The 144,179-nt window shown below is 37.0% G+C and overlaps 1 protein-coding gene and 1 long non-coding RNA gene across 3 annotated transcripts; one reads left to right on the top strand and one right to left on the bottom strand.

Annotated features, from left to right (window-relative positions):
* Positions 1-34,563: 34,563 nt before the first annotated feature.
* LOC307069720 (HUWE1-associated protein modifying stress responses 1-like) lies at positions 34,564-35,160 on the top strand (the record flags this gene model as incomplete). The annotated part of the gene is made up of 1 exon (XM_079728058.1): positions 34,564-35,160. One exon carries the CDS (start codon positions 34,564-34,566, stop codon positions 35,158-35,160), a length of 597 nt encoding a protein of 198 aa, XP_079584184.1.
* Positions 35,161-44,772: 9,612 nt separating this feature from the next.
* Positions 44,773-140,445, bottom strand: LOC307069305. 2 transcript variants are annotated; one of them, XR_013811488.1, is made up of 5 exons: positions 140,322-140,445; positions 78,944-78,999; positions 70,755-70,844; positions 69,563-69,837; positions 44,773-45,136 (listed from the first exon to the last, which is right to left on the bottom strand). It is a non-coding gene; the product is annotated as an uncharacterized lncRNA (long non-coding RNA). The 2 variants fall into 2 exon arrangements; XR_013811489.1 differs by lacking the exon at positions 44,773-45,136 and adding an exon at positions 48,025-48,150.
* Between the last annotated feature and the right edge of the window lie 3,734 nt (positions 140,446-144,179).

The following is a 144,179-nucleotide window of genomic DNA, read 5'->3' as shown; positions in this document are numbered from 1 at the left end:
GGACTCTCAACCACTGCGCCACCAGGGAAGCCCCAAGCTATGTCTTTTGATTAAAGATTTTATTCCTTTAAAATTCCAAGTAGTTATTAATCAGGAGGTACTTCTTCTGCTATTTTGCTATTTGTTTACTATATGCCTTATGGAATTTTTGTAACTCATTTCCTATCATTACTGACATCTTTTGTGTTTGGATGATTTTTTTTCTAGTGAAACATTTTGATTCCCTTCTCATTACTTTTAGTGTATATTCTATACATAGGTACTTTGTGGTTACACTGATCATTACATTTAGCACCTTAAGGTTATAACAGTCTAATTAGAATGTATACCACCCTCGAATGTAAGTTGGTGCAGCCACTATGGAAAACAGTACGGTGGTTCCTCAGAAAAGTAAAAATAGAATTACCATATGATGCAGCAATCCCAGTCCTGGGCATATAACCAGACAAAACTATAATTCAAAAAGATATATGCACCCCAATGTTCACAGCAGCACTATTAACAATAGCCAAAATATGGAAAAACCTAAATGTCTACTGACAGAAAATGGATAAAGAAGATGTGGTACATATAAACAATGGAATACTACTCAGCCATAAAAAGGAACAAAATAAGGCCATTTGCAGCAACCTGGATGCAAACAGAGATTATCATACTAAGTGAAGCAAGTCAGAAATAGAAAAATACCATATGATATTACATATATGTGGAATCTAAAATACGGCACAAATGAACCTATGTACAAAACAGAAACACACTCACAGACATAGAGATTAGACTTGTGATTGCCAAGGGGGATGGGGAGGGAGAGGGATGGACTGGAAATTTGGGGTTGGTAGATGCAAACTATTACACTTAGAATGGATTAACAAAAAGGTCCTACTGTATAGCAAGGGGTACTATATCCAATGTCCTGGATAAAACAAAATGGAAAAAAATATTAAAAAAAAGAATGTCTAGGGGGCTTCCCTGGTGGTGCAGTGGTTGAGAGACCACCTGCCAATGCAGGGGACATGGGTTCATGCCCCAGTCCAGGAAGATCCCACATGCCACGGAGCGGCTGGGCCCATAAGCCATGGCTGCTGAGCCTGTGCATCCAGAGCCTGTGCTCTGCAACGGGAGAGGCCACAACAGTGAGAGGCCCACGTACTGCCAAAATAAATATAAATAAATAAATAAATAAGAATGTCTATATGTGTATAATTGAGGCACTTTGCTGTACAGCAGAGATTGGCACAACATTGTAAATCAACTACACTTCAATTAAAAAACAAAAAAGAACGTATACCACCTTAACTTCAATATCATACAAAACCTCTGCTCCAGTAGAGCTCTGTCCTTCCCTCCTTCTATCATTGATGACATAGACTACATATTTATAAATTGTGTGCCCAATAAATAGAATGATAATTTTAATGCATTTATCTTTTCAATCATGTAGAAAATAAAAATTGGCATTACACATTTTCCCATTTATTTATCTTTACCAGATATTTATTTCACTAATATTTACTGATGTTGAACATTTTTTCATGTGCCTGTTGGCCATCTGTATGTCTTCTTTGGAAAATGTCTATTCATTTCCTCGGCCCCCCTTTTTAATCAGGTTGCTTGCTTTTGTTTTTGAGTTCTATGAATTCTTTATATATTTTGGATATTAACCCCTTATTGGATATATGATTTGCAAATATCTTCTCCCATTCAGTAGGCTCTCTTTTTGTTTTGTTGATGATTTCCTTTGATAGGCAGAAACTATTTAGTTTAATGTAGTCTCATTTGTTTATTTTTGTTTTGGTCCCCATGCCTGAGGAGACATATCCAGAAAGATAATGCTGAGACTGATTTCAAAGAGCATACTGCCTATGTTTTATTCTAGTTTTATGGTTCCAGTTCTTACATTCAAAGCTTACAAACAATCCATTTTCAGGTGACTTTTGTTTATGGTGAAACAAGGTGATCTAGTTTCATTTTTCTTTTTGCTTTGCATGTGACTGTCAAGTTTCCCCAACATCATTTACTGAAAAGAGTATTGTTTCTCCATTGTATGTTCTTTGCTACTTTATCATAAATTAATTGTCCACATATGTCTGGGTTTCTGCTAATACCATGCTGTTTTGATTACTATACCTTTGTAATACACTTTGAAAGTAGAGAGTGTCACACCTCCAGATTTGATCTTTTTTCTCAAGGTTGCTTTGACTATTTGGGGTATTTTGTGGTTCCACATAAATTTTAGAATCTTTTTGTTCTATTTCTGTGAAAAATGTCCTTAAGATTCAGACAGGAATTGCACTGAATGTATAGATTCTTTTAAATAATATGGACATTTAAACAATGTGAATTATTCCAATCAATGAGCAGGAAATATTTTTCCATTTACTTGTGTCTTCTTCAACAATATCTTCTACTCTTCAGAGTACAGTTATTTCACCTTGTTAAATTTGTTCCTGGGTGTATTATTCTTTTTGATACAACTGTAAATGGGATAGTCTTCTTCACTTCTCTTTCTGATAGCTCATTATTACTGTATAGAAATTCAACAGATTTCTGTGTATTAATTTTCTATTCTGCAACTTTACTGAATCCATCTCTTATTTATAATAGTTTTTTGGTGAAGTCTTTAGAACTTGATGATCTGTCTTTTGATGAAATTGGGATGCTAAAGTTCCCTGCCATTACTGTATTGTCAAATTTTCCCTTTATATCTGTATTTGCTTTATATACTTAGGTGCTCCTACATTGGATTCATAAATGTTAAAAAGTAAAATATACACTTCTTGTATTCATCCCTCTATCATAATATAATGCCTTTGTCTTTTGTTAGACTTTGCTTTAAAGATTTTTTCTGATATTATTGCTACCACCCCTTTCTTATCATTTCCATCTGCATAAAATATCTTTTTCCATCGCTTCATTTTCAGTATGCATGTGTCTTTAGTTCTGAAGTGAGTCTCTTGTAAGCATCATATAGGTGGGTCTTGTTTTTTTTATCCAGCCATCCTATGTCTTTTTTTGTGTGTGTGTGGTATGCGGGCCTCTCACTGTTGTGGCCTCTCCCGTTGCGGAGCACAGGCTCCGGACGCGCAGGCTTAGCGGCCATGGCTCACGGGCCCAGCCGCTCCGTGGCATGTGGGATCTTCCCGGACCGGGGCACGAACCCGTGTCCCCTGCATCGGCAGGCAGACTCTCAACCACTGCGCCACCAGGGAAGCCCACCCTATGTCTTTTGATTGGAGCATTTAGTCCACTGACATTTAAAGTAATTATTGATAGTTATGTACTTATACCTGTTTTCTGATTATTTTTGTCAGTTTTCCCTGTTCTTTTCCTCTTCTTTTAGGTTCTCCCCATTTAGTTTGATGATTTCCTTTATCAGTATGCTTGTGTTCATTTTTCTCATTGACAGTAACACAATAAAAGTAGGGGACTTTAACACCCTCCTTACATAAATGGATAGATAATCCAGACAAAAAATAAACAATAAAATACTGGCCTTAAATGACACATTAGACCAGTTGTACTTAATCGATATATATATAAAGCATTACAACCAAAAGCAGCAGCATACACATTCTTTTCAAGTGTGCATGGAATATTCTCCAGGATAGATCACATGCTAGGCCACAAAACAAGCCTCAGTAAATTTAAGAAAATTGGAATCATATCAAGCGTCTTTTCCGACCACAATGCTATGAGACTAGACATCAACTACAAGAAGAAAACTGCAAAAAACACAAACATGTGAAGGCAAAACTATATGGACTAAACAATCAATGGATCACTGAAGAAATCAAAATGGAAATTTAAAAAACTACCTACAGACAAATGAAAATGAAAACACAACAGTCCAAAACCTATGAGATGCAGCAAAAGCAGTTATAAGAGAGAAGTTTACACTGACACAAGCTTACCTCAGGAAACAAGAAAAATATCAAACAACATAACCTTATACCTAAAGGAACTAGAGAAAGAAAAACAAATAAAACCCAAAATTAGAAGTAAAGAAATCGGGACTTCCCTGGTGGAGCAGTGGTTGGGAATCTACCTGCCAATGCAGGGGACATGGGCTCGATCCCTGGTAAGGGAAGATCCCACATGCCATGCAGCAACTAAGCCCATGCGCCACAACTACTGAGTCTGCACTCTAGAGCCCGTGAGCCACAACTACTGAGCTCGCATGCCACAACTACTGTAGCCCACATGCCTAGAGCCCAAGCTCCACAACGAGAAGCCACTGCAATGAGAAGCCTGCACACCACAATGAAGAGTAGCCCACACTCACTGCACCTAGAGAAAGCCCACATGCAGCAACAAAGAGCCAATGAAGCCAAAAATTAATTAATTAAGAAAAGAAGTATGAGGTATCACCTCACACCAGTCAGAGTGGCCATCATTAATAAATCTACAAACAATAAATGCTGGAGAGGGTGTGGAGAAAAGTGAACCCTCTTGCACTGTTGGTAGGAATGTAAATTGATACAGTCACTATGGAGAACAGCATGGAGGTTCCTTAAAAAAATAAAAATAGATATGACCATATGACCCAGCAATCCCACTACTGGGCATATACCCTGAGAAAACCATAATTCAAAAAGAGCCATGTACCACAATGTTCATTGCAGCTCTATTTACAATAGCCAGGACATGGAAGCAACCTAAGTGTCCACTGACAGATGAATGGATAAAGAAGATGTGGCACATAGATACAATGGACTATTACTCAGCCATACAAAGAAACGAAATTGAGTTATTTGTAGTGAAGTGGATGGACCTAGAGTCTGTCATACAGAGTGAAGTCAGAAAGAGAAAAACAAACATCATATGCTAACACATATATATGGAGTCTAAAAACAAACCAAAAAAAAAAAGGTTATGAAGAACCTAGGAGCAGGACAGGAATAAAGACGCAGATGAAGACAACAGATTTGAGAACACTGGGAGGGGAGAGGGTAAGCTGGGACGAAGTGAGAGGGTGGCATGGACTAATATATACTACCAAATATAAAATAGATAGCTAGTGGGAAGCAGCTGCATAGCACAGGGAGATCAGCTCGGTGCTTTGTGACCACCTAGAGGGGTGGGATGCGGGGTTGGGAGGGAGATGCAAGAGGGAGGAGATATGGGGATATATGTATATGTATAGCTGATTCACTTTGTTATAAAGCAGAAACTAACATACCATTGTAAAGCAATTATACTCCAGTAAAGATGTTTTAAAAAAAAGAATTAAAGAAATCATAAAGATCAGAGCAGAAATAAGTGAAATAGAGACTAAAATAAATAGAAAAGATCAATGAAACTAAAAGCTGTTTTTTTTAAGATAAACAAAATTGATAAACCTTTAGCCAGACTCATCAAGAAAAAAAGGGAGAGGGCCCAAATCAATAAAATAAGAAATGAAAAAGGAGAAGTTACAGCTGACACCACAGAAACACCAAGGATCATAAGAGACTACTACAAACAACTATATGCCAATAAAATGAACAACCAAGAAGAAATGGACAAATTCTTACAAATGTACAATCTTCCAAGACTGAACCAGTAAGAAATACAAAATACGAACAGACCAGTTACCAGTAATGAAACTGAATCAGTAATTTAAAAACTCACAACAAACAAAAGTCCAGGACCAGATGGCTGCACAGGTGAATTCTACGAAACAGTTAAAGAAGAGTTAACACCTACACTTCTTAACGGATTCCAAAAAACTGCAGATGAAGGGACACTTCAAAACTCATTCTATGAAGCCAGCATCACTCTGATACCAAAACGAGACAAAGGTATCACAAGAAAAAGAAAATTACAGACAAATATAACTAACAGACATAGATGTAAAAATCCTCAACAAAATATTAGCAAACCGAATCCAACAATACATTACAAGGATCACACACCATGACCAAGTGGGATATATCCCAGGGATGCAAGGATTTTTCAACATCCACAAATCAATCAATGTGATACACCACATTAACAAATTGAATAAAAACCATATGATTGGGTTTCCATGGTGGCGCAGTGGTTGAGAGCCTGCCTGCCTATGCAGGGGACACGGGTTCGTGCCCCAATCTGGGAGGATCCCATATGCTGAGGAGCGGCTGGGCCTGTGAGCCATGGCCGCTGAGCCTGCGCATCCGGAGCCTGTGCTCCACAACGGGAGAGGCCACAGCAGTGAGAGGCCCGTGTACCGCAAAAACAAAAAAACAAAAAAAACAAAAACAAACAAACAAAAAAAAACATATGATTATATCAACTGATGCAAAAAAAGCTTTTGACAAAATTCAACATCCATTTAGGATAAAAACTATCCAGACTGTGGGCCTACAAGGAACATACCTCAACATAATAAAGGCCATATATGAGAAACCCACAGCAGACATCATACTCAACAGTGAAAAGTTGAAAGCGTTTTCTCTAAGATTGGGAACAAGACAAGGACGCCCACTCTCACCACTTTTATTCACCATAGTATCAGAAGTCCTAGTCATAGCAATCAGAGAAGAAAAAGAAATAAAAGGAATTCAAGTTACTATACTTTTCAAGTTTAAATATTCTATTTAGTTACTCTTTATATAATTTCTATCTTTTTATTGATATTCTCACTTTGGTGAGACATTTTCTCATACTTTTCTTTAGTTTGTTAGATAATAGTTTCCTTTAGCTCTTTGAACACTTCAAAACTCATTTTATTAAACTCATTTAAAACAACCAACTTAAAGTCTGTCTAGAAATACATTTGTGCTTCCTCAAGCATGTTTGTATTGATTTTTCTCCTGTTAATGTGCCGTATTTTCTTTTTTTATATAATTTATTTATCTTTGGCTGCGTTGGGTCTTCATTGCTGCATGTGGGCTTTCTCTAGTTGTGGCGAGCAGGGGCTACTCTTCATTGCGGTGTGTGGGCTTCTCATTGAGGTGGCTTCTCTTTGTTGTGGAGCATGGGCTGTAGGTGAGCAGGCTTCAGTATTTGTGGCACGCAGGCTCAGTAGTTGTGGCTTGCAGGCTCTAAAGCACAGGCTCAGTAGTTGTGGCACATGGGCTTAGTTGCTGCATGGCATGTGGGATCTTCCTGGACTAGGGCTCAAACCCATGTCCCCTGCATTGGCAGGCAGATTCTTAACCACTGTGCCACCAGGGAAGTCCCATATTTTATTAAAATGTCTTTTAGATTTTTCTTGAAAAGTGGACATTTTGAATATTATAATATGGCAGCTACAGAAATTAGATTCTCACCTCTCCCCAGTTTTTATTAATGCTGCCTATTGATCTTTTAGTGACTTTTTTGAAAAAAAAAATCCTCAAATTCATTTTAAATGGTAGCCTTTTAATACATTCTTTTCTTAAATTTTATTGAAGTATAGTTAATTTACAATGTTGTGTTAATTTCTGCTGTACAGCAAAGTGACTCAGTTATACATATATATATATATATATATATATATATATATATATATGTTCTTTTTCACATTCTTTTCCATTATGGTTTATCACAATATATTGAATATAGTTCCCTGTGCTATACAGTAGGACCTTGTTGTTTATCCATCCTATACATAATAGTTTACATCTGCTAATCCCAAACTCCCAATACTTCCCTCCCTTACTCCCCTCCTCACTGGCAACCACAAGTCTGTTCTCTATGTCTGTGAGTCTGTTTCTGTTTCATAGATATGTTCATTTGTGTCATATTTTAGATTCCACATATAAGTGATATCATATGGTATTTGTCTTTCTCTTCCTAAATTACTTCACTTAGTTAATTACATAATAGTTTACATCTGCTAATCCCAAACTCCCAATACTTCCCTCCCTTACTCCCCTCCTCACTGGCAACCACAAGTCTGTTCTCTATGTCTGTTTCTGTTTCATAGATATGTTCATTTGTGTCATATTTTAGATTCCACATATAAGTGATATCATATGGTATTTGTCTTTCTCTTCCTAAATTACTTCACTTAGTTAATTTAAGCTTTCTTAATAATGTTGTTTCTTCTTACTAAATCCCATGCAAGTGAATATGTTTTTAGATCACTGTCCTTGAGCCGTTTTCTGCATTATTGTTGTATTTTCCCCAGTTCCTCTCAACAGTCATTTGAATCTATCTACTTGTGGTTCTTTTACTTCATAGATATTAACATGCATGGTTCTTTACTGAAGGATTCTGTCCTTGCATTTTAGTCTACTTGTATTTTTATCAACCCTCTATAATATTTTAATGGATTTGTTAATATTCATTTTCCTTTTTTATAGCTTAATAAAGATGCTACAGAAACCGAACCAAGTATAAGACCGGGTCCACAGAGCTCAGCAGTGCAGATGGATGTCAAAGATGAAGAGACTTGCTGGAACGTGATTAAACCCTTCTTCAGGAATGACTCAAAGCTGAGATACTTAGAGAAAGGGGAAGATAAAACACCACTCTGTAGAGCAACATGACTGTTTTACTTCAGCTACCACAATCTTTCAATGAGTTTACAAACCACATTACTAATGTATGTGGTAAGCTGTTACTTATAACCAGTCTGCTATTAATCTCCAAACTTTCTAACTGAAGCTGGAATGGAAAAAAACATTAGAATGACCAAGTTACTCAATCACCTAAGCTAAAACCATACCACTTAAATAAATAATGAGATGCTTCTTAAATTTACACCAAGCATTCTATTCTTTCCCATCAATTAAAACTATTATCCCACAGTTTGTTGAGTTTAAAATAATAATATAAATAACCACTAAAAATATACTAGCAAAACTGAATAAAGGCATGAATGTGTGTGTGTGTGTGTGTGAAAGGGAAAAGAGACAGAGTAGTTATTTGCATAGCTGCATAATTATTTCAATATTCCTTTCATTTTACACATTTCTTTTTATAGAGGTCTCATTATTACATAAATACAGTTGACTCTTGAATAATGTGGGGGCTAGGGGCACCAAACCCTCATTCAGTCAAATACCTGCGTATAACTTTTGACTCCCTAAAAACTTTACTAATAGCCAACTGTTGACCAGAAGTCTTACTGATAACATTAAGTCAATTAACACATATTTGTACGCTGTATGTATTTTATACTACATTCTTACCATAAAGTAAGCTAGCGAAAAGAGAATGTTATTAAGAAAATCATAAGAGAAAATACATTTACAGTACTGTAATATATTGATACCATAAGTTTACATCATTTGTTTACAAGATGAATCATCTGTGAGTACCCACAACGCTCTTATATGATACAAAACACTTTAGATGTTATACATATTATTAACACTAGACATCAAAAATGAAACAATGTGAAAAAAGATATTAATATTTATTTACAGGTATAATGATTCACACATTGATAACAAAGATTGCTTTATGGTAGCCTAGTGTAATCAATATGATAGCCTATACACTAATGAATGAAATGTTATAAAAATTTTATGGTATAAAATATTACAGTCACATTCATAATACAGTACTGGAAAGGTTATTACACTTTTAAAAAACCACTTATCTGTGATAAGGCTGATGCACAGTTTCTCCAATAACAAGAGGCATACTGTAATGTCATTCTTTGAAAGTAAAGTTATAAAATAGTAAGAATACTAACCCACTATTAATTTTATATTAAATGTCATTCACATTATGCCTATGTAAGGATAGGTTACCCAGCTCAATACAAGTCTTGTACGGGATGTTATATACAATGAATTTTTAGGGGATGATGATGACGATGGTGACTAAAAAGGTCTCATAGAGTTTTTGCTGGAAGTTTATTAGATTTTCATATGAAGACACTCACAGACATACACAATAGATACGTTTCTAAACTGTAGAGAATGATGATTATTTGCTATCATTAAGTGAAAGCGGATCATCGTAAATTCTTCATCTTCATCATCTTCATATTGACTGGACTGAGGAGGATGAGGAGGGTTTGGCCTTGCAGTCTCAGGGATGGCAGAGGCAGAAGGGGAGGCAGGAGAGGCAGGCACACTCGGTGCAACATTACAGAAATACATGATAATTTGTCTGACTTTTTTGCCTTTTCATTTCTCTAAAACTGTTTCTATATGGTACTAATCCTTCTTCCAAGATTTGCTTTAGTTTCAGCACCTGTATCATATAAGGGTCCCTGTCATAAAAGAAGGCAAAAGCAGTCTTGAATAACTGGAACACTGCTAGATTGTCTAACGTCAATTTGTTTTCTGGCACTGCTTCTAAGTCTTCTTACTTGTCGTCTGGCACTGGTTCAGAAGCACTCATCTCCATCAAGTTGTCATCTGTTAATTCCTCTGGTGTGGTGTCTGTTAGCTCTTGAATTTCTCCATAGATCCATATCTTGAATCACTCACTCCCCCCATCTTTTTGGCCATATCCACAATCTATTTCATGATTTCTTTGATGGCTCTGTCATAAATCCTGTGAAGTCATGCACAACATCTGGACAGTTTTATTTCCAGCAGGAATTTATTGTTTTGGGCTTGATGCCTTTCATGGCTTTTTCTATAACAACAATGGCATCTTCAATGGTGTACTCCTTCCAGACTTTCATGATGTTCTCTCTATCGTGGTTCTCTTCTATAGCGTTGACAATCTTTCCCATACAGTACTGTGTGTAATGAGCCTTAAAGGTCCTTATGACCCTCAGACCTAGAGGCTGAATTAGAGACGTGTATTTGGGGGCATAAACCACTTTGACGCCCTCAGTATTGAACTCATGGAGTTCTGGATGGCCAGGGGCATTGTCCAATATCAAAAGAAACTCAGAAGGCCATCCCTTACTGGCAAAGTATTTCCTGACTTCAGGGACAAAGCATTAATGGAACCAATCCAGAAAAAAAAGGTTGTCGTCCAGTCCTTGTTGTACAACCAAAAGACTGGCAGCTGGTGTTTATCTTTTCCCTTCAAGGCTCGGGGGTTAGCTGCTCTATAGGGTAAAGGCAGTCCTGTTCATAAACCCGACTCCATTTGCACAAAACAGTAGAGTTATCCTACCCGTTCCTGCCTTAAATTCTGATAGTTGCTTCTCTTCCTTACTAATAAAAGTCCTTTGTGGCATTTTCCCCCCAGAATAGGGCACTTTTGTCTGCATTAAAAACCTGTTCAAGAAGATATCCTTTCAGCAGGACAGTGGCCATGGACGTTGGAATCCGCTAAGGAGTGTGTAACAACTCACCTGCCAAATTAACTAGCCCTGAAAATGGATGGCGCTGGAGAGTCGGGCACATGCCTGACTGTTGCACAGATGGCCAACAAACACATGAAAAGAAGCTCAACATCACTAAGTACTAGAGAGATGTAAATCAAAACTACAATGAAGTATCACCTCACACCAGTCAGAACGGCCATCAGCAAAAAAATCTACAAACAATAAATGCTGGAGAGGATGTGGAGAAAAGGGAACCCTCCTACTCTGTTGGTGGGAATGTAAATTGGTACAGCCACTATGGAGAACAGTATGGAGGTTCCTAAAAAAGCTAAAAATAGAACTACTATATGACACAGCAATCCCACTACTGGGCATATACCCAGAGAAAACCATAATTTGAAATGATGCATGCACCCCGATGTTCATTTCAGCACTATTTACAATAGCCGGGACATGGAAGCAACCTAAACATCCATCAACCGAGGAATGGATAAAGAAGATGTGGTACATATATACAATGTAATATTACTCAGCCATTAAAAGGAACGAAATTGGGTCATTTGCAGAGACGTGGATGGACCTAGAGACTGTCATACAGAATCAAGTCAGAAAAACAAATATCATATAATATCACTTATATGTGGAATCTAGAAAATGGTACAGATGAACTTATTTGCAAAGCAGAAATAGAGACACAGATGTAAAGAACTTACGGATACCAAGGGGGGAATGGGGGTGGGATGAATTGGGAGATTGGGACTGACATATATACATTATTATGTATAAAATAGATAACTAATGAGAACCTACTGTATAGCACAGGGAACTCTACTCAGTGCTGTGTGGTGACCTAAGTGGGAATGAAATCTAAAAAAGAGGGGATATATGTATATGTATAACTGATTCACTTTGCTGTACAGCAGGAACACAACATTGTAAAGCAACTATACTCCAATAAGAATTAATTAAAAATAAATAAAATACATATTTTTTAAAAAGACATCCTTTCTCCTCAGTGATTTTCTTAATGGTATCTGGAAACTTGTCTGCTGCCTCTTCATTAGCAGAAGTTGGTTCTCTTGTTATCCTGACATTTTTAAAGCCAAACCTCTTTCTAAAATGATCAAACCATCCTTTGCTGGCATTAAATTCTCCAGCTTTAGATCCTTCACCTTCCTTTTGCTTTGCCATATAGTGACTGCTTTATTTTGAATCATATTAGAGTCTATAGGCATGACTTTCTTATACCAATCCTGCACCCACATAGAAGCTGCATTTTCAATAGGAGATAAAAAGTTATTTCACAAAAAGTGCAAGGTTTTTAGGTCTGTTGCTAGCCACAGCAAGGACTTTATGAATTAGTTTTCTTTTCTTTTCTTACAATGGTCCTTATACTGGATTTATCTTGAAATGGCAGGTGCATGTCAAGCAATTCAACTTTTTCTTGTAATGTCACGACTTTTTTCTGTTTCTTGGGAGCACTTCCAGCATCACTAGTAGCACTTCGAATGGGTCCCATGATGTTATACAAGGTTTACTGTATTGCACTAAACATGAAAAATACACAAAAACAGGGCTTCCCTGGTGGCGCTGTGGTTGCGAGTCTGCCTGCCAATGCAGGGGACACGGGTTTGTAACCCGGTCCGGAAGGATCCCACATGCCGCGGAGCAGCTGGGCCCATGAGCCATGGCCACTGAGCCAGTGCGTCCGGAGCCTGTGCTCCACAGCGGGAGAGGCCACAACAGTGAGAGGCCCGCATACCACAAAAAAAAAAAAAAAAAAAAACAAGGAGAAATCACTTTTTACTGTTATGCAATTTACTGGGGACAACTCACTCACACAAAGATGATTAACATCACACAGCGTTTCAAGCAGATCCTCCCAACACTTGCTCTCACCACAATAGCAATAGGAGGTGGCTACAAAATACAAGTGATGGTACACGACTCAGGAGGACTATATCACAAAAGGCACTGGAGGCTTCTTCCTTGCTCTCTGTCTTGGATTGTTCACTCTGGGAAAAGCCAACTGCTATATGCTGAGGCCCACATAGAAGGAATGAAATATTCCTACCAAAAGCAATGTGACTGAGCAATCTTATAAGTGAATCCCACAACCCAGTCAAACCTTCATATGGTTCCAGTCTCAACAGACTCCCTGGCTCCAATATTCTGAGAAATGCTGTGCCAGAACTATTAGCTAAGCTATACCTGAATTTCTAACCCCTACAAACTGTGAGGTAATTAATGTTTGTAGTTTTAAGCCTTCATATTTTGGGCCAATTTTTTACACAACAGTAGATATCTCATAAACCTACTTGTAAAGAAAACAAAAGTTTTAAAATTTTAGGAGCGATCCTGAAAAATATACTAGATGATAATCCTTTCCAAAGCTAATCAAAAAAGGTATTTGTAGAAGAACAGGTTAAAGACTTCAAATAGATTGTAGACATAGACAGCTTCACATTAAACTTTATATTAGTTTTCTATTCCTGGCTAAAAATTACCATGAAGTTAACAGCTTTAAATAACACACATTTTTTATATTGTGTTATGTGTTGGCCAAGGATCTGGGACAGCTTAGCTGCCTCTACTGCTTAGGGTCTCACAAGACTGTAATCAAGGTGTTGGCTGGGCTGGGTTCTCATCTGGAGGAATAGTTAGGAAAAGAATATACTTCCAAGTTCATTCAGGTTGTTGGCAGAACTCATGTTCTTGTGGCTATATAACCAAATTTCCTGACATTTTGCTGGCTGCCAGCAGGAGACTACCCTTAGGTCCTAAATAATGCACACAGTTCCTGTTTCCCATGTGTCCCCCCAAAATAACTGCTTACATTGTCAAACCAGCAATGACTTTCTTCCTCCAGTCTGATATAAGATAGTCTTACATAACATGATATAATCATAGAAGTGACTTTTGGTCACATAACATAACCTAATCAAGTGAATGACATTCCATCACCTCTGCCATTGTTTACAGTTTGCTATTGGTTGGAAGTCACAGGTACTGTGTGCACACAAGGGGAGGGGAATAGACAAAGGTGTAAACACTAGTAGACAAGAAAATACTGGGGGTTACCTTATGGTTTGTCTGCCACAAACCTATTTTAAAAACAGGACCAAGAGTTGCTGTTATTTAGAATTGATATTTCCCAGACCTAAGAAGATACCCAACTACTATATATATATGTATAATAGTTTATCTTTACTTACTTTTCAATATTTTTATTAATGCCTGCAATTTACTCTTCTATAATTGGCATGTTTAACATTGTTACAGTAAAAACTATTAACTTTAGTTCTAATAGTCTACAAAAATCTTGATGACACTTGTAAATACATTTGAAAATATATTATTTTTGGAATAAGTTATCATGAATATGGCTCAGCTTAAAAACACTGCCAAGTGGTTATAATGGTTCTCAAATAAATTTCCCATACTGAGGTATAATTGCTCTACTGGTATATTTTTCTAATTATAATTGCTCTAACATTTTAAGGTTAACTTTTTTTTTTTTTGCAGTACACGGGCCTCTCACTGTTGTGGCCTCTCCCATTGTGGAGCACAGGCTCCGGACGCGCAGGCTCAGTGGCCATGGCTCACAGGCCTAGCTGCTCCGTGGCATGTGGGATCTTCCCAGACTGGGGCACGAACCCATGTCCTCTGCATCGGCAGGCAGACTCTCAACCACTGAGCCACCAGGGAAGCCCCTAAGGTTAACTTTTGAAAATATTATGAAATAGACATGAGAATTTTAAATCTAATACTTGAAAGTATGTCTTTAAAAATTAATTTGAGCATCCTAATTCTGAGATTTCAATTTCAAAGTGGTGTTTTTTCTACTCCTTCACTTTACACATTCATATAAAGTAGTTATATTAGTCAGGGTTCCCCTTAGAAACAGAACCAGAAGGATATAAAACAAATATATGAAGAGATTTATTATAGGAATTGTCTCATGTGGCAACACAGGCTGAGAAGTCCCACGGTCTGCTGTCAGCAAGCTGGAGGCTCAGGAAAGCTGGTGGTATAATTCAGTCCAAGTCTGAAGTCCTGGGAACCGGGGGAACCAATGATGTAACTCCCACTCCAAGACTGAAACTCTAGGGGAGAAGAGAGGTGGTGGTGTAAATCCTGGAGTGTGAAAGCCTGAGAACCAGGAGCTCCAATGTCTGACAGCAGGAAAGAATTCACTCTTCCTTTGCCTTTTTGTTCTATTCTGGCACATGGGTGAGGGCGGATATCCTTTACTCAGTCTACTGATTCAAATACAAATCTTCTGGATAGACTCTCATAGACACACCCAGAAATAATTCTTTACCGGATATCTGGGCATCACTTAGTGCAGTCAAACTGACACATGTTGTGACTTGTTAAATTATCATTTGTCAAGTAGAGCCTCAGGATGTCAGATGGTGAGTCACAGTTCAACAAAAGACCGCAAGAGTTCCCAGGCTAGGGCTGAATTGGTCAATTCAAACCAAAAAGAATCGGGCTTTGGAAAGCTTCTTGAGTCTAATATAAAAGGGGCACAAGGGGGAGGCTTTGGACGACAATGCTTACTACAAGGGCAGTTGGGGGAGTCATATCAGGACCTTACATTTACTTGTGCCCCTGCTGTTATATAGGGCATGCATTCTTTGAAGGGGCTAGTGTCAACTTAAGGCCCCTGAAGGGTACTTAAACATACAAAATGGATGCCAAGGTAGCAATATTATGGAGTAGTTTAAATTCTCAACAACACATAAAATTAATCCTCACAGTAGTCAACTACATAATACTACTTCTCATCCATTTTCCATTTAAAAAATATGCCCAAAGTAGGAATATGGAGAAATACAAAAGTTCTGGGGAACCAAATAAGAAAATGTATAACAGAATATCATATATAAAATGTTTTAAAATATAGGAAATATCATGATGTAAGTCATCATACTGAGTTCAATTAAATATATTTTATATCCATATGATACCTTGCACTGAATCATTTTAAAAAACTAATATCTCACAATTGTTACACTAATTTGACATATGGAAAACTGATACACAGAAGAGTCTCAAGCTGAAAAATAAGTTCTACAAAAAGTTTATTTGTGATGTATTTTTTAGTCACTTATTTCATCACTCAATCATACAAAAATATTTATTGAAAATATTTATTTAGTAGGTAGACAGTATACTACTAACTGCTATGATCATATTTGGAATACTGTTAATTCTACAGATAAATGTGAGAAGAATTGGCATCCTTACTATGATGAGTCTTCAAATCCATGAACACAGTATGTCTCTCAATTAATTTAGGTCATTGATTTCTTCTACCAAAATTTTGAAGTTGAAAGGTTATTTAAATACAAATTATATAATTCTTTCATAAATATGGGCCTATTCAAATTATCTGTTCTTGGGGAAATTATAGTAGCTGGTGTTTTAATATCTTTTAATGCCTTTAGGGTTTGTAATAACGTCATCTTTTATTCATGATAATGATAATTTTGTTATGTCTCTTTTTTTCTTGGAGGCTATGGCAGGGAGCTTATCAAATTTATTGATTTTAAAAAGGTTTCCTTTTGCTAATTTTACTTATTTTCTTTTTTCAATTTCACTGACTTTAGCTCCCATATTTATTATTCATTACTACTGCTTGCTTTCAGTTTAATTTGTTCTTTTTCTACCTGCTTCAAGGGGAAATTTCTAATGATTTAAAGCCTTTCTTGAATACCAATGTAAGAAATTAACATTAAAAATTTCAAGTTCTGTGTAGAAACATCCCAGTCTTGATATGCTGTCTGTTTTATTCAGTTCAAAATATTTTCTAATCTAATTCTTATACAAATCTAATTTCTAATCTAATTTTTTATACCAATTAGATTTGGAGAGGTTGTTGCTTAATTTCCAAAGAGTAGAGGACGTACCAGATGTTTCTGTTATTGATTTCTGGTTTAATTCCATTATTGCCACAAATAACACTTTCTATGATTATGATGATAGTACATTTGATCAAATTTCCTTTTGGCCGAGCATATGGTGAATACTGCTCAATGTTTCAAGTGAGCTTGAAATCTACAGTTGTTAGGTGGATTGTTCCATAAATGTCATCTAAGTCAAGTTGATTTATAGTGTTCAGACTTCTACATCCATGATATTTTCTATCTACGTGTCTTAATATATGAATAAAATAATGAATTAATAATAATAATCGATGAATAATGAGAGAGGAAAGTTAAATTCTCCAAGAATAATTGTGGATGTTTCTATATCTCTTTTCACTTTTTGTTTCACTTATGTTGAAAACTATAGTTAGTTGCATCTTAAGTTAAGAATAATCCAGAGATGGCCATATCTCTTGCGCCCATGGCTGCCTGCTTCCCTGCGCATTTGGTGCCACTGGGGCTCATGCAATGCAAGCAGTCATACCACCTCTGTGCATGGTCCTCTCAGGGGCAGACCCAAGAGCTCCAAGTCATCCACAGGACCAGACTCCTGTGGGTGGACCACACACAGAGATGGGAATAAAAGCAAAGCTGAACCCCAGGGATGGGGCGACTAAGGAACAGAATCGAGTATCTTTCCATCACTTGCACAAGCTGAAGATTAAATCCCTGTGATCAGCTAGTTAGACCCTGCATCTATGGAATATCTGAGTAGACAATGAGTGTTCCCACAAATGAAAATGGTCAAGCTCTGGCAGCTGTGGACATTGGGGGCAAGTGCACACAGGAATTGGGACAGATCAGAGTCTGAGTGGTCCCCACAGGGACCACAGGAGGTCCAGAGACCAGCCCAGAGGCAGGAGAGATCCTGGGGAGGCGGAGGTTGGCTGTGATTCACAGTGTGTGCAAGGACACTTACAGCAGAGACCCCAGGGAAAAATAATTATTACTATTAATTTCATTATGTTTTGATTCATTGTGTTGTTGGTTCTGGCTTTTTTGTTTTGTTTTATTTTGTTGTTTTAGTATTTTTTTTATTTAGTCTTTTGGGATCTCCATGTTTTATAACATAGCTTTTAATTTTTTTAATATTTCTATTTTGCTTTTCTATTGTTCTGTGCTTTTTCCCTTTTTATTTTACTTTTATTTTATTATTTTTAATCATTTTTATCAGTTTGTTCTGTTTCCTTGCTTTTTTCTTCAGTTGGGGCACTGCTTTGGTTTTGTTTTTAGGTTACGTGTTTTTGTTAGATTTAATCCTAATTGATTTTCTTTTGAATTCTTCTATTTGGTTGTTCTCTTGCTGTTTGCTTTATTTAGCTCTGTTTTTGTTTCTTTTATGTGTGTGTGTTTCCTTGTTTCTGTTTTTGTCTGTTTGATTTTGTTTCTACCATTTCTATGGGTATTGGGTGACTTATTTTTTCTTTTTTATATTTCTATTTCAACGTTGCTATTCTGTTGTTCTGTCTTCTTTCCCCTTTCTCGTTTTCTCTTTTAATCATTTTTGTCAGTTTGTTTTATTTCCTTGCTTCATTCATCAGTTGGCACTCTGCTTTGGTTTTGTTTTCTGGTTTTGTGTTTTTGTCAGTTTTCCTTTTAATTGTTTGAGTTTGTTCTTGGGTTCTTTTGTTTGTCTGGTTATTCTCTTCCTTTTTGATTTTTTTTGGTTCTGATTTCATTTCTTTTGTGTGTGTGCATGTTTCCTTGTTTCTGTTTCTCTTTGCTTGATTTTACTTTTTACCATTTCTCTGGGGTTTTGTTAGTCTTTTTTTTTTTAAATCCCCTTTATTGATGGGATGAGAAACTTGCAGGGTCTTGGTCCCTTGACCAGAAGTTGGGCCTGAGGCTCCGGGGTGGGAGCATCGAGTCCAGGACGCTGCACCACTAGAGAATTCCCATCCCCAGGGAAGATTAACCGCTGAGAGCTCTCACAGAGGCCTCTATCTGAAGCCAAGGCTTGGCTCCACCCAACATCCAGCAGCTCCCAGCGCTGGATGCCTCACATCAAACAAACAAGACAGCAATACAAACCCACCCATCAGCACACAAACTACATAAAAGTCATACTAAGTTCACAGACAACACAAAACACACCACCTGACACGGCCCTGCTAATCCAAGAGAAAAGACACAGCTCCACCCACTAGAAAGCAGGCACCAGTCTCTCCCATCAGGCAGCCTACATAAGCCACTGGACCAACATTACCACCAGGGGCACAGAACAGGAGCAAAATGAACTATGACCCTGCAGCCTGCAGAGAGGAGACCTCAAATACTGCAAACTAGACAAAATGAGAAGACAGAGAAACATCTTATAGGAAAAGGAGCAAGATAAAAACCCACAAGATATAAAGCAGAACCTAACACACCACTGTAAAGCAATCATACTCCAATAAAGATGTTAAAAAATCAATAAATAAAAAAAAAAAAAAACAAGAGCAAGTAAATGAAGAGGGAATAGGAAAATTACCCGAAAAAGAATTCAGAGTAATGACAGTAAATATGATCCAAAATTTCGAAAACAGAGCAGAGAAAATACAAGAAACGTTTAACAAGGACCTAGGAGAGCTAAAGCACACACTAACAGTAACGAACAACACAATAACTGAAACGAAAAATACTCTAGAAGGAATCAATAGAAGAATAACTGAGGCAGAAGAATGGAAAAGTGACCTGGAAGATAGAATGGTGAAATAACGGCCACAGAGAAGAATAAAGAAAAAAGAATGTAAAGAATGGAGAACAACCTCAGAGACATCTGGGACAAAACTAAGTGCACCACCATTTGAAGTGTAGGCATCCCAGAAGAAGAAGAAGAAGAAAAAAGGCTCTGAGGGGCTTCCCTGGTGGCGCAGTGGTTGAGAGTCCGCGTGCCGATGCAGGGGACACGGGTTCGTGACCTGGTCCAGGAAGATCCCACATGCTGCGGAGCAGCTGGGCCCATGAGGCATGGCTGCTGGGCCTGCGCATCCGGAGCCTGTGCTCCACAATGGGAGAGGACACAACAGTGAGAGGCCTGTATACCACACACACAAAAAAAAGGGTCTGAGAAAGCATTTGAAGAGATTATAGTGGTAAACGTCCCCAACATAGGCAAAGAAATAGTCAATCAAGTCTAGGAAGTGCAGAGAGTCCCACAGAGGATAAACCCAAGGAGAAACACACTGAGACACATGTTAACCAAACTAAAAAAATTAAAACTCAAAGAAAAAATATTAAAAGCAGCAAGGGAAGAGCAACAAATAACATACAAGGGAATCCCCATAGGGTTAACAGCTGATCTTTCAGCAGAAACACTACAGGCAAGAAGGGAGTGCCAAGATATGTTTAAAGTGATGAAAGAGAAGAACATACAACCAAGATTCCTCTACCCAGCAAGGATCTCATTCAGATTTGACAGAGAAATCAAAAGCTTTACAGACAAGCAAAAGTTTAGAGAATGCAGTACCAACAAACCACCTTTACAACAACTGCTAAAGGAACTTCTCTACACAGGAAACACAAGAGAAGAAAAAGACTTACAAAATGAAACCGAAAACAATTAAGAAAATGGTAATAGGAACATACATATTAATAATTACGTTAAATGTAAATGGATTAAATGCCGCAACCAAAAGACACAGACTGGCTGAATGGATACAAAAACAAAACCCGTATATATATGCTGTCTACAAGAGACCCACTTCAGGAGTAGGGACACATACAGACTGAAAGTGAGGGGATGGAAAAAGATATTCCATGCAAATGGAAATCAAAAGAAACCTGCAATAGCAATATGCATATCAGACAAAATAGACATTAAAATAAAGTCTATTACAAGAGACAAGGAAGAACACTACAAAATGATCAAGGGATCAATCCAAGAAGAAGATATAACAATTGTAAATATCTATGCATCCAACATAGGAGCACCTCAATATATAAGACAAATGCTAACACCCATAAAAGGGGAAATCGACAGTATCACAATAATAGTAGGCGACTTTAAAACCCTATAATAGTAGGCAACTTTAACACTCCACTTACAACAACAGACAAATCATCCAAGCAGAAAATAAGGAAACACAAGCCTTAAATGACACATTAGACCAAATGGACTTAATTGATATTTATAGGACATTCCATCCAAAAACAACGAAATACACTGTCTTCTCAAGTGCACATGGAACATTCTCCAGAATAGATCACATCTCGGGGTACAAATCAAACCTCGGTAAATTTAAAAAAACTGAAATCACATCAAGCATCATTACTGACCACAATGCTATGAGATGAGAAATAAATTACAGGGAAAAAAACATAAAAAACACAAACACGTGGAGGTTAAACAACACATTACTAAATAACCAAGAAATCACTGAAGAAATCAAAGAGGAAATCAAAAAATACCTAGAAACAAATGACAATGAAAACATGATGGCCCAAAACCTAGGGGATGCAGAAAAGGCAGTTCTAAGCAGGAAGTTTATAGCAATACTATCCTACCTCAAGAAATAAGAAAAATCTCAAACAATCTAAACTTACACCTAATGCAACGAGAGAAAGAAGAACAAGCAAAGCCCAAAGTTAGTAGAAGGAAATAAATCATAAAGATCAGATCAGAAATAAATGAAATAGAAAGAAATAAAATGATAGCAAAGATCAGTAAAACTAAGAGCTGATTCTTTGAGAAGATAAACAAAATTGATGAACTTTTAGCCAGACTCACAAAGAAAAGAAGGGATAGGACTCAACTCAATAAAATTAGAAATGAAAAAGGAGAAGTTACAATGGACACCGCAGAAATGCAAAGCATCCTAAGAGACTATTATAAGCTACTCTATGCCAATAAAATGGAAAACTTGGAAGAAATGGACAAATTTTAGAAATGCACAACCTGCTGAGACTGAACTAGGAAGAAATAGAAAATAAGAACAGACCAATCACAAGCACTGAAATTGAAACTGTGATTAAAAATCTTCCAAGAAACAAAACTCCAGGACCAGATGGCTTCAAAGGTGAATTCTATCAAACATTTAGAGAGGAGCTAATTCCTATCCTTCTCAAACTCTTCCAAAATAAAGCAGAGGGAGGAACACTCACAAACACATTCTATGAGGCCACCCTCACCCTGATACCAAAACAAGACAAAGATGTCACAAAAAAAGAAAATTACATGCCAATACCACTGATTCTCATAGCTGCAAAATTCCTTAACAAAAAACTAGCAAACAGAATCCAACAGCAGATTAAAAGGATCATAAACAATGATCAAGCGGCGTTTATCTCAGGAATGCAAGGATTCTACAATATATCCAAATCAATCAATGTGATGCACCATATTAACAACCTGAAGGAGAAAAAACGTATGATCATCTCAATAGATGCAGAAAAAGCTTTTGACAACATTGAACACCCAGTTATGATAAAACCTCTCCAGGAAGTGGGCATAGACGGAACCAACCTCAACGTAATAGAAGCCGTATATGACAAACCCACAGCCAACATCATTCTCAATGGTGAAAAACTGAAAGCATTTCCTGAAGATCAGGAACAAGACAAGGGTGCCCACTCTGACCATTATTATTCAACATAGTTTTGGAAGCTTTAGACATGGCAATCACAGAAGAAAAAGAAATAAAAGGAATCCAAATTGAAAAAAAAAACTAAAACTGTCGCCGTTTGCAGATGGCACGATACTATACATAGAAAATCCTAAATATGTCACCAGAAGACAACTAGAGCTAATCAACTAATGTGGTAAACTAGCAGGACACAAAATTAATGCACAGAAATCTCTTGCATTCCTATACACTAACAACGAAAAATCAGAAAGAGAAATTAAGGAAACAATTCCATTCACCATTGCAACGAAAAGAATAAAATACCTAGGAGTAAACCTACCTAAGGAGGCAAAAGACCTGTAGGCAGAAAACTAAAAGACACTGATGAAAGAAATCAAAGATGATATAAACAGATGGAGAGATATACCATGTTCTTGGATTGGAAGAAGCAACATTGTGAAAGTGACTATACTATACAAAGCAATCTACAGATTCAATGAAATCCCTATCAAACTACCAATGGCATTTTTCACAGAACTAGAACAAAAAATTTCACAATTTGTATGGAAACACAGAAGACTCTGAGCAGCAAAAGCAATACTGAGAAAGAAAAACTGAGCTGGAGGAATCAGGCTCCCTGACGTCAGACAATACTACAAAGGTACAATAATAAAGACAGTATGGTACTGGCACAAAAACAGAAAGATACATCAATGGAACAAGATAGAAAGCCCAGAGATAAACCCATGCACATATGGTTACCTTATCTTTGACAAAGGAGGCAAGAATATACAACGGACAAAAGACAGTCTCTTCAATAAGTGGTGCTGGGAAAACTGGACAGGTACATGTAAAAGAATGAAAGTAGAACACTTCCTAACACCATACACAAAAACAAACTAAAAATGGATTAAAGACCTAAATATAAGGCCAGACACTATAAAACTCTTAGAGGAAAACATAGGCAGAACACTTTATGACATAAATCACAGGAAGATCCTTTTTGACCCACCTCCTACAGTAATGAAAATTTGTTTAAAAAATGAACAAATGGGACCTAATGAAACTTAAAAGCTTTTACACAGCAAAGGAAAACATAAACAAGATGAAAAGACAACCCTCGGAATGGGAGAAAGTATTTACAAATGTAGTGACTGACAAAGGATTAATCTCCAAAATATACAAACAGCTCATGCAGCTTAATGTCAAAAAAACAGACAACCCAATCCAAAAATGGGCAGAACACCTAAATAGACATTTCTCCAAAGTAGATATACAGATTGCCAATAAACACATGAAAAGATGCTCAACATCACTAATCATTAGAGAAATGCAAATCAAAAACACAGTGAGGTATCCTCTCGCACTGGTCAGAATGGCCATCATCAAAAAATCTAGAGACAACAAATGCTGGAGAGGGCATGGAGAAAAGGGAACCCTCCTGCACTGTTGGTAGGAATGTAAATTGATACAGCCCCTATGGAGAACAGTATGGAGGTTCCTTAAAAAATAAAAATAGAACTACCATATGACCCAGCAATCCCAATACTGGGCATATACCCTGAGAAAACCATAATTCAAAAAGATACATGTAACAAAATGTTCAGCATTGAACACAAATTTGCAGCACTATTTACAATAGCCAGGACATGGAATCAATGTAAATGTCCATCAGCAGATGAATGCATAAAGAAGATGTGGCAGATACATACAATGGAATATTACTTAGCCATAAAAAGGAATGAAATTAAGTTATTTGTAATGAGGTGGATAAGCCTAGAGCCTGTCACACAGAGTGAAGTAAGTCAGAAAGAGAAAAACAAATGCCATATGCTAACGCACAAATATGGAATCTAAAAAAAACAGTACTGTATAATTGTAAAGCAATTATACTCCAGTAAAGATATTAAAAAGGAAAAAAAAAGAATAATCTAGATAACTTTCTCCATTCTGTAGTCTTACCATTCTACCCATTTCACATAGTTTATCATTTTCTTCCTGTTACTCATTACATATCTTTGTTACTCTATTTAAAGTGGGTGTTCTTTGGGATTTTTCTAGGTGATGTATTTTTTAAAATTATATTTAATTATGGAGACATAAGATATTGCAAAGACAGTAATAAAAGTTTGCTCAGACCTCTTACCTATTTTTCTACAAAGGTAATATTTTAATGTAACTATAGTAGCATATCAAAACCAGAAAATCAACATCGGTACAAAGTGTGTGTATAATTCCATGCTATTTTATCACATATGTAGTTTAGTGTAACACAACAATCTACATCAGAACTAATCCAACATTACAAAGATATCCATTGTGCTACTCCTTTATAATCACTCCCAGCTTATGACATGCCTAAAAGATGACAAACAATAATCTTTTCCACCTGAATAATTTTGTTAAGGAATGATGCATATGTGACCATCTGAAATTAGTTTTTCCTTCACCATACTACCTGTGAGACCCATGCAAGATTTTGTGTATAACAATAGTTCACTCCTTTTTATTGCTTGGTAGTATTTCATGGTATGGATATACCACAAAATTTTTAACCATGCACCTACTGAAGCACATATGGGTTGATTTCAGTTTGTGGCTATTCCAAATAAAAGTGACGTGAATATTTAGATGCAGGGATTTGTGTGCAGACGTAAGCTTCATTTCTCTGACATAAAAAAATCACATGATTGCAATTGCTGAGTCTTATCATGTGTTCAGTTTTAAAAGAAACTATTAAAATATTTTAAAAAATAAACATAAGGAAATACTATGAACAATTTTATGCCAACAAATTCAACGACCTAGAAGAAATGGACAAGGCTCTAGAAACAGGCAGTCCACCAAAACTGAATCAAGAGTAAATAGATAATTTGAACAAAATGATCACTAGAAGTGAAACAGAATCTGTAATTTAAAAACTCCCTACAAACAAAAGCCCAGGACCAGATGTCTTCACAGATGAATTCTACCAAAATACAAAGAAGAATTTATACCAATTATTTTCAAACTCTTCCAAAAAACTGAAGAAGAGGGAACACTCCCAAAGACATTCTATGAAGCCACCATCACCCTGATACCAAAGACCCCACCAATAAAGAAAATTACAGACCAATACCTTTGACGAAAACATATGCAAAAATTCTCAACAAAATACTAGCAAACTGAAACCAACAACACATAAAAAAGATCACAGACCACAAGCAAGTGGAATTCATCCTAAGTTCACAATGATGGTTCAACATATGCAAATCAATCAATGTGATACACCACATAAACAAAAGACAAAAAATACATGATCATCTCAATAGATGCAGAAAAAGCATTTGACAACATTCAACATCCATTCATGATAAAAACTGTTACCAAACTGGGTATAGAGGGAACATATTTCAAGATAATAAAAGCTATTTATGGCAAACCCATAGTCAATATAATACTCAGTAGTGAAAAGCTGAAAGGCTTCCTGCTAAAATCTGGAAGAAGAAAATGATGTCCACTCTCACCTCTTCTATTCAACATAGTATTGGAAGTCCTCGCCACAGCAATCAGATGACAAAAAGAAGAAAAAATGGTATCCAAACTGGAAGGGAAGAGGTAAAATTGTCATTATACACAGATATGATACTATACATAGAAAACCCTAAAGACTCCACAAAAAAACTACTAGAACTCATAAACAAATTCAGCAAAGTAGCAGGTTACAAGATTAACATACAGACAAAGGTTGCATTTCTTTATATCAACTATGAAATATCAGAAAGGGAATGTACGGAAACAATATCTTTTAAAATCATACCACCAAGAACAAAATACTTAGGAATAAACCTGACCAAGGAGGTGAAAGACTTATATGCTGAGAACTATAAAACATTAATAAAGGAAGTTGAAGATGATTCAAAGAAATGGAAAGATATCCCATGCTCTTGGATTGAAAGAATTAATATTGCTAAAATGGCCATACTACCCAAAGCAATCTACAGATTAAATGTGATCCCTATCAAATTACCCATGAGATTTTTCACAGGGCTAGAATAAATAATCCTTAAATTTATATGGAATCATAAAAGACCCACAATTGCCAAAGCAATCCTGAAGAAAAAGAACAAAGCAGGAGGCATAACCTTCCTAGACATCAGAGAATACAACAAAGCTACAGTAATCAAAACAACATGTTATTGGCACAAAAACAGACATATGGATCTATGGAACAGAACAGAGAACCCAGAAATACACCCACACACTTATGCAGCTGCATAGCCCAGACAGATCAGCTCGGTGCTTTGTGACCATTTGGAGGGGTGGGATAGGGAGGGTGGGAGGGAGGGAGACACAAGAGGGAAGAGACATGGGAACATATGTATATGTATAACTGATTCACTTTGTTATAAAGCAGAAACTAACACACCATTGTAAAGCAATTATACTCCAATAAAGATGTAAAAAAAAATTAGCCAACTTCACAAAACTAGTTCTGTGAGAGCCATAACTCAAACCAAGGTGTATCTTGCTTAAACTCTTGCTTTAATAAATGAATAAGTGCATGACAAAAAAACCAAAAAAAACCCCAAAACTAAAAATAGAGCTACCATATGATCCACCAGTCCCACTCCTGGGCATATATTCAGAGAAAACCATAATCTGAAAAGGTAGATGCACCCCAATGTTCATATCAGCACTATTTACAATAGCCAAGAAATGGAAGCAACGTAAATGTCCATTGACAGAGGAATGGATATATAAGATGAGGAACGTATATACAATGGAATATTACTCAGCCATAAAAAAGAATGAAATAATGCCATTTGCTGTGACTTAGATGAACCTAGAGATTGACATACTGAGTGAAGTAAGTCAGAGAAAGACAAATATCAAGTGATACGCTTATATGCAGAATCTAAAAAAGTGTTACAAATGAACCTATTTACAAAACAGAAATAGTCACAGATGTAGAAAACAAACTTATGGTTACCAAAGGGAAGGGGAGTGAATGGATAATTAGGAGATTGGGATTAACATATACACACTACTATATATAAAACAGATAAACAACAAGGACCTACTGTATAGCACAGGGAACAACTATATTCAATATTTTGTAATAACCTATAAGGAAAAAGAATCTGAAAAATATATATATATATATTCAGTTATACAAACATACATGTATGTATGTATGTAAAACTGAATCACTGTGCTGTACACCTGAAACTAACATGACATTATAAATCAAGTATTTTTCAATAAAAAAACAAATAAACCTATGCACTTATGGTCAATTAATCTATGTCAAAGGAGGCAAGAATATACAATGGGGAAAAGACACTGTCTTCAATAAGTGTGCTGGGAACACTAGATACCTACATGTAAAAGAATGAAATTAGAACATCCTCGAACACCACATACAAAAGTAATATCAAAATGGACTAAAGACCTAAATATAAGACCAGAAACCACAAAACTCCTAAAGGAAAATACAGGCAGAACACTTTTTGAGAAAAATAAATAGTAGAAATATCTTTTGGGGTCTCTCTCCCAAAGCAAAGGAAATAAAAGCAAAAATAAACAAATGGGATCTAATTAAACTAAAAAGCTTTTGCACAGCAAAGGAAACTATCAACAAAATGAACAGACAGCCTAGAGAATGGGAGAAAATATTTGCAAATGATATGACAGATAAGAGATTAATATCCAGCATATATAAATAGCTCATACAACTCAACAGAAAAACAACAAACAACCTAATTTAAAAATGTGCAGAAGAACCAAATAGACATTTTTCCAAAGAGGAAATGCAGGTCACCAACAGGCACATGAAAGGATGCTCAACATCACTAATCATCAGGGAAATGAAAATCAAGACCAGAATTAGACATCACCTCACACCTTTCAGAATGGCTATCAAAAAGTCTATGAATAATAAATGTTGGCGAGGATGTGGAGTAAAGGGAACCCTAGTACACTGTTGGTGGGAATGTAAATTGGTGCAGCCACTATGGAGAACAGTATGGAGATTCCTTATAATACTAAAAACAGAGTTAGCATATCATCCAGTGATCCCACTCCTTGGCATATATTCAGAGAAAACTCTTAATTCGAAAAGATAAATGTTCCCCAATGTTCTTGCAGCACTATTTCTGGTAGCCAAGGCATGGAAGCAACCTAAGATTCCATCGACAGATGAATTGATAAAGAAAATGTGGTACATATATACCATGGAATAGTACTCAGATAGAAAAAAGAATGAAATAATGCAATTTGCAGCAACATGGATGGACCTAGAAATTATCATACTACGTGAAGTAAATCAGACAGAGGAAGACAGATATATATCACTTATTTGTGGAATCTAAAAAGTGATGCAAATGAACTTACTTGCAAAACAGAAATAGACTCACAGAACAGAACCTTATTGCTACCAAAGGGAAAAGAGGGAGGGAGGGACTTGGGATTAAAATATACACACTACTCTATATAAAATAGATAACCAACAAGGACCTACTGTATAGCACAGGGAACTACAGTCAATATCTTGTAATAACCTATAATGGAAAATAATCTTAAAAAGAATATATATATATACACACATATATATATCTGAATCACTTTGCTGTACAACTGAAACTAACACATTGTAAATCAACTATATTTCAATAAAACATTTTTAAAATACAATTTTAAAAAATGATACTACCTGTAGGTTTTTTGAATAAGTTGTTATCAGGTTAAGGATGCTACTCTTTATTCTTTATTTTTTTACAAATCATGTATGGGTTTTGGATTTTGTCAAATGACTTTTACTGCATCTATTTATATGACCATATGATTTTTCTTTTTTTAGCCTGTTGATGTGATGGATTACAGAAACTGATTTTTGAATGTTGAAACCATGTTGCATACATGGGATAAATGCCATAAGTTCATGGCTTAAAAAATTTTAATACATATTTGGATTTGATATAATATTTTGTTAAGGATTTTTATATCTGTGTTCATGAAATACAGGTTTGTAGCATTCTTTTAATGTCTTTGATTTTGATATATGATAATTGTGGTCCCATTTTATGAGTTAGGAAATATTCCTACTGCTTCTATCTTCTGGAAGACTTTGCAGAGTATTGATATAGTTTCTTCCATAAATTGTTGATAGAATCCCCCAGTGAATCCATCTAGGCCTTATGTTTTCCCTTATTGAAGGTTGTTATTTATCAATTTAATTTCTGTAATATGTAAGGGCTTATTCAAATTGTCTATTTGTTAAGGAATTGTACATCTATATTAAATTGATATTAGTCTGTATTTTATTTATGTATTTTATTTATTATTTAAGTTCCTTTGCCTTAGATATAAAGGCAACACTAGCCTTATCGAATGAGTTAAGAAGTGCTTTTCTTTTTCATTTTCTGAAAGAGATCACATGCAAATTGGTGATAAATCTGCAAATATTTCATTCATTTTTGCAGTAAAACTAAGTGGGCCTGGAGATCTTTTTTCCAGGAGTTTTAAAATTATAAATGTAAATAAGTTGTTATTGGACTATTCATTTTACTTCTTTTAGTGAGTAACAGTAATTTGTGTTCTTTGAGGTATTGGTCCATTTCATTTAATGTGTCTAACTCAAGCATGGCAAGTTATTCATATTTTCTCATTTCTTTAAGGTCTTCATAGTTTGTTATATCTTGTTTCTCTTGTGTTATTGAACTATTTGTGGCTTCACTTTTTTCCCAGTCTTGGTAGAGGTTTGTTAATTTCAACCAGCCTTTCAATGAAACAGCTATGTTTCATTTTCTCTATTGTTTTGTGCATTAAGTTTCATCAGTCTCTGGTCTTATCTTTTTTCATTCTCTTCCTTCTTCTTGTTTTGTATTTAATTTGCCATTCTTTTCCTAGTTTCTTAAGGTGTTTTGTTTACTGATTTTGAGGTTTTTGTTTTTTCTGATGTGTGTATTCAATGGTATGTTTCTCGCAGCACTGACTGACCTGTATCTTACATATTTAATATTTTTTGTCATTCATTTTTAGGTATTTGTATTTCTTGAAAGACATTTTCTTTCATCAGTGGGTTATTTAAAAGTACGTTTTGGGCTTCCCTGGTGGCGCAGTGGTTGGCAGTCCTCCTGCCGATGCAGGGGACATGGGTTCGTGCCCCGGTCTGGGAAGATCCCACATGCCATGGAGTGGCTAGGCCCGTAAGCCATGGCCGCTGGGCCTGCACTCCAACAGGAGAGGCCACAACAGTGAGAGGCCCGCATACCACACACACACAAAAAAGTATGTTTTTTAGTTTCCAAGTGTTGATAAAATTTCCTGTTACCTTTCACTTATGCATTTCTACTTTAATACTATTGTGGTCAGAAAACACTCTGTATGGTTGAAATGCTTTTAAACATATTGAGATTTGCTTTGTGGCACAAAATATGGTATCATTTCTACATTTGTTTATTTCAAATGTCCATCTGAAGAGAACATTTACTTTGGTATTACATGGATGGCCTGTTTCTTCTGTCAATTAAGTCTGGGTAATTCATAGTTTTGATCAGTTCTCTACCCTTACTAATTTTCTGTCTAATTCTATCCACTATTGAGAGAAGTGTTTGCCAACTCTATTATTTTTGTATCGATTACTACTTTTTGTATTTTCAACCTCTGCTGTTTGATGCATAAAATTTAGGATTGTTATACATTCTTAGTTGACTCTTTTATCATGTTTTGTCTCTTCCTGGCCCTTGTGATTTTTTGTGCTGAAATTTACAGGAACTCCTGATTTCTTCAGGTTCATATTTGCATGGTTAGCTTTTTCCATCTTTCTACTTCCAAGCTATATATATCACCATATTTTGAGTGATTTACTGACAAATAGCATGTATAACTGGCCACGTAAATTTATCCTCTATGCCATTCTGTCTTATAATTGTACCCATATTATAATTTATGTTATATATATTATTATTTTTTTTTTTTTTTCTTTTTGTGGTACGTGGGCCTCTCACTGTTATGGCCTCTCCCGTTGCGGAGCACAGGCTCTGGACGCACAGGCTCAGCGGCCATGGCTCACGGGCCCAGCCGCTCCACGGCATGCGGCATCTTCCCGGACCGGGGCACGAACCCTTGTCCCCTGCATCGTCAGGCGGACTCTCAACCACTGCGCCACCAGGGAAGCCCTATGTTATATATATTATTGTATATTATATACATTATAATTGTTCCATAATTAGAAAATTACATTTATTATAACTTTTGACATGGTAGGGTTAACTCCACAATTTATATTGCTGTTTGCTTGCTCCATCTGTTTTTATGTTTATCTTTCCTACCTTACTATTTTTTACTTGAGTGCGTTTTAGGATATCATATTGATTTATCTAGTGTTTTTGAGTATATCTATTCTTAGAGATCTTTAGTTGCTCTTGGTAATAAGTGCAGAGAACTTTTGTCTCTTTTCCCTCTCCTATTTATAATAGTTTTAAATATTTTCACCACATGCTTTGAGAACCATGCCACACAGTGTTTAACAGTCTTCACCTTCTACTGTTCTTTCGTCCCTCCTGGTGTTCCAATATTTATCATTTCACTTGTTTGGAGAATGTTCCTTAACCATTCTTATAGGTCTGGGAGCATCAATTTATCCTGTGTTTAATTTCTTTGAAAATGTGTTTATTTCTTCTTCATTCCTAAAGGATAACTTTGCCCACTATAAAAACATAGGTGACAGTTCCTTTATGACTTGAAAAATGTAAAGTCACCTCTTTCTGGCCTCCACATTTTCTGAGGACAAGTCTACTATCATTTGTGATTTTTTCTATAATAGTTTTTGTTTGTTTGTTTTTGGCCCCCTCTGGCTGCTTTCATGAGTATCTTTTGTTTTTAATGGTTTGACTACTGTGTGCCTCAGAATGCATTTCTTTGGGTTTCTACTATTTGGGGTTCACTAAGCTTCGTGAATCTATGTGTTTTAAAAAATTGGAGGAGTCTTCAGTTATTGTCAAACACATTTTGGTCTTACCTTCTTTCTTACCTTCTTCTGGGACCCCAGTAACAGGAATCGTGGAACTTCTGTTATTGTCCCAAAGACCCTTGAGGCTTAAAAAAATGTTTAGTCTATTTGCTCTCTGTGAATAATTTTAATTGTTCTATCTTTAAGTTCACTGGGTCTTTTCTCTGTCATCTCCATTGTGCCGTTAAAACCATCCATTTAGTTACTTCATTTATGTTTTTCAGTTCTGAAATTAAACACTTGGTCCTTCATATCTTCTTTCCTTACTGAGATTTTCTGATATTCTATTTCAAATGTGTTTTTAATTGCTTGTTAAAACATTCCTGTGGGGGCTGCTTTATAGTCTTCAATAGGTAATTCCAACATCTGTGTCACCTCTATGTTGGCAGCTATTCATTGTCTTTTCTCATTAAAGTTGAAAATTTACTGGCCCATGATTATGATTTTTTTTTACACTAGACATTTTGGGCATATGATTCTGGAATTCATTTGAATCTTCTTTTTACAGACCTCCTATGAGTCAGCTCTGGTGAGGGATGGAGATTCTGCCATCTAAGTACCAGGTAACAGTGAATGTACAGGTTCTCCCCTTGACATTCTTTAAACTCCAGAAGGGAGAGGAAGCTCCTTACTGCTGATCATATGTAGGTGTGAGGGAACAGCATATTATATCAATGCTCCTCACCCATGTCCTCCACAGATATCAGAATGGGTGGTTGGGACAGCACTCAATAGGGCTGGAGAGTGATTAAAGTACTAGCTTACCACATGGCCTCATCTGACAAGCCCCATGTAGAGAGGGAAGTGCTCTTTGTTACTGCTGGATGTGGATATGAATCCAAGATGCCCACAAGGCCTCTATTTATGCCATGGGGATTAGTGTTGCCACTGTGCAGTAAAGGTTTTGCTGTCCAACAGGCCTTCTCTCATACTACCCTGACATTGGTTGAGGGTGGATGAGAGTCTCATTGTAGATTGGCAACAGAGAAGGCTAGGATGCCACTCAGCCTTTGCTGATGGAGGTGTGGATTGAGCAGGGATTTTTACCCTTAGGTTTGGAAGTAGTAGGGCAATACTTTCTAAAAGTTGTCTTATTTGATGGGTTGCTACTGGCTAGAGAATCCTTTTCCTAGGGATTTGTTCTGTTTTGATTTTTGGTCTGTGCTCACAGGTCTTTCTATTTGCCAGATACTTCAGCACTTAACCTGAGATATATTAGGCAAAAGAAAAAAACTCAATGTAATGTCTTTCCTTGGGTGCCAATGTCTCTTGCTGATCTCCATCCCTTTTCATTCTTCTTTTATTTCTTTTATGTATAATATCCACGGTTTTTGGCAAATATGAAAGTGCATCTCTGATCTTGAGTCCAAAGTCCTAGGCCATATAAAATTAAGATATTTATTTGTATGCATTTACGTCTTTTTATTATGTCTCTCCTCTTTTTAAAATTCTACTTTTCCTTCTTTCCTCTATTCCTTTTGATTTGAATATTTTATAGTATTCCATTTTAATTTAATAATTTTTAGTAGGTTTTCATATATTTCAGAGGTTTCCCTAAGGATTAAAATGTACATGGGTGAAGTCATCAGGGTAGGCTCGGCGGCGCCGGCAGGGCTGCGCGGAGCGGTCGGCGGTGGCCCTAGGGAGGCCGCGGCACCATGGCGGGGCGGTAGACGTGCTCAGGCCAGCGAGGCGAGAGGCGGCGGTGTTCATCTGGTCCGCAGCACCCTTCGGCAGGGGCCTGGGGTGGGGAGGACCAGGGCGGGGGTCATCCTGGGCAACGCGGGGCCACGGGGCGGGGCTCGCAGGCCGTTGGGGTGCAGGAGGCCGGGGCCGCCGCAGGCCGCTGGGCTCTGCCGCTAGGCCGCTTGATGACGATGCTCCCGCAGGGGCCTCGCCTGAGCAGGAAGCGGCTGTGGCGGCTGCGAGGCCGAGGGAGGCCGCGGGAGGCCGCGGAGGATGGAGGAGCAGAAGGAGGAGGGCGAGGCCGAGATCCAGGAGCACGGGCCTGAGCACTGGTTCTTGAAGTGGGAGTGGCAGTGCCTGGCCGAGGCCGAGCAGGACGAGCAGTTGCCCCCTGAGCTGCAGGAGGAGGCGGCGGCCGCCGCGCAGCCCGAGCACAAGCAGCAGAAGCTGTGGCACCTCTTCCAGAACTCGGCCACCGCCGTGGCCCAGCTCTACAAAGACCGAGTGTGTCAGCAGCCAGGACTTTCTCTCTGGGTTCCCTTCCAAAATGCAGCCACTGCCGTCACCAACCTTTACAAAGAAAGCGTGGATACACATCAGCAAAGTTTTGATATTGGAATTCAAATTGGCTATCAGCGACGCAATAAGGATGTGTTGGCTTGGGTTAAAAAGCGCAGAAGAACTATTCGTAGAGAAGATTTGATCAGCTTCCTGTGTGGAAAAGTTCCTCCACCGCGAAACTCTAGAGCTCCCCCAAGACTGACTGTAGTGTCCCCTAACCGAGCTACTTCAACGGAAACTAGCTCATCTGTAGAGACTGATTTGCAACCCTTCCGGGAAGCCATAGCTCTGCATGGTAAAGCCATTTAAACATATTTCTTTGGAAAAATGGTTAAGAGTGTGCCTGTGGACCCAATTTCACTTTTAGGTTTAGGTCCAGATATATTGTCTGTTTTGTGTCTATTCTAGTTACTACTTGCTTTAGAAATGTTTAAATAGAATGTAAGCTAAGAACTTATATGGGCAATTTTTGAATGTTAGCCAGCCTATCCTAAAAAAATGTTTTTAGAAAGTTAGTTTGAGCTGATTGGTGTTACAATAACAGCATTTTTTGCAATATTGATTAGAATTTATTGCTTTACACACTTACATTTTACATGTTTCCTTACTCTTCTGAGTCAAAGAGGAAGTTCTTGTGTCTTAAGAATTCTACTGCATTTGTAATTACCTGGAGAGCCTAGTCAGTTATGGACAAGTAAGGCAGATAACTGTTGGGCTAGTTCTCATGGGAACTCCCTTTGACACCTTAAGTTATTGAGTGAGCCTGTACTACCTGAGCGTTGATGACCCAAGAGGGAGTGGACAGATGTAAGAATAATTAAATTGACTTTCCTTATGTCTGTTGTCCCTTAGGGCCTTGCTTTGATAGTCAGGACTGTTAGAGAACAGGTCCATCACCATCTCCCCAGGCCAGACCTGCCATAAAAAGACATTCTTGGTTCAGGGGAGAAGCCTGGGGTATGTAGTCAGTAAGTTTGTTGTTGCTTGTTCTCTAATACAGGCTTCCAGATAGAACTGGGAGAGGTACTTATACGACATTCAATACTCCTGTAAAAATAAAACAACAAAATAATAAGACTTGGTTGAAGCCAAGATGAAAACATGGATTGTACAAGTGACTAAACAGATAGAAGTAATTAGTGAGTTAGGTCATGAGTCCTGTTAAAAGTTAACATATTTCTGAGCCATAGTGTAGGTCATCTAAAATAAAATAACCTGGTGATAAAAACTGGTATGTATACAAAGGGCTTCTATATCATCGAAACTATAATATTTCAGAGATTCTTGTTCTCTTTGGCAAACATTGATTCTTTATCTAAAACCCCATTCAGAACATGGGACTTGGGAAAAGTGTTGTTTTTTTTTCCCCTCCTGATTGTGAGTTTGTTTACGATAAGTTAAAAACACAAAAGCATTTTATTGCAAGAAAGTCCATGATGTATGGATGCAGTACGTAAGACTGCTTGCTGTTTCTAATATAGTGGGATAGTTGATGCTGTCAGAAGATTGAAACTCAGGCAAAATAGAGATTGATCTGTTCCTACTGAACTAGAGTTTCATATCTTTTACCATTGTTTGAAAAAAATTACTAGAAGTGTACATAGTTTGTCAGATTAATTTTAGTGCATGGTAGTATTTGATGTAGTTGTGTTTTCCTTAAGTATTTTGATTTCCTTTGTCATCAAGTGGATTTATGATTCATTCCATATTTCTCTTGTTAAAGTGTCTTTTTTTCTGTATTATACTCTACTATAGAAGGTAGTTTTAAGAAACATAAATGCCACTCTTGTTATAAAATCTTAATGCAGTTGTACACATTGTAAAAAGGGCAAGCCAGCAGGCCTCGCCACTGCAACTACTATATTCTCCAAATCCCATTAAACAAGATGGACTTAATTGATATTTATAGAACATTCCATCCAAAAACAACAGAATACACATTTTTCTCAAGTGCTCATGGAACATTCTCCAGGATAGATCATATCTTGCGTCACAAATCAAGCCTTGATAAATTTAAGAAAACTGAAATTGTATCAAGTATCTTTTCCGACAACAATGCTATGAGACTAGATATCAATTACAGGAAAAGAGCTGTAAAAAATACAAACACATGGAGGCTAAACAATACACTACTCAATAACGAAGTGATCACTGAAGAAATCAAAGAGGAAATTAAAAAATACCTAGAAACAAAGGACAATGGAGACACAACGACCCAAAACCTATGGGATGAAGTGAAAGCAGTTCTAAGAGGGAAGTTTATAGCAATACAATCCCACCTTAAGAAATAGGAAACATCTCGAATAAACAACCTAACCTTGCACCTAAAGCAACTAGAGAAAGAAGAACAAAAACACCCGAAAGTTAGCAGAAGGAAAGAAATCATAAAAATCAGATCAGAAATAAATGAAAAAGAAATGAAAGAAACAACAGCAAAGATCAAAAAAACTAAAAGCTGGTTCTTGGAGAAGATAAACAAAATTGATAAACCATTAGCCAGACTCATCAAGAAAAACAGGGAGAAGACTCAAATCAATAGAATTAGAAATGAAAAAGGAGAAGTAACAACTGACACTGCAGAAATACAAAAGATCATGAGAGATTACTACAAGCAACTCTATGCCAATGAAATGGACAACTTGGAAGAAATGGACAAATGCTTAGAAATGCACAACCTGTCAAGACTGAATCAGGAAGAAATAGAAAATATGAACAGAAAATATGAACACACCAATCACAAGCACAGAAATTGAAACTGTGATAAAAAATCTTCCAACAAACAAAAGCCCAGGACCAGATGGCTTCACAGGCAAAATCTATCAAACATTTAGAGAAGAGCTAACACCTATCCTTCTCAAACTCTTCCAAAATATAGCAGAGGGAGGAACACTCCCAAACTCATTCTACGAGGCCACCATCACCTTGATACCAAAACCAGGCAAGGATGTCACAAAGAAAACTACAGGCCAATATCACTGATGAACATAGATGCAAAAATCCTCAACAAAATACTAGCAAACAGAATCCAACAGCACATTAAAAGGATCATACACCATGATCAAGTGGGGTTTATTCCAGGAATGCAAGGATTCTTCAATATATGCAAATCAATCAACGTGATACACCATATTAACAAATTGAAGGAGAAAAACCATATGATCATCTCAATAGATGCAGAGAAAGATTTCGACAAAATTCAACACCCATTTATGATAAAAACCCTGCAGAAAGTAGGCATAGAGGGAACTTTCCTCAACATAATAAAGGCCATATATGACAAACCCACAGCCAACATCATCCTCAACGGTGAAAAACTGAAACCATTTCCACTAAGATCAGGAACAAGACAAGGCTGCCCACTCTCACCACTCTTATTCAACATAGTTTTGGAAGTTTTAGCCACAGCAATCAGAGAAGAAAAGGAAATAAAAGGAATCCAAATTGGAAAAGAAGAAGTAAAGCTGTCACTGTTTGCAGATGACATGATACTATACATAGAGAATCCTAAAGATGCTACCAGAAAGCTACTAGAACTAATCAATGAATGTGGTAAAGTAGCAGGATACAAAATTAACACAGAGAAATCTCTGGCATTCCTATATACTAATGATGAAAAATCTGAAAGTGAAATCAAGAAAACACTCCCATTTACCACTGCAACAAAAAGAATAAAATATCTAGGAATAAACCTACCTAAGGAGACAAAAGACCTGTATGCAGAAAATTATAAGACACTGATGAAAGAAATTAAAGATGATACAAATAGATGGAGATATATACCATGTTCTTGGATTGGAAGAATCAACATTGTGAAAATGGCTCTACTACCCAAAGCAATCTACAGATTCAATGCAATCCCTATCAAACTACCACTGGCATTTTTCAAAGAACTAGAACCAAAAATTTCACAATTTCTATGGAAGCACAAAAGATCCCGAATAGCCAAAGCAATCTTGAGAACGAAAAACGGAGCTGGAGGAATCAGGCTCCCTGACTTTAGACTATACTACAAAGCTACAGTAATCAAGACAGTATGGTACTGGCACAAAAACAGAAAGATACATCAATGGAACAGGATAGAAAGCCCAGAGATAAACCCACGCACATATGGTCACCTTATCTTTGATAAAGGAGGCAGGAATGTACAGTGGAGAAAGGATAGTCTCTTCAATAAGTGGTGCTGGGAAAACTGGACAGGGACATGTAAAAGTATGAGATTAGATCACTCCCTAACACCATACACAAAAATAAGCTCAAAATGGATTAAAGACCTAAATGTAAGGCCAGACACTATCAAACTCTTAGGGAAAACATAGGCAGAACACTCTATGACATAAATCACAGCAAGATCCTTTTTGACCCACCTCCTAGAGAAATGGAAATAAAGACAAAAATAAACACATGGGACCTAATGAAACTGAAAAGCTTTTGCACAGCAAAGGAAACCATAAACAAGACCAAAAGACAACCTTTAGAATGGGAGAAAATATTTGCAAATGAAGCAATGGACAAAGGATTAATCTCCAAAATTTATAAACAGCTCATGCAGCTCAATAACAAAAAAACAAACAACCCAATCCAAAAATGGCCAGAAGACCTAAATAGACGTTTCTCCACAGAAGATATACAGACTGCCAACAAACACATGAAAGGATGCTCAACATCTTTAATCATTAGAGAAATGCAAATCAAAACTACAATGAGATATCATCTCACACCAGTCAGAATGGCCATCATTAAAAAATCTAGAAACAATAAATGCTGGAGAGGGTGTGGAAAAAAGGGAACACTCTTGCACTGCTGGTGGGAATGTGAATTGGTACAGCCACTATGGAGAACAGTATGGAGGTTCCTTAAAAAACTACAAATAGAACTACCATATGACCCAGCAATCCCACTACTGGGCATATACCCTGAGAAAACCATAGTTCAAAAAGAGTCATGTACCAAAGTGTTCATAGCAGCCCTATTTACAATAGCCCAGAGATGGAAACAACCTAAGTGTCCATCATCGGATGAATGGATAAAGAAGATGTGGCACATATATACAATGGAATATTACTCAGCCATAAAAAGAAATGAAATTGAGCTATTTGTAATGAGGTGGATGGACCTAGGGTCTGTCATACAGAATGAAGTAAGTCAGAAAGAGAAAGACAAATACTGTATGTTGACACATATATATGGAATTTAAGAAAAAAAATGTCATGAAGAACCCAGGGGTAAGACAGGAATAAAGACACAGACCTACTAGAGAATGGACTTGAGGATATGCAGAGGGGGAAGGGTAAGCTGTGACAAAGTGAAGGAGAGGCATGGACATACATACACTACCAAACGTAAGGTAGATAGCTAGTGGGAAGCAGCCGCAGAGCACTGGGAGATCAGCTCGGTGCTTTGTGACCGCCTGGAGGGGTGGGATACGGAGAGTGGGAGGGAGACGCAAGAGGGAGGGGATATGGAAACATACGTATATGTATAAGTGATTCATTATGTTATAAAGCAGAAACTAACACACCATTGTTAAGCAATTATACTCCAATAAAGATGTAAAAAAATGTACATGGGTGATATTTTCCCATCTACTAAACACTAAAATATTACTACTTTAAATAAAATCTATAAATCTTAGGACCATATAGGTCCCATTACCATCTGCTTTGTCATGAACTATAGTCCTGTGATTTTGTCATACATACAAGCTAAAAGTAAGCCTGTTCGTTTTATGAATTCTGGCAGAAGACATGAACATCATGCCTCAATGACAGAAGATTTTATAACTCATGACATAGTAAGCAGCATGAGCATCTTCACATTGATTTCATGAGTTCACATTGGTTCTTCAAGCCTTCCACCTTATTCTAAGGGGCAATGAAAAATGGTCTAGGTGGATTCTGCACATGTAATGGGTTTGCATCAGAAGTGAGGAATCCCAAGTTTAGGAAACCTGAATATTTTGGATTCTCTGTATATTAACTTTTCCAATAGGCCCAAAGAATTAATCCAGGTACCACAGGATCTATTAGTGATTGCAGAGGCTCTGCCTTTGCCTGCAAGTTGTAACTCTAGGGCAATTCTATAATCTAAAACAAACCCTGGCCAATGAGATGAAGCTGACTTGACTGCATTCAAGGAATAGGTAGAGGAACCTTAATGAATTAAGCACCCCATGGTACTTTCACTGAAGCTTTGCTTCAGGTTGTGGAGCAGGAGATATAGATTCCCAGAGAGGGAAAGCTGCAACATTTCAAAGTGAAGATGAGATTACCCTGTGGCTAATGTTTCTGTATTATTAAAAAATACTAACTTCATCTGACAAACAAGGCTTGTTGGACCTTTTTTCTCAAAATGGATATTCTAAATGTTTTAAGAGATTGCAAAGTGTCATGCCATCCTCTGTCACAGAAGGAAACATTATTATTTGGATAGAGCAAAACAATAAATTTAAAAACCAGCCCTGTGGGATTCCCTAGTGGCACAGCAGTTAAGAATCCACCTGCCAATGCAGGGGACACAGGTTCGAGCCCTGGTCTGGGAAGATCCCACATGCCGTGGAGCAACTAAGCCCGTGCACCACAACTACTGAGCCTGCACTCTAGAGCCTGCGAACCACCAATACTGAGCCCGTGTGCCACAACTGAGCCCACGCTCTGCAATTACTGAAGCCCACGTGCCTAGAGCCCGTGCTCTGCAACGAGAAGCCACCACAATGAGAAGCCCGCGCACCACAATGAAAAGTAGCCCCCACTTGCCGCAACTAGAGAAAGCCCACACGCAGCAACGAAGACCCAACACAGCCAGAAATAAATAAAAATAAAATAAATTGAAAATACCTAAAAAGAAAAAAAAAAAAAACAACCTGCCCTGTGCTAAAATTACCTCCCAACACCTACTTTATGTTGTTACCATAATTTAACATCTAAATACATTGAAATTCCTCTCAGGCAATGTTATAATCTTGTTTCCAAGAGTCATGTACTTTTTAAAGGGTTTAGGAGAAAAACAGTTATCGTATATCCCCAGATATTTACCATTACTTGCTCAAACTTTATCCCTTTGAAGTACCAAGTTTCTCTCTGGCGTCACTACCTGAAGAAAACCATTATCATTTCTTTTAGAGCATTTTTGTGATGAAAAATTATCTAGGTTTTCCTTCATTTGAGAATAATCTTGAATTCATTTAAAATGATATTTTTCCTAGTTATAGACTTCTGGGTTAATTTTACCTTCAGCACTTTAAAGATGTTCTATTTTCTGGACTCTGTAGTATCTGGTAAGAAATACAGTTATTTATTCAAATTACCATTACCCTATATATAATAAACTGATTTTTGGTAGGAACTTTCAAAATTTTTTCTTCATCATTGGCTTTCATCAGTTTGATTACATTGTGTTATCAGTATGCATTTGGGTTTATTCTCTTCAAGGTCACAATGCTTATTGAATCTGCACATTTATGTCTTTCACCAAACATTATTATTATTTCTTCAAATGTTTTCTGTGCCAATCACCATGAGGTGACGGATGGGTAAAGAAAGTAGTATGTCCATATACTGCAATATTATTCATCTATAAACAGGAATGAATTATGGATACACAGTATGACATGTATGTTCCTCTTAATCATTGTGCTAAGTAAAAGAAACCAGGCACATAAGGGTCTTATTCCATTTACACACCCTTTGACTATGGCAAATAGTGTGGCTATACATATTTCCATACAAAATTTCTACTTGAACATTAATATTCCTTTACATATTTCCATACAAAATTTCTACTTGAACATTAATATTCCTTTAACTGAGGAATATACCTTTGTGTGGAATTTGTGGGTCACAGACACTCTATAAATTTTTGAGGGACCACCATACTGTTTTGCACAGTAGCCTCACTATTTGACATCCCCCATAACAAAGAACAAAAATCCCAACTTCTCCACATCCTTAGCAACATTTATTATTTTCCATTTTTCATTTTATACCCAAAATGTGAAGTGATACTCATGGTTATTTTGAATTGAATTTCTCAAGTAAAAATATTAAAATTCTTTTCATGTACTTACGGCTCCTGGTGTATTAACTTCTGAGAAATATTTATGTCCTTGGTGCATTTCTAAATTGTACTTTTCTTCCATTTTTTAGTTGGAAGTGGTCTTTACATATTCTCCATGCTAGTAAGTTCTCAAATACATAATTTCCAAGTATTTTCTCCCGTTCTGTGAGCTGTCTTTTCACTTCCCTCAGAGTGTGCTATGGTGCACGTTTGGTAAGTTGGATAAAGTCCAACTATGGGCATACCTCTGAGATAGTGAGTGTATTGTTCCAGCAAATATCACAGTAAATTGAGTTGAGTCAAATGAATTTTTAGGTTCCCCAGTGAAAATAAGTTATACTTACACTACATTGTAGTCTATTAAGTATGCAGTGGCATTATGCCTAAAAAACAATGTGCATACCTTAACTAAAAAATACTGTCACCTGAGCCTTCAGTGAGTAGTTACCTTTCTGCTTGTGGAGGATATTGCCTTGATGTTGATGGCTGCTGACTGATGAGGGTGGTGGTTGCTAAAGACTGAGGTGGCTATGGCAATTTCTTAAAATAAGACAGCAGTGAAGTCTGCCACATCAACTGACTCTTCCTTTCACGAACAACTTCGCTGTAACATGCAATGCTGTTTGGCAGCATTTTACCCACAGTGGAACTTTAAAATTGGAGTCAGTCCTCTCGAACCCTTCCACTACTTTATCAACTAAGTTTGTGTAACAGTCTAAATCCTTTCTTGTCATTTGGACAATACTCAAAAGCATCTTTAATGGGTGTAGACTCCATCTCAAGAAATCACTTTCTTAGTTCATCCATAAGAAGCATCTCCTCACCCATTAAAGTTTTATTATGAGATTGCAGCAATTCAGTCACATCTTTGGGCTCCACTCCTAATTTTTGGTTCTCTTCCAATTTCCACCACATTTGGAGTTACCTCCTCCACTGACATCTTGAACCTCTCAAAGTCATCCATGAGGGCTGGAATCAATGTCCTCCAAAGTCCTGTTAATGCTGATACTCTGACCTCTTCCCATGAATCACGAATGTTCTTAATGACATCTGGATTGGTGAATCCATTCCAGAAGGTTTTCAATTTACTTTGCCCAAAACATCAAAGAAAACACTATCTATGGCAGGTATTGTCTTACAAAAGATACTTGTTAAATAATAAAAATTGAAAGTCAAAATTGTTCCTTAACCAACAGGATGCAGAATGGATGATGTTAGCAGGCATAAAAACAACATTAATCTCATTGTACATCTCCACCAGGGCTCTTGAGTGACCAGGTGCATTGTCAATGAGCAGCAATATTTTGAAAGGAATCTCTTTTTGCTGAGCAGTGGGTATCGACAGTAGGCTGAAAATATTCAGTAAACCATGTTGTAAACAGCTGTGCTTTCATCCAGGCTTTGTTGTTCCATTTGCGGAGCACAGGCAGAGTAGATTTAGCATAATTATTAAGAACCCTAGGATTTTCAGAATGGTAAATGACAACTGGCTTGAACTCAAAGTTACCAGTTGCATTAGCCTGACAAGAGAGTCAGCCTGTCCTCTGAAGCTAGGAATTGACTTCTCCTCTGTAGCTATGAATGTCCTAGATGTACTTCTTCCAATAGAGGCTGTTTTGTCTACACTGGAGATCTGTTGTTTAGCGTGGCCACCTTCATTAATTATCTTAGTCAGATCTTCTGAATAATTTGCTGCAGCTTCTACATTAGCACTTATTGCTTCACCTTGCATTTTCATGTTATGGAGATGGCTTCTTTCCTTAAACTTCATGAATGAACCTCTGCTAGCTTCAAACTTTTCTTCTGCAGCTTCCTCATCTCTGTCAACCTTCATAGAATTGAAGAGAGCTAGGGCCTTGCCCTGGATTAGGTTTTGGCTTAAGGGAATGTTGAGGCTGGTCTGTTTGTCTATCCAGACTGCTAAAACTGTCTCAGTATCAGCAATAAGGCTGTTTTGCTTTCTTATCATTTATGTGTTCACTGGAGAAGCACTTTTCATTTCCTTCAAGAATTTTTCCTTTGTATTCACAATTTGGCTAACTGGCACAAAAGGCCTAGTTTTTGGCCTGTGTAGGCATTCAGCATGCCTTCCCCACTGAGCTTAATCATTTCTAGCTTTTGATTTAAAGTGAGAGATGTGCAAGTCTTCCTTTCACTTGAACACTTAGAGGCCACTGTAGGGATATCCACTGGCTTAACTTCATTGTTGTTGTTTCTCAGGGAATAGACAGGCCTGAGGAGAGGGAAAGAAACAGGAAAACAGCATGTCAGTGGAGCATTCAGAAACATACAACATTGATTAAGCTCACCGTCTTATATGGATGTGGTATGTGGTTTTCTAAAACAATTACAATAGTAACATCAAAGATCATTGATCACAGATCACCATAACAAATATAATGATGAAAATTTTTGAAATATTGCAAGAATTACCAAAATATGACACAGAGATATAAAGTGAGGAAATGCTGTTGGAAAAATGGTATCAATACACTTGCTCAATGCTGGGTTGCTACAAACTTTAAATTTGTAAGAAACACAATGTACCCAAAGTGCAATAAAACCAACTGCAATGAGGTATACTGTAATTTATTATTTCTTTTGATGATTTTACTTTCAGTGTCATATCTAAGAATTGATCGCCAAATTAAAGATCAAGAAAATTTTACTATATATTTTCAATTATGGATTTTTGCAGTATTAGCTTGTATATTTAGCTTTTGATAGATTTTGAGTTAATTTCTGTAAAGGTTATGAGTTAAAAGTCCAATTACATTCTTTTATATGTTGATCTCCAGTTGTCAAAGGACCATCTGCTAAAACTACTCTTTCATAATTGAATGGTCTTGGCAATCTTCTGGAAAATCAATTAGCCATAAGTTGTATTTCTGAACTCTCATTTCTATGACATTGGCCTATATGTCTATCCTTACACAAATACCATACTATTCAAGATTACTGTTGCTTTGTTATGGTTTGAAAAAAGTGTAAATCATCCAAATTTATAGTTTTCAAGATTGTTTAGGCTATTCAGGTTATTTGCAATTTCATACCCATTTTAGGTTCAGCTTTTCCGTTTCTGTAAAAAAGGCAGTTGAGATTTTGATAAGGATCACATTAAATCTGTATATTGCTTTATGGGCTGATGGCATGTTAAATATGCTTTCCAATAAATGAACACAGGATGTCTTTCCATTTTTCAAATTTCTTTCAGCAATGTTGTGTAGACTTCAATTTACAAGTCTCACATCTATTTGAATACATGTACCCTACATATTTTATTATTTATGATATTGTAAATGGAATTGCTTATTTGCCTTTATGTATTGTCCATTGCTAGTACACAAAAATATAACTGATTTTTCTGTATACTCTGAAACACTGCTGAATTTCTTTTAAGATCTAATAGTTTTTTGCATGTATTCTTTAGGATTTTTTGTATGTATGACAATATCATGAGAATAGAGACAATTTTACATCTTCATTTCCAATTTTGATATATTTTATTCTTTTTCTTGGCTAATTGTTCTGGCTGAAACTTTTAGTACAAAGTTGAATACAAGAGGCATCCTAGTTTTATTTCTGGTCATAAGGAGACAGCCATCTTTTCCCCTTTAACTATGTTACATGGTATTCATAAATGCCTTTCATCATGTTGAGGAAATTCCATTCTATTCCTAGTTTGTAGAGCTTTGTATATCATGAACGGGTATATATTTTGTCTAATGCTTTCTTTGAAATGAATTATCACATTATTTTTTTTCCTTTCTACTATTAATATGGTATGATTGATTTATGTATGGTAAATCATCTTTGCAATTCTGGAAACAAAATCCCATTTTGCTCATGCTGTATAATCCCTTTTAGCATGTTGTCACAATTTTTAACTAGTATTTTAAGGTTTTTGGCATTTATATTCATAAGGTATACTGACCCATAGGTTTTGTCTTTGTGTTTGTCTGACACTGGTATCATGGAAATGTTATCTCATGAAATGAATTTTAAAATGTTCCCTCAATTGTATTTTTGGAGAGAGGCTGAAAAGTGGTATTAATTCTTCCTTAACATCTGGAAGAATTCACCAGTGAAACCACTTAGTACTGGGCTTCTTCACTGGCAGATTTTTAAAAATATAATTTCCTGAGGTGACGTTCACATAACTTAAAAATAACAATTTAAAGTGGCATTTAGCACATTCACATGATTTAGTAGGAAACATTCTCATCACTACAAAGTAAAGCCCTATAGTCATTAAGCGGTTTCTCCACATTCCCTCTATTCCTAGTTCCTGGCAGCAAATAATCAAAATTCTTTCTCAAAGTAATGTCTATATGTATGAAATCATATAACGTGAATTTTTGTGTCTGGTTTCACTCACTTAGCATAATGCTTTGTAGGTTCATCCAAATTTATCATGTTGTAAGTACCTCATGACTTCTGTGGCTTAATAATACTCCAATGTAGGCATATACCAAAATTTCATTGTCTCTGTAGACATTTTGCACTGTATTCCACAGCAGCTGAACCATTTTAAATACCAGCTATGTGGACAAGATTCAATTTATGTATATTCTTGCCAACACTTTTCTTTTTCATGCTTTTAAAATTACAAACACATTAGTGGATATGAAATTATCTCATGGCTCTGCTTTTACCTCACTTATGTCAAATATTATGAAGCATCTTTCAGGTGCTTTTTGTCCATTTATACATTTTCTTTGAAGAAATGTCTTTTCAAGTTTTTGCCCATTCTTTAATTGGGTTGTCTACTTGTTGAGATGTAAGAGTTTTGTTTTTTTGTTTTTAATACATAACACATCCTTGATACTTGACCCGTATTGGGCATATGCTTTGTATTTTCTCATCTTCTGCATGTTGCCTTTTTCCTCCTTGGTAATGTCCTATCATGCACAAAAGTGTTGATTTTTGATAGCATCTAATATATTTATTATTTATTTATTTACTTAGACTTTAGATATCACATCTAATATCCCATTGCCAAATCCAAGGTCATGAAGATTTATTCCTATGTTTTCTACTAAAAGTTACAGAGATTCAGTTCTTACATTTGGGATGTTGATGCACATTGAGTTAATTTTGTATATGGTACATCTTCATTGCTGAGTACATTTGTCCAAGCTCCATTTGTTGGTAGGGGTTCAGCTTCATTCCTCTGCATGTGGAAATCCAGCTGTCAAGCACCATTTGTTGAAGGGACTACTCATTCCTCTAAATGATCTTGGAAACCTATCAATAGGCAACTGGGTATAGGTATATGGGTTTATTTCTAGAAACTCGATTCTATTTCATTGGTCAATATGTATATACTTATGCCAGGACTGTATCATTTTTGATTAATGAAGCTATGCAGTAAGTTCTGAAATCAGAATTCAAGTCTTCAGACTTCGCTCTTTTTCAAGACTGATTTGGTTACTCACAAACCTTAGCAATTACATATGAATTTGAGGACCAGCTTTTCCATTTCTGCATAAAAGGCTATGCATGTTTTGAAAGGAATTGCACTGAATGTGTTGATCACTATGGGTTATACGACATCTTAAGAATATTGTATTACAGGGCTTCCCTGGTGGCGCAGTGGTTGAGAGTCCACCTGCCGATGCAGGGGACATGGGTTCGTGCCCCGGTCCGGGAGGATCCCACATGCCGCGGAGCGGCTGGGCCCGTGAGCCATGGCCGCTGAGCCTGTGCTCCGCAATGGGAGAGGCCACAACAGTGAGAGGCCCATGTACCGCACACACACACACACACACACACACAAAAAGAATACTGTATTATAATACATTTACACAGGATGTCTTTCCATCTATTTACATGTTCCTTAATTTATTCCAGCAAAGTTTTGCAGTTTTCACTGAACAAATACTTCAACTCCAGGCTAAATTTATTCCTAGGCATTTTATTCTATTGAATACTATGGTACATGGATTTTTAAAATAATTTTTAAATTTCCTTTTCAGATTGTAATTAGCTACAGAAATACAAATAATTTTGAGTGCTGATGGTTTAATTTTGCTGATCTTATTATCTCTAGAAACTTTCTGTGAATTCCTTGGAATTTTCTACATAATAGGAATATAAAAAGAGTTTTAATTCTTACTTTCCAATTACTATGCCTTCCATTCCTTCTTCCAGCCTAGTTGCTGTCGCTACAATATCCAGTACAATATATAACAGCAATGGTGAAATCAGGTACATTTGTCTTGCTGATGATCTTAGGAGAAAAGCATTCAGTCATTTGACACTGATATTAGCTATGTGTTTTACATAAATGCTATTTATCATGTTCAGAAATTTCCTATTCCTAATTCACTTTTTTTTTCTTTTCTGAAATCATGAAAGGTTTGTTGGTTTGTATCAAATTCTTGCTCTGTATCAACTGAGATGATGCTTTGGTTTCTTTCCCTCATTACATTACTGTGATGTATTATCCTTGTATTACTGGCAATAATTCTACTTATTTATGGTGTATAATTCTGATAATATGATGTTGGATTCTTTTTTGTGGAGTTTTCTGGAAAAAATTTGGAATCTATATTCTCAGACATGCTGGTAATTAATTTTCTCTTCTTTTGATGGTTTTACTTGGCTTTGGTGTCAGAGTAATGTGGACACAGAGAATAACTAAGTATTCCCTCCTTTCCTTTTATTTATTTATTTATTTTTGCAGTACATGGGCCTCTCACTGTTGTGGCCTCTCCCATTGTGGAGCACAGGCTCCGGACGTGCAGGCTCAGGGGCCATGGCTCACGGGCCCAGCCGCTCCACGGCATGTGGGATCTTCCCGGACCAGGGCGCGAACCCATGCCCCCTGCATCAGCAGGAGGACTCTCAACCACTGCGTCACCAGGGAAGCCCCTCCATTTTTTTTAAAGAATTTGAGTGATTATTATCAACACAATATTTGGTAGAATGTACCAGTGCAGGCATATGACAGAGGTCTTTACTGACTGGTTTTATATTTTGGTTACTTGTTCAGTCCCTTTATTTATATAGATCTCTTCAAATTTTCAAACACCATCTGAATCTATTTTTTTACTGAAGTACAGTTGATTTACAATATTCTGTTAGTTTCAGGTATACAGCAAAGTGATTCATATAGTATTTGTCTTTCTCTGACTTACTTCACAAAATATAATATTCTCTAGGCCCATTCAGGTTGCTGCATATGGCAAAATTTCATTCTCTTTTATGGCTGAGTAGTATTCCATTGTATATATACCACAGCTTCTCTATCCATTCATCTGTTGATAGACACTGAGGTTGCCTCCTTATCTTGGCTATTGTAAACAATGCTGCTATGAACATTGGGATGCATGTATCTTTTCTAATTCTTGTTTTCATTTCTTCAGATATATACCCAGGAGTAGATTTGCTGGATCATATGGTAGTTCAAAATTTGTTCTGACAGTATTTAGAAGCTTTTTATTTCTGTAAATGGGACAGATATTTGATGTTCTCTATTCCCCCATCTACACTGACATCAAACTACAGCCTGTTTTTGTAAACAAATTTTTATTGGAACACATCTGTACTCATCAATTTACATGCTTTGTACATGACAGTAGAGTTCAGCACTGTGAGAGAGACAATATGGTCCACAGGTTTAAGACATTTACCATCTGGCACATTAAAAGAATAAGTTGTTGGCTCCTCTACTGAGATGTTACCAAAGAAGAATTATAAAGTTAGAAGATTTAAACTACAAAACAATAAAAATTAGGACAGCATGGTATGGAGGAAGAAAATGGCTTTCCTTAATTTTTAAAATGTATTTTAAAATCTGTGTAAAATGTTTATATTCTGGTGTCCACGTTTATTATTTTAAAAATGCATTGATTCATCTAAATAGCACCAAGCATCAGGAAACATTTCTGTAACCAAAGGAAAAAAAAAAACACTTCTTTGTTCCCCATCATTTCACACTTAACCTCAGGAAAACATCAATTTCTTCTGTGTTACTATACTTTGTGTATGCTGAAACATCATCTGTATGTCAGCATTTTCAGTATGGATTCTTTTATTGAGTACATTAACAAAATCCATTTGAGATTCATCTATATTGTTAAATGTATTAATAATTCATTATGCTTTACTGTGAAGTAATACTACATTAAATGGATGTAGCACATTTTATTGATCCACTACCCTGTTGGAGGCCGTTCAACTTCCTTCAAGTTTGGGCTGACAAAAAAGCTGCTATGTTGTGAAGGTATACATTAATGAATAGTTCTATATGATAACAAAGGTTATTATTTCAACTTGGATAAATAACTATGAGAGCAACTGCTTGGCTATAGCATAGATATAGGTTTAATTTTATAAAAAACTGACAAACTGATTTTACAAAGTACCTGTTCCATTTAATAAACAAAGCTTAAGACTTCCACTTATTCTATATCTTTAGCAGCACTTGGAAATGCTGGGGTTTTTTACTCAGCCATTCTAGTAGAGATTTATTGATATCACAGTGATTTCTAATTGGCATTTCCTTACTGACAAGTGATGCTAAGTATTTTTCCATTTGCTTATATATCACTTTAATGAAAAAGTATACTTCCATCTTTTGCACATTTATTTTATTGTGATATAATTCATATACAATAAAATTCAACTTTTTACTTTCTCACTTACCACTCCTTCTAGCCTCTGAAAACAACTCTCTACTTTCTGTCTTTATAAATTTTCATATCGTAGACATTTCACATAAATGAATCATGCAACATGGTGCATTTTGGGTCTGGATTCCATCATTTGAGTAGTATTTTCAAATTCTTCCATTTTGTACAATGTATCAGTACTTCATGCTTTTAATTGTACTTTATTTCACTTTCTTGATAGTATCTCTTCAAGGACAAAAGTTACCGTATTTTGATTTGGCTGCTTGTACTTTAGACTTAATATCAAATCCAAGGTCGCAAAGATGTACAACTATGTTTTCTCTTAAGAGTTGCAATGTTAGCATTTAAATTTAGGTTTCTGATTCATATTTTATTCATTTTTGCAAAGTGTGAAGTCGCTGGACCAAATTTATTCATTTGTATGTGGATATCCACTTGTCCCAACATTATCTGTTGAAAAGATTTTGTTGTTCCCCACTGCAGTGTCTTGACACCCTTGACAGAAATCAATTAATCATGTATTTGTGGGTATACTTGTGGACTTTCCATTTCCGTCCTCCCATATGCCTATATAACCTATATATCTATCCATACAATTTTACAATGAGGTCTTAATTACTAGTTCTCTGTACTAAGCTTTAAAATTAGGAAATATGAGTTCTCTAATGTGTTTTTTTCAAAATTGCTTTGTCTATTCTATATCCATATTTCCAAATGAATTTTAGGCTCAGCCTGCCAATTTCTATAAAAATGCCAGCTGGGACATTGATAGAGACTTCTCTAAATCTCTAGATCAATTTGGGGACTACTGTCAATTGTATTCATTTCCTATAGCTGCCTAACAGCCAACAACTGGAAAGCTTAACAAAAGAAAAATTAGTTCTTCCACAGTTCTGGAGACTAGAAGTCTGAAATCAAGTTGTCAGCTTAACACAAGTAAAATTAATTATCTCACAGTTCTATAAGATAGAAGTCTGAAATCAAAGCATTCATAGAGTCGTGCTTCCTGTGAAGGCTCTAGGAGAGAACATATTCAATGTTTCTCTAAGCTCCTGGTGTGGCCATCAATCCTTAGTGCTCCTGTTCTTGTAGACACATCATGTTAATCTCTGCCTTTGTAATTACATGACATTTTCCCTGTGTATCTCTGTCTCTGTGTGCCCTTTCCTCTTCTAATAACACCAGTCATATTGGATTAAAAACCCAATCTCCCTAGTATGACCGCAGATTAACTTAATGACATCTGCAAAGCCCCTATTTTCAAATAAGGTCAAATTCATAGAAAGCAGAGATTAGAATATTAGCATATCTTTTAGGGATACATAATTCCATTGATGACACCATCTTAACATTACTAATTCTTCCAATTAAGGAACATGAGGTATCTTTCATATTGCTCAGTTCTTCTTAAATTTCTTGCAGTGTGGTTTTTCTAGTTCTCAGTGTGAAAGTCTTACACTTATTTTGTTCAATTTATGTCTAAGCATTTTATTCTTTTGGATACTATTGTAAATTGAATTGTTTTCTTATTTATTTATTTATTCAGATTATTCATTGCGACTATACAGAAATATAGCTCATTTTCCTATATTATCTTATATCATGCAATCTTTCTGAAATCATGTATTAGGTCTAATTATGTAATGTGGGTTACCTAGGATTTTCCACACACAAGATCATTTCATCTGTGAATATAGTTTTTGTGCTTCATTTCCAATCTAAATGCAATTTATTTTTCTTACCTAATTAATCTGGATAAAATTTCTACTATAATGTCAAATAGAAGAAATAAGAGTAGACGTTCATGTCTCATTCCTGAATTCAGAGGAAAAGTACTCAGTCACTGAGTATGTTAGCTGTAGGTTATTTCTAAATACACATTATCTGGTTGAGAAAGAAACCTTCTATTCTTAGTTTGTGAGATGTTTTTAATATGAACAGGAGTTCGATATTGACAAATGCTTTATATAGATCTATTGAACTTATGCACATTTAAAAAACCGGGTTACTTCTTCTAACGTTGTCAACTTTTAAGAGCATTTCATATATTCTAGATAGATGTTATGTGTTACATAAATGTGCTTGAAATATACTCTTCCACTCTATGACTTATTTTTTTCATTTTCCTAGCACTTTCCTTTGAGAGAAAAATTATAATTTTGATGAAGTCAAATTCACCTATTTTTTCATTTATGGATAATGCTTTTGGTGTCCTATCCACAAATTCATTGCCTAGTCCATGGAAAGAAAATTTGTGTTTTATTTTAAAAGCACAATAGATGTATTTTCTTTTAAATTCAGCATATGACCAGCATTGAGTTAATTTTTTATAAAGTGCATTAATCTTTTCTACATTGAGGTCAATTTTTTATTATATACATGGGAAATCATTACCAGCATCAATTGTTGAAATGACAACATACTTCCATCAAATCAACTTCAAAACTTTGTAAAATATCTATGGACCATATTTGTTTGGGCCCACTTGTAAACTCTCCTCTATTCTATTAATTGATGGCTCAATCCTTAGACTAAAATCAGACTGATATCATGACTACAGTTTAGTATACTAAGATTTGAAATTGTGCACTTCTTTCCTATAATTTTCTACTTTGAAATTATTTTGGCTGTTTCAATGACTATGCCATTCCATAAATTTTAGAATCATGTTGTCAATATCTAGAAAAATATCCTAATTTATTCTTAATTAGGATGGCCATTAAAGATATAGATCTATTTGGGAGAATTAAGAATATGGTGTTTTCAACTGATGAATAATTTTTTTGCATCAGTTATTTGGGCAATGTTTTGTTGCTTTCAGCACACAGATTCAGCAAAACTTTCACTATAATTTTACTTTCCTACAGGCATGGTTCCAATTGCATGGTTCCAATATTCACAAATTTCTGTTACCAGGGTTTAGTTAAATAATACCTGTCTTCAGATAACACCAGTCAAATTTTAGTTACTATAATGTATAAACTGAGTAAATAGGTAAAGTAAAAAAAAAAAAATTCCTGCTACCGCTTTATTCCAAAAATTATTACATAAATAACCAATGCACATCATGATCACTAACTAATCATGTCGCTTTTGAAAAATAAGATTTTTTTCATACTCTACTTTTTTTGGAAGTACAGTTGTTTACAATTATCATATTAGTTTCACATATACAGCAGTGATTCAGTATTTTTATGAATTATATTCCATTAAAAGTTATTACCAAATAATGGCTATATATCCTGTGTTATACAATATGTCTTGTTGCTTCTATATTTTATACATAGGAGTTCATATCTCTTAATCCCATACCCCTACCTTGCACCTCCTCACTTCCATTTCCGCACTGATAACCACTAGTTTGTTTTCGACATCTATGAGTTTGTTTCTGTTCTGCTACGTACATTTGTTTTGATCTTTAGATTCCATATATAAGTGATTCCATACAGTATTTGTCTTTCTCAGTCTGACTTATTTCACTAAGCATAATGTCCATCCACATTGCTGCAAATGGTAGAATTTCATTCTTTTTTATGGCTAATATTCCATTGTGTGTGTGTATGCATATGTGTGTGTGTATAATATACACACACACACGTATATATACCTCTCCTTTATCCATTCATCTATTGATGGACACTTGGGTTGCTTCCATATCTTGGCTATTGTACATGGTACTGCTATGAACACTAGGGTGCACGTATCTTTTTGAATTAGTGTTTTCATTTTCTTTGGATATACACCCAAGACTGGAATTGCTGAATCATATGGTAGTTCTATTTTTAGTTTCTTGAGGAACCTCCATACTGTTTTCCACAGTGGCTGCACCAATTTACATTCCCACCAACAGTGTACTAGGATTCCCTTTTCTCTACATTCGTGCCAACTTTTGTTATCTGCAGACATTTTGAGGTTAGCCATTCTGATAAGATGTGAGGTAGTATCTCATTGTTTTGATTCGCCTTTGTCTAATACTTAACAATGTTGAGCATCTTTTCATCTGCCTATTAACTATCTGTAGATCTTCTCTGGAAAAATGTTCAGGTCTTCTGCCCATTTTTTAATTGGGTTGCTTTTTAGATATGGAGTTGTATGAGCTGTTTATATAATTTGGATACTAACCCCTTGTTGGTCATATCATTTGCAAATATTTTCTCCCACTCAGTAGGTCATCTTTTTGTTCTGTTGATGGTTTCCTTTCCTGTGCAAAAGCGTTTAAGTTTAATTAGGTCTCAATTGTTTATTTTTGCTTTATTTCTTTTGCCTTATATTATTGTCAATTCCTCCTTTTGTTTGTTAATATTTGCTTTATATATTTAGATGCTCCTGTATTGGGTACATATAGTTAATAAGTATAATTTATTGTATTGATCCCTTTATCATATTATCATGCCCTTGTCTTTTGTTATACCCTTTAAAGTTTTGTCTGAGTATTATTACCCTCACTTTCTTATTTCCATTTGCATGAAATATCTTTTTTCCATCCCCTCACTTTCAGTCTGTGTCTGTCTTTAGCTCTGAAGTGAGTCTTTTGTAGGCAGCATGTAGATGGGTCTTGCTTTTATAGCTAATCAGCCACCCTATGTGTGTTTTTCTCCTTGGCCGTGCCATGTGGCATGGGGGATCTTAGTTCCCCAACAAGGGATCGAACCCACATCCCCTGCAGTGGAAGCACAGTCTTAACCACTGGACCACCAAGGAAGTCCCACCCTATGTGTTTTGATTGGGGCATTTAGTCTGTTGACATTTAAAGTAATTACTGATAGGTATGTACTTATTGCCATTTTATTACTTGTTTCCTTTTTGTTTTTGTAGTTCTCTGTTCTTTTTGTTTCTTCCCCTATAGTTGATTTTATTTTTTTGAGCTGTTTCAGGATCACAGCAAAATTTAGGAGAGACTAGAGATTTCCCATATACAAGCTGCACCACATGCATATCCTCCCTCATTACCAATGTCCCCCAACAGAATGGCACATTTGTTACAAGTGACAAATCTATGCTGAGATATCTTAATCACCCAAATCCACAAATTACATTATGGTTCACTCTCAGTGTTGTATATTCCATGGGTACATAGAATGTATAGTGACATATATCCATCGTTAACATATCATACAGAGCATTTTCATTGCCCTAAAAATCTTTTGTGCTGTACATGTTCATTCCACCCCACCCCAACCTCTGAGAACCACTGATCCTTTCACGTTCTCCATAGTATTCTCTTTTCTACAATGTCATATAGTTGGAATCATACATTATATAGCCTTTTCAGACTGGCTTCTTTCACTTTACAATATGCACATATGAAGGAATCATTCATGTCTTTTCATGGCTTCATATATCATTTTATTTTAGAATTAAATATTCCATTCTCTGAATGTACCACAGCTTACTTATTCCTTCACCTACTGAAAGACATCTTAATTCTTCCACATTTGGTCAATTATGAATAAAGCTGCTATAAACATCCATGTGCAGACTTTTGTGTGAACTTAAGTTTTCAACTCTTCAGGTAAATGTCAAAGTGCGTGACTGCTGGATTTTATGGTAAGAGTATGTTTACTTTTTAAGAAACTGCCAATTGTCTTCTAAAGTGGCTACAACATTTTGAATCCCCACCAGCGATGAAGGAGAGTTACTGTTGCCCCATATCCTTGCCAAAATATGGTATGGTCAGTGTTTCAGAAGTTTGCCATTCTAATAGGTGTGCAGAGGTATCACAGTGATGGTTAAATTTGCATTTGTTTTTTACATTAAGTCTTTTCATGTTTATTTTGATCTGTATATTTTCTTTGGTGAAGGGTCTATTAACATCTTTGACCCATTTATTTAAATTGGGTTGTTTTTTTTTAATTTTTTATTATTATTTAAAAATTATTTTTATTAATACAATGTTGTGTTAGTTTCAGGTGTACAGCAAAGTGAATGAGTTATACATATGCATATATCCACTCCTTTGTTTCTTATATTCTTTTCCCATATAGGCCATTACACAGTATTGAGTAGAGTTCCCTGTGCTATACAGCAGGTTCTAATTAGTTATCTATTTTATATATAGTAGTGTGTATCTCCCAATTTATCCCTCCCCCCCTTTATCCCCTGGTAACCATAAGTTTGTTTTCTACATCAGTGACTCTACTTCTGTTTTGTAAATGAGTTCATCTGTAACCTTTTTTACAGATTCCACATATAAGCAATATCATATGATACCTGTCTGTGTTTCACTTACTTCACTCAGTATGACAATCTCTAGGTCCATCCATGTTGCTGCAAATGGCACTATTTTGTACTTTTTTATGGCTGAGTAATATTCCATTGTATATATGTACCACATCTTTATCCATTCATCCATCAACGGACATCTAGGTTGCTTCCATGTCTTGGCTATTGTAAATACTGCTGCAATGAACACAGGGTGCATGTATCTTTTCAAATTATGGTTTTCTCCAGATATACGCCCAGGAGTGGGATTGCTAGATCAAATGGTAGCTCTATTTTTAGTTTTTTAAGGAACCTCCATACTGTTCTCCATAGTGGCTGTACCAATTTACATCCCCACCAACAGTGCAAGAGGGTTCCCTTTTCTCCACTCTCTCCAGCATTTATTGTTTGTAGATTTTTTGATGATGGCCATTCTGACTGGTGTGAGGTGATATCTCATTGTAATTTTGATAGAATTTCTCTAATAATTAGTGATGTTGAGCATCTTTTCATGTGTCTCGTGGCCATCTGTATGTCTTCTTTGGAGAAATGTCTATTTAGACCTTCTGCCCATTTATGACTGGTTTGTTTGGGGCTTTTTTTTTTTTGATATTGAGTTGCATGTGCTGTTTGTATACTTTGGAAATTAATCCCTTGTGGGTCGCTTCATTTGCAAATATTTTCTCCCATTCTGAGGGTTGTCTTCTCATTTTGTTTATGGTTTCCTTTGCTGTGCAAAAGCTTTTAAGTTTAATTAGGTCCCATTTATTTTTGTTTTTATTTTCATTACTCTAGGCAGTGGGTCAAAAAAGATGTTGCTGTGACTTATGTCAAAGAGTGTTCTGCTATATCTTTCTCTAAGAGTTTTATAGTATTCAGCCTTACATTTAGGTCTTTAATCAACACTGAGTTTATTTTTGTGTATGATGTTAGAGAGTGTGCTAATTTCATTCTTTTACATTCAGCTCTCCACTTTTCCCAGCACACTTACTGAAGAGGCTGTCTTTTCTCCATTGTATCTTCTTGCCTCCTTTGTCAAAGATAAAAGTGACCATATGTGCGTGGGTTTATCTCTGGGCTTTCTATCCTGTTCCATTGATCTATATTTCTGTTTTTGTGCCAGTACCATACTGGCATATATATCATATATATGCTCTTTTGTCATATATATCAATTTTCACTTGGGTCTATTTCTGGGCTACCTATTGTTTCATTAATCTATTTGTCTGTTGGGGGCAATAATACAACACTATCTTGATTACTGTCTGTAGCTTTAAAATAAGTCTTGAAGTAGCGTAGTGTGAATCTTTCAACTTTGCTCTTCTCAAATAACATGTTGGTAATGCAGGGTATTTTGTCTCTCCATATAAACTTTATAATCAGTTTGTTGATATCCACAAAATAACCTGCTGGAATTTTTATTAGGACTACCTTGAAGCTATTCATCAAATTGGGAAAATCATACATCTTGAAAATGTTGAGTCTTCTTTACCCATGTACATGTATTGATACTATCTCCATTAAATCAGTTCATTTCTATTATCAGAATTTTATAGTTTTCCTCATATAGATCTTGTACATATTTTGTTAGATTTATACCAATTTCATTATGGAGAGTATGAACATAAATAGACCTGTATTTTTAACTTCAAATTCCACTTGTTTGTTGCTGGTGTCTACAGAAGTGACTGAAAAACCTTGTATCCTGAAACCTTTCTATAATTGTTTCAGTTCTGGGAAGGTATTTTTGGTTTTTGTTTTGTCAATTCATATTTTCTACAGAGACAAACATGTCATTTCCAACCAAAGTCAGTTATATTTCTTCCTATCCAAAATGTATTCCTTTAATTTCCTTTTCTTGTCTTTGCTTTAGCTAGAATCCAGTACAATGTTAAAAAGGAGTGGTGACAGGGAACATCTTTGCCTTTTATCTGATCTTGGTGTGAAAGCTGCTAGTTTCTCACCATTAGGTATCAAGCTGTAGGTTTTATGTAGATAGATCATCTTTATCAGGCTGAGGTAGTCCCCCCTGCATTCCTAGTTTATTGCAAGGTTTTTGTTTTTTTTAATCACAAATGGGTGTTGGATTTTGTCAAATGCTTTTTCTGCATCTATTGCTATGATCATGTGATTTTTCTTTTTTTAGCCTGTTGATATAAGAGTTTACATTAATTAATTTTCTCTTCAAATATGTTCTCATGCCCTTTCTCTCTCCCTTCTCCTTCTGGGACCCCTATAATGTGAATATTGGTGCATTTAATGTTGTCCCAGAGGTCTCTTACACTGTCCTCATTTCTTTTCATTCTGCTTTCTTTATTCTGTCCTGTGGCACTGATTCCCACCACTGTCTTCCAGCTCACTTATCTGTTCTGCCTCATTTATTCTGCCATTAATTCCTTCTCGTGTGTTTTTCATTTCAGTTATTGTATTGTTCATCTCCGTTTAACAGTTTGTTCTTTAAATCTCTACCTCCAGGGAGATCATCTTGATGCTTTGTGATGACCTAGAGGAGTGGGATAGGGAGGGTGGGAGGGAGGTTCAAGAGGGAGGGGATATGGGGATATAAGTATACATATAGCTGCTTCACTTTGCTGTATAGCAGAAACTAACACAATATTGTAAAGCAATTATATTCCAATAAAGATGTAAAAAAAAATAATAAAGCAAATTTGAAAACAAACCAAAAATCTTCTTTGTTAAACATTTCTTACATCTTCTCGGTCTGTGCCTCTATTCTTTTCCCAAGATCCTGGATCATCTTTACTATTATTACTATGAATTATTTTTCAGGTAGATTGCCTATCTCCACTTCACTTAGCTGTTCTTCTGGGGTTTTATCTTGTTCCTTCATCTGGACCACATTTCTCTGCCGTCTCATTTTGTCCAAACTTCTGTGGGTTTTTTTTCATTTGTTTTTATATAAATTTATTTATTTAAATTTTTATTTTTGGCTGTGTTGGGTCTTCGTTGCTGTGTGCAGGTTTTCTCTAGTTGTGGCAAGCTGGGGCTACTCTTCACTACTGTGAGCAGGCTTCTCATTGCGATGGCTTCTCTTGTTGCGGAAGCACAGGCTCTAGGCACACAGCTTCAGTGATTGTGGCACTTGGGCTCAGTAGTTTTGGCTCGTGGGCTCTAGAGTGTAGGATCAGTACTTGTGGCACACAGGCTTAGCTGTTCTGTGGCATGTGGGATCTTCCCAGACCAGGGATCAAACCCGTGTCCCTTGCCTTGGCAGGTGATTCTTAACCACTGCACCACCAGGGAAGTCCTAACCTTCTGTGTTTGTGGTGTCCTTTCCACAGGCTGCAGGGTCATAGTTCCTCTTGCTTCTGGTGTCTGCCCCCTGGGTGGGTCAGGTTGGTCCAGGAGCTTGTGCAGTCTTCCTGGTGGAAGGGATTGGTACCTGCCATTTCAAGGGGTGGGTTTAGAGTGGCCGTGAGCTCAGTACAACTTTAGGCAGCCTGTCTGCTGATGGGTGGAGCTGTGCTCCCAGCCTGCTGGTTGACTGGCCTGAGGCATCCCAGCACTGGAGCCTGCAGGCCGTTGGGTGGGGCCAGGTCTCAGTGCCAAAATGGTGACCTCCATGAGAGCTCACACCAATCAATATTCCCTGGGGCTTCTGCCACCAATGTCCTTGCCTGCACAGTGAGCCATAGCTGACACCTGCCTCCCCAGGAGACCCTCCAAGACCCGCCAGTAGGTCTAGCCCAGGTTCCTATGGAGTCACTGCTTTGTGCTCTGTCCCAGTGCACATGAAGCCTTGTGTGCGCCCTCTAAGAGTGGAGTCTCTGTTTCCCCCACTGCTATGCAGCTCCTGCACTCATGCCCTGCTAGCCTTCAAAGCCAAATGCTCTGGGGGCTTCTCCTCCCAATGTCAGACCCTCAGGCTGGGGGAGCCTGATGTAGGGCTCAGAACTCTCACTCCTGTGGGAGAACCTGATATATTTTCCAGTTTGTGGGTTGCCCACCTGGCAGGTATGGGATTTGATTATATCATGAAAGCGCCCCTCCTACCATCTCATTGTGGATTCTCCTTTGTCTTTGGATGTAAAATATTTTTTTTGATAGGTTCCAGCCTTTTTTATTGACGGCTGTTCAGCAGTTAGTTATGATTTTGGTGTTTTTGTGAGAGGAGGTGAGCACAAGTCCTTCTACTCTGCCATCTTGTCCAGAATGGAGGGGCTGCTTTTAGTTTGGATGAGTGCTGCCTCTTTCCTCAGTGTGTGCTACCCATTATCCCCTTGATATGGGGTGTGCAGGTCTGGTGGCCTGTGCACACTCCCAGGACAGCAGGGGCAGGGACTGGCATCTGACCATTAATTAATTTTCAAATGCTGAAACAACCTTGCATACCAATTATATATTCCATTTATTCATGATGCATAATTCTTTATACATTGTTGTATTTGATTTGCTAATATTTTGTTGAGGACTTTTATCTATGTTCATGAAAGATACTGGTCTGCAGTTTTCTTGTAATGTCTTTGCCTAATTTTCCTATTAGGGTAATGTTGGCCTCACAGAGTAAGTTAGGAAGCATTTTCTCTGCCTCTATCCTCTGAAAACGATTGTAGAGTACTGGGATGATTCCTTCCTTAAATGTCTTACAGAATTTACTAGTGAACCCATCTGGACCTGGTGCTTTCTGTTTTGGAAGGTTATTAAATATTGATTCAATTTCCTTCATAGATATAGGACTAAGGAGCTTGTCTATTTTTTTTAAATGTAACTTTTCCTATACTTTTTTTTTTTTTTTTTTTTTTTTTGGCTGCACCATGCACCTTGCAGGTTCTTAGTTCCCTGACCAGGGATTGATCCCGGGCCCCTGGCAGTGAGAGAACCAAGTCTCAACCACTGGACCACCAGGGAATTCCTGAGATTGTCTACTTTTACTGTGTAAGTTTTGGGAAACTGTGTCTTTTGAGGAATTGGTCCATTTCATTTAGATTATCAAATATGTGGGCACAGAGTTGTTTATAGTATTCCTTTATTATCATTTCAGTGTCCACAGGATCTGCAGTGATGTCCCACCTTTCATTTCTGATATGAGTAATTTGTGTCCTCTGGTTTATTTTTCTTAGTCTGTCTAGAGGCTTATAAATTTCATGGATCTTTTGAAAGAACCAACTTTTGGATTCACTTATTTTTTGTATTTCTTGTTTTCAGTTTTATTAATTTCTGCTCTACTTGTTATTTTTCTTCTTACTTTAGATTAATTTGCTTTTTTCTAGTTTCCTAAGGTAGAAACTTAGATTGAGTTTAGTTGTTTCTTGTTTTCTATAAATACATATCCAGTGCTATAAATTATTCTCTGAGCACTGCTTTCATTACATTCTACAAATTTTGGTAAGTAGAGTTTTCATTTTCATTTAATTAAAAATATTTTAGAATTTCACTTGATACTGCTTCTTTAACACATGTGTTATTTAGAAGTGTTTTTAATCTCAACACATTTGAGATTTTCCAGATATATTTCTATTATTGATTTCTAATCTCATTCCATTGCACTCTGAGAGCATATATTGATTTTATTCTTTTAAATTTGTTAAGGTGTGTTTTATGGCCCAAAATGTTTTCCATTTTGCTGAATGTTCCATGTCAGCTTGAGAAGAATGTGTCATCTTAGTGTTGTTCAATGAAGTAGTCTATAGATATTTATTAGACCCAGCTGATTGATGGTGGTGTTGAGTTCAACTATGTCCTTACTGATTTTCTGCCTGCTGGATTTGTCCATTTCTGAAAGAGAGGTGTTGAAGTCTCTAACTAATACATGGTTTCGTCTATTTCTCTTTGTAATTTGCATAGGTTTTGCCTCAAATAGTTTGATGTTCTGTTGGTAAGTGTATACACGTGAAGGACTGTTATATCTTTTTGGAGAACTGACCCCTTTATCATTATGTAATGACCTTCTTTATCCCTGACACCTTTAATTTCTTTGAAATTTGCTCCATCTGAAATTAATAGAGGTACTCCTAATCTCTTTTCACTAGTGTTAACATGATATATTTTTTCCACCCATTTACTTTTTTTTTTTCTTTTTTTGCGGTACGCGTGCCTCTCACTGTTGTGGCCTCTCCTGCTGCAGAGCACAGGCTCCGGACACACAGGCTCAGTGGCCATGGCTCATGGGCCCAGCTGCTCCGCGGCATGTGGGATCTTCCCGGACCGGGGCACAAACCCATGTCCCCTGCATAGGCAGGTGGACTCTCAACCACTGAACCACCAGGGAAGCCCACCCATTTACTTTTAACTGTATGTGTCTTTATAATTCATTTTTTTTAGGAAGCATATAGTTGGCTCTTGTTATCTGACCTACTCTGAACACTCCCAAATTTGTGCAATTAGAACACTGATGTTGAAAGTGATTATTGATATAGCTGGATTAACATCTACCATATTTGTTCCTGTTTTCTATTTGTTGCACTTTTTCTCTGTTTTTGTCTTTTAATTTTTTTGGCCTTTTGTGGTTTCAACTGAGCATTTTATATGATTCCATTTTCTCCCCTTTATTAGCATATCAGCTAATACTTCTTCTGTAACTTTTTTTTTAGTGCTTGCCACAATGCAGTACACATTTACAATTAATCCAGGTCTACTTTCAAACGACATTATATCACTTCCCGCTAGTGTGAGTACCTTTTAATAACAAAATAATCCTAATTCCTCCCTCCTGTCCCTTATATCATTGCTTTCACTAATTTCACTTATACGTAAGTATACATAAGCACAAACATATATGCATATGATATATAAAAGTACACACGATTGAATAGTGTTATTATTAACAAATTATTACCTGTTAGATCAATTAAGAATAAGAAAAAAAGTTTTTATTCACCTTCACTCATTCCTTCTTCAAGGCTCTTCGATACTTAGATCTGAGTTTCCAATCTTTATCACTTTCCTCCTCTCTAAGCACTTCTTTTAATGTTTCCTGAAAGGTCTACTGGCAAAAAAATGGACCTTCAATTTCTGTTTGTCTGAGGTCTTTATTTCTTCTTCGCTTATGAAGGATAACTTCGCAAAGTACAGAACTCTAGTTTCCAGTTTTTTTTCTCTAACCACTTAAAATATTTCACTCCATGCTTTTCTTACTATCATTTCTGAGAAGTCAGATGTGATTCTTATTTTTATTCCTCTATAAAGGTGTCCTCATTTCTTTTACAGTGTTTTTGATATTTAACATTTCTTTTGGTTCTTAGGATTTCCACCTCTCTGCTTACATTGCCCACCTGTTCCTACATGCTGTCTACATCACCCACTAGAGTCCTTAACATAGTCCTCTTGCTTCTGTCAGGATTTTTTTTAAGCTTTAATTTTCTGTTGTTTTTAAAAACGATATTCCTAGGTATAGTTTTGGGGCCATTTATCTTGGTGTTCTCTGAGCTTCCTGGATCTGTGCTATGGTGTCTAACATTAATTTGGGGGAAATTTTCAGTCACTATTACTTCAAATATAACTTCCGTTCCTTTACTTCTTCTTCTTGTATTCCCATTACATGTATGTTACACTTCGTGGTTGTGCCACAGTTCTTCAATATTCTATTTTTTTCTTCAGTCTTTTGTTCCCTTTGCTTTTGGTTTTCAAGAATTCTATTACTACATCCTTGAGCTCAGAGATTCTTTCCTCAGCCTTGTTTAGTCTACTAAGGGGCCCATCAAAGCCATTCTTCATTTCTGTTACAGTGTTTTTTATATTTATCACTTCTTTTGGTTCTTTCTTAGGATTTCCATCTCTCTACTTACACTGTCCATCTCTTCTGGCATGCTGTCTACTTCACCCATTTAGAGCCCCTAGAATATTAATCAAAGTTGTTTTAAATTCCAGGTCTGCTAATTCCAATATACCTGCCATCTCTGGTCCTGGTCCTTGGTCTGCATCTTCAAATTGGGTTTCTTGCCTTTAGGTATGCCTTGTAATTTTTTCTTCATAGCTGGACACGACATACAATGTAAAAGGAACTGCTATAACAAGGCTTTAGTAATGGGATGGTGAAGCGTGAGGGAAGGGGAAACATTCTACAGTCCTATAATTAGATTTCAATCTTTCAGTGACCGTATGTCTTTGGACTATGTAACTTCACAACAGCTTCTCAGTTTTATTCTTCTTGCCTTGGGTGGGACAGGATGGCTACAGTAAGCTGGAGTTGGGTATTTCCCTTCCCCAGGTTAAGTTAGGCTATGATAATATCCCAGCAGGTTAGGCTCTGGTTAAACAGTTTCCTCTGAGGTCAGGTCTTCTTAACAACAGAGTACTCTGGCTTATTTCAAAATGATTCCCCTTTCTCTCCCCCTGACAGAAGTACAAGGGTATTTTTCTCCTGTATGTACTCCTGGAGGTAAATCTCACAATATTGTGGAGACCCCTCTATGACTGGGTCCCCAAGGAGTTTTTACGTCTCAGACTTGTCCACACTGAGGCTCCAGCAATTTAACAATTACAGTTCAGGTTTTCCTATCCTGGCACTGGTTCCTGCAGTGGTTTCTGCTCGTCTGCTACAGTAAGCCATGACTCCCTGTATTCACCTGTCTCTTCTCTCCAATCTTGTGGGCAATAGTTTGCCCTGTGTCCTCTCCTCTTTTACAGATACAAGAAGCACTGGTGATTTTTCAGTCTGTTCAGTTTTTTACTTATCTTTTGGATGGAGTGGCTCCAAGCTCCTTACATGTGGACCTAGAAACCTCACTTACTTCTTTTGAAGTCTACTAGTGATCAGTCACTGCATATCAGTTATTCAGTTTACATGCAAAAATGTAGTTATGTTGCCTCCTTGTCTTCCAGGGATAAACCCATATGACATCTTCGAAAATACATAATCAAAAAAGGAAATGGCCAAGAAAGAAAATAGAAGTGCAGTGATAAAAGTGTTAACACTGATGGGAAATTTGAATTTAATGTAAACATAGTTATAACATAATTGGCTGACCATGGAAATGTTGACAATATCATTTGAGACCTTTAGATATGAACCTGTAGTAACTTACCAGTACAAATGAGAATAGTGACTGTGCTGAAAAGGATGAAGACGTCCAATAGGGAGTGACATACCAGCAAAAATTTTTATATTAAAGAAACTTTCAGAAATATTTCATGACATTGAAAGCATGAAAGATGAAATGCTGGATGGAAATCCATATTTAGAAAGAAGAATGACAATTCAGCAAACTATAGAAAAGATGCTCACTCCTAATATACAAATTATACAAGGAGAAGAAAGTAAGCACTGTTAAATCTACTATTGATAATTTTTATAATAAAATAAAACACTCTAAATGTTTCTAACATTTCATATTAAAATATAGTAAATAACTGTTAGCTTAACTAATGCTTTAAATTTCCTATACATTTGTGATTGACAGTAAGAGAATTTTTAATGTTTTGACAAAAAACTTTTAGGTAATGGAGCAACAGTAATTTTTCCATTAATTAATATTGCTTTCAGGTAGCAGTCATTTTTACAGTCCCACAATACTATGTAAAGCAAGACTTGCCTATACTTCATGGGATTTTTTTGGGGGTGGGGTGCCACTGTAAATGGTACCCTTAATTAAATTTTGATTTCCAAATATTCACAGCTAGTATACTGAAATGCAGGCCCTTTATTGTTTTTTCTTGCCTTATGGTATTGGCTTGAACTTCCAATACAAAATTGAATAGTCATGGTGAAATCTAACATACTTGCCTACTTCCTGTTCATAGAAGGGGAAACCATTAAGTCTTTTTTTTTTTTTTTTTTTTTTTTTTTTGCGGTACGCGGGCCTCTCACTGTTGTGGCCTCTCCCGTTGCGGAGCACAGGCTCCGGATGCGCAGGCTCAGCAGCCATGGCTCACAGGCCTAGCCGCTCCGCGGCATGGGGGATCTTCCCGGACCGGGGCACGAACCCGTATCCCCTGCATCGGCAGGCGGACTCTCAACCACTGCGCCACCAGGGAGGCCCCCATTAAGTCTTTAATGGTTGATACTGATGTTACTATCAGTGTTTAGGAGATCCAATTTATCACATTAATGAGATTGCCTTCTATTCCAAATTTGCTAAGCATTTTTTTTTATTATGAATAGGTTTTAAATTATGTCAAATGCTTCTCTTTTTGTACATATTGGGATAATATGTTTTCTTTTTTAGTTACATGATTGACTTCCAAATGTTGAATTACTCTTTCAGTTCTGAACCAGACCATTTTCTTTCTTTTTTTTTTTTTTTTTTTTTTTTTGCGGTGTGTGGGCCTCTCACTGTTGTGGCCTCTCCCGTTGCGGAGCACAGGCTCCGGACGTGCAGGCTCAGCAGCCATGGCTCACAGGCCTAGCCGCTCCGCGGCATGGGGGATCTTCCCGGACCGGGGCACGAACCCGTGTCCCCTGCATTGGCAGGCGGACTCTCAACCACTGCGCCACCAGGGAAGCCCACCAGACCATTTTCAAATACACCCAGAGCATTCTGCTCTCCTTAAAAATGGCACACTGTCAAGGGAAACTTGTTTTATCACAGTCAAACAGACTTCGGGGAAGGGAAATCCCAACTTCTGTTCCCTACAGCCTTTGACATAGAGAAAAGAAAATACCCAACTCCAGTCCCTTTGAGCCTCTGACAGGAGAAAGGGAAGTACCCAAATCCAGCCCTTTCGAGCCTTCCTGTCTCACCTCAAGTGGGAAAAACCCAAGAATCACTTGGTAAGGTCACAGACAAGGGGCACAGGCTCACTATAAGACTGAGACTTAATCACAGGAATATAAATGCTACTCCTCTCCCCACATACCTTACCAACATATTAGCAGAGCTCCTCTTCCACTTTTCAGAGTTCTCCTTGGGTTGCCTCTTAAGTTATTTCCAGGGATTACAGTGTACTTAAGAGTGGAGGAACAGGGAATGTATCTATGTCACACTTTCTGAAACAGGAGTCCTGGTGCCTGTTTTTATAAATAAAGTTTTACTGGAAAACAGTCACACTCATCCATTTATTAATTGTCTAAGGTGACTTTTGTGCTACAATGGCAGAGTTAAGTAGTGTGAAAGACCAGGACTTGAAAAGCATAAAACACCTTCGATTTGGTCCTTAAACTTTCTGACCCCTGTGTTAGAGGGCATTATGGTAAAGCTCCAAATACAATAGCAACAAAAAGGATAAAATATTATGAATAAGCAGGTCAAAAACTGTTTAAAATATATATGAAGGTAACTATAAAATACACATTAAAAATTCAAAAAGAGCCTTAAATAAATAAAAAGACATCCCTTGTTTTTGAATTAGGATGTCCCAAGATCTTCAAGACATCATTTATAAGTTTATAAATTTTATAAACATAATTTTATAAATTTAATAAAATCCTCCCCCCCAAATCCCCAAAAATTAGTTTTACAGAGCTACACAAATTGATCCTGAAGTTCAACTGGAAAAATAAACCCACATAAATTTCTAGGAAAACACTGAAGAAAAAAAAGAGCTCCATGAATGAACTAACCTGACAAATTATTATAATATACTATAAAGCCTGTATAATCAGGAGTGTGGTACTAGCCCCTGAAGAGGGAGGTCAATGGAAAGGAACAGAAAAGTCCAGAAAACTATATGTAAAAGCTTACTACATCACAGTCCATTTGCAGTTAATAATGTACTGCTTCACAATATCTTGCAATGTTATAAGCTCATAGTCCCCTGTTCTTTATTTTACTTTTTTATATATAATACATATATGTATGTTATAGACCTAATATAATGATGTTACAATTTTAATTTTCAATAAGGTATTTGCTTTATAAAGCTATGAAGAGAGAAAAGGCAAAAAAAAAAAAAAAAAACTTTGCATATACCCAGATATTTACCAGTTCTAATGCCCTTCATCTTTTTCTGAGGATCCAAGTTTTCAAGAAGTTTCATTTACTTCTGTCTTAAGTACTTTTTATCTTGTGGTGTAACATAGATCCATTTGTAACAAATACTCTTAGTTTTCTTTTATTGAAAATGCCTTTATTCCATCTTCATTTTTGAGTATTTTCACTGGATATACATTAAGCGTTGACAGGTTTGTTTCTTTTTTTTTTCTTTTTTGCTCACGACTTTAAAGGTGCTGTTCCATGCAGTTTGGCTGAAATGGTTTCTGACGAGAAGTCAAAAAGTAATATGATCATTATGCCCATGTATATGTCATTTTTCTGTTGCTAAACTTACACTTTTTGTTTGGCTTCAGACACTTTAATTATGATGTGCCTAAGGTGGCCTTCTTTGCCTTTATCATGCTTCATATTTAGCATTTTCTGTCTGCAAATTTTTACATTTAATGGAGTTTGAGAATTTTTCATTTAAAAAATGTTTTTCCCCATTTCTCTCTTTCATCTCTTCTGATATCCCAATTAAACATATGTTTGACTGATGTGATCTAACAGGTTTCTGTGGCTCTGTTCAGTTTTTCTCATTCTTTTTTTTACTCTTTTCCTCACCTAAGATAATTTTTATTGATCTGGCTCCAAGCTCACTTACTCTTTCTTCTGTCACGTCTATACACATACCAAAGTTAAATCCCCTCAATGAACTCTGCACTTCAGAAATTACATTGTTCCTTTCCAGCATTTCCACTTATTTCCTTTTCATGAGTCCCTTGTGGAGAGTTCCCATTTTTCTGATGAGATTTTCATGCATTTAAAATATGTTGTTTCAACGTGTGGACACTGCGGGGGGAAGGAGGGCTGGGATGAACTGGGAGACTGGGATTGACATACATATGCTGCTGGGTATGAAACAGATAACTAGTAAGGACCTGCTGTATAGCATAGGGAAATCTACTTGGTGCCCTGTAGCAACCTGGATGAGAGGGAAATCCAAAAGGGAGAGGATATGTGTGTATACATATGGCTGGTTCACTTCGCTGTGCATCAGGAGCTAGCACAACATTGTAAAACAACTATACACCAAAAAAATAAATAAATATAAAAAACAGAAAATATGTTGTTTCACTTCATTGAGAATAAAACTGCCCACTTTAAAATTCTCAAATGCTAGTTTACAATTTTGGTTTACCTTAGAGTTGGAATTTTCTTTTCTCTAGAGAATGTGTTACACTTTTTCAGTTCTTCATAAGAATGAACATTGTAATTCATAGGAAGACCACTATAAAAATAATGTACAAAACATAAGCTAAATAGTAAACAGGAAAACTAAAATGGAATTCTAAAACAATTCAACTGCTCCCAGAAAAGCAAGAAAGGAGGAACAAAGAAACTAATAATGGAGAAAACAAATAGAAAGCCAAAAAATAAAATGGCAGACCCCAGCAGAGACACGGCAATAATTCCAATAAATGTTAATGGAATAAATGCTCCACTTAAAAGGCAGAGACTGTTAAAAATGGATTTAAAAACTAACATAAACTACATATGAAATACAGAGGTGAACTTTGAAATGGGTGGAAAAACAGTATGAGAAGGAAACGATAAGCGTAAGTTCACTAAAATAGTTGTATTAATAGTAGATAAAACAGATTTAAAAACAAAACTTATTACTGGAAATCAAGAAGGACTCAGACTAAAAAAAGTACTGATTCGGGGCTTCCCTGGTGGTGCAGTGGTTGAGAGTCCGCCTACCGATGCAGGGGACACAGGTTAGTGCCCCGGTCCGGGAAGATACCACATGCTGCGGAGCAGCTGGGCCCGTGAGCCATGGCCACTGAGCCTGCACGTCCGGAGCCTGTGCTCCGCAACGGGAGAGGCCACAACAGTGAGAGGCCCGCATACCGCAAAAAAAAAAAAAAAAGTACTGATTCAACAATACACAACAATCATAAACGTATCTGCACTCAGTAACAGAATACATGAGCTACATCAAAATACATGAACTAAAGACTGACAAATAAAAGGTAATTCCACACTCGTAGTTGCTAATTTTAAACCTCTGTCAGCAATTCACAGACCTAAAAAAAAAATTCAGGAATGTATACATGCATAAAAGATATGAACAACATTATCAATCACCTAGATTCAATTGATACTGTTAGATAATACAACAAAAATGACATAACGCACATTATTTTCAATTGTACAAGGTAGGTTTACCAAGAGGGACAATATTCTGGACCATAATACAGTATAAGTCTAAATAAAAACATTAAGATTGTAAAGAATATGTTCTTTAACCACAACAGAATTAAACACAAACCATAAGGTAACTAGGAAACCCCCAAATATTTAGAAATTAAACGTTCCTTTAAATGAACATTGACTCAGTCAAAAAATTACAAGAAAGATCAGATGACATTTTGTACTGAATAATAATGAAAATATGTATTAAATCTGTGAGATGCAGCTAAATAGAGAAATTTATGACTTTAAATGTCTATGTTAGAAAAGAAGGAAGGTCTTGGGACTTCTCTGGTGGTGCAGTGGTTAAGAATCTGCCTGCCATATACCCTGAGAAAACCATAATTCAAAAAGAGCCATGTACCACAATGTTCATTGCAGCTCTATTTACAATAGCCAGGACATGGAAGCAACCTAAGTGTCCATCATACGATGAATGGATAAAGAAGATGTGGCACATATATACAATGGAATATTACTCAGCCATAAAAAGAAACGAAATTGAGTTATTTGTAGTGAGGTGGATGGACCTAGAGTCTGTCATACAGAGTGAAGTAAGTCAGAAAGAGAAAAACAAATACCGTATACTAACACATATATATGGAATCTAAAAAACAAAAACAAAAAATGGTCATGAAGAACCTAGGGGCAAGATGGGAATAAAGACGCAGACCTACTAGAGAATGGACTTGAGGATACGGTGAGGGGGGAAGGGTAAGCTGTGACAAAGTGAGAGAGCGGCACACACATATATACACTACCAAACGTAAAACAGATAGCTAGTGGGAAGCAGCTGCATAGCACAGGAAGATCAGCTCCGTGCTTTGTGACCACCTAGAGGGGTGGGATAGGAAGGGTGGGAGGGAGGGAGACGCAAGAGGGAAGAGATATGGGGATATATGTATATGTATAACTGATTCACTTTGTTATAAAGCAGAAACTAACACCCCACTGTAAAGCAATTATACTCCAATAAAGATGTTAAAAAAAAAAAAAAAAAGAATCTGCCTGCCAATGCAGGGGACATAGGTTTGATCCCTCATATGGGAAGATATCCCACATGCTGCAGAGCAACTAAGCCGTTGCACCACAACTACTGAGCCTGCGCTCTAGAGCCCACGAGCCACCACCACTGAGCCCGCGCACCAAACTGCTGAAGCCCGTATTCCCTAGAGCCCGTGTGCAGCAACTACTGAGCCCACGTGTGGCAACTACTGAAGCCTGCGCACCTAGAGCCTGTGCTCTGCAACAAGAGAAGCCAGCGTACTGCAACGAAGAGTAACTCCCACTCGCTGCAACTAGAGAAAGCCCACGTGCAACAATGAAGACCCAACACAGCCAAAAAAAAAAAAGAAGGAAAGTCTCAAATCAATGATCTAAGCCGGAGGGGGGGGGTTCACTGATTTACAGCCCCCAGGCCTGTGTTGTCTTTGTAAATAATGTTTTATCAGAACACAGCCACATCCATTCACTTAAATTATCTATGGCCGACTTCTGCCACAATGGCAGCGCTGAGCAATTGTGAGAGGCCATACAGTCCATAAAGCTAAAAGACTATGCTGCCCTTGAACAAAAACTTTGCCTACACCTGACCTAAACTTCTACCTTATGAAAGCAGGAAAGGAAGACAAGTTAAACTCAAAGCAAGCCAAAGGAAATTATAAAGGTAAGAGCAGAAATCATTGAAATAAAAAACTGAAAAACAATAGAGAAAACAAAAAACAAAAAATCTCAAAACTGATAAATTAGACAGATTGATAAAGAAAGGAATAAAACTAATTTCTAATATCAGGAATTAAATAAGGAACCTCACTACAGATGCTTCATACATTCAAAAAATAAAAAAGGAATATTATGAACTGATATGGAGTAGGTTCCAAAAAGCAGTATTAAAAGGAAAACTCAAAATACAATACGTTAAGGAACAAATATATCATGTTACCTATCATGTGAGAAGGGAAAATAAGAAAACATATATCTGTGTCAGCAGAATAAACCAGAAAACAATGAACTTAGTCATCCATAAGGGATGGGGAGGCAAATGAGGTAGAACGGATACAGGAGAGAATGACACTTCTCTGAGTGTAACCTTTTGTACACTTTTTAACTTATTAAAGCACATTACTACTCTAAATATTCAAAAAATAAAATTATATCAGTAAGAACGTGATGGAAGGAAAACTAAAACTAAACAAATGAACATAGTTACATTTTGAGTTTACACCATAACCATATGGAGAAGAAAAGGAATCAAATAGGATGGGAAAAAGAGAAAGAGGAAGGGGCAGGGAAATAGGCAAGGAAAGGGTAAGAATGGAAGGAAGGGACGGAGGGAAGAAGAAAGGATGCATTCAAGTATCTTATAAACACAGTATCTGACAGTATACCCTCAGTCTTGGGGGATGGGGGGGTGGGTGTCAGGGGGCGAGGAGCAGAAGTGAAAATAAACCCTTAACTATTTTTAGTGGGTTTGTTTATTGGCTTTTCGGTGAAGCAATTTTGAAAATACTTTAGATACATTTTAAGACTGCACAATTGTGTAAATATTTTTGATGTTGCTGGGAGCCAGTTTTCTCACTGTGCATAGAAGGAAGAGATAATTATAGAATGGGGAAAATCAAGGAAGAACACTATAGGGATGGATTAGAACTGAAGGTACAGCATGAACCCACACAGAAATAAAATAAGTATATGTTTAGTGTATATGTATCTGTGTATCTGTGTATATGTATGTACTTCCTAGCTCTGTAGGAAGGGCTAACAAGAAAAGAGCTCAGGAGCAATGAGCAGCCAAGCACCGAGATCTTGGTTTGTAAATACTATTCCTCCACTAAAAGGAACCAAGGCTCCTAGAAGAAAGAGACAATTGCAGGATAAGGCAGGATAGGTATGAGTCTTATGACAAAAGTAAGGAAATGTTCGAATAAATGTTGGGGACATGTTACAAGCACATAAGAAACAGTTTTAAGGGGCTCCCATGGGCCATATCTAGAACATTTTGAGCAAAAAAATATTTAAGAAACAAAATGAATTATTAACCATTGAAAAAAGCTAAGAATTTCAATCCCTCATAATAATAAATAAATCAGAGAGAAGGTAGGTCTTGTGCTTATAGTATTATGCTGAGGCTTGACTGGTAAATCTGGAGGAAGTACTAGAGTTGCAAAACGTTCACAGTAAAGAATGGGCAAGGATAAAGGCTAAGTCCAGGGGGATATTTTGATAGGGTGCAAGATATTTTCATGATCTCAGAATATCTCACTACACTGTGATGGAATCATCAACAATGTGAATATTCTGGTTGCCATACTGTACTACAGTTTTACAAGGCTGTGGAAATGCTGCAGATTAAAGAAGGCTACAAAGACATGACAACTAAGTATAATATATTTTTTTGGTATAAAAACCATAACATAAAATTTATTATTTCAGCCATTTAAAAATGTACAATTCAGTGGCATTAAGTACATTCACATTTTTGTGCAACCATCACCACCGTCCATCTCATCATCCCAAACTGAAACACTGCACCAATTAAACAATGATTCTTATTCTCCCTCACCAGCACCCCACCCCTAGACCACTATGCTACCTTCTGTATCTATAAATCTGACTATTCTAGGTACCGCATATAAGTAGAATCATACAGTATTTGCCATTTTGTGGCTGGCTTGTTTCACTTAGCATAATATTTTCAAGGTTTATCCATGTTGTAGTATGTATCAGAATTTCATTCCTTTTTAAGACTAATATTCCATAGTATGTATACATGATATGTTGTTTATCCATTCACCTGTTGATGAATTTTTAGGTTGTTTCAACCTTTTGGCTATTGTGAATAATGCTGCTATAAATATTGGTGGGCAAATAACCTGTCTCTGCTTTCACTTATTCTGAAAATATATCTAGAAGTGAAATTGCTGGATCATATGGCAATTCTGCTTAATTTTTTAAGGAACTGCCATATAGTTTTCTACAGTAGCTGTACCATTTCACATTCCCAACAGAAATGTCCTCTTTTGCATTATACCCCCATGTTTGTTTCCTGTTTTCGAGATTCCACGTTGCTCTCATAATTAACTGCCTTGTTTTGGTGTGACACAGCCTCCATTTGCTTTCTGAGAAAGGGTGTGTAAGAGATACAATTTTTTTGAACTTGTGTGTTTGAAAATGAACTGTTTTGCTCTCACACTTGATTATTTGGTTGAGTATAACATTCTAGGTTAAAAATATTTTCAAATCGTTTACTCCATTGTCCTTCAGCTTCCAGCGTTTTTACTGGCAAGTTCAAAGATATATTTATTCTTGCCCTTTTCATGCAACATGGATCCCCCCCGCACGCCCTGTGCAAGTTATTACGATCTTCTTTTGACTCCCATTGTTCTGAAGTGTCACAATTATGTCCCTTGCTGTTGGTCTTTCTTTTCCACTATGCTGGGCACTTAGTGTGCTGATACAGTTTGAAAATGCACATCCGACATTTCTGAGAAAATTTTTTGAATTATTTTAGTATTTTCCTTTCCTCCATGTTCTCTGCTCTCTCTCCTTTATTTGGATGTTAGATATCCTCTTCTAATCCACTAATTTTCTTAACTTTTCTCTCTTATTTTCATAGCTTTGTCTTTTTGTTCTACTATCTGGGACATTTCCTTGGTTTATCTTTCAATCCACTTATGGACTTTTTCATTTACGTTATCATGTTTTTAATTTCTAAGAGCTCATTTTGGTCCTCTAAATATTCATTTACATGGCTTTTTTTTGGTTTTTTTTTGGCTGAGTTGGGTCCTTGTTGCTGCGCGCGGGCTTTCTCTAGTTGCGGGGAGTGGGGGCTACTCTTCGTTGCAGTGCATGGGCTTCTCATTGTGGTGGCTTCGCTCGTTGCGGAGCAAGGGCCCTAGAGTGCGTGGGCTTCAGTAGTTGCGGCACACAGGCTTAGTTGCTCTGCGGCATGTGGGATCTTCCCGGACCAGGTATCAAACCTTTGTCCCCTGCATGGGAAGGTGGATTCTTAACCACTGCGCCACCTGGGAAGTCCTGGCATTTTATCGTTTCATGGATGCAAAGTTTTCTCTCATCTCTCTAAAGGAATTTATTATAATTAAAACATTTTCTTCTGTTCTCTGCATTGTTTGTTTGTCTTTAATTGCTTGCTGTTGGTTTGTTCATTTTGGTCTCTGCCCTTCTGCTTAAAGATTTTCTTCAAATGTGGAGTGATCCATGGTTCTCTGTTCATATCTAAGAGACTGGAATGAAAAGCTGATTGGAAGTTTTAGGTATATAGGTGGGGCTTGTTAATCTTTGTTCTTTGTGGTAGAATGACATGGTTGGGTCATTTCAATGGAGATTCCCAACTGTAAATACTGGTCTGATTTCTTCAGTTTGTCAATTTACCCTGAGAGAACTCCAGCATTCTCTTGGCTGTCAGCAAAGTCTACGCTTTCTTCATGGCACTACCTTGTATAGTTAAGCGCTAAAACAAAGTTTTTGGTCCGACTGTTTTAAGAGTTCAGGCAAGGTAGGGATCAACGAGTGGCAGCAACGTTGGGGGAATCTTAATAAATGATGTGTGACGTGGGATAAGCCCCTCCTAGGAAAATAAACTGGCACATCTAAGTATAATATTTATCTCTAGGCTGGATCCAGGACTACATGGGGTAAAAATGCTATAAAGAACATTGTTATGAAATATGAAGGATAGTTTAGACAAATGAGGTAGACAAATGTATTATGGTTATAAAAAAAAACCAAAAACAACCCTATTCTTAGAAAGTATCCACTGAAGTATTTAGGGGTAAAGGGCCAAATGTTCTAGAAAAAAAAACTATTTATACAGAGTGGAGAGGGAGGAGCACAAAAGATAAAACTAGTAGTGGAAAATGTAAACAATAGGCAAATCTTGATAAGAGAATACATGTGTTCCTTATATTATTTTGATAAGTTTCCATAAGTTTAAAAATATTTTCGAATGAAAAATTTTTAAAAAAGGAATGACATCCATAACATTTTTTAAAAACTACTGTAAATTTTTATCCAGAATATTAAAAACAATACTGTCACAAATCAATTAACAAAATTAAAAGACAAAACAACCCAATAGATAACAATAAATGATGTGAAAAGAAACTTAAGAAAAGGAAAACAGAATCATTAATAAGCCTATGAAAAGATCTTCAACATCACCAATACTTAGTGAAATGCAAATTAAAGCACAAGATATAATTTCATATCCATCATGTTGGCAAATTTTTTAAAGAAATAATAGCAAAAGTGCTGAAAAGCATAAGCAGGGGGGAAAAGGGATAAGGAGAGGAAAGAAAATGTTACTAAGAAACCAATATTCTCATACTCTTTGGTGAGAGCATAAATTGGAACAATCATTCTGGACAGTAACACATATTTCACTTTACATACACATAATTTCACTTTAATAAAAACACTAAAGAAATTCTCATATGTGCATAGGAAGTCCTCTAAAGATTTTACCGCAGCTTTGTTTTTTGTTGTTTTTTTTTTTTGCGGTACGCAGGCCTCTCACTATTGTGGCCTCTCCCGTTGCGGAGCACAGACTCCGGACGCGCAGTCTCAGCGGCCGTGGCTCACAGGCCCAGCCGCTCTGCGGCATGTGGGACCTTCCCAGACCAGAGCACGAACCCATGTCCCCTGCATCAGCAGGCGGACTCTCAACCACTGTGCCACCAGGGAAGCCCTGCAGCTTTGTATTTAATAGTAAATAACTGGAAACAACCTAAACATCCATCAATAGGCTAACAGATCCATTGTATTTTCACCAAGTGGAATATGGTACAGTAATTGAAATGAATTGGCTAGATTAATATATTTATCAATATAGATAAATCCCAGGGTAAGATATTAAAAATATTTAACAACTAGTTTGGCACCAACCAGAAAAGACATTGTAAATAACTACTATGGCTATACCACTCCATAGTGGCTGAATATCCTGAATATCACTCAAAAATAATGAGTGAAAAAACCAAAGTTGTAGAATACATAAAATATGATAGAATTTTAATAAAGTTTAATAGCATGGAAAAACCATTACTGTATAACTAAGCAGTAAAAGTATTTAAAAAAACACATGGTAAGGATATACGACTTCAGAATAGGACTTACTTGTGGTGTGTGATGAAGAGGGGGCTTCAACTGTACTGTTTAAGGTTGTGAAAAATCTGAAACAAATATGATAACATTTAAGATCTGTTAAAGCAGGGTAGTAGTAACAAGCACTCAGTTTCTCATTCCCAATATATTCCGTTTGAAATATTTCATTTAAAAAATTTAGATGACTTACTTTCAGGAGAACCAGAGGATAGAAAAGATACTCTACTCTTAAAGGGCACACCCCAAATCTCACACACTCTGAGACCCTGGGAAGAAGCAGTAATTTGAAAGGAGCCTGGATCAGACCCTCCTGCTGATCTTGGAGAGGCTCTATGAGACGCAGGAGGCAACTGGAGCTCACCCTGAGGACATAGATGCTGGCAGCAGCCATTTTTGGGAGCTCATTCTATCAGGAGGATACTGGTGCTGGAAAACACCATTTTGGAATCTTCCCTCTAGCTTATTAGGGATGGAACTGGCCCCGCCCACCAGCCTGTCGGCATCAGTTCTGGGATGCTTTAGGTCAAGCAGCTACTCACATGGGAACACAGACCCACCCACCAGCAGACCAGCTGCCTTAGGACCCCTTGAGCACCAGCCACCCTCAGACACGGGCTACCACCAGTGCACCAGCACTAGCCCAGGGACCTCTGAGGGCCTACAGCCAGCCATTAAGACCCAGCCCACCTACCAGTGGGCAGACACCAACTCTGGGACCCCCAGGGCCCTGCAGCCAGAGACATCAGGACCTGGCTCTGCCTACCAGCAGGCTGGCATTAGCCCCAGGACACCCTGGGCCCTGGCTGCACATACCAGTGGGTGGGCACCAACCCCGTTAGCCCCTTGACCCTTGTGGTGCCCACCAGTGGGCAGACACCAGTGCTAGGACCACCACAGCCCCATGGCCTACCAGTGTCAGGACCCACCACACCTACCAGGAGGCTGGTATCAACCCAGGGACCCCCTAGGTCCCAGCCCCATCCACCAGAGGGGCTGACATCAGCTCCAGGATTCCCCAGCGCCCTGCAGTCAAAAACCCCGGGACCCAGCTCTGCCCACCAATGGACTGGCACTAGTCCCAGGATTCCTGGGACCCGGCCCTGCCCACCAGCAGGCCAACACCAGCTCTGAGACACTGTGGACGCCTCAGTCAGCTGCCCTAGGATCCAGCCTGCTCACCAGCTGGCTGACACCAGGTTTGGGACACCCTGGTCTCTTCAACAGATGAATGGATAAAGAAGAGGTGGGATACACACACACACACACACACACACACACACACACACACACACAAATGGAATATTACTTAGCCATAAAAAAAGAATGAAATCTTGACCTAGAGGGTATTATGCTAAGTGAAATCTAAAAACCAAAACAAATGAACAAACATAGTACAGAAACATAAATACAGAGAACAGATGGTTGCCAGAGGGGAGGGAGTGAGAGGAGAGAAATAGGTGAAGGGGATTAAGAGTTGCATGATAAATGAGTCACTGCTATAAAGTGTACAGTGTGGGAAATATAGCCAATAAGTATGTAATATCTTTGAATGGTGATAGATGGTAACTAGATTTATCATGAAGATCATTTTGAAATATACAGAAATATCAAATCAGTATGTTGTACAACAGGAACTAACATAGTACTGTGGGTCAGTTATACTTCAAAAACAAAGTAACTCATAGAAAAAGGCATCAGATTTGTGGTTACGAGAGATGGGGTGGGGAGGTGGGGTTTGGATGAAGACAGTCAAAAGTTACGAACTTCTAGTTATAAGATAAATAAGTAATAGGGATGTAATGTACAACATGATAAATTAACAGTGATGTATGTTATAGATGGAAGTTGTTAAGAGAGTAAATCCTAAGAGTCCTCATCACAAGAAAAAAAATTTTTTCTATTTCTTTAATTTCGCATCTATATGAGATATGGATATTCACTAAACTTATTGTGGTAATCATTTAATGATGCACGTTAAGTCTAATCATTATGTTGTATGCCTTAAACTTATACAGTGCTATATGTCCATTATATCTCAATAAAACTAAAATAAAAATGTACAAAAAATAAAATTAAAAAGAAAAAAATAAGTAGATTAAAAACATAGTTACCAACAATTTCATTAACCTAGGATTAAATCACAAAGTGGCTGCTAAGGAGTGGTGAACTGACTGGAAAGGGGCACAAGGAAACTTTCACAGGTGATGGAAGTGGAAGGGTTACAATGCTTTAGGGATGCAAAATTTGCCACCCCAAAATGTTTCTCTTTGGCATGAGGATTAATTTAGGCTGATTATTTTTAAATAACAGAAGACTCTGGAAGACTTTCATTATACGTACCCTGAAACTACCTAAAGAATTTAGATCAAGGGCCTGTTCCTGGAATAGAGCTATCACCAAAGATATCTGCAAATAATATGAACTAGCTGTGGTGGGAGGAAACTTAGCAGGGCCTAGAGATCAAGAGTCCACTCTGTGTCAGGTTGTCTCTGCATTTATATACCAGACATTTGCTTTTCCATCTCCATGTGAATTGCCTTCCTTCCCTTTGAAGTCCCAAACCACTACCCCCAACACCCTCTTTTGTCTTTAGCTAAAGATGGTATTTAAGGTGAAGGCTTCAGCCATTCTGGCGAGTTACTTAACATTCCTGGGTCTGCCCCATGTATACATGTTATTAAACTTTTGTTTGATTTTTCTTCTGTTAATCTCCTGTAAATCATGTCAATCTAATTACTAGACCAGCCAGAGGTCTAGTAAGGATAGAGGAAAATTTCTTCCTTCCCGACAACAATTTTAATATATGTGAACTATACCTCAAAGTTTTAAAACGGGATTATATGAGCTTTTATTTTAAATAGCTCAATTTTATTTTACTTGTTTTAAAGAGGAGAGAAAGAAAAATGACAGTGAAGGACTTGCTGAATTGCACATGCTATTTCACAAGAAATATAACTTACAAAATGACACCCTAATGTTTTTTTGGATAAAAAATCATTAGCATGTAAAACATTATATATATTCTTACCACATGTTAATTTTAACGTATTGACACCATACAATGAAGAATGAGAATAAAAGGATGAGTATAATTACTTCTACAACTCACAAAATGACAAATTTCTGTGGCTGGTGTATTTCTACTTTCAGGGCTTATAACATATTTTGTTGTGTAACCTTAACTCCCTCAGTTTTTCCTCTAGTTCAACATTTACCATGGATTCAATGTTTACCGCCAGCCCTTTTATAACAGTTAATTGTATTCCTGTCATTGACAAAAAATTAATCAACAGTCAATCTACTGAAAGAAAAGGAAAATTTTATTCAAGCCAAATTAAGGATTATAACCGAGGAACAGCCTCTCAGAAAGTTCTGAGAACTGTTCCACCCATTAGAGGTCAAAGCAGTTTTTTTGAGACAGAAAGCTGTACATTAAATGCCATAGATAGATTGCACGATTCAGATCTGCAAGTACAAAGTGGTGGGTCATTGTGACTCCTTACAAGATTAAGAAGGAATGCTATCTTTTAAGGAGTTGCCTTGTTGGTGCTAGGAGAAGGTTGCTCTTTATGTTTGAGCAGGTATTTCTGCTGGCGGGGAGGTTTGGTCGATGCATAATGCAAATACACAATGCACAATAGAGGGGAGACAAGAGGCCAAAGGGCAGAGAAAAAGCTTTAGTTTTAAATTTTCCTTGACTTGCCTTATATGAATTTTTATATTTTTATTTACTTTGTGGTTGACTATATTTCACTGTTAAATACCTTTTTCAAGAAACGTTCATGAATGCTAATTCCATGAGTAATTTTATATTTGATTATTTCTGCCTGTCTCCTTAATACTTGAAAGACAACCTCTCTCTTTGAGTGATATGGTAACAAGTTTGGTGACAACTTTTTAGATGAATTCCAGTCACTATGGTGAACTTAAGAATGCTATGGGAAACCTCCCCTCACCCAACTCAAAGTAGAAATACTGGATAAAATAGAACACACTGACAAAAGTACATAAGAAAGATCAAAGAGAAGATAAGAAATTCCTCAGATACCAGAAACAAAGAAAGAACTCAAAGCCACTTCTGCGATATCTAGGCAAGAAATGTGCTCTCCAGAAAGTAGAAGAGCTTGGCTTCCTGTATGGAAGGTCCTACAGATCCAAAAAAGAGAGTGACAATTCACAGTTCCAGTTCCACAACCAACGTACAAAAGTATCCTTTGCCCATCACTGCCAATAGTAGTTGTCTATTTAGTTTTATACCAATCTAGCAGATAAGAAAGGATATTGCACTTATAACTTGCATTTCCTTCAGTATATTTTCTATGCTTATTATTGATTCGGATAGGCATTTCCATGGAATTATCTATTCATCTTTTACCCATTAATCTACTATTTTTCTTACTAACTCTTTGGAATAGCAGAGATAGAAACCCTTTACCTTTTGTGTGCAATACAAATTAGTTTTCTTTCAAATTCTGTTTGTGGTGTATTTTACCATAAAAGTTATTTTAAAACTTAAATTTATCTTTAAAAAGGATTCAAAAGTTTCTGCCTTAGTTGGAGGCTGTAATTTTCTCAAGTGAAAAAAAAGTGAATTTTCAGAGATATTAAAAAATTTAAAGTCCTCACATTTTCATCAACTGTTCTACTTCTTGCACTCTTAACCTCGCCTGAACAAGTTTAATATCAACAATCATTTGGATCATATTCTCATTTTCTCCAAGTTTTTTTCGTCATGGCTTAATTTGCTAGAAACCAAGGCCTTTTGGGGCAGACAAAGCAGATTTCTGACCAAAGAATATTACCACAGATGAAGTTCATCTCATAATGATAAAAGGGTTAAGAAAGACATAATGCCAAAAGTCTATGCAGAGCCTCAAAATAAATTCAGCAAAAATTAATAGAACTTCAAGGAGAAACAGATTGACTGCAATTATATTTAAAGATTTCAATATATTTCTCACCATAATTGGTAGAAAAAGTAGATAGAAAATCAGTAAAGATAGAGACTGAACAACTCAATCAACTAACTTGACCTGGCTGATGTTTATATAACACTTCAGCCAACAGCAGAACACACATTCTTTTTTAAGCACACACTGAGCATTTTTAAGATAAATCATAATCAGGGCCATAAAACAATCTTAAGTAAATTTAAAATAATGCAAATCATATAAAGCATATTCTTTGACTATAGGAGAATTAAAATAGATAATAATCCAGAAAGATCTCTGGAATATCCCTCAATATCCCCCAAATGTATGCAAACTAAATAGCACACTCATAGATCAAAGAAGAAATCAATATGGAAATTAGAAAGTATTTTGAACAAAATAAAAATTAAAACAATATATCAAAATTTGTGGGAAGTCACCAAAGACGTACATAAGAGAAAACAGCATAAAATCCCTATGTGAGAAAGAAAAGTCTTGACTCAGTGACCTGACCTTAAGAAACTAGAAAAAGAGCAAATTAAACCAAAGGTAATAAGCAGGGGAAAAAAAAAAAATCAGCCTAAAAAAAAAAAAATCAATGAAACTGATAACATAAAATAATAAAGAAAATAAATGAAACCAAAATGTACATCTTTGAGAAGATTAATAAAATTGATAAACCTCTAGCCAGGCTGATGAGAAAACAGAGAGAGAAAGAGAAGGCAGGACAGCATTACCACAAATGAGAAAGGTGACATCACCCGGTTACATAGATATAAAAAAATGATAAGTGAATTTTATGAACTTCATGTCAATAAATTCAATGACTGAAATGAAATGGACATATTCTTTAAAAGATGCACACTATCAAAGCTCACTCAAATATATGTATATAACCTAAAAACCTTACAATAAATGTTAAAAATCTTCCCCAAAAGAAAATATCAGGCTAAGGTGAATTCACTGGTGAATTCTACTAAACATGTAAGGAGGAAATAATATGGATTCTTCAAACATTATTTCAGAAAACTGAAGAGGTATTACACTCCAACTCAGTTTAATGAATTAGGCCACAATCAGGCTGATACTACAACCTCACAAAGACATAAGAAAACTACAAACTAATATCCCTCATGAAAGTAAATGCAACAATTAACAAAATTTTAGCAAATCTAATCTAACAACATATAAATAGGGTAATGTATCTTGACAAAGTAAGGTTTATCCCAGAAATACAAGCCTGTTTCATAATTCAAAAATAAATGTAGTTAAATACATTGAATTCCAAAAGAAAAACCACATCATCATCTCAATGAACACAAAAATAGCACTTGACTAAATTCCAAGCTCATTCAAGACTTTAAAACTCAAAAAACTAAGAATGAAAAGAAACTGATTTAACCTAATAAAGGAAATCTACAAAACAAAAACCTATAGCTACTACCATGCTTAATGGTGAAAAGACTGAATGCCCATTCCTACCACTTCTATTCAACACTGCATTGGGAGCTCTAGGCAGTAAATAAGGGGAAAAAATTAAAGAAGATGAGATTAGAAAGAAAGAAGTAAAACTGCCCTTATTTGTAGGTGAAATAATCCTATATGGAGAAAATCCTAAGGAATCCATAATAAAACTACACAACTAACAAAGAAGTTTAGGAAGCAATAGGATACAGGATTTAAACCCAAAAATCAATTGTATTTCTATACTACAATAAACCATCCAAAAATGAAATTAAGAGAACTCCATTCTGGAGACGCAGGAGGGAAGAGATATGGGAACATATGTATACGTATAACTGATTCACCTTGTTATAAAGCAGAAACTAACAAACACACCATTGTAAAGCAATTATACTCCAATAAAGACGTAAAAAAAAAAAAAACTCCATTCTGAATAGCATCAAAAAGAATAAAACATTTAGGAATAAATTTAACAAAAGAAAAGATTTATACATTAAAAACTACAAAACACTTCTCAGAGAAATTGAGATATATAAATGGAAAGAAATTTATGGAAATCTACCTTCATGGATTGGAACATGCAATATTATTATGAAGACAACACTCACCAAACTGATCTATAGAGTCAATGCAATCTATATCAAAATCCCAACAGGCTGTTGTGTGTGTGTGTGTGTGTGTGTGGAAAATGGCAAATGATCCTAAAGGCAAAGAATGCAGAATACCAGAAACAATTTTGAAAAACAACAAAAGTATTAGGTCTTTCATTACCAGATTTTTAAAACTTACTTTAAATTTACAGTAATCAAGACAGTGCAACATTGATAAAAGATTAGATACAGAAAATAACTGATATATTGGACTTCATCAAAATTAAAAATTTTAGTGCTTCAGATAGACACTATAGGAAATGAAAAGACAAGCCACCTAGTGGGAGAAAATATTTGAAAATCAGATTTTTGATAACTTTGTGTCCAAACTCTATAGATATAAAGAACTCTTACAATGCAATAAGAAAATTAGAAACAGAAAAGATTTAAATGTTATTCCTTCAAATACATATGAATGAGCAATAAGCAAATGAAAAGATGCTCAACCTCATTAGAGTTTAAGGAAATGCAAAATAAAACCACAACAAAATACCACTTCACACAAACTAAAATGGCTATAACCAAAAAGACAGGCAGCAACAAGTGACGATGAGGATGTGGAGAAATGTGAACTCTCATATATTGTAGGTGGGAATGTAAAATAGCACAGCCACTGTGTAAAACAATTTGGCAGTTTCTTTAAAAGCTAAATAAATACTTACCCTATGACCCAGGTAATCCACTCCAAAAACTCTACACAAGAGAAATGAAAACATACAAGAACATGTACATCAATGTTCACAGCAGCATTTATTAATAGTCAAAAGAAAAACAAAAAGGGGAAACAATTTAACTTTCTGTCATGTGCTAAATGGAAAAAAAATGTAGTATATTTATAAAACTGAATAATATTCAGCTCTAAAAAAGGAATAAAATACTGATATATGCTACCACAAGGATAAACCTCAGAAAGATTTTGGGAATTCCCTGGTGGTCCAGTGGTTAGGACTCGGCACTTTCACTGTCATGGTCCTGGGTCCAATCCCTGGTATTGGGGAACTAAGACCTTGCAAGCTGTGCAGCACGGCCAAAAAAAAAAAAGAAGAGAGATTTTAATAAGTGAAGGGGGATCAAACTCAGTATAATAAATATTATATGACTTCAATTATATGAAATATCCAGAAAAGGCTAATTTTAGACAGATCAGTGGTAGCCTGGGGCTGAGGACAGGAACAGGACTGAATATAAACAGGCTTGAGGGAATTTTTGGAAATAGTGAAATGTCCTAAAGCTGGATTGTGGTGACAGCTGCACACTATACAAATTTACTGAAAATAAGTAAATTGTGCAAATGCAATGAATAATTTTTATGGTATGATATTATACCTCAATAATGCTTAAAAAGAACTAAATTGAAAATTTTTAACTAAAAAATACATCATCTACAATAAAAAAAATTCACTTGAGATCTCAATAGCAGAATAGAGACAGGAAAAAAAAAGCCACTGAATTTGAATTTGAAGACAGATCAACAGAAATTACCGTTCTGAGCAACAGAACAACAACAAAAAAAAGGCTGAAACAAAACAGAGACTCAGGACCTATGGGGCACTATAAAAATGCCTAGCATATAAGTCTTCAGAATGCCGGAATGAGATAAATATTGTGCAGGCAAATAATGTTCGTAGGAATATCAGCCAAACTTCCCAAATTTAATGAAAGATAAATCCACATATTTAACCACCTCAGCAAACCCAAACAAGATAAACCGAAAGAAAAACACACCCAAAAATATTAGTCAAACTGCTAAAAAACAAAAGTAAAGAAAAAATTTGCAAGCAGCTACAAAAAACAACACATTCCTTATGGGGAAACAATGATTCAAACAACTGCAAATTTCTCATCAGAAACGATGGAGGACATAGATAGTAGAAAAATATCTTTATTTAAAGTGCTGAAAGAAGAAGTAAATAATGGTTTCATTATCTAACACCTCTTTATCCAGTGAAAAGGTCCTTTAGGAATGAAGGTGAAATGAACACATTCTTAGATGCAGGAAAATGAAGAGAATTCATCTCAAGCAGCATTGAGATGAAATGATAGAGAGCTCTTTACTCTTGAAGGTAAATAATGTCCAGAGGGAGCTAGGATCTTTAGGAATGAAGGAAGAACAATGGAACTGGAAAATAACTAACAGATTATTTTTCTCCTCCTAAATTCTTTAAAATATGTAAGACTCTAAAATATGAGAGGAATCATAACATAGTCTGGTGGGCTTTCAAAATATATAAATGTAAGACACATGGCAACTATTAAAAAAAACCACTGGGGGAGTAATACAGAGATCTATATGTATGTTAAGCCTTCTGTGTTTTACTTGAAGTGGTAAAACATAAAATCTATACAAACTGTTAGGTGATTGCTAGGTATGTATAGTGTAATCCCTACAGCAAAAACAACAGCAAAACAAATTTAAGAGATGCAACCAAAAGTTTTAAAAAGAACATTAAAATGCAATACTAAAAAAAATGGTCAAATAATGCAAAAGAAAAAAATGAAAAACATCAACAAACAAAATTAACAAACAACAAAGCTCAGACATGTAGAAAGTTAGAAAAAGCATCACTATGTTCCTTAAGAGAAGAAAAAAGCTTGACAATTTGATTTTCTTGACCTCAGAAGTTAAGCCATTGTGGCAAAGAATTATAAAGAAATTTAGAGAAAGGAAGGTGCCTATGGGGAAAGATAGAATGAGCAATTGATTACTGGAACAAATGCCACAGAATATCATATAAAAGCAGGTAAGAATATTAAACTAAAAATTATAATAAACTGCTAATGGCCAAGCGCAGGATTCCACAAGAAGGAGAAGCCCCTCAAGGTTTCAAAAACAAGGGTCAGGCTGTTCTGGCCTGCAGTTTTATCAACAGGTGGCCACAAGGAAGATCAGAGACAAAGATTCCCTCTGTGGTATATGGGGAAGGGGAGCAGCAACTATGGCTGAAATCCTGCCCAGAAGCATCTCTCCTCTCTCTCTTACCAAAGAAAAAGTTCTTAATCTCAAAGGAAGATCACTAAAACCTCTGGCCTGAAACCCTGGGTAGAGAAATAGAGGGCAGAGAAAAATTAATACCAGGCCTATCTCCCCTAAGGAACAAAAGCCTAAATATACAACGTGGGGAAACCCAGTGGTGGAAACCAACTACATCTGGGTAAGGGAGAAAAAAACAAAGCTTTAGCCCTGGAGGAGGAACAGGAATACAAGCTGGGAACAGCATTAAATATGAAGGTGCAAGAAGACTTGTGAAGGCCATACTCTAAGACCCAGAATCACAGTGCCGGCTTAAAATTAAAATAATACACAGGGAAAAACTGAAGGAGACAGATCCTCTCCAGGAAGCAGTGCAAAGAAGGAAACCCAAAGCCAAGCAGGGACATGAAAACAAAGTATCATTACATGTTTCAAAATCTCTGGTGCACTGAGGGAAACCATAGTAACAAGCTTCAAAACCAACCCAATTCTCACTAATTGGATACAAAATTCCACATTAATAGCCTAGACAAAAGAAAGGTATGTTTTTCTCAAAGAATAAAAAATATTTACTTCACTATCTACTATCTTATATAACGTCTATCAACAAAAATTATAATGTAAACAAAAATAAAGTGATAAAAAAGTCTGAAAAAGTGCAATCTTCAAAACCAGACTCAGATACGAAATGTGGGAACTAACAGAGAATTTTAAATAACTAGGATAATATGTTTGAAACACAGGCAACAGACGAGATCACATAGGTAATATCAGAAGACAGGTATAGACCAGAAATACAGCTAAAAGTGGAACAACTCCTACAGAACACCTACTGTACGCTGGCAGAAGACCTCAGACCTCCCAAAAGGCAAGAAACTACCCACGTACCTGGGTAGGGCAAAGCGGAGAGATTCCTGCACAGAGGTTCAGTGCCGACAGGCACTCACCAGCCCGAGAGGCGTGTCTGCTCACCCGCCGGGGCAGGCGGCGCTGGGAGCTGAGGCTCGGGCTTCAGTTGGAGCGCAGGGAGAGGACTGGGGTTGGCGGCGTGAACACAGCCTGAAGGGGCTAATGCGCCACAGCTAGCCGGGAGGGAGTCCGGGAAAAAGTTTGGACCTGCCGAAGAGGCAAGAGACTTTTTCTTCCCTCTTTCTTTCCTGGTGCGGGAGGAGAGGGGATTAAGAGCGCTGCTTGGAGGAGCTCCAGAGATGGGCGAGAGCCGCGGCTGAAAGCGTGGACCCGAGAGACGGGCGTGGGACGCTGGGGCTGCTGCTGCCACCGCGAGGCCTGTGTGCAAGCGCAGGTCACTGTCCACGCCCCCCTTCCGGGGAGCCTGTGCAGCCCGTCACTGCCGGGGTCCCGGGATCCAGGGACGGCTTCCCTGGGAGAACGCACGGCACGCCTCGGGCTGGTGCAACGTCATGCCGGCCTCTGCCGCTGCAGGCTCCACCCGCACTCCGTGCCCCTCCCTGCCCCCCGGCCTGAGTGAGCCACAGTCCCCGAAGCGGCTGCTCCTTTAACCCTGTCCTGTCTGAGCGAAGAACAGACGCCCTCCGGCGACCTACACGGAGAGGTGGGGCCAAATCCAAAGCTGAGACCCGGGAGCTGTGAGAACAAAGAAGAGAAAGGGAAATCTCTCCCAGCAGCCTCAGAAGCAGCGGATTAAAGCTCCACAATCAACTTCATATACCCTGCATCTGTGGAATATATGAATAGACAACGAATCATCCCAAATTGAGGAGCCAGGAGTCAGTGCTGTGCCTCTGAGGTGGGAGAGCCAACTTCAGGACACTGGTCCACAAGAGACCTCCCAGCTCCACATAATATCAAACGGCGAAAATCTCCCACATATCTCCATCTCAACACCAGCACCCAGGTTCACTCAACGACCAGCAAGCTACAGTGCTGGACATCCTATGCCAAACAACTACCAAGACAGGAACACAACGCCACCCATTAGCAGAGAGGCTGCCTAAAATCATAAAAAGTCCGCAGACACCCCAAAATACACCACCAGACGTGGACATGTCCACCAGAAAGACAAGATCCAGCCTCATCCACCAGAACACAGGCACTAGTCCCCTCCAAAAGGAAGCCTAAACAACCCACTGAACCAACCTTAGCCACTGGGGACAGACACCAAAAACAACGGGAACTACGAACCTGCAGCCTGCAAAAAGGAGACCCCAAACACAGTAAGATAAGCAAAATCAGAAGACAGAAAAACACACAGCAGGAGAAGGAGCAAGATAAAAACCCACCAGACCTAACAAATGAAGAGGAAATAGGCAGTCTACCTGAAAAAGAATTCAGAAAATGATAGTAAAGATGATCCAAGATTCTCTTTCCAAGATCCAAAATCTTGGAAATAGAATAGACAAAATGCAAGGAACAGTTAACAAGGACCAAGAAGAACTAAAGATGAATCAAGCATCGATTAAAAACACAATAAATGAAATGAAAAATACTCTAGATGGGATCAATAGCAGAATAACTGAGGCAGAAGAACAGATAAGTGACGTGGAAGATAAAATAGTGGAAATAACTGATGCAGAGCAAAATAAAGAAAAAAGAATGAAAAGAACTGAGGACAGTCTCAGAGACCTCTGGGAAGACATTAAGCACACCAACATTCGAATTATAGGGGTTCCAGAAGAAGAAGAGAAAAAGAAAGGGACGGAGAAAATATTTGAAGAGATTATAGTGGAAAACTTCCCTAATATGGGAAAGGAAATAGTTAATCAAGTCCAAGAGGCACAGAGAGTCCCATACAGAATAAATCCAAGGAGAAATACGCCAAGACACATATTAATCAAACTGTCAAAAATTAAACACAAAGAAATCATATTAAAAGCAGCAAGGGAAAAACAACAAATAACACACAAGGGAATCCCCATCAGGTTAACAGCTGATCTCTCAGCAGAAACGCTACAAGCCAAAAGGGAGTGGCAGGACATAATTAAAGTGATGAAGGAGAAAAACCTGCAACCAAGATTACTCTACCCAGCAAGGATCTCATTCAGATTTGATGGAGAAATTAAAACCTTTACAGACAAGCAAAAGCTGAGAGAGTTCAGCACCGCCAAACCAGCTTTACAACAAATGCTAAAGGAACTTCTCTAGGCAAGAAACACAACAGAAGGAAAATACCTACAATAACGAACCCAAAACAATTAAGGAAATGGGAATAGGAACATACATATCAATAATTACCTTAAATGTAAATGGACTAAATGCTCCCACCAAAAGACACAGATTGGCTGAATGGATACAAAAATAAGACCCATATATATGCTGTCTACAAGAGACCCACTTCAGTCCTACAGACACATACAGATTGAATGTAAGGGGATGGAAAAAGATATTCCATGCAAATGGAAATCAAAAGAAAGCTGGAGTAGCAATTCTTATATCAGACAAAATAGACTTTAAAATAAAGACTATTACAGGAGACAAAGAAGGACACTACATAATGATAAAGGGATCAATCCAAGAAGAAGATATAACAATTGTAAATATTTATGCACCCAACATAGGAGCACCTCAATACATAAGGCAAATACTAACAACCATAAAAGGGGAAATCGACAGTAACACACTCATAGTACGGGACTTTAACACCCCACTTTCACCAATGGACAGATCATCCAAAATGAAAATCAATAAGGAAACACAAGCTTTAAATGATACATTAAACAAGATGGACTTAATTGATATTTATAGAACATTCCATCCAAAAACAACAGAATACACATTTTTCTCAAGTGCTCATGGAACATTCTCCAGGATAGATCATATCTTGGGTCACAAATGAAGCCTTGGTAAATTTAAGAAAATTGAAATTGTATCAAGTATCTTTTCCGACCACAATGCTATGAGACTAGACATCAATTACAGGAAAAGATCTGTAAAAAATACAAACACATGGAGGCTAAACAATACACTACTCAATAATGAAGTGATCACTGAAGAAATCAAAGAGGAAATTAAGAAATACTTAGAAACAAATGACAATGGAGACACGACGACCCAAAACCTATGGGACGCAGCAAAAGCAGTTCTAAGGGGGAAGTTTATAGCAATACAGTCCCACCTTAAGAAACAGGAAAGATCTCGAGTAAACAACCTAACCCTGCACCTAAAGCAATTAGAGAAAGAAGAATAAAAAAACCCCAAAGTTAGCAGAAGGAAAGAAATCAAGATCAGGTGAGAAATAAATGAAAAAGAAATGAAGGAAACGATAGCAAAGATCAATAAAACTAAAGGCTGGTTCTTTGAGAAGATAAACAAAATTGACAAACCATTAGCCAGACTCATCAAGAAAAAAAGGGAGAAGACTCAAATCAATAGAATTAGAAATGAAAAAGGAGAAGTAACAACTGACACTGCAGAAATACAAAAGATCATGAGAGATTACTACAAGAAACTCCATGCCAATAAAATGGACAACCTGGAGAAATGGACAAATTCTTAGAAATGCACAACCTGCCAAGACTGAAACAGGAAGAAATAGAAAATATGAATAGACCAATCACAAGCACTGAAATTGAAACTGTGATAAAAAATCTTCCAACAAACAAAAGCCCAGGACCAGATGGCTTCACAGGCGAATTCTATCAAACATTTAGAGAAGGGCTAACACCTATCCTCCTCAAACTCTTCCAAAATATAGCAGAGGGAGGAGCACTCACAAACTCATTCTACAAGGCCACCATCACCTTGATACCAAAACCAGGCAAGGATGTCACAAAGAAAGAAAACTAGAGGCCAATATCACCGATGAACATAGATGCAAAAAACCTCAACAAAATACTAGCAAACAGAATCCAACAGCACATTAAAAGGATCATACACCATGATCAAGTGGGGTTTATTCCAGGAATGCAAGGATTCTTCAATATACGCAAATCAATCAACGTGATACACCATATTAACAAATTGAAGAAGAAAAACCATATGATCTTCTCAATAGATGCAGAGAAAGCTTTCGACAAAATTCAACACCCATTTATGATAAAAACCCTGCAGAAAGTAGGCATAGAGGGAACTTTCCTCAACATAATAAAGGCCATATTTGACAAACCCACAGCCAACATCGTCCTCAATGGTGAAAAACTGAAACCATTTCCACTAAGATCAGGAACAAGACAAGGCTGCCCACTCTCACCACTCTTATTCAACTTAGTTTTGGAAGTTTTAGCCACAGCAATCAGAGAAGAAAAGGAAATAAAAGGAATCCAAATTGGAAAAGAAGAAGTAAAGCTGTCACTGTTTGCAGATGACATGATACTATACATAGAGAATCCTAAAGATGCTACCGAAAAACTACTAGAGCTAATCAATGAATTTGGTAAAGTAGCAGGATACAAAATTAATGCACAGAAATCTCTGGCATTCCTGTACACTAATGATGAAAAATCTGAAAATGAAATCAAGAAAACACTCCCATTTACCATTGCAACAAAAAGAATAAACTATCTAGGAATAAACCTACCTAAGGAGACAAAAGACCTGTATGCAGAAAATTATAAGACACTGATGAAAGAAATTAAAGATGATATAAATAGATGGAGAGATATACCATGCTCCTGGATTGGAAGAATCAATATTGTGAAAATGACTCTACTACCCAAAGCAATCTACAGATTCAATGCAATCCCTATCAAACTACCACTGGCATTTTTCACAGAAGTAGAACAAAAAATTTCAAAATTTGTTTGGAAAAACAAAAGACCCCGAATAGCCAAAGCAATCTTGAGAACGAAAAACGGAGCTGGAGGAATCAGGCTCCCTGACTTCAGACTATACTACAAAGCTACAGTAATTAAGACAGTGTGGTACTGGCATAAAAACAGAAAGATAGATCAGTGGATCAGGATAGAAAGCCCAGAGATAAACCCACGCACATATGGCCAACTTATCTTTGATAAAGGAGGCAGGAATGTACAGTGGAGAAAGGACAGCCTCTTCAATAAGTGGTGCTGGGAAAACTGGACAGGGACATGTAAAAGTATGAGATTAGATCATTCCCTAACACCATACACAAAAATAAGCTCAAAATGGATTAAAGACCTAAATGTAAGGCCAGAAACTATCAAACTCTTAGAGGAAAACATAGGTAGAACACTCTATGACATAAATCACAGCAAGATCCTTTTGGACCCACCTCCTAGAGAAATGGAAATAAAAGCAAAGATAAACAAATGGGACCTAATGAAACTTCAAAGCTTTTGCACAGCAAAGGAAACCATAAACAAGACCAAAAGACAACCCTCAGAATGGGAGAAAATATTTGCAAATGAAGCAACTGACAAAGGATTAATCTCCAAAATTTATAAACAGCTCATGCAGCTCAATAGCAAAAAAACAAACAACCCAATCCAAAAATGGGCAGAAGACTTAAATAGGCATTTCTCCAAAGAAGATATACAGACTGCCAACAAACACATGAAAGAATGCTCAACATCATTAATCATTAGAGAAATGCAAATCAAAACTACAATGAGATATCATCTCACAGCAGTCAGAATGGCCATCATCAAGAAATCTAGAAACAATAAATGCTGGAGAGGGTGTGGAGAAAAGGGAACACTCTTGCACTGCTGGTGGGAATGTGAATTGGTACAGCCACTATGGAGAACAGTATGGAGGTTCCTTAAAAAACTACAAATAGAACTACCATATGACCCAGCAATCCCACTACTAGGCATATACCCTGAGAAAACCATAATTCAAAAAGAGACATGTACCAAAATGTTCATTGCAGCTCTATTCACAATAGCCCGGAGCTGGAAACAACCTAAGTGTCCATCATCGGATGAATGGATAAAGAAGATGTGGCACATATATACAATGGAATATTACTCAGCCATAAAAAGAAACGAAACTGAGCTATTTGTAATGAGGTGGATAGACCTAGAGTCTGTCATACAGAGTGAAGTAAGTCAGAAAGAGAAAGACAAATACCGTATGCTAACACATATATATGGAATTTAAAAAAAAAAAAATGTCATGAAGAACCTAGGGGTAAAACGGGAATAAAGACACAGACCTACTTGAGAATGGACTTGAGGATATGGGGAAGGGGAAGGGTAAGCTGTGACAAAGGGAAAGAGAGGCATGGACATATATACACTACCAAACGTAAGGTAGATAGATAGTGGGAAGCAGCCGCAGAGCACAGGGAGATCAGCTCGGTGCTTTGTGACCGCCTGGAGGGGTGGGATGGGGAGGGTGGGAGGGAGGGAGATGCATGAGGGAGGGGATGTGGGAACAGATGTATATGTATGACTGATTCACTTTGTTATAAAGCAGAAACTAATAAAAGAAAATACAGACAAGAAAAAATAAAAATAAAAAAAAATAAAAGGATCATACACCATGATCAAGTGGGGTTTATTCCAGGAATGCAAGGATTCTTCAATATACGCAAATCAATCAACGTGATACACCATATTAACAAATTGAAGAAGAAAAACCATATGATCTTCTCAATAGATGCAGAGAAAGCTTTCGACAAAATTCAACACCCATTTATGATAAAAACCCTGCAGAAAGTAGGCATAGAGGGAACTTTCCTCAACATAATAAAGGCCATATTTGACAAACCCACAGCCAACATCGTCCTCAATGGTGAAAAACTGAAACCATTTCCACTAAGATCAGGAACAAGACAAGGCTGCCCACTCTCACCACTCTTATTCAACTTAGTTTTGGAAGTTTTAGCCACAGCAATCAGAGAAGAAAAGGAAATAAAAGGAATCCAAATTGGAAAAGAAGAAGTAAAGCTGTCACTGTTTGCAGATGACATGATACTATACATAGAGAATCCTAAAGATGCTACCGGAAAACTACTAGAGCTACTCAATGAATTTGGTAAAGTAGCAGGATACAAAATTAATGCACAGAAATCTCTGGCATTCCTGTACACTAATGATGAAAAATCTGAAAGTGAAATCAAGAAAACACTCCCATTTACCATTGCAACAAAAAGAATAAAATATCTAGGAATAAACCTACCAAAGGAGACAAAAGACCTGTATGCAGGAAATTATAAGACACTGATGAAAGAAATTAAAAATGATACAAATAGATGGAGAGATATACCATGCTCCTGGATTGGAAAAATCAATATTGTGAAAATGACTCTACTACCGAAAGCAATCTACAGATTCAATGCAATCCCTATCAAACTACCACTGGCATTTTTCACAGAACTAAAACAAAAAATTTCAAAATTTGTTTGGAAAAACAAAAGACCCTGAATAGACAAAGCAATCTTGAGAACGAAAAACGGAGCTGGAGGAATCAGGCTCCCTGACTTCAGACTATACTACAAAGCTACAGTAATCAAGACAGTGTGGTACTGGCACAAAAACAGAAAGATAGATCAATGGAACAGGATAGAAAGCCCAGAGATAAACCCACGCACATATGGTCAACTTATCTTTGATAAAGGAGGCAGGACTGTACAGTGGAGAAAGGACAGCCTCTTCAATAAGTGGTGCTGGGAAAACTGGACAGGGACATGTAAAAGTATGAGATTAGATCATTCCCTAACACCATACACAAAAATAAGCTCAAAATGGATTAAAGACCTAAATGTAAGGCCAGAAACTATCAAACTCTTAGAGGAAAACATAGGCAGAACACTCTATGACATAAATCACAGCAAGATCCTTTTGGACCCACCTCCTAGAGAAATGGAAATAAAAACAAAGATAAACAAATGGGACCTAATGAAACTTCAAAGCTTTTGCACAGCAAAGGAAACCATAAACAAGACCAAAAGACAACCCTCAGAATGGGAGAAAATATTTGCAAATGAAGCAACTGACAAAGGATTAATCTCCAAAATTTATAAGCAGCTCATGCAGCTCAATAGCAAAACAACAAACAACCCAATCCAAAAATGGGAAGAAGACTTAAATAGACATTTCTCCAAAGAAGATATACAGACTGCCAACAAACACATGAAAGAATGCTCAACATCATTAATCATTAGAGAAATGCAAATCAAAACTACAATGAGATATCATCTCACACCAGTCAGAATGGCCATCATCAAAAAATCTAGAAACAATAAATGCTGGAGAGGGTGTGGAGAAAAGGGAACACTCTTGCACTGCTGGTGGGAATGTGAATTGGTACAGCCACTATGGAGAACAGTATGGAGGTTCCTTAAGAAACTAAAAATAGAACTACCATATGACCCAGCAATCCCACTACTAGGCATATACCCTGAGAAAACCATAATTCAAAGAGAGACATGTACCAAAATGTTCATTGCAGCTCTATTCCCAATAGCCTGGAGCTGGAAACAACCTAAGTGTCCATCATCGGATGAATGGATAAAGAAGATGTGGCACATATATACAATGGAATATTACTCAGCCATACAAAGAAACGAAACTGAGCTATTTATAATGAGGTGGATAGACCTAGAGTCTGTCATACAGAGTGAAGTATGTCAGAAAGAGAAAGAGAAATACCACATGCTAACACATATATATGGAATTTAAGGTAAAAAAATGGTCATGAAGAACCAGGGGTAAAACAGGAATAAAGACACAGACCTACTTGAGAATGGACTTGAGGATATGGGGAGCGGGAAGGGTAAGCTGTGACAAAGCGAAAGAGAGGCATGGACATATATACAGTACCAAACGTAAGGTAGATAGATAGTGGGAAGCAGCCGCATAGCACAGGGAGATCAGCTCGGTGCTTTGTGACCGCCTGGAGGGGTGGGATAGGGAGGGTGGGAGGGAGGGAGACACAAGAGGGAAGGGATGGGGGAACAGATGTATATGTATGACTGATTCACTTTGTTATAAAGCAGAAACTAATAATAAAAAAAAAAGAAGACAGGTAGAAACTATAAGAAGGAATCATATAAAAATGGTAGAAATTAAAAACGCAGAAATGAAGAATGCCTTTAATGGGCTGATAAGTAGACTCAACACAAATGAATAATCAGGAAACTCGAACATAGGTTGACAGAAACTCCAAAGTAAGGTGAAAATCTGAGGGAAAAAAACCATCATTCAAGACAAAACTATAGAGACAGTAAAAAGATCAGTGGTGGCCAGAGGTTAGGGATGGAGGGAGAGATAAACAGGAAAAGTACAGTGGATTTTTAGGGCAGAGATTCTGTATAATAGTTTAATCTTGGATGTATTGTCATTATAAATTTGTGCAAACCCATATAATGTACAACAGCAACACTGAACCCCAATGTAAACTATGGATTTGGATGTTGATGTGTTTTTTTCCTAACAAATTTATTATTTATTTATTTTTGGCTGCATTCAGTCTTCGTTTGCTGCACATGGTCTTTCTCTACTTGTGGCAAGTGAGGGCTACTACGCTTCATTGCAGTGCACGGGCTTCTCATGGCAGAGGTTTCTCTTGTTGTGGAGCATGGGCCCTAGGTGCGCAGGCTTCAGTAGCTGTGGCATGTGGGCTCAATAGCTGTAGCGGCTCACAGACTCTAGAGCACAGGCTCAGTAGTTGTGTGCACAGGCTTAGTTGCTCCATGGCACGTGGGATCTTCCCAGACCAGGGCTTGAACCCGTGTCCCCTGCATTGGCAGGCAGATTCTTAACGACTGTGCAATCAGGGAAGTCCCTGAATGATGATGTGTTAATGTAGGTTCACCAGTTGTAGTAAAAGTACCACTTTGGTGGGAAATGTTGATAACGGGGGCAACATTGCATGTGTAGGAGAAGGGGTATATGGGAAATCTCTGTACCTTGTTTTCAATTTTGCTATGAACCTAAAACTCCACTAAAAAGGTAAAGTCTGTTTAAAAAAATGACTTTAACTCAAATTCATACAAAGAAATAAACAGGGCCAGGAAAACTTATTATGTGGGTAAATATAAATGATAGAATATATTTTTTACTCTTTTCTTCTAAAATGATTTAAAAGAGAAGTGCATACAGGGAGATCAGTTCAGTGCTTTGTGACCACCCAGAGGGGTGGGATAGGGAGGGTGGGAGGGAGGGAGACGCAAGAGGGAAGAGACACGGGAACATATGTATATGTATAACTGACTCACTTTGTTATAAAGCAGAAACTAACATACCGTTGTAAAGCAATTATACTCCAATAAAGATGTTTAAAAAAAAAGAGAAGTGCATAAAAGACACAAATACAAAACAACTATAAAACAGCATTGTTGGGTTATAACATGTAAAGGCCTCATTTATATGGCTACAGCACAAAGGAGAGAGGGTGCAAAAAAGAATTATTGGAAGATTCCATACAATATTGGACATAATTTAGTATTAATCTAAAGTAGATGATTTCAAGTTAATATGCATATTATAATCTCTTGAGCAACAATTTTAAAATAAACTAAAAAATACACCAAAAATGAGTTTTCCTCTTACCAGCAATTGGTATTTATAGGTTTAAAAATTTTTAATCATTCTATTATGGGTATAGGGATATCTTTTTTTTTTCATTGAATTTCTCTAATTGCAAATGAGCATCTTTTCACTTGCTCATTTGCCATCTCTGTATTTTCTTTGGTGAGGTGTTTGTTCAGATGTTCTGGCCAATTTTTAATTGTTTTTTTTGTTTTCTTATTGTTGAGTTTTAAGAGCTCTTTGTATGTTAAAGTCCTTTATTAGATATGGGGTTTGCAAAATTTTCTCCTAGTCTAGGGTTTTTGTCTTTTCATTCTCTTGACAGTGTTTTGTGAGAGAAAACTTTTTTAAAAATTTTTCGGGCACGCTGTGTGGCTTATGGGATCTTAGTTCCCTGGCCAGGGATCGAACCCAGGCCCCCTGCAGTGGAAGTGCCAAGTCCTAACCACTGGACGGCCAGGGAATTCCAGAGCAAACATTTTTAATTTTAACAAAGTCCTACTTATCAATTTCTTTTTTGATGTCATATCTAAAACTCATCACCGGGCTTCCCTGGTGGCGCAGTGGTTGAGAGTCCGCCTGCCAATGCAGGGGACATGGGTTCGTGCCCCGGTCCCGGAAGATCCCACATGCCGCAGAGCGGCTGGGCCCAGGAGCCATGGCCACTGAGCCTGTGCGTCCAGAGCCTGTGCTCTGCAACGGGAGAGGCCACAACAGTGAGAGGCCCGCATACCGAAAAAGAAAAAAACCAAAAAAACAAACAAATAAAATTCATCACCAAACCCAAATTCACATATTCTCCTGTATTTTCTTTTAGAAGTCTTACAGTTTTCCATTTTCTACTTAGGCTGTGTTCCATTTTCAGTTCATTTTTGTGAAGGGTGAGGGCTTCAAAATAGGTTCATTTTTTAGCCTGTGGACATACAATTGTTCTAGCACCATTTGTTGAAAAGACTATCCTTTTACCATTGTACAGCCTTTCTGCCTTTGTCAAAGGTTAGTTCGCTATATTAGTATGGGTTATTTCTCAACTCTCTATTCTGTTCCATTGATCTATATACCTATCCCTTTACCAGTAGCATGCTGTTGTCATAACTATAGCTTTACAGTAAGTCTTGAAACCAAGTGGTATAAGCCCTCCAACTCTGTGCTTCTTCTGCACTATGTTACTTATTATAGATAATCTGCCTTTCCATAAAAGGTTTAGAATCAGCTTATGAATATCGACAAAATTTTCTGGTGGAATTTTGATGTAAATTGCATTGAATCTATAGCTCAAGGTAGGAAAATTTGACATTTTAACAATCTTGAGCTTTTCAATCCATGAACAGAAAGTATCTCCATTTATTTAGATCTTCTTTGACCTCAACAGACCCTGTACATATTTTTCATCAACAGACCCTGTACATATTTTGTTAAATTTGCACCTAAGTACTTCATTTTTATTTGGTACAACTGGAAATAGTATTTTTTTTAAATTACAACTTCCAATTGTTCATTGCTGGCATATAAGAAAGTAATTGTAAGAGGCACATGAAAAGCTGCTCAACATAACTAATTATTAGAGAAATGCAAATCAAAACTACAATGAGGTATCACCTCACACCAGTTAGAATGGGCATCATCAGAAAATCTAAAAACAAATGCTGGAGAGCGTGTGGAGAATAGCGAACCCTCTTGCACTGCTGGGGGGAATGTAAATTGATACAGCCACTATGGAGAACAGTATGGAGGTTCCTTAAAAAACTAAAAATAGAATTACCATATGACCCAGCAATCCCACTCCTGGGCATATACCCAGAGAAAGCCATAATTCAAAAACACACATGTAAGACACTGATGAAAGAAATTAAAGATGATACAAATAGATGGAGAGATATACCATGTTCTTGGATTGGAAGAATCAACATTGTGAAAATGACTCTACTACCCAAAGCAATCTTACAGATTCAATGCAATCCCTATCAAACTACCACTGGCATTTTTCACAGAACTAGAACAAAAAATTTCACAGTTTGTATGGAAACACAAAAGACCCCGAATAGACAAAGCAATCTTGAGAACGAAAAACAGAGCTGGAGAAATCAGGCTCCCTAACTTCAAACTATACTACAAAGCTACAGTAATCAAGACAGTATGGTACTGGCACAAAAACAGAAATATAGATCAATGGAACAGGATAGAAAGCCCAGAGATAAACCCACGCACATATGGTCACCTTATCTTTGATAAAGGAGGCAGGAATGTACAATGGAGAAAGGACAGCCTCTTCAATAAGTGGTGCTGGGAAAACTGGAGAGGGACATGTAAAAGTATGAGATTAGATCACTCCCTAACACCATACACAAAAATAAGCTCAAAATGGATTAAAGACCTAAATGTAAGGCCAGAAACTATCAAAATCTTAGTGGAAAACATAGGCAGAACACTCTATGACATAAATCACAGCAAGATCCTTTTGGACCCACCTCCTAGAGAAATGGAAATAAAAACAAAGATAAACAAATGGGACCTAATGAAACTTCAAAGCTTTTGCACAGCAAAGGAAACCATAAACAAGACCAAAAGACAACCCTCAGAATGGGAGAAAATATTTGCAAATGAAGCAACTGACAAAGGATTAATCTCCAAAATTTATAAGCAGCTCATGCAGCTCAATAGCAAAAAAACAAACAACCCAATCCAAAAATGGGCAGAAGACCTAAATAGACATTTCTCCAAAGAAGATATACAGACTGCCAACAAACACATGAAAGAATGCTCAACATCATTAATTACTAGAGAAATGCAAATCAAAACTACAATGAAATATCATCTCACACCGCTCAGAATGGCCATCATCAAAAAATCTAGAAACAATAAATGCTGGAGAGGGTGTGGAGAAAAGGGAACACTCTTACACTGCTAGTGGGAATGTGAATTGGTACAGCCACTATGGAGAACAGTATGGAGGTTCCTTAAAAAACTACAAATAGAACTACCATATGACCCAGCAATCCCACTACTAGGCATATACCCTGAGAAAACCATAATTCAAAAAGAGTCATGTACCAAAATGTTCATTGCAGCTCTATTTACAATAGCCCAGAGCTGGAAACAACCTAAGTGTCCATCATCGGATGAATGGATAAAGAAGATGTGGCACATATATACAATGGAATATTACTCAGCCATAAAAAGAAACGAAATTGAGCTATTTGTAATGAGGTGGATGGACCCAGAGTCTGTCATACAGAGTGAAGTAAGTCAGAAAGAGAAAGACAAACACCGTATGCTAACACATATATATGGAATTTAAGAAAAAAAAAATGTCATGAAGAACCTAGGGGTAAAACGGGAATAAAGACACAGACCTACTTGAGAATGGACTTGAGGATATGGGGAGGGGGAAGGGTAAGCTGTGACAAAGCAAGAGAGAGGCATGGACATATATACACTACCAAACATAAGGTAGATAGCTCGTGGGAAGCAGCCGCATAGCACAGGGAGATCAGCTCCGTGCTTTGTGACCGACTGGAGGGGTGGGATGGGGGGGAGGGAGACGCAAGCGGGAAGGGATATGGGAACAGATGTATATGTATAACTGATTCACTATGTTATAAAGCAGAAACTAAAACACCATTGTGAAGCAATTATACTGCAATAAAGTTGTAAAAAAAAAAAAGACACATGTACTCCAACGTTCACTGCGGCACTATTTACAATAGCCAGGTTATGGAAGCAACCTAAATGCCCACTGACAGATGAATGGATAAAGAAGATGTAGTACATATATACAATGGAATATTACTCAGCTATAAAAAAAGAACAAAATTGGGTCATTTGTAGAGATGAGGATGGACCTAGAGACTGTCATACAGAGTGAAGTAAGTCAGAAAAAGAAAAACAAATATCGTATATTAACGCATGTATGTGGAATCTAGAAAAATGGTACAGATGAACTGGTTTGCAAGGCAGAAATAGAGACACAGATGTAGAGAACAAATGTATGGACACCAAGGGGGAAAAGCAGGGGTGGTGATGGTGGTGGTGGGATGAATTGGGAGACTGGGATTGACACATATACACTAATATATATAAAATAAGTAATAAGAACCTGCTATATAAAAAAAGAATAGAATTCAAAAAAACAAAACAAAAAAGGGTTTAAAGGAATAAAGAAAAAAAAGAAAATAATTGACTTTTGTATATTCTAAACGTATCCTGCGTCCTTCTTATCCTTGCTTATTAGTTCTAGATTTTGAGGTTACTTTTCTTACTGTTTTCTAACTCTGCTTTTAAAGAAGTACATCACCGTACAGAATACCTCTCTCTCTTGTAATTAGAGAAATTGTGCATCAGTTTGTCATCACAGGTTTTTTTTTAATGTAACAATGTTTCCAATACTGTATTATGAAAAAAATACTGTATTATGAATATGACTGTAATACTATATGCCATAAAATTTTTATAACACTTCATTCAGTATTGTATAGGCTATCATATTGATTACACTAGGCTACCATAAAGCAATCATATTGCTGCTTCTTCACTGTCAATGCATAAATGATTATACCTGTAAATATATGTTAATTTCTTTTTTCAAATTATCTTTTCATTTTTGGTATCTAGTGTTAGTAATATGTATAACATCTACATGCTTTTTATCATATAATACTGATGGAGGTACTGATAGACATCTGGTAAACAGAAGACATAAGCTTATGGTCTTGATAAATACAGTAGAGTACTGTAAATGTATTTTCCTTATGATTTTCTTAGTAACATTTTCTTTTCTCTAGCTTACTTTATTATAAGAATACAGTATATAATACATATATCACATAAAGTATGTGTTAATCAACTATTTATTTTATTGGCAAGGCTTCTGGTTAAGTTCTTCAGGAGTCAAAAGTTTAATACGTGGATTTTTGACTGCCTGGACGATTGGCACTCCTAACTCTTGCACTGTTCAAGGGTCAGCTGTACTTGCCAATCATGTATCTGGTAAGAGACTAGTGTCCAGAATACACCAAAAGCTGTTATAACTCAATAATGAGAAGGCAAACATCCACTTAAAAATCAGACAAAATATTTAAATAGACATTTCATCAAAACAGATATATGAAAAGCTAATAAAAACATGGAGGGAATTCCCTGGTGGTGCAGTGGTTAGGACTCCACGCTTTCACTGCCGAGGGTGTGGGTTCAATCCCTGATCTAGGAACTAATATCCTGCAAGCCACAGGGTGCAGCCAGAAAAAAAAAAAAAAAAAAAAACAGGAAAAATTCCCTAATTCATTAGTCATTAAGGAAATGCAAATTGAAACCACAATAAGATGCAATTTTACTCCAACAGAATGCAGTAACATGTGTAGAGAGAAATGTAAAAATCATTAACCCTCCTACATTGCTGGTGGGAATGTAGTATGCTAAAGTTACTTTGAAAGAGAATTTGGAAATTTCTTAGAAAGTTAAACATAAATTACCAAATGATCCTACAATTTACCCATAAGAGAAATGAAAACATACTCACACAAAGATTTCCATGTGAATGTTCACAGAAGCATAATTTATAATAGCCAATAAAACAGAAACAACCCAAACTCTCATCAAGTGTTTAATACAAAAACAAAAACTGGTATACTCATACAACTGAACATTATCTGCAAACAAATGAGATACGGATGAAATACTTCAAAATAATTAACCTACGTAAAAGAAATCAAACACAAAGACTACAAGTTATATGATTCCAATTGTATGAAAGATCCAGAAAAGGCAAATCTGTAGAAGCAGAAGTAGATTAGTGTTTGCCTGGGTTTAAAGGTGGAAACGGAGATTAAATGTAAACTAGTATGAGGGATGTTACTGGGATGGTGAAAATATTATAAAACGGGATTATGGTAATGGTTGCAGAACTCATTAAATTTACTAAAAATTATTTAATTGTACACTTTAAATGAGCAAATTAAATGGTATGTAAGTTTTATCTGAAAAATAGTTGATTTTTAAAATTGGAATGGTCTAAACACCACCAAAAGAAGACAGACAGACATTGTCATATGGGATAAAACACAAGCCAACCCACCTATCTATTTACTCTAATTATTTGACCTAAAAACCCAACCACCAACCTACTTACTGTGAAGCACATACCCACACAAACTTTACATAAACAAAAAGATTAAAAGTAAAACATGAAGAAAGACATAGCATGAAATATTAACCAAAGAAAAAAGATGAGAATCTATACTCATTTGAAACAAACAACAGAACAAGAAGGATTATCAGAGAATAAAGAGGAACATTATGAAAAGATAAAGGGGTGACAGCCCCCAAAAGATATAATAATCCCATATGCATATGCACCTAACAACAGATTCTCAAAATACAGAAGACAATAAATCATAGATGTGAAAAGATATATAGGCAAATTCAAAAGTAGTTCGAGATTTCAACACTGCTCTCTAAAAAGTTAATAATAAATCATAGATGTGAAAGGATATATAGATGTGAAATAAATAAATCATAGATGTGAAAGGATATATAGGCAAATTCAAAAGTAGTTCGAGATTTCAACACTGCTCTCTAAAAAGTTAATACAGTCAGAAAACCAGAAAAAATATGGAAGCCATGAACAACACTCTCAACCAAATTGATATAATTATAGAACACTTGAAACAATAACAATAAAATACATATTCTCCTAAAAATACACATGTGTAACACTGACCAAGACAGATCATGTTCTGGTCTATAAAACAAATCTCACTGAATTTAAAAAACTAATAATATAAAGTGCACTCTAAAATATAAAATTAAACTAGAAATCAATAACAGAGAGATATCTGGAAAATTCCCAAATAATTGGAAATTAAACAACAAATGTCTAAATAACAGAGATCAAAGAGAAAGTCTTAAGGGAAATTAAAACTAAAGACACTGAACTAAAAGACAAAGAAAATATAATACATCAAAATCTGTGAGATGCAGCTAAAGCAGTGCTAATGGGGAAATTTATAGCACTAAATAACTATACTGGAAAATAATAAAGGCCTAAAGTCAGTAACCAAAGCTTGCATTAAAGAAACTAGAGAAAGAAAAGCAAATAAAGCAAGGAAAAGGAAGGAAATAAGATCTAGAACAGATATCAAAACAAAATACCAAGGAAATCAATAAAACCAAAACTTGGTTCATTGAAAATATTGAACAACACAGGTTTGAACTGCATGGCTCCACTTATACAAAGTTTCTTTTTTTTTCAATAGTAAATACTACAATACTACATGATCCGTGACTGGCTGAATCCACAGATATGGAGGACCTGTGGATATAGACAGCCCGTCTATAAGTTAGTTATACATGGATTTTCAACTGTGCCTAGGGTTGGCTGACCAAAACAAACAAACAACAACAAAAACCCACAGAAGAGAAAGAAACTATAAATCATGAGTATCACAAATAATGCCAAAGACTTTAAGAGGAAAATGAAGGAATACTACAAACAACTTTATGCTTATGAACTTGATAAAGTACATGAAATGGAATAATTATTTAAAAGACGTAGACTAACTACCAAAACTTGCTGAAGAAAACCTGAATAGCCCTATATCTTTTTTTTTTTTTTTCGGTACATGGGCCTCTCACTGTTGTGGCCTCTCCCGTTGCGGAGCACAGGCTCTGGACGCGCAAGATCAGCAGCCATGGCTCATGGGCCCAGCCGCTCCGCGGCATGTGGGATCCTCCCGGACCGGGGCACAAACCCGTGTCCCCTGCATCAGCAGGCGGACTCTCAACCACTGCGCCACCAGGGAAGCCCCCTATATCTTTTAAATAAATTGGATTGAGATGTTACTACTAAAGCTGAAAACTTCAAGCCTAGATGCTTCCACCGGTGAATTCTACCAAACAATCAAGGAAGAAATAATACCAATTCTATACAATCAATTCCATTAAAAAGAAAAGGAGTGAACATGGTCCAAATATGAAACCAGTATTATCCTGTTTACAAAACCAGAGAGAAACACTACCAGAAAATTGCAAATCAATACATCTAATGAATAGATGTAAAAATTGTCACAAAATGTTAGCAAATCAAATCCAGTAATATTTAAAAAACTGTATTACAATCAAGTTCATCTAAGGAATGTAAGGTTAGTTCTACATTCAAAAATCAATGAAATTCCATATCAACAATTTAAATAAGAAAGACCACACAGTCATCTCAATAGATTTAGAAAAAGGAACTTGAAAAATTCATACTTTCATGGTAAAAACTCTCACAAAACTATAAACAGAATGGGAAGTGTTTAACCTAATACAGAGCATCTATATAAGACCTATAGGTAACAGATACTGGAAAGAAGGAAAGTATGCCCTCCCTCTCTACCCTACTCAACACTGTACTGGAAGGCCTACCAGTTCAATAAAGCAAGAAAAACAATTATAAGGCACACATGTTGGGAAGAAAGAAATTTTAAAGGCCTTTATTTGCAGAAAACATAATTGTCCATCTGGAAAATCTCAATCTACAAAAAAAAAAAAAAAAACCCTTAGAACTAAAAAGTGAGTTTAGCAAGGTTGCCAAATATAAGGTCAATAAACAAAAGTCAACCATATTCTTTTTTTTTTTTTTTTTTTTTGCGGTACGCGGGCCTCTCACTGTTGTGGCCTCTCCCGTTGCGGAGCACAGGCTCCGGATGCGCAGGCTCAGCAGCCATGGCTCACGGGCCCAGCTGCTCCGCGGCATATGGGATCCTCCCAGACCGGGGCACGAACCCGTATCCCCTGCATCGGCAGGCGGACTCTCAACCACTGCGCCACCAGGGAGGCCCCTCAACCATATTCTTATACAGAGTTACAAATAATTGGAGCTTGAAATAAAACAATAAAAATAATTCAATTTATAATAGCATCCCCAAAATTGAAGTTCTTATATATAAATCTAACAAATATGTGCAGCATCTATATGCTAAAAACAAAATATTAATGAAATAACCAAAGAAGATCTAAATAGGAAAAATACCATGTCTATGAATCAGAAGATTCAGTAAGATATTAAATCTCCCCAATCTCATCTATAGATTCAAAGCCATCCCAATCAAAATCTCAGCAACCTCTTTTTGTGGATTTTTAGAAGATATTTTTGCAGATAAGAGTGGGACAATAAAATGGGAAGAGATCTTCTCAGAGACACAGCACAGAGGGAAGACTTAACCTGAGGGTGACATAGTCATTTAGGAAAACCAGAGGCTACTACCCAAGGTAAGCAACCCTGCTCACTAAAAAGTGGTGTCACTCTGAGGAATGCAAGCCACGTCCTCTACCCTCAGCTCCAGATCAGCAGTGCAGAGGTTTTGCCAAGGGGTAGAGGTAGGCTGTAATAACAGAGAGCTCAGAGGTATCCCCAAGGGAACCAACTTAATTTGGAACACTCTGGGAAAAGTTCAATCCTAAAAGTACTCCCAAAAAGAACAGAAATTTTGGTGGTAAACAATTAAGAGGACACTGGTAACTACAGGAGAGCAACAAACTAAAGGAACACCAGTTAAAAGTTTACCAGAGACCAAAGAAAGAGACAGATAGAAGAGCCCTCCTGAGGTCTGTATGTTCTCAGACTACAGTGGAATTAAACTAGATCAACAACAAAAAGATAACTGGGAAATTCTCAAATACTTGCATTTTAAATAACACACTTCTAACTAGCACATGGATCAAAGAAGAAATCTCCAGAGAATTTAAAATAAATTTTGAGCTAAATGAAAATACAACTTGCCAAAAGTTGCAGGACACAATGAAAGCAGTGCTTAAAGGGAAATTTATACATTGAACGCATATATTAGAAGAGAATAAAAGTCTAAAATCAAAAACTTAAGCTTCCACCTTACGAAACTAGAAAAGAAGAGCAAATTAAATCCAAATTAAGCTGAAAATAAATAAATAATAAAACCACAGCAGAAGTCAAATTAAAAACAGCAAATAGACAAAATCAGTAAAACCTAAAGCTGATTCTTTCAAAACAGCAATAAAATCAGTAAGCCTCTAGCAAGGATAACTATGAATTAAACAAAGAGAAGACACAAATTACTAATATCAGAAATGAATGAGAGGGCACTATAGATTCCATGGACATTAAAAGGGTAATAAAGGAATACTATGAGTAACTATGCCTACAAACTTGATAATCTAGATGAAATAGATCAATTTCTTGAAAGACACTATCTACCAAAACTCATACAAGGAGAAACAGACAATCTCATTAGGCCTATATCTATTAAAGAAATGGAATCAATAATTAATAATCTTCCAAAACAGCACCAAACCCAGATGGGTTCACTAGTGAATTCTAGCAAATATTTAAGATATTATAACAATTCTCTACAATATCTTCCAGAAGATAGAAGCAGAGGGAGTACTTCCTCAATTCTATGAGGCCAACATTACCCTGATACTAAAACCAAAGACATTACAAGAAAACTATACACCAATACCTCTCATTAACGTAGATACACAAATCCTCAACAAATTAGCAATCTGAATCCAACAATATAAGAAACAAATTATACACCATGACAAAGTGGGGTTTATTCCAAGTATGCAAGGCTAGTTCAACATCAGAAAATCAATAAATGTTAACCACTGCATCAACAACTAAAGAAGAAAAATCATGTGATCATATCAATAGATGCAGAAAAAGCATCTGACAAAATCCAATAACCCATTCATGCTAAAAACTCTCAGCAAACTAGGAACATAGGGGAACTTCCTCAACTTGATAAAGAGCATCTACCAAAAAAAATACAACTAACATAGTTAATGTCAGAAACTAGGAGAATTCCCACAATGATCAAGAAGGCGGCAAAGATGGCTCCTCTCACCATTCCTTTTCAACAATGCACTGACAGTCCTAGTTAATGCAAAAAAAGATAAAAAATGGGGCTTCCCTGGTGGCGCAATGGTTGAGAGTCCACCTGCTGATGCAGGGGACATGGGTTCATGCCCCGGTCCGGGAAGATCCCACATGCCGCGGAGCAGCTGGGCCCGTGAGCCAAGGCCACTGAGCCTGCGCGTCCGGAGCCTGTGTTCCGCAACGGAAGAGGCCACAACATTGAGAGGCCCGCATACCACACACACACACAAAAAAATTGACTAAGATAAAGAAAAGGAAGTAAACGGAATACAGATTGGGAAAGAAGAAATATAACTGTCTCTGTTCAGAGAAAACATGCTCATCCATTGTAGAAAATCCTAAAGAACTGACCCCCCACAAAAAAAAACAAAAACAAAACTTGAAACAAATAATTATACAAAGGTTGCAGGATACAAGGTTAATATACAAAAGTCAACTGCTTTCCTATATACCAGCAATAAACAAGTAGAATTTGAAGTTAAAAACACAATACTATTTACATTTGCAGCCCCCAAAATGAGGGTATAAATCTAACTAAATATGTACAAGATCTATATGAGGAAAACTACAAAACTCTGATGACAGGAATCAAATAAGCAGATAAGCAGAGATATATTCCATGTTCACAGAGAGGAAGAGTAAATACTGTCAACATGTCAGTTCTTCCAAACTCAATCAATAGACTCAATGTAATCCTAATCAAAATCCCAGCAAATTATTTTGTGGATATCAAAAAAACGATTCTAAGTTTTATATGGAGAGGCAAAAATCCAGAACAGCCAGCACAATACTAAAGAACAACGTCATGGGACTGATACTCTCTGACTTCAAGACTTACTATAAAGCTATAGTAATCAAGACACTGTACTATTGATGAAAGAATAGACAAATAGGTCAATAGAACAGAATAGAGAGCATAAGCCCAGAAACAGACCCACATAAATACAGTCAACTGATCTTTGACAAAGGAGTAAAGACAATATAATAGGGGGAAAAAAAGACAGTCTTAATCAACAAACGGTGATGGAACAATTGGACATCCACATGCAATAAAATGAATCTAGACACAGACTTTACACCCTTTACAAAAATTAACTCAAAATGGATCACAGACATAAATGTAAAATTCAAAACTATGAAATTCTTAGAAGATAACATACGACAGAATCTAGATGATCTTGGGTATGGTGATGACCTCCTAGATACAATACCACAGGCAAGATTCATGCAAAAATAACTGGTAAGTTGGACATCATTAAAATTAAAAACTTCTGCGCTGCAAAAGACACTGTCACAAAAAGAGAGAAGATACAGACTGAAGGAAAATATTTATAAAAGACATATATGATAAAAGATTGTCATCCAAAATATACAAATATGCTTAAAACTCAACAATAAGGAAACAACCCAATTTAAAAAATAGGCAAAATGCCCGAACAGACACACCTCACCAAAGATATACAGATGGCAAATAAGCATATAAAAAGATGCTCCACATCACTTGTCATTAGGGAAATGCAAATTAAATTAACAATGAGAAACCACTATATACCTATTAGAATGATCAAAATCCCGAACACTGATAACACCAAATGCTAGCAAGGATGTAGAGCAACAGGAACTTTCATTCACTGCTAGTGGAAATGCAAAATGATATAGCCACTTTGCAGAACAGTTTGGTAGATTTTTACAAAACTAAGCATACTCTTACAATATGATCCAGCAATCACATTTCTTGGTATTTACTCAAAGGAGTTGAAAACTTATACTCACAAAAACCTGCACACAGATGTTTGTAGCAGCTTTATTCATTAATTGCCAAAACTTGGAAGCAAGCAAGATGCCCCTTTGTAAGTGAATGAATGAATAAACTGGTATATTGAGACAATGGAATCTTATTCAGTGCTAAAAAGAAATGAGCTATCAAACCATGAAAAGATAAGCAGGAACCTTAAATGCATATTATTAAATGAAAGAAGCTAATATGAAGAAGCTACATATTGTATGATTCCAACATCTAAGATTCTGGAATAGACAAAACCATGGAGACAGTAAAAAGATCAATGGTTGCCAGAGGCTAAAGGGGAGAGAAGTATGAACTGGCAGAGCACAGAGGATTTTTAGGGCAGTTGTAGAAAAACCAAGAAACCAGAATATTTGAGAAAAAAAAAAAGGTTAAAGCTGGAGCACTCATACCACCTGTTTTCAAGGTTTATTTCAAGACTTATTATGCAGTATCAGCAAAATGACTGACACGCGGATCAGTGGAACAGAACAGGGTATGTAGAAATAAACCCATACATATATTCAACAAACAGTATTGGAATTATTAGAGGATGAGGGAATGGGCTGACTTCAGAAGAGCGTAAGACAAACGTTTTAGGTTATGAAACAATTCAATATTTTGACTGTAGTGATGTCTATACTATGGAATGTGAAAACTCATAGAACTGTAAACTAAAGAAAGTGAATTTTACATTATTTAAATTACACTTCAAAAAACCTAAATAAAAAATTTAAAAACCAGACACTACATAGTGAAAAAATCAAAATCATGATATAAGTACATTAAGATAACAGAAAGGACCAGCAGTGAGTGAAAGGACCAGCAGTGAGTATGTATATAACATAGCTGAATTCAGGGTGGGGGTGAGAAGGGTATATATACAAAGGAGAGTTAAATCTGCATATCTAGGGTGGGCAATCAATAGATAATGGCTAAAACTTAAAAATAAAAAAGCTATACTAGGGCTTCCCTGGTGGCGCAGTGGTTGGGAGTCCACCTGCCGATGCAGGGGACGTGGGTTCGTGCCCCAGTCTGGGAAGATCCCACATGCTGTGGAGAGGCTGGGCCCATGAGCCATGGCCGCTGAGCCTGCACGTCCGGAGCCTGTGCTCCGCAACGGGAGAGGCCACAACAGTGAGAGGCCCGCGTACCGCAAAAAAAAAAAAAAAAAAAAAAAAAAAAAAGCTATACTAGCATATTATATAGATACATGGATCTAAGTAACAGAAAAATCAAAGTTCAAAGTGATTTAGTTACCTTTGAGAATGGAAAATTAAGGAGTAAGGGAAATAAGACGGGGTTTTTAAAAACAAACATAAAACTACACAACTCTACTATATGCATATAGAACTTTTATTTTTAAATTTAAATTTTCCTTTTTTTTTTTTTTTTTGCAGTAGGCGGGCCTCTCACTGCTCTGGCCTCTCCCGTTGCGGAGCACAGGCTCCGGACGCGCAGGCTCAGCGGCCATGGCTCACGGGTCCAGCCGCTCCGCGGCATGTGGGATCTTCCCAGACCGGGGCACGAACCCCTGTCCCCTGCATCGGCAGGCAGACTCTCAACCACTGCGCCACCAGGGAAGCCCCTAAATTTTCCTATTTTATACATAGTATCAATAGTATATATATGTAGCACAGGGAACTCTACTCAATGCTCTGTGGTGACCGAAATGGGAAGGAAATCCAAAAAAGAGGTTATATATGTATATGTATAGCTGATTCACTTTGCTGTACAGTAGAAAATAACACAACACTGTAAAGCAACCATACTCCAATAAAAATTTTTTTTTTATTTTAATTTTCTTTGGCCGTGTTGGATCTTTGTTGCTGAGCACGGTCTTTCTCTAGCTGTGGCAAGCGGGGGCTACTCTTCCTTGTGGTATGCAGGCCTCTCATTGCAGTGGTTTCTCTTGTTGTGGAGCACAGGCTCTAGGTGCGCAGGCTTCAGTAGTTGTGGCACACAGGCTCAGTAGTTGTGGCTCACGGGCTCTAGAGCACAGGCTCAGTAGTTGTGGCGCACCAGCTTAGCTGCTAGGCAGCATGTGAGATATTCCCGGACCGGGGATCGAACCCATGTCCCCTGCATTGGCAGGCGGATTCTTAACCACTGCACCACCAGGGTTAGGTACCACCAGTTCACTGGTACATTAAACTACTGTCTAGTTAACTTATAAACCGTATTTTATATAAAGGTAAGAATTATTTAAAAGAAGCACAAAGATGGGGATGGGGAGACTTTTAAATATGAATGAAAAGCATCTTTCCTAAGTCCAAACATTAGTATAAATAAACAGTAGGCAGCCATCCAGTATAAAATTGCAACTTGATCAGCTGGATTCTCTGAGACTGGGCACTGTCTACAGAAGAAATAAATCTGGAGTTCCACCCCTACCAATGGGTAAGACTGCAACTATTTCAGTACAGAAACCTGATATGTAGCATAACAAAGGTGGGCCCTAACTACCTATATTTCTGCCAAACTGGAGCCTTCCTCTAACCGACACTGTCAGTCCATATGACTAATCCTCATTCCTGTTAGAATAGGAGTCTTGTCCTGTACATCAGGCCTTTAGTTCAGGTCCTGCTCCAATCTGCACCAACCACCAGGGGACCACAATGCTAATATCTGTCCACCTGAATAACGTAACTACCTAGAAGTTTCCTGCTGAAATGCTCTACTTAGCATTTTGGATTCCATCCCTCTGAAAGCCAGGCCAGATCAGGCACACATTTACTCTGTCCCGTACCCCTCAAGTATGAACTTCAAGCCAGTGGTTTTCAAGCCTTTAGAAGAGCCTACACTCTTAAAACTATTGAGAACCCAAAAAGCTTTAGTTGATTTCTCTACTACATTAGGAAGTAAACAAAAAAGCTTTTAAAAAAATGTTTAAAATACTTATTAATTAATAATTTATTTGTTAATTCAATAATTTGGTTAATTTAATTAAAATATTTAATGTTTCATTTAAAAATATTACATATATTACATGTTAACATAAATAACAAATATTTGTGGAAAATGGCTGCATTTTCAAAACCAAACAGCCTTAGGAATGAGTGACATTGTTTAATATATATATTTTTGCATATCTCCTTTAATGTCTGGCTAAGAAGACAGCTGGAGCCTCATTTCTGCTTCTGCATTCAAACTACTATGCAATGTTTTCCTTGGGTTGAAATATATGAAAAAAAGTCCTGCCTAACAAATATGTAGTTGAAAAAGAAATATATTAATATTCTTTCAGATAATTATGAATAGTCCTCATTGATACTATACCAAAACTCAACATGTGGTAGTTTCTCAAAGATTACTTGAAATTTAGGAATCTGAAAACATATCAACAAACTTCTCATACCCTGTTATACTAAAATGCACCAATCTGCCTTGTCCTTCAATGGATATTTGACCCATGCATGATTTTGAAACATTCTACAGAGGTCATTTGGAAAACACTGGTTCACTGAGTAACATGGATCTTCAAAATGTTGGCATATTTCATTAAATAATATTTTAAAAATCACAGTCATTAAACTCTCCTCTCATGTCATCAGAAAAGTCTTCTAGTATTGAGAAGCTATAAAGTTCACACAGGTTGACACAAGTCTACAAAAATTCTAAATTTTGTTCGAAAGCTCAAATTTAAAATGGGCAACAAATACCATCAGTTGTTTTCCTTGAAGGAATAAGCTCACTTTATTTAGAAAAAAAAATACTCCTAATACCCAAATATGAAAAACAGTAGCTTTCTATCAGTTATTCTTATAAGTAAAATGCTGAAAATGAAAAAGGTGAGTAGCACAATTTGCAGACAATGTTTCAGGCTATTTTCCTCAAGGCAATCATTACAATTCAGTTTGCAGATGTGCTTCACGTGTACTTCCCTTTTCATCACACAATATTAAGACAAAGGGCTTCCCTGGTGGCGCAGTGGTTGAGAGTCCACCTGCCGATGCAGGGGACACAGGTTCGTGCCCCAGTCCGGGAAGATCCCACATGCCGCAGAGCGGCTGGGCCCGTGAGCCATGGCTGCTGAGCCTGCGCGTCCAGACCCTGTGCTCCGCAACGGGAGAGGCCACAACAGTGAGAGGCCCGCGTACCGAAAAAATATATATATATATATTAAGACAATATACTTAAGGGTGCATATTTAATAAAATTAGTAACATTCACTGCTCAAAGACTTTTTTTTAAAAGAAACTGGCTTTTTTTTTTTTTAAAACTACAGGTGCATGGTGAAGAACACAATGTCTACTGCTCGAGTTTGGTGCCACTAACCTTGATTCGTACTCAGGCAGAAGCAGATTTATTTTCTGCTGTTCTGACACCATCAGTGCAGATGTCAACACAGCAAAAACAAATGTAACAACTTAGTATTATTATAAAAATATTTTCCACTTTGCAGATCCTTTGAAAAACTGAAAAGTGTTTTATACTGTTGGCCACCACCTCAGATGATATGTTCCCCTAGATCTACTCCCACCCTATTATGGCTTACTGCCCTTTCCCAACAGTACTACTGATGTCTAAACCAGTCTAAACAATGACAACTTCACTATAATTTAACCTACTGTCTTGTAGGAAACAAGGGACCAAAACAGACAAACCACTTCATTACCAAATCAATAAAGGTTTCCCACCCCTCCCAAGAACTTAAGCTGTGTCTTCTGAATAGCTGTTTTCTCAGTTAGCTGAAGGTTTTAGACCATTAGCAAACTTCTTTTTTTTTTTTTACCTTTGGAAGGGAATCCTAAATATATAACATACATTTCTACCTAACAAAACAGAAGATATAACTATAACTTAACCTTTTCTGGATGCCCTCTACATTAAATTTTCCCAGACGACTCTATTTTATATATGTTTGTCTCCTCACTTGCAGTCAGGCTATGAGCTGCCACTTGTAATAATGATCGATGTATCATGCTATCAACCCTCTTCTACCTTCTAAATCTGCCATGGACTTAGAAACCAGATTTATTAGAATTATGTATTAAAGGCTACAAGTGAGGGATACACTGAAATGCAAGCAATGTGAGTTCTAGTGCATGAACACTGCTGTACCTCTTTTAGCTATTCAAAATTCCTTTTATTCTACATCTCTGTTGTGTGCAAGACAAGTTAACTGGCTAAACAGATGAGTTCCAGACATTAAGATGATATTGTACTTGTGTATAAAATGAAGGTTTGTCTAGATCAACTTGAAATCCACACAAAAAGAGGTTTGACAAATCAACAATTGAAGACAAGTGTTTTTAAATTAATTTTTAATTTTAAGATTGTAGATCCACATGCAGTTGTAAGAAACAGTACAAAGATAATCCTTTTATTATTTACCCACATTCCTCTGATCCATCAGTATCCACCAGGATACTGATGGATAGTCAAGATACTGAACATTTCCATTAACACAAAGATACTTCATGTGATCTTTTATAACCACATCCACCACCCTCCTATATCCAAACTCACCCCTGAAACTTAAAACCTACTCTACTCCCCATTCCTATAATTTTGTCATTTCAGAATATTATACAAATGGTATCATACAGTATGTAAACTTTTGAAATTAGTTTTTTTTTTTTTACTCAGCATTAATTCTCTGGGGATTCATCCAGAGAACTGTGTGTACCAACTTCATTCTTTTTTATTCCAGAGTGGTATTACATGTGTTGAGAGTTTAGCTAAGCTATTCCATGGGTTTGATGCCCCAGGATCCATTTTGTTTGGCCAAGAGTTCTGAGGGGGCCTTAAACTGACATTAGTTCCTCATGCAAGAACATGCTCTAGATAGCAGCCCATGGAGTCACAAGTAAATTTAAGTCCTGATAAAACTGCTCCAATGGCCATTGTAATAAATAGTACCCCCAGCCTCCCAGGGCTTTCCCCTTGTGCACCCCTTAGACTCCTGAGCTTACCAAAACCCTGCTCTTTTTTGAACTGATCAATCCAGCCTTAGCCCAGAAACCCAAAAGCCCTCCACCTACAGACCCTAATAAAGGCAAACGCCCTAGGTCCTGCTCCGATCTCTCTGCCTGCACCCTGCCTTGACCTTGACCCCCCACGTGGCCCAAGATGTGTTGTGTACTTCCCTCCAGGACTTGTGAGTGATAAACTTCTCTATTTCGGGCTTCCCTGGTGGCGCAGTGGTTGAGAATCCACCTGCCGATGCAGGGGACATGGGTTCGTGCCCTGGTCTGGGAAGATCCCACATGCCGCGGAGCGGCTAGGCCCGTGAGCCATGGCCACTGAGCCTGCGCGTCCAGAGCCTGTGCTCCACAACGGGAGAGGCCACAACAGTGAGAGGCCCGCGTACCGCAAAAAAAAAAAAAAAACTTCTCTATTTCATTTTCCTGTGTAGTCTCTTGTTGAACCTTGGCTCACCATCCAACACCCTAAGGGGCTCTACTTAGCAAATGTTAATTTAACAAAGTCACAACCACATGTAATGAATGTGCCACAATTTATTTGGCTATCCAACCATTAAAGGATATCTGGGGGACTTCCCTGGTGGCGCAGTGGTTAAGAATCCATCTGCCAATGCAGGGGACATGGGTTCGATTCCTGGTCCGGGAAGATCCCACACGCCATGGAGCAACTAAGCCCGTGCACCACAACTAATGAGCCTGTGTGCTAGAGCCCGCGAGCCACAACTACTGAAGCCTGCATGCCTAGAGCCTGTGCTCCACAACAAGAGAAGCCACCACAATGAGAAGCCCACACACCACATGAAAAGTAGCCCCCGCTCTCAGCAACTAGAGAAAGCCCGCACACAGCAACAAAGACCCAACGCAGCCAAAAATAAATAAAATATAAATAAATTTATAATAAAAAAGACATCTAGGCATTTCTATTTGTTACTGTTATGAATAAAGATGCTATGAATATTCATGTACAGGCTTTTATGTGAACATAAGTTTTCACTGCTCTGGGATTTATTTTTTTTACACTCAAGAGTGTAAATGCTGGGTCATATAGCAGTTGTATGTTTGTTTCAATAAGAAACTGCCAAACTTTTCCAGAATGGCTATACCATTTTACATTCCCATCAGCAATGTGTGAGTAATCCAGATTCTCTGCATCCTAACCAGTACTTGGTGTTAGCCCTATTTTTCATTTTATCATTCTAATAGGTAGACAGTTATATTTCCTTGTGGTTTTAATTTGCATTTCAAACATGGCTAATGATTGAACATCTTTTCTTTTTCTAATTTATCTGCATATCTTCTTTTGTGAAATGTCCCTTCATGTCTTTTGCCCATGTTCTAATTGGATTGTTTGCTTGGTTTTTACCATTTGGTTTCCAGTTTATGTATTCTAAATGCTAGTAACTTGTGAGATATGTGGTTTACAAATAAGTTCTCCCACTTTGTAGCTTCTTTTTACATCCTCTTAACAGAGTCTTTGGCAGACTGAGTTTTTAATTTCATTAAGTTTAATTCATTCAGTCTTTCCATTTATAGGTCATGCTTTTGAGATCAAGTATATGAACTCCTTGCCTAGCCCAAGATTCTGAAGATTTTCTCCTATGTTTTCTTCTAGAAGTTTTATAGCTTTAAGTTTTGTGTTTTAGGGACTTCTCCAGTGGTCCAGTGGCTAAGACTCTGTGCTCCCAACGCAGGGGGCCCGGGTTCGATCCCTGGTCAGGGAACTAGATCCCGCATGCCGCAACTAAGAGACCAAATGCTGCAACTAGAAGATCCCACATGCCGCAACTAAAAGATCCCACATGCCTCAACGATGATCCCGTGTGCCACAACTGAGACCTGGAGCAGCCAAATAAATAAATAAATATATTTTTTAAAAAGTTTTGTGTTTTACCAAGTCTGTAATTTTTCAGTTCATTTTTATATAAGGTGTAGAACTTGGATCAAGGTTCATTTTTTTGCCTCTGGATGTCCAACTGCACAAGCACCATTGTTAAAAAGGGTCTCTTTCCATAATGAACTATTTTTCCACTTCTCTCAAAAATTAGTTGGGCATAATTGTGTTTGTCTATTTCTCAGTTCTCAGTTTTTTTGCACTGATCTATGTGTCTATCCCTCTATCAATGACACTCTCTTGATTATTGTAGGCATATAATAGGCATTAATAACAGAATGATTCCACCAATTTATTCTTTTTCAAAATTGTTTTAGCTATTCTAGGGCCTGAGCCTTTCCATATACGTTTTAGAATAAGCTTGTCTATATCTATAAAAACACACTAGGTTTTAAATTGGAATTCCATTAAACCTGTATCACTCTGGGGACAACTGACTACTATGTTATCTAATTTATGAACATGGTAAGTATTTTCAATTATTTAGGACTTCCTTAGTTTATTTCATCAGCATTCAGTGATTTCAAGAATATAGATGCTGTATGTGTTTAGTTAAAATTATATCTAAGTATTATATTTCCTTAGAGTAGTTGTAAATTATTTTGTATTTCTAAATTTCGGTTTCTACACATTCATTGATAGCATACAGAAATGTGACTGATTTTTCTGTATTGATCGTGTAGCATGTGACATTGCTGAAATTACTAAATCTAGGAGTTTCTTGGGGTTTTGTAGATTCCTTGAGATTTTCTACATAGACAAACATGTTATCTGCAAATAGGAACAAATTTCTTTATTTTTCTCTCTCTTTCGTATTAGGATACATTTTATTTCATATTCTTGCCTTACTACAGTGGCTTGAACTGGTACTCTGTTGAATAAGGGAGGTGAGAGAGGACATCTTTTCCATTTTTTTGACCCTAGAGGTAAGTATTCAGTCTTTCATCATTATGTATAATATTAGCTAAGGGGTTTTTGTAGATGCTATTTATCAAGTCAAGGGAGTCACCCTATATTCCTCATTTTCCAAGAATTATCATGAATGGGTATTTGATTTTGTCATATGACTTTCTGTCATCAATTCATATAATCATATGATTTTTCTTCTTTAGCTATTTATAAGGTGTGTTATAATGATTGATTTTCAAATGCTGAATCAGCCTTGCATACTTGGGAAAATTCCACTTGGTCATTGTGTATAAATTTTTTCATACACTGTTGGATTCAATTTACTAACATTATGTTTAAAGTATTTTGGGTCTAAGATGATGAAAGATACTAGTCTGTAGTTCTGTGGGGGTTTTGTACTAGTCTGTAGTTCTGTGGGGGTTTTGTACTAACTTTGAATGTTTTTGTACCCTAATTTCATATCATGGTAATACTAGTATCAAAATGAGTTCTATTTTTTGAATGAGATTGTGTAAACTTGGTTTTAATTATTCCTTAAATAATTCGCAGCATATAACAGTGAAGTTATCTGGGTCTTGAGATATCTAATTTAGAATCTTTCAAGTTACACTTTCAATTTCTTTAATTGCTATGGGACTATTCACGTTGCTCATTTCATCTTGGTTTAGATTTTGGTAGTTTGTTGACTTTGAATAATTAGCCTTTTACTTCTAAGTTGATGAATTTATGAGTACAAAGTTGTCTGTATTATGCCCTTATTATTTTTTCAATGGCTGCAGGATCATTCCTAATATTAATGACTTGTCTACTCTAACTTTGTTATTCTTGCTAGAAGTTTATCAACTTTATTAAATTTGTATTCCACTTAGTTTCTCTATTGTTTTCCTATTCTCAGATTCATTAATTTCTTAACTTATTTTTTCCTTCCTTTTTCTGGTTTTGGTTAAATTATGCTCTATTTTTCTAGTTTCTTGAGGTAGGAAATAGATTATGAAATTGAGACCTTTCCTCTTTTGTAATGAAAGTATTTAGTGGTATAAATCCCCCTCCATATTATGCTTTAATACTGGGTCTCACATATTTTGATAGCTGTGCTTACATTTTCTTTCAGATACATATATACACATATATACATGTATACACACACACACACACACACACACATATATATATAAATCTCCCCCTTTGAGACTTCATCTTTGACCCATGGATTATTTAAAGTGTTGTTTTATGTCTAAGTGGTTAGAGAGTTCCTTGTTATTTTTCTGTTACTAGTTTTTACTTTGAATCCACTGTAGTCAGAATATACTATGTATGATTTCAATTGTTTTAAATTTGTTAAGGTTTGTTTTATGGTTAAGGTTTGGTCTATCTTGGTAAATGTTCCAAATAGTATGGAAAGTACTATATACTATAAAATAGCATGTATTATTCAGGAACAAAAAGAAATGAGCTATCGAGCCAGGAAAAACATGCATGTTGCTAAGTGAAAGAAGTAAAGTGAAAAGGCTACACATAATGTATGATTCCAACTGTCTGACATTCTGGAAAAGACACAACAATGGAGGTAGTAAAACTATCAGTGGTTGTCAGGAATTGGGTGGGGGGGAAGAGAGAGGAGGATGAAAAGGTAGAGCACAAGGGATTTTTAGGGCAGTGTAACTACTCTTGTATGATACTGTAATAATGGATGCATGTCATTATACATTTGTCAAAAATAAATAAAATGTATAATACAAAGAGTGAACCCTAATGTAAGCTTTAGTTAATAATATTGCTACATCAATATTGGCTCAACTGATAAATGTACCATGTAAATACAAGACAGCAATAGAAGAAACTGGTTTTATGGGGGGGGGGGGGCGATACAGGGTTACCAAGGAACTTTCGGTAGTTTCTTCTCAATTTTGCTGTAAACTTAACACTGCTCTAAAAATAAACCCTATTAATTAAAAAATAATAATGTATATTCTTCAGTTGTTGGGTGGAGTGTTCTATAAATGCCAATTAGATTTTGTTGGTTTATGGTGCTGTTCTCCTATAAAATTACTGATTTTCTGTCTAATTGTTCTGCCAATTTTTGTGAGAAGACTGCTGAAGTCTCCAACTGTAATTATGAATTTGTCTATATCTCATTTCAGCTTTATCAGTTTTTGCTTCACATATTTTACAGTTCTGTTGTTTGGTACATATACTTTGAGGTTGCCATACCTTCTAAGTGAATTTTATCATTATAAAATGTCACTCTCTTTAGTAAATTTTTTTTGTCTCAAGCATACTTTACCTGATATTAATGTAGCCTTTCTTTTGATTGAGGTTCATATGGTATATCTCTGCCTACCCTTCTACCTTCAATCTACCTATATAATCATATTTGAAGTGAGTTTCTTATTAACACATATAATCGGGTCATGGTTATTATTCCACTCTGACAATCTCTTGTCTTTTAAATGGTGCATTTAAGCCATTTAAATCTAATGTAATTACTAATATATTAGGGCTTAAGTCTGCTTTTTTATTTTGCCTCTGTTCTCTTAGCTTTCTATTTCTCTGATTTCTTTTACCTGACTCTCTGTGGGTTACTTGAACATTTTTTTTAGAATTCTGATTTATCTCTTGTGTTTATTAGTATGTTTCTTTACATAGCTTTTTAGTGGTTGCTTCATATTATATATACATTACATATCACAGTCTACTACTGTGAACACTTTACTAGTTCAAGTCAAGTGTAGAAACCAACCTTCCTTTATGTCCCTTCACCCTCTCCCATTTATACCATGATAGTCTTAAATATTTCCTTTAAATACATTTCAGATACAACAACAAAGCATGATCCATCAAAGAAATAAGTTGGACTTTATTAAAATTAAACAGTACTACTCTGAGAAAGACAATACAAAGAGGATAGAAAGACAAGCCAGACTGGGAGAAAATATTTGCAAAACACATATCAGATAAAGGACCTGTACCCAAAATATACCAAGAACTCTTAAAACTCAATGATAAAATAAGAAACTCAGTCAAAAAAAATAAACAAAACAGTCACCTCACCAAAGAAGATACACAGATGGCAAATAAGGATATGAAAAGATGTTCAACATTGTATGTCGTAAGAGAATTACAAATTAAAACAATGAAATACCACTACACACCTATTAGAGTGGATAAAAATTTTTTTTTAAGACACATGCTAGCCAGGACAGAGCAACAGGAACTCTCACTCATTGTCAGTGAGAACACAAAATACAACAGCCACTTTGAAAGATAGTTTGGCAATTTATAATGAAACTAAACACATTCTTATCATACAATCCAGCAATCATGCTCTTTGGTATTTACCCAAAGGAGCTGAAAAGTTTTGTCTACACAACAACCTGCACAGGACTGTTTATAGCAGCTCTATTCAAAAAGCTACAGACTTTAGTTAATAATAATATATCAATTGCCAAAATCTGAAAGCAACCAAGATGGTCTTTAGCTGGTGAATGGTAAGTAAACTATGGTACGTCCAGACAATGCAATATTATTCATTGCTAAAAAGAACTGAGCTATCAAGCCATGAAAAGACATGAAGGAACCTTAAATGCATACTGTTAAGTGCAAGAAAACAGTCTGAAAAGGCCACACACTGTATAATTCTGACTACATGACATGGAAAAGAAAGGCAAAACTACAGAGACAGTAAAAGGATCAGTGCTTGTGAGGGATTGGGAGGTGGGGTGCACAGGAGAGGGAGGGATGAATAGATGGAGCCCAGGGGGAACTATTGTGTATGATACTGTAATGCTGGATACATGACATAATGCATTTATCAAAACCCATAGAGATGTACAACACAAAGTGAACCTTAATATAAACTATGGACTATAGTTAATAATAATATATGAATAATGGTTCATTAGTTGTAACAAATGTGTCACACTAATGCAAGATGAGCAAAAGTGCAATCTGTGTGACTGGGGAGAGGGGGCAGTATCATAATACTATCCATAGAGTTTCCATAGGAACTCTCTGTACTATCTGCTCGATTTTTCTGTAAATCTAAAACTGTTTTATAAAGTAAAATCTATTAATTTAAAATGTTTTTAGTTTAAGAAAAAAGAGACTTAAGTATGTAGTAGGGAGAAGGGGGACAGGCTTTCTCCAGAATTATCCACAGCAATATTGAAATGCCTGAGAAAAACAGAGCAAGTATAAAAAAGTTCTGAGGAAAAGAAAATGTGAACTAAAATTATTATGCCCATTGTTATTTAAGTACAAACACAAAAGAAAGTCATTATTCAACTTTAAAATACTCAAACAAATGCATCTGTGAGAATTTTATGAAAGAAAAAAGCCCAAATTATTTTTAAATAAAATTGACAAACAGCTACTAAAATTTAGATGGAAATGGAAAGAGCCTAGAATAGTTAAAGCAATTTTTTTTAAAAGAGAAAAAAGTTGAAGGACATAAAGTACTTGACGTCAAGACTTAATAAAAAGCTACAGTAATCAAGAGCATGGTATTAGTAAAAGAGAAAAAAACATAAACCAATGGAACAGAAATAGAGCAACAAATATGCGGACAAATTTCTTCTGACAACGGTATCAAGTCAATTCAATAAGAAAAGGGAAGTCTTTTCAAGCAATAATGCCAGAACAACTGAATATCCATATGCAAGAATAATAAGCATTGTCCCTTACTTAATGCCAAATGCAAAAATTAACTTGAAATAGATCAAAGACCTAAACATAAGTAAAATTATAAAACTCCTAGAAGAAAACATATTTTTCCCACCTTGACGTAATATAAGTATTCCTTAGTAGCACAAACCATTAAAAAAATTATGAAATGAATTTCATCTAAAAAACTTCTGATTTTTGAATGACATCTTTTAAGAAAACCAAAAGGCACACCAGAGAATGGGAGAAAATATTCACAATACATATATCTCACAAAGGACTTGTATATGGAAAATATAAAGAAACATTCTACCTCAATACTAAGACAGACAACCCAATTAAAAATGGACAAAAAGGACTTCCCTGGCAGTCCGGTCCAGTCGTTAAGACTCTGCGTTTCCACTGCAGGGGGCGAGGGTTCAATCCCTGATCAGGGAACTAAAATCCTGCATGCCACACAGAGCAACCAAAACAAACAAACAAACAAACAATTAGGACCTTTTATCAAAGAAGATATAGATGTCAAATAACTCATGGAAAGATACTCAACATCATAGTCCCTAGGGAAATGAAAATTAAAATGCCAAGATACTACTAAACACCTATTAGAATGGCTTTAAGAAAAAAATATGAAGTGCTGGTGACGATGTAGAACATCTGGAAACTCCCATACATTTCAGGTGGGAATGTGAAATGGTAAAGCTTTTTTGGAAAACTGTCAGTCTCTCATAAAGTTAGATATACTCTTACAATATGACCCAATAATCCTACAGCATGACAGAGTAATCCTACTCCTAGGTATTTCCCCAAGATAAAAATTAAAATATATCTCTATACCAAAACTGGTATGCAAATATTCATAGAGGCAAAAACTGAAGACACCAAGAAGTCCTTCAACCAGTGAATGAATAAATGAAAAAACTATGGTTCTGTCAATTTTAAATTATTTGTAAATGATATCTAAATTGAAAAAAAGGAAGATAACTAACAAACTTGGAGTAACAAAAATATATATATATATATATATATATATTTTTTTTTTTTTTTTTTGCGGTAAGTGGGCCTCTCACTGTTGTGGCCTCTCCTGTTGCGGAGCACAGGCTCTGGACGTGCAGGCTCAGCGGCCATGGCCCATGGGCCCAGCCGCTCTGCAGCATGTGGGATCTTCCCGGACCGGGGCACGAACCCGTGTCCCCTGCATCGGCAGGCGGACTCTCAACCACTGCGCCACCAGGGAAGCCCAATTGGAGAAAATATTTGTAATTTATCCATTTAAACACATAAAAGATTCTTTGATATTGCAGCAAAAATTTACCAAAACTTCAATAGATAAATGGGAAAAGAAGCAGCTACTAGCAAAAGAAAAAAACCTATAAAAATGACATTTAAATATGAGAAAATGTTCAAACTCACTCAAAAATTTTAAAAATGCAAATTTAAAAAACACTGGATGTCATTCCTCACCAGATTGGCAGTATTTTTAAAATATGAAAATTGGGAAATCTGAGTAAGATCAGTGGATTGTATCGATGTCAATGTCCTTGTTGTATTTCCTCAAGTTTTGCAAAATGTTACTGGGGAAAACTGGGTAAATAATACATGGGCTCTCTCTGTATTATTTCTTACAACTATATGTGAATTTACAACTATTCCAAAATAATCACACCATTGTATGTGACGGTGAAAAGACTGAAAAAAGTTTCATTAAGAGAGGTTTGGTTAAATGTCGTAAATACGTATAAAGGGAAAGTAAGAAGCCACTGCAAATATAAGCATATATGTGCATCTAATGCATTATGTATGCATATATATATGCACTTATGACCATGGTTTAAACAGCATGTTGGTAAGATCCTCCATTTGCTTAAAACAAATACACACATATACGCACATACATGTATATATTATATATAAGGAAAACACATTGAGCTGGTGAAGCTGTGAGGACATAGGTACTCTCACACATAGCTGGTGCAAATGCAAACTATACAATCATTTTGGAGGGATATTTGGCAATACTTAAGACAGCAAAAGCAATTAATAACTCTTATAGGAGCACCTGTAGATACATCTTCAACAATACAAAAATTTATATACACAAATTTATTCACTGTAGCCTTGTTTACAATTGGAAAACACTAGAAAGAATCTAACTGCCTACACACCAGAGATTAGTTAAATAAACTACAGTCCATCCAAACAATGAAGTATAAGGCAGTGTAACTGAGCAGGACGCTAAGGGGCCTTCCCAGGACATATTCCTCCCCCATATCCTCTGCTGTAGCTCCTCTCTAAAGTACCCAGATAACCGTATCTCATGCATATTTCCTGAGTTTTTCAGGTGCTAAAAACCACCACCAAATGAAAGAAATTAACGACGTGATGATCGTGCAGACCTTCTGGTGCATAAGGATTGATAATGTTAACTGCCCTGTTATCTCAACACCAATCAGAGAATTGTGCAGGAGCTGATCACAAACCCTGGGATTCCCCTTCCTCATCTTGCCTTTAAAAATGACTCCCCTCCCTCACCTTGCCTTTAAAAATGCTTTGCTGAAAAACTTGGGGAGTTCAGGGTTTGGGGTTTTTTTAAAATATTTATTTATTTAGGCTGCGAAGTTTCTTAGCTGCGGCACGCTGGATCTTTGTTGCAGCATGCAGGATCTTTAGTTGCAGCATGCGGACTCTTAGTTGTAGCATGCCTGTGGGATCTAGTCCCCCGACCAGAGATCGAAACCAGGCGCCCTGCATTGGGAGCACGGAGTTTTAACCACTGGACAACCAGGGGTTTTTGAGCAGGAGCCACCTGTATCTCCTTGCTTGGCCTTGCAATACTGTGCATCTTGTTCAGTAACAGCAGCAAAATTGAAAGTACACAAAGTATTTTCTCAAACCATAATATAATTCAACTAGAAATTAATAACAGAAAGATGACAGGAAACTCCCTAAAGAACTTAAATTTTAAAAACAATTATACCTTTAATTCTCAGAAGTTGAAATCCTTCTTGTATTTTTCATACTTCAACATAACATTTTTAGTCATTCCTTTACATTCATAACAACTGTTTTAAAGTCCTCAAAACAGTAAAAGTATGAGATTAGATCATTCCCTAACACCATACACAAAAATAAGCTCAAAATGGATTAAAGACCTAAATGTAAGGCCAGAAACTATCAAACTCTTAGAGGAAAACATAGGTAGAACACTCTATGACATAAATCACAGCAAGATCCTTTTGGACCCACCTCCTAGAGAAATGGAACTGAAAACAAAGATAAACAAATGGGACCTAATGAAACTTCAAAGCTTTTGCACAGCAAAGGAAACCATAAACAAGACCAAAAGACAACCCTCAGAATGGGAGAAAATATTTGCAAATGAAGCAACTGACAAAGGATTAATCTCCAAAATTTATAAACAGCTCATGCAGCTCAATAGCAAAAAAACAAACAACCCAATCCAAAACTGGGCAGAAGACTTAAATAGGCATTTCTCCAAAGAAGATATACAGACTGCCAACAAACACATGAAAGAATGCTCAACATCATTAATCATTAGAGAAATGCAAATCAAAACTACAATGAGATATCATCTCACACCAGTCAGAATGGCCATCATCAAGAAATCTAGAAACAATAAATGCTGGAGGGGGTGTGGAGAAAAGGGAACACTCTTGCACTGCTGGTGGGAATGTGAATTGGTACAGCCACTATGGAGAACAGTATGGAGGTTCCTTAAAAAACTAAAAATAGAACTACCATATGACCCAGCAATCCCACTACTAGGCATATACCTTGAGAAAACCATAATTCAAAAAGAGACATGTACCAAAATGTTCATTGCAGCTCTATTCACAATAGCCCGGAGCTGGAAACAACCTAAGTGTCCATCATCGGATGAATGGATAAAGAAGATGTGGCACATATATACAATGGAATATTACTCAGCCATAAAAAGAAACGAAACTGAGCTATTTGTAATGAGGTGGATAGACCTAGAGTCTGTCATACAGAGTGAAGTAAGTCAGAAAGAGAAAGACAAATACCGTATGCTAACACATATATATGGAATTTAAAAAAAAAAAAAAGTCATGAAGAACCTAGGGGTAAAACGGGAATAAAGACACAGACCTACTTGAGAATGGACTTGAAGATATGGGGAGGGGGAAGGGTTAGCTGTGACGAAGCGGAAGAGAGGCATGGACATATATACACTACCAAAGGTAAGGTAGATAGATAGTGGGAGGCAGCCGCGGAGCACAGGGAGGTCAGCTCGGTGCTTTGTGACCGCCTGGAGAGGTGGGATGGGGAGGGTGGGAGGGAGGGAGATGCATGAGGGAAGGGATGTGGGAACAGATGTATATGTATGACTGATTCACTTTGTTATAAAGCAGAAACTAATAAAAAAAAATGTGGGAAAAAAAAAAACACCCCAAACTGGAAAAAAATTTAAATAAATAAATAAATAAATAAAATAAAATAAAATAATATAAGATATAGTCACTGTGCCCGTGGATCCCAGAATCTAGTAGGGTTTAACATTCCTAGATGAGTGTCACCCTACTAAGGAAGTCTAGCTCTAGCATCAGACCTGGGTTCAAGCCCCATTTCCATCCCTTGCCCACAGTAAAGGGATGAGTGAGGTATTAATGCTCTGGGACTTAGGACTCACTTCATGGGGTTGTGGGAATTACCTGGGAGACTCCACATGGGCATCTGTTCACACAGACAGTTGGCGCTCAAGCGCTAGCTGCTACTACTTATTGCATTTGCCTAAAGCCTACCTTTTCTATAACTGACTTGAGGATTCTTAAGCTTTTGCTCCCCATGTACATAGCTATCTTTTTCTGACTATAAAAGTAATGTCTAACTTTTTACAAGGAGCATTTCATGCAGATATGAAGCATAAACTGCAATCCCATGGCTTAACAGATAAAAATAAAATAAAATAAAATAAAGTCCTCAAAACATTAATTCTGTCATCTATGTCATTTCAGAGTCAGCTTCAATTAATAGATTTTTCTCCTTATATTTTCCGGATCTATGCCAGCCTGACACTATTTTTTAAATCTGCTTTATTCACTTTTCAGAAGTAAAACTTTTGTTTCCTTCCCACTCTTTTCCAACATATCAGTAGTTAAAAATTACTGGCATAAGATAGTTATACAATCCGATTAAAAAATGGGCAGAAGAGCCAAATAACATTTTTCCAAAGAAGACATACAGACAGCCAACAGATACATGAAAAGATGTTCAACATCATTAATCATCAGGGAAATGCAAATCAAAACCACAATGAGATATCACCTCATAGCTATTAGAATGACCATTAACAAAAAGACAAGAAATAAGTGTTGCTGAGTATGTGGAGAAAAGGGAACACTTATGGACTGCTGGTAGGAATGTAAACTGGTACAGCCGCTATGGAAAACAGTATGAAGGTTCCTCAAATAATTAAAAACAGAACTACCATATGATCCTGTAAGTCCACTTCTGGGTACTTATCTGAAGGAAACAAAAACACTAACTCAAAAAGATATTCACACCCCATGATCACTGCTGCATTATTTACAATAGCCAAGACATGGAAACAACTTAAATGTCCACCAACAGATGAATGGATAAAGAAATTGTGGTATTTTATGTATATGTAAAATATATACATAAAAATATATATTATACAAATATATACTATATATATGCACACCATATATATATGGTTTGCATATATAGAATACATAAATACAATGAAATGTTATTCAGCCATAAAAAAGAAAGAAATCTTGCCATTTGTGACAATATGGATGGACCTTGAGGGCATTATGCTAAGGGAAATAAGTCACACAGAGAAAGACAAATGCTGTATGATCTCTCTTATATGTGGAATCTTTAAAAAAAATCATAGATACAGTGAACAGATTAGTGGTTGCCAAAGGCAGAGGCAGAGGGTGGGAGAAATGGGAAAAGAAACTAAGACACCTGTAGACAGCATCAAGCATACCAACACACAAAATGAGAGGTCCAAAAGAAAAGGAGGGAGAGAAAGGGATATCAAGAATATTTGAAGAAAAAAGAAAAAAAAAAAAAGGAAGTCAATGTTGACAGACCCACTGAGAGACCAGATGACATGTTCTCCAGCATCACACCTCTGAAAAATTTTCTCTGGTATGTGTCCAGCAAGGCCTGCAATTCTTGACTGAAATCCACATTCACTTCCTTGGGTCACTGCTTTCTAAAACATCATGGATACTCTGCTTCCAAGAGGGCTTCCCGGAAAAGTTCCAAGGGAGGGTAGTTGATATGATAGCGCTGGAGAATGGGACTATATGTATAGAGTTTGGTGTTTCAGGCATATATGGCTCTCTGCTGACTTTCCATGTGCCCTTTAGACATAATCAGGGATATATACACATTCTGAACAACATTTACTGAAAAGAAATATCACATGAGGTATGGTGCAAAATAACCTGGAAATGTTCAAATCAAGTCATAATTCTCACTTCCAGACAGGTTATAAATTTTGAGAACATATTAACAAAACTGTCTTCCCCATCCATTTCAAATACACCTACAGATACATCATAAAGCAAACAATATCCTTGAGCTGTCAATATTCAACCATGACTATGGGTGGATCAGTCCCCATATAAACCTCAAGTTCCTCATCTGTGAAATGGTTTAACAATTATTTAGAACTTTTAAGAGTTCCAATGAGTTGATGAGTAAAGTACGTCCTATGTAGCAAATACTCAATAAATAGAAGTGATAGATCTATTTTTATTAAAATGACAGAGAACCTTGAAGCAATGTTCAGAATCCTGCAGGACTAAACAGGCTTCATATATAACTTGGGATCTTCAGTTGTAACCTCTCTCATCTCTGTACAACTCAGGTGTTCATTATAAGGTATAAGACATATCAATACAATTCAGAAGCACAAGCCAGAGGGCCATGAGACTTCTTTATTGAAAGATGGGCCCAGCCTGACCCCTCTCAATTTTCTCAGTGATCTCCAAATATCAGTTATCTTTGTCTGCTTTGTCTTCATCCTATCAATCTGTGAAAAGGTAACAGAAATCTCTGTATTTAGTCTAATGAAAGCTGTTCTCTCCAATCCTTCAATATTCTTCACAGGTCCCCAAATTATATTTTGTATACTATTTTGTTATCCATAATGCAGACCAAAACTAAGGAAGCAATATTCCCTATGCCTTCCATTCAGTTTTCAAATATGAATAAAGGGTAATTACAAAAAAAGAATATTTGATGAAACAATGCCCAATCTACATAGCATAAGAAATTCAATGAATCCCAAATAGAAGAAACTCAAAAAAGATCCACACTGAGCTGTAGTATAATCAACATGTTGAAACCCAAGAAAAAGAGAGAATCTTTTTTTTTTTTTTTTGGCTGCATTGGGTCTTCGTGGCTGCGTGCAGGCTTTCTCTAGTTACTGAGAGCAGGGGCTACTCTTCATTGTGGTGCGCAGGCTTCTCACTGTGCTGGCTTCTCTTGTTGCGGAGCACAGGCTCTAGGCACGCAGGTTTCCGTAGTTGTGACTCACAGGCTCTAGAACGCAGGCTCAGTAGTTGTGGCACACGGGCTTAGTTGCTCTGCTGCATGTGGGATCTTCCCAGACCAGGGCTCAAATCCGTGTCCCCTGCATTGGCAGGTGGATTCTCAACCACTGCACCACCAGAGAAGCCCCCCCGCTTTTTATAAATTTATGCATTTATTTATTTATTTTTGGCTGCACTGGGTCTTCGTTGCTGCACGCCGGCTTTCTCTAGTTGTGGCGAGCGTGAGCTACTCTTCACTGTGATGAACAGGCTTCTCATTGCAGTTGCTTCTCTTGTTGCGGAGCACAGGCTCTAGGCATGCAGGCTTCAGTAGTTGTGGTGCGTGGGTTCAGTAGTTGTGGCTCGTGGGCTTTAGAGTGCAGGCTCAGTAGTTGTGGCGCACGGGCTTAGTTGCTCCGCAGCATGTGGGATCTTCCCGGACCAGGGATCGAACACATGTCCCCTGCATTGGAAGTCCCTCTTTTCTTGCTTTTAAGATTCTCTTTTTGGACTTTCCTGGTGGTCCAGTGGGAGAAAATCCGCCTTCCAATGCAGGGGACATGGGTTCGATCCCTCGTCGGGGAACTAAGATCCCACATGCCATGGGGCAACTAAGCCCACACACCACAACTACTGAGCTCACGTGCCTCAACTACAGAGCACACACACTCTGGAGCCTGTGCGCCACAACTATAGAGCCCAAGCGCCACAACCAGAGAGAGAAAACCCACACACCACAGCTAGAGAGAAGCCCGCGCTCCACAACGAAAGATCCCGCACGCCTCAACAAAGACCCCACGTGCCTCAACTAATACCCGACGCAGCCAAATAAAAAAGCAAGAAAATAGAAGTAACTCATCCTCAGAAACCATGGAGGCCAGAGGCAGTGGAATGACATATTTTAAATGCTGGAACAAAACAAAAGTTCTGAATGGTACAGATGAACCAGTTTGCAAGGCAGAAATAAGAGACACAGATGTAGAGAACAAATGTATGGACACCAAACACCAAGGAGGGAAGAGGGGTGGTGGGATGAATTGGGAGATTGGGATTGACATATATACACTAGTATGTATAAAACAGATAACTAATGAGAACCTGCCGTATAACACAGGGAACTCCACTTCACTGTACAGTAGAAACTAACACAACATTGTAAAACAGCTAAACCCCAATAATAAAAAAAAAATAAAAAATAAAGAAGAAGCCAGAAAGGAAAAATAAAAATTAAAAAAAGCTCTGAATCAACAAATCTATTTCTGACAAAACAATCTTTCACAAAGAAGGGCAAGAAATCGACTTATGGCATGACAGCGTGAGGAGCTCGAGTGTCCTGCTCCCCACTGAAACTGACGAAAACTGTTAAAAAAAGAAACCCAACCATTTAAAGCCTCTGGAAATGGTTCTAAGGACAAAGAACAAATGAAGAAACATCTATTCAAGAACATCTTTTAAAATTCACTAAGAAAGGTAAGTCTACGGTATTTGAACCAAGACTACATTCTCCCTCCCACCGTTCTTCTCCCATCCCAGCTCAAGGAACGGGAGACTCTACTCAAGACTCCTGAAGCCAAGAAAACAGGGCTCCCTCTCCACCCTCCCCGCCCACCTCCCCCAGTCCCATTTAGAGAGCTTTCTTCCCTGGAAGAACAGGGCATCGGAGTTTCCCATCCAGCCACCAGCTGCCTGTTGCTAGGGCTGAGTCCTGAGCAAGTGTGGTTTAGAGGAACGGGTTCCCTTCTGCCACCTAACCTCAGGTGGTGGAATGTAGACTCTAATTGGGTGTGGTACATGGAGACTACTGGGACCCTGAACATCCTTGCCCTGGGCTGTGAGAGAAAGGCAAACTGAGAGGACCTCTGGTGGCACCCTCCCCTCCACTAAGTGCTCAGCTAACCGAGCAGAATTGTCTCTCAGAGGGAAACTTGCCATTGTCCGGAGAAACTTGCTATTGTCCCTACCCCCACCTCCAGAGACCAGACTCAGAGATTTTGCTTGAGGGAAGAAGCAGACATTAAAACGGAGCGCCTATTCTCTTCTCAAAGGAACTGAACTGACTTCATTTGCAAGACCACGGAGAAAGTCAAGCCTAGAGGAGCCCTGAAACAACAGTGAGGTTGTAAAGAAAGGCAATTGGGAGAAGATTCAAAATATAGGCTAAACTGTAGGTCAGCTAGTTTGCAGGTCAGAACTGGGCAATAAGGCAAATGGGAGGAACCCTCCTACAGCCAGAACAAATATCAAACACTAACTTCAGCAACTATTTCTTCAAATGACCCACTATTTGACTGAATTAGTTTTCAGAATAGTTTATGCCCTAGGGCATTATGGAAAACAATTAAACAATCAGTTCACAGTAAGTGGAGCTTGGCTGCTCGGTGTGGTCAGAGACAGTCAGCTCTAACAAAACCCCTGTCATCCTAGGGTGGTGGTGGGTATATTCAAATTGCATCTCCCCAAGGAGCAACATCAGGGAACTAACCTTGTGGGAAAGGAGACTACAATGAGATACCACTTCACACCCTCTAGGATGGCCAGAATTGGATAAAGTCAGATAATGACAAGTGTTGGTGAGAATGTGGACAAGTTAGAGCCCTCATACTGCCGGTATGAGTGTAAAATGATGCAGCCACTTTGGAAAAAAGTCTGCCAGTGTCTCAAACTATTAAACACAGAGTTAACATATGATCCAGCAATAACGCTCTTAAGTATACACCTAGAAAAATGAAAACATGTATCTACACAGAAACTTGTACACAAATGTTTTAGCAGAATTATTCTTGATAGCCTAAAGGTGGAAACAACCCAAATGTCCATAGATGGATGAACAGATAAACAAAATGTAGGATATCCATACTATGAATGGAACATTATTCAGCCATAAATGGGCTGAAGTACTGATACATGCTACAACATGGATGAACTTTTAAGCATTATGCTAAGTGAAAAAAGTCAATCACAAAAGGCCATATATTATATGATTCTATTCATATGAAATGCTCAAAACTGGGAAATTTATAGAGATAAAAAGTAGATTGGTGGTTACCTAGGGATGGGCAGGTGGGATTGAAGGGGGTATGGGTTTATGGCTAAAGCATATGGACTTCCTCTTGGAGTGATGAAAATGTTCTAAAATTGACTGTGGTGATGGTTGCACATATACTAAAAACTATTGAATTGTATACTTTAAATGGGTGATTGTATGCTATGGGTGATTGTATGCTATGAATTATACTTCAATAAATCTGTCAAAAGAGAACTGAAGGAAAAATTAAGACATTCTCAGATAAACGAAAGCTTAGGGAGTTCACTGCTAACAGACTTACCCTACAAGAATTGCCAAAGGGAGTCCTTCAGGCTAAAATGAAAGGATAATAGTAACTCAAAAGTATATGAAGAAATAAAGAACATGGGTAAAGGTAACTACATAGGTAAATATAAAAGCCAGTATTATTGTACTTTTGGTTTGTAACTCTTATTTTTTTCTATATGATTTAAAAACAAATGGACAGGCTGATTCTAAAATTCATATGGAATTACAAGAGGCCCTGAATAGCCAAAACAATAAAAAGGACAAAGTTGGAGGACTGACACTTCTCAATTTTAAAAATTAGCACAATCTACAGCAATCAAAACAGTGGCACTGGGGGCTTCCCTGGTGGCGCAGTGGTTGAGGGTCCGCCTGCCGATGCGGGGGACGCAGGTTCGTGCCCCGGTTCGGGAGTATCCCACATGCCACAGGGCGGCTGGGCCCGTGGGCCATGGTCGCTGGGCCTGCGCGTCCAGAGCCTGTGCTCCGTGGCGGGAGAGGCCACAGTGGTGAGGGGCCCGTGTACCGCAAAACAAACAAACAAACAAAGAAAAACAGTGGCACTGGAATAAGGATAGAAACAGGTGGGGTCTGAAAGACCAAAAACAAACCCATACATCTATGGCGAACTGATTTCAACAAGGGTGCCAAGACCATTCAATGGGGGAATGAACAGTCTCTTCAACATATGGTGCTGGGACAACTGGCTATGCACATGTAAAAGAATGAAGTTGGACCCCACATCATATATAAAAATTAACTCAAAATGGATCTATGACATAAATATAAGAGCTAAAACCATAGAACACTTAGAAGAATAAATAGGGATAAATCTTCATGACCTTGAATTTGGCAAAGAATTCTTAGATTTGACACCAAAAGTACAAGCAACAAAAGAAAAAAAAATAGACTAGGTGGACTTCAGATTTTAAAAATCTGTACACCAAAGGACATTACCAAGAACGTGTAAAAAACATATACAGAATGGGGAAAAATTTGCAAATTATATATATGATCAGTCTACTATCCATAATATATAAAGAATTTATAACTCAACAACAAACACCCAAATTTAAAAACGGGCAAAGGGCTTGAATAGACATCTCTGCAAAGAAAATATACAAATGGCCAACAAGTACGTGAAGATGCCCCAAATCATTAGTGATTAGGGAAATGCAAATCTAAACCACAATGACATATAACTTCAAACACACTAGAATGGTTGTAATTTTAAAATTAAACAAACAAACAAAAACAGGAGATAACAAGTGTTGGCAAGGAGGTATGGTAATTCTATGTTTAACTTATAGAGAAATTGTCAAACTGTTTTCCACAGTGGCTGCACCATTTTATATCCCAGCAACAATGTATGAGAGTTCCAATTTCTCTACTTCCTTGCCAACACTCGTTTCCTGGTTTTGGTTTTTTAATAAATTAGATTCTGTCCTCAATTTAGAAGAAATTTCACTTGGCCCCTGTTACTGTTACCCAGATAACAGGCACTTAAAAATTCATCTTTTTTATTGACTTTTAAAATTTTCTCTTCAAAATGTACAAAAAATAACCCATGCTAGAAAAAGTTCATTATGTCACAAAAGTTTCAGAAATGCATGGGAAAAAGAATCACTTTAAAATAATGGTTACCTCTGGGGAAGAGGTGAGAGATGCAATCAGGGATGGGTACACAGGGGACTTCAACTATAATGGTAATGTTTAATTTTTTATGTTTGGTTGGTGAGAAAAGAGATTCACTGTATTATTCTTTATATGTTTGTATATACCTTAAGTATTTCATAACATATATAGAAAGCCCCCCAAAAAAGACAAAGAAAAGAAAGTTAATCTAACATTCCTTCACCACTCACTACCACCACCAAAAACACTAAATCATACTAGATAGAGTACTCTACAACTTACTTTCCTCACATAACAATACATTACAGCATTCTCTAAATCAAAAGAGTGTAAATAGGTAAATCTGTTTCCACAGCTTCAAAATATTTCATAATACGAATGCCCCACAATTTATTCAAACATCCTCCTATTGATGGATATACAGGCTGTTTCCAGTTACCTGTCACAAAAACAAAGCTACAAAGGCATCCTTGTTCATATGTCCTTATACAATGGTACATTTATTTCTGTAGGATGTATTCTTAAAAGTCAGACTATTAGGTTCCAGTATTTAGTCAAGTGGTATCTGTATTTTTTATTTCCCTAAACACTGGCAGATTATTTTTTCAAAAGGTTACGGCAATTCATACTCTCCAGCAACGTATGAATGAGATATGGGCATTTCTTGAGTGAAATTTCTTTTAACCACATAAGCATTTAATAGATTAAATTCAGTTTTACTGTCTTCCCCATACAGTAAACATGTTATGATATTATGCTTAACATAAATTTATTTTCACCAAGAGATCTGAACACGGGAAATTTAGCTCTTTCCTTACTCATTGAGTAATCAAACTAACAATCCACAAAATTACATAGCAACTCCTACAAATATTATCTATACACACACACACACACACACCTCTACCTCTGACATGCTTCCAGAACAAATGTTAAGTATTATATGCCCAAAAGTCCTTATTTGGGGTATATATAAAGGGCATAGAAAAAAAATTTTAATCTAGCCCACAATGAATATGTTACAAACTGACTGGTTTATCAAAGCTACTAAGTTTGCACATGAAAGGCAGCCCGAAGGAATTAAGGACGAGTAGGCCCAACAGGTTAGGCAGTTCCTGAAAGTGCTCGAGGGAGACAGAATCTTTCATTTTAGGGCGTCATGGTGTCAAAAAAACCCATTTAAAAAAGTAAAACAAAGAGGAAAACGACCCAGGATCGCTCCTAGGAGCTAGTTTGTGCAACGACCTATCCTAATCCGTGACAGTAAGGTGATTAAGGAGCGAGAAATTATTCTCCGATATTTTGAAGAGAGGAGAGAGAGAAAGATAAAATGCAGGCCGGCTCCTCCCCCACTCAGGCAGGCCACGCGATCCCGAAGTGTGTAACCTCGGTAACGGTGACTTTTCTACCCGATGTGAGGTTCAGCACTCACCACAACACAAATATCGGCGAGTTCTTGGACACTCCTTAGTAGATTCGTCCTTTGGCCGCCTTTCCATATCTGGTACGCCTGCAGCGCTTACACGCCACGCAAACGCCGCCATCTTAGGTCTTAGATGAGCTCTAAGGGATAGGGCGATAGAAACCTGAGTTGGGCGTCACAGCCAAATAGCGCCGGCACCGAACCGCCGTGCACTGCCCAAATGGCTCCCCCAGCAACGTGACCCAGGCGCCCTGCGGCCCCTCCCCAGTGTTCCTGACCAATTGCGCTTCCTGTTACAGCGTTTATCTCCGCTGAAATTCCCTCGTTATTTCCCATTTTCTTTCCCTTCATTTCTTTCTTCTTTTTCCATTCCAAATTGCTTTTATCTTTGCCCCGACTCCTTTCCACATTTCTAGATATCTCTCATTCTAGTCAACTTTCATTTACCTCACATGTGTATAGCATTTTTTAATAGACAAACCTATCTTTCTGTTATTTTACCAAATTATCACAACATTATAAGGTAAGCTGGGAACCGATGTTCCCTGTTTTATAGATGAGGAAACTAAGGCTTAGAGAGATGAACCAGTTTTCCAAAAGCTGCAACAGCTAGTGAGTGTTAGAGTGTACAAAACCTAATTCTTTTCATTCCACTGAGCTCCGTGCTCCTATAGATCATGGTCTACTTCAACCAGCTAATTGAAAAGATGAGAAAACTGTACAGAGATGGGAAGGGTTTAGGCCTAAATTCATACAATAAATCAATGACAAAACTGGATCCAAAACAAGATGCTTCCTTGTTTAATTCTGTAACGGAAAGCGTCTTTATAAAGTGGTTGGGATGCTGTTCTCCAGCCCAAAAGTCCTTCTTTTAGACTTCGCTCAACTTCTGACTCCTCTAAGAAGCCTCTATATTAATCAAAACGTGTATCATTTTTGGTCCCTCTCCATGAGGAAAAATACACTAGCTGGATGCCAGCCCCCAAAACATTTTCTTAAACTGAGACTCAAACTTGTTTGTGCAAAATTACATGTGAATGGTGTGGAAGGTTAGTGGGGGAAGGTTCGTGCTGCACAGTTAAGGAAAAGACAATTTAGAGGTCTTAATTCCTTTCCAAAGGATTAGTTTCTACATTCTAAAATTATCATTAGTTTTCTACAAGAACCCAGCATAGAACACCTCTTATTCTATTCATTTACATCATTACTTTCCCTTTCTTTATGCTGATATTGTCACCCTCAAATAGGAAGTAATGGTAGAGAATTGTATAAACATCTGGGCCTTGATGTGTGGCCATTTTCATGTAAAATACTGCATAGACCCGACCTGTGTTGTCAGTAATGTGTGTAGTGAGGTGAAAAGGACTTAGCTTAGCTTAAAGTATGTCATTTCCTGGGGTTTAGACATGTTTGAGCACAGTTTGGAAACTTGTTGGTAGGGCAGACACCAGAAATCAATTGCAAGAAGAACTGCTGAACTCTTGAGAAAGAATTCATTTTAAGAGAGGATGGAGTCAGGCAGACAGCCTAGGGTAAATGGAGGGTCAATTCTGGGTATTGCAGATCTGTGACTTCAACTATCTTTTCCCATCAAGTGGCATATCTCTTGGTTGTACTACAAAATGTATTTATTTTAAGCTAGGTACACAACATCTCTCTGCAGTGATTTAATGGTAAGTAGAAAGGTGGAGAAAAATAAGTGAAACCTATTACAGTTTTGCTCTGATGACTCTCAGGATGTTTTCTGTGTGGAAAAATGACTGGATTTAAAGAAATATATATAAATAAATAATCAGCAGGAAGCATTAGTAGAACAATAGGCTTGTAAAACTGCTAGTCAATTTTTGGGGAAAAAAAACCCTGATGCACTGGTTTTATTTAGTGGTGTTTCAAATTGAAAGGTGCTGGACCCAGAGACCTAGGAGCAGAAAAGCCCTATTAATTTAAAGCCAAAATGGAAGCTTCGTACCCCTGCCTCCACCCACTCACATTTCCCCTAGTCTGCCTGCCTTGATTCCAACCCAAGAAAAATTCCTCCAGAAAACACCAGAGACAGAGATTCGTTTGCTCCTCAAGGCTGATCCTCTTAGCTTCCTGGACTCTACTGGTGCAGTCAGTACCTGTTCCATTCTCTATGAGAGTCCAATTTTCCTCTTTCATAAGTAATTGTTCCAAAAGTAATAAAACTGTCTCCTGCAAGGATATAAAATACAAATAGGCAAAAGAAGAGTTGGGGTTTCACCATCATCCAGCCACATTTAGCAGGCACTTACTTATAAAGGGCTCTAAGCTGGAGAATTTACAAAGATAATTGCACAGACCTCTGGGAAAATAGTTTCTGTTACCTTTGCATTCATATCTAAGGTAAATAAATGAATAATGGATCTATAAATGACAATCAAAATAATTGATGCATGCAAAGTTAGACTCTGCATTTGATTTGAATACATTCATTTGAAACATGAGTTGGGAAAAAGTACAATTTGTTGTGGCAAATGGGAGAGCAGATATAACAGTTTATTCATTCATTAAGAACTTACATGTAAAGAATAGGGCTACACAAGAGGTTAGTAGAGAGTACAAATATGAATGAAACCAAGTAGTGGTCCTCAAGGAGATTAGATTCAAGTTGGGGAGGGGAAAATAAGAGGAGTTCTAAAGAATTATAAGCAGTATCTTTGTATCAGGTACTGTACTAGGTACAAGGTGGGAATAAAAGTGATGCTTGAGTGTGTTAGCCTCAGGGAATATACAGACTAGTGGGGCAAAATAAAACCTGAAGTTTGGGTAATATTTTTATTAGGGGACTCAAGGAGAGGAAAAGTATTTAATACACACATTTCAACACCTAAAATGATTTATAAAGTCATACATTTTGCAAGGCTGTACTAAGTGATGCAGCAAATGGGAAGAACAACAACAAAAAGAAATCTATGAATATACTGCAAACCAATGAGGGCAATATATTAGAAGGAAAATATATCATGAGACATCTAAAAATCACACTATTTACATTATGTGTAAAGTCGACCTATCCTGAAGCACTTTAAAAATTTTTTAAATTGAAATATAGTTGACTTACAATATTATATTAGTTTCAGGTGTACAACATAGTAATCGATATTTTTATAGATTGTACTCCATAAAAGTTATTATAAAATATTGGCTACATTCTCTGTGCTATACATTACATCCTTGTAACACATCTATTTTATATCTAGTAGTTTGTACCTCTTAATCCCTCTCACCCATTTTGCCCCTCCCCCCACCTCTCTCCCTTGTGGCAACCACCAGTCTGTTCTCTGTATCTGTGAGTCTCTTTCTGTTTTGTTATTTTTGTTCATTTGTTTTATTTTTTAGATTCCACATATAAGTGAAAACACACAGTATTTGTCTTTCCCTGTCTGACTTATTTCACTAATCATAATACCCTCCAAGTTCATCCATGTTGTCACAAATGGTAAGATTTCATTTCTTTTTTATGGCTGAGTGATAATCCATTGTAAATATATACCACATCTTCTTTATCCATTCATCTGTTGATGGACACTTTGGTTGCTTCCATATCTTGGCTATTGTAAATAATGCTGCTATGAACTTTGGGGTGCCTGTATCTTTTTGAATTAGTGTTTTCATTTTCGTTGGCTAAATAACCAGGAGTGGAATTGCTGGATTGTATGGTAGTTCTATTTTTAATTTTTTTTTTTTTTTTTTTTTTTTTTTTTTGCGGTACACGGGCCTCTCACTGTTGTGGCCTCTCCCGTTGTGGAGCACAGGCTCCAGACGCGCAGGCTCAGTGGCCATGGCTCACGGGCCCAGCCGCTCCGCGACATGTGGGATCTTCCCGGACCGGGACACGAACCTGTG

The sequence above is a fragment of the Hyperoodon ampullatus genome, assembly GCF_949752795.1.
Source record: "Hyperoodon ampullatus genome assembly, chromosome: X".
NCBI classification, from domain to species: Eukaryota; Metazoa; Chordata; class Mammalia; order Artiodactyla; family Ziphiidae; genus Hyperoodon; species Hyperoodon ampullatus.
Note: the sequence above shows the minus strand (reverse complement) of the source record. Positions and strands in the feature narration are given on the sequence as shown.